Source organism: Mchenga conophoros, linkage group LG22 (genome assembly GCF_057382185.1).
Source record: "Mchenga conophoros isolate Kocher_MC1m ecotype Shallow Benthic linkage group LG22, M_conophoros_male_GT1.1, whole genome shotgun sequence".
In the NCBI taxonomy this organism is placed as follows: domain Eukaryota; kingdom Metazoa; phylum Chordata; class Actinopteri; order Cichliformes; family Cichlidae; genus Mchenga; species Mchenga conophoros.
This window is the reverse complement of record NC_140546.1, coordinates 16,837,361-16,981,539: the sequence shown is the minus strand read 5'-3', so window position 1 is coordinate 16,981,539 and position 144,179 is coordinate 16,837,361. Positions and strand designations below refer to the sequence as shown.

Genomic DNA, 144,179 nt, shown 5'->3' with positions numbered 1-144,179 from the left:
CATTATCATTCCCTGCTTTCTCTTCCTGCTTCATTTATTCACTCTTTAACTCCCTCCGATGCATTTGTTTCCCATTTCTCTCGCCCTGACACCCTTCCCCTCCCGCTCTCACCACCTCTCTTTGATTCATTTATTCATTCTCCCGTCCTCTCCTTGTTCACCACTTGGCCTCTCTCTCTCTCTCTGCTGTATCTCCCACACTCGCTGAAGACATTGAGTAGTTTATTCATATCACTTGGTGGGAGCTTTCATTTTCTTTACAATTCATGTTCTTCCCTCTTTGTCATGCAAGATTTTCTTTTCATTTAATAATTTATGCTCCTCTTTCATTGTCAGCCTCATCTCACCTCTGGACTTTCTTTGCTTTCCACTTTTTGATGTTGAATCTCCTTTTCTTCTTGCTCTCGCTTGCTTTTTTTTTTCATGTTAACTCCTCCTTAATTGGCCATTCACTCCATAACTGGAGTCCATTGAATGTTATCTCACTTTACACTACCTTTATAACACTCTAAGTGTTGTTATTCAAGGCCTTGAACTGTAACAGCATTCTGATTCTCCGTCCCAGAGAGATTATCTAATCATCCATCTGCTGAGTTGAGTTTTTTAAATTCTTTTTCTCCTGATGCCAATACTCTTTCAAGCGTGTTTAGAATTATTTATTGCATGATCTGAAAGTCTTTTCACAGAAGACAAATATCAAATGGGAATTTATGATGTTGTTTCACGTTTTGCTATGTGCTCTTTTTTTAAATTTTCCTTTTTATTTGGAGCCACTTTGTTGTATTCCAGTTGCTTTTATTGCCATTTGTTTTGTTTCACATCCGTTTTGAATACCCACTGTGTTCAATCATGCAGTCAGTTCAGGTAGTTTATTTGCCACACTGTTACTCTCTGGAGCCAAGCATTCAAGTCTGTTTGTTTGTGTTGTCAGGTTTCTCATTAGATTCTGTGTGTGTGATTTTTACTTTGACTTTTAGCTTAATTGTGTGATTTTGTGTTTTTGAACTATTTCTCTTTTGCTTTGTTTTTGTTTTTTTTTGTTTTTTTGCCTTTCAGCTCTAATTGCCTGACTGTCAACTTGTGTTTGGCCCTTGCTGTTTTCACCTTGGCTTTACCTGACCCTCGTGTCCTGTATATCAGTACATCTCCTCTTTTAACCTCATGTATACTGAAAAAACCTCATGGTTACCTGAATGTAAAGTTTGGCACTGCAGTAACGGAAGTAGTTACAATTACTCGCAACCTCTCATAGTCATTGACTCCAAGCTTCTTTTTTCATTTGCCAATGTCCACAGTTATGCAGTCCTGTGTCACTCAGCTTTGACAGATATCTAAAATCCACTCATTCTTGTCTTGGCCCAATTTAGAAAAGGTCAGTCCTGCTTTTATTTCCCCCAGACTTGACCACTACATCGCACTTTACTCCAGCATCAGTCATCGTAACATGCACAGGCCACAATTAATTCAAAATGCTGCTGCCAGGCTTTTAACACATAGCAAAAGGAGCAGCCGCATAACACCGGTCCTTGCAGCTGTTCACTGGCTGGTTAGTTTTAGAATTGAATTTCAGATTTTATTCTTTCTTTTTAAAGCCCTGCACTGTCAGGCTCCTGCCTACAACTCTAAACTGTGAATTCTCTATACGCTTGGACATTACCTCAGCCCATCTAACATGGCCTTTTTAGTGGCCCCAAAGACTCGTCTGGTCACTAAAAGTGTTTGAGCTTTTGTAGTTCGGGCCCCACAGCTCCCTGCCAGCATATCTCAGTCAGGCTAACTCTGAATCTTGTTTTAAATCTCTTTTTAAACCCTGCTTTTTTATCATTTGGCTTTTTCAATTCATTAATGCTTACTTATGCTTTGTGTTTAATTAATTCCATTGCTTTAGGTGAATTTGGAACAGCTTTTAATTAAATTTTTTTTAAGTTAGTAAGTTTTTTTAAGTTTTTATTCTTAAGTTTTTATTCTTTTGCACTTGAACTTTTTGATTTTGAAAGGTTTTAGATAAATACAAAAATATAAATGGCCTGTATTTGTATAGCGCTTTACACATCCAGTCATCCACCCACTGGTGATGGCAAGCTACATTGTAGCCACAGCCACCCTGGGGCGCACTGACAGAGGCGAGGCTGCCAGACACTGGCGCCACCGGGCCCCTGTGACCACCACCAGTAGGCAACGGGTGAAGTATCTCGCCCAAGGATACAACAATAGAGACTGTCCAAGCCGGGGCTCGAACTAGCAACCTTCTGATTACAAGGCAAACTCCCAACTCTTGAGCCACGACATACAAGTAAATATGGTATGCATATGTGTGACATCTGCAAATATCTAAAATCTTAGCAACACATTCATGTAGAACAGCAGAGAAAAATGGACCAAAACTTAGTTGGAGCTTCACAGACCTGCAGTGTTGCGTTACTAGGCCTAAGTTACTTGATTAACAGTAGTACAGTTAGTCTGTAGGAACCCATCTGCGGATATAATATATAAGGCCTCCCTATCAATATTGTTGTGCTCCCTTGAAATAATAAATTAATTGAATAATCCTCAGAAGAAATAATAAATGAATGAATAAACAAATTGAAAAATTAAAACATGGAAATGGAAAGTAAATGAGGGGAAATAATACAATGATAAATCAATACAGAAGAAAATTAAAACGTAAAAAAATCAACATCAGATTTAACAAACCAATGTCATTTTAAAAAATATTTTTATGCAATTTATTTCATATCCAGTTGTTTATCATTTACTTTCCATTTACTTTTGTTTGAGTTTGTTAGTTTGCATCACAGACCATGGATGGGGTCAAGGTGAGGTGAAATGCTGACATCACATATTCTCCATCACCTTGATTTCTGTAGACCGATTCAGCTCAATCTTGTATGGTAACTTTGCTTTAGTATGCAGAAGATAAAAGATGGAAGAAAGACTTATGAGAAATTTGCTGCACAAATCTTGCAGAAATGAAAATGTAGGTACACACATACAGGCTGACTCCATACTTAAATGAAAAAAAATTAAAGTGGCCATTGTTGAATAAAATCTGACACTTTCTGTTCATATGTCTTTTTAAATTTCTTGCTTGTTTCGCTTTGCCCTGACTGTGTAGACAGAGAAAGAAAAAGAAGAGGCCAGCAAGTGATAAAGAACTTTTATTTGATGAAACAGTAATTAATTGATTAGTTTATTAAATTAAAAACCATTTAAAATGTTTACATCTGTGTGCATATGCCTATAATCAACCCTCCTTAATCAAAAAAAAAAAGGGGGGGGGGGGGAGAAGAAAAAAGAATTTATAAAAGTTTGACATTTCACAGTAAGGTCTCTCATCCCAGAGGTCATTTCTGGTGAATATGAAAGGGTGACAGTCAGAGAGATGGAGAAAGGAAAGCTACAGAGCGGGGAGCTGGAGTGGAAGCTGCTGAATATGAGGAGGAGATGGGAAAGATGTCAAGAAGACACTGAGAGTTTGACCTGAAGGTATACTGAATAATGTATGGATGAGGTGGAGGGGAGAGGTAGGAGTTGGCATCACTTCATCCCCACTCTTGTGCTTTTCTTTGTCTCTGCTCATTTACTTTTTGTCCCCCTCTTATTTTTTCCTTTTCCTCTTTTCGTCTCATCAATACCACAAAGCACTATTATTAACAGTTTTTTTAAGTATATTCTTATTAAAATAATCAAGCTAAAATCTTCTGATACCTGCCATAAATAACACACATTTTTATGCATATAATATTGATGAGATTTTACCACAGGAAATAGTTTTTTTGAATGAAATAAACTTTAACTGAACTAATCAAAACATTGCCTGCAGCTAATAACTTCACTGAAATATTGCTAAACATACACAGCACTGTGGTAAAGTCTTGCACCACCTCTCATTTCTTTATGTATCTCTAAGAAAATTGGTGATAGATTCAGCGATTTATCGAAATGCACAGACTTTGAAGTACAGCATATAAGGCAAAAACAGAGTTTCTATAAATCAATATTTCCATAATTCAATATTTGACCTTCTTTATTCTTCGACACAGCCTGGAATCTCTTCGGAAAACTTTCTTTAAATGTTTTTAAGTAGTCTTTAGGAATAGTTCTCCAGGCGTCTTGAAGTCTCAAAGCTCTTCTTTGGGTGTTGCCTGCTTGTTGTTCTGTTCTCTGTTAAGATGATGCCGCACTGCTTCGATAATGTTGAGGTTTAGGCACCTTAGATATTGCTTTACAAAGAAAACTGGGTGCTGGTGGGAACAAGTTTTGTCTGTTTCCCACTGTTTAGTGTGTTTCTAAAAGCAGGGTAAAGGACTGTTACTCAAAAGCGTATTAAATAACATGCTACATAACCTACATAACAATGTGTCTTTTAAGGTAAGTGAAAATGATGAAATGATTTATGGGGCAAGAAACCCACCACCAACCTTTTTTTATTTTTCTTTCTTTTTTATTTTTTGGAAATCTTCCCTTATCGTTGTTGTCGGCCTGTAAACCATTAAATAATTATAGCTCATCAGGCCTGTCAAAAATACTTCATTACAACATTGTGTGAAGAGAAAATTAGGCTGATTTGGGCACAGCTTGTTAGCATGTAGATTCAACCTTTGATGAGAAGCCACAGGTAGAACTATCTTCATTTTAAGAGATCAAATATAATCATTTATTCTGATTGAAATAACAGATTTTGAAGCCTCAAACAGGCTTTGTCTCCGTTTTCTTGTCCAAATTCCATTTTTATAAAGTGACGATTGATGTAAATCATTTATCAGCTAACTAAATGTAAAGCGTAATAATCCTGATTTTCAAGGTAACTTTGGTAGAACTTCTACCAAAGTTACCTCAGTTTTGTTTTTACTCAAATTTCAGTACAGCTTTGGTGATGCATAGGGATGAACCTTTGCCTGGAGCAGGCTGCCCCATTCACATCATTTGGTTTCAACCTTTTGGTTTCCAGAGGTTTATGCTATCAGTAAGTAGATCTCCCTATTTTTCCTCTAACCTAACTTGAATACATTTGAAATATTTGCTGTAAAACTAGTTGTGGATGTGAAATGTCAATAGCATGAATCTAAGTTAAGATGAATTATCATAAAGGAAGTTAGTGAGTCATGAAGTGAAATTGCCCTCGGCTCTAATTTTTAAACCAGCATTTTTTTCTGTCAGTGCAGTTAGAAGTCTGATAAGCATGAATAGCAGATTAAATAACCCAATAAGTCACTCATTACAGTATTTTGTGGGCTATAGCGGTGCTGTGGAAGGTACACAAGCTCCAATTGTGCTGTTAGAGGAAAGGTTTTACTTACCATATTAATGAACACCCAGGGAGAAACACAAACGAGAGAAAACATTTGAGCTAATCTGACTAAATTTCTTCACTAAACTATCATAAGGTTATGTCTTAGACTTCATAATCATAAATAAATAACAGTAACCGACTGTTGAGCCATAAAAACAAGTACTTGGTGTGTAAAGATTTGTATTTGTGTTTTATATGTTATTTGTAATTGGCCCAGAAGACATTTTACTTGGCCTTACTTGAGTCTTAAAGCAGTTCTGTTAATGCTACAGTCAGGTCCGTAATTTCTTAACTAAATAAAGTTTTAGTAGTTTTGCCTCTGCACACCACCACAGTGGGTTTTAAATCAAACAATCAAGATGTGATTGAAGTGCAGACTTTCAGCTTTAATTCCAGGGGTTTAACAAAAGTTTTTGCCTTTAGCTGTTTAATGATTGAATTGTGGTGTTTTTATACACAGTCCCACATTGTCCTAAGCTCAAACTAATTAGACAATTATTTGAATTTTATCCAATCGAATTGTTTTTGGTGGATGAAAATATTTTGCAATCAATGACTGCCTGAAGTGTAGGATCCACAGACATCACCAGATGTAATGTTTCCTCCCTGCAGATGCTATGCCAGGCCTTTACTGCAACCACTTCAGTTTGCGTGTCCCTCTGCCTTCAGTTTTATCTTCAAAAACCGAAAGCATGCTGTGATGGGTTAAGACGGACTGGGCCATTGAAGAATCTTTGCTTTGAGATATTCTTGGTTTGCTTTCGCAGAATTTTGGGGTCATTATCCATTTGGACTGTGAGGGACTGACGAATCAGGTTGGCTGTGTTTGACTAACACTGAGCAGAATTGGTACTACTTCTATCAGTATTAACATCATCAATAAATGCTCATGGCTTGGTTCCACTGGCAGTCAAACATAACCATATCGTAACATTGCCTCCAATTTCTTTGACAGACGATGTGATTATGGTTTAGATCATGCCTGGTTTCTCTCCTTGTCCACACATTTATCTTCCCATCATTCTGGTACCAGTCTCTTTGGTTCTTTTAGATATTTTCTGACAAAGTCTAATCTGGCTTCTATTTTCTTGAGTTTAACCAGTAGTTTGCACCTCACCCTTGAGAGGTGATATCCTTTGATTGGATGTTGTAAAATTGACTTGGTTATGGTTGTGTAATTGTTTTTCTTAACAATGGAAATAATTTTGTCATTGTGCTCTTCAGAGTCCTCCTGTGGTCTGGCAGGCCTTTAGGCACTGCTGAGCTTTGACCACTCCAAAAGTTTTTGCTATTGCTCTTATGGTTTCATTTTATCCTAATGATGGCTTCCTTGACTTGAACTGACCCTATAGGCCTGATATTTCAAATTTACATTGAAAGGCTATGAAATAAAAATTAATCACTTTAAGATGCTATGCCTAATTAATTTGGCATGAAATCGCAGAGTTATAGGGCTTATCTGACCAGGAAACTGCCTAAATCCATCTTTATCGCTCTGAATTGGTTAGCTATAACCTTTAGTTATGGTAATACAAGATTTTACTTGTTACTTACTGTAAACACAGCCTGAATAGGCAGAGTAACATTTTTTATGCATTTTCTTTTAGAACATTTTGAATGTATCCTTCCACCTTGACTTTAGCTTCAACTTTCAAATTTCAAAAACAAGTTATTCCTTCTAAAAGTGCACTATGACTACTAATAAAAAATCTACAACGCACAGTATTAAAAGGGCAAGAAATGCATGAAGCATCCTGTTTGGAAATGTGTCTTAAGAATAGTTTAGGGTCTCTTTTAGGGTTGCTAGAAACCAGTGGTAAGATACATTCATCTCACAAATTGAATCAAGGTCCAATTATTTGGGAGTCAGTGCACAATGAGCACATGGATGATTGCAAAGAAAGAGATTGCAGGAGGCAATAAAGTAGAAGGGAGGAGAAGTGTACTCACTGTGTGAGTGTACATCAGAGGTTTCTGCACTGAGAACAAAGGATAATGTGCTAACTGTGACTTAAGAAGATGCAAGACATATCTAACTTTAAGTGTAATAACAATAATGATAATAGTAATTGTACCTAGGGGTGCGCTACACTTAAAGGGTAGAAAACACCTGGTTCAGACTGTGAGTTTCCCTCCAGCTTAATTCTGTTTCTCTTGATAGATAAAGAGAAAGAAATATTATTAATGTTTAAACATCACACACAGTCTGTGCACACACTGAGTTTTTCTTTGATAAAACGCATACACGCACAACACAGATAAACATTCCCATACACTCCAAGAACCCTATTAAAGTTTAATATACAATGCAGAGTCATAAGAAGAAACTTTACAGGCTGAAAATATAATCAGAATAACTCAATGAAAAAAGAATAAAGATACCGATAAATACAGACAGAATTACAGCAAACGAAAATCTACCAGACAAAACAGAGAGAAGCTTTTCTTGTGAATTGTTCCGACTGCTTGTCCTGATGTCCTCTCATGTGCTCGGGAGAAAATTAAAATGCTTTCCATTAGAAAAGTGGGGGGGAAGGTTATACGGTGGGGGTGTTGTGGGCTGCAGGTAAGGCTACAGAGCAAAAATCTTATCTGACTTATTCACAGAAATAGAAATAGTCTTTTGAGGACACAAAAACACACACTCACAGCCGCATACCATTATCATTGTTATTGTGGTGAGATATTATTAAGGGAATTATTATTAAAGAACTCCAGAGCCTTTATGTGAAGGACGGGGCAAGGAAAAGCTGTGTGTTTATGATGCAATGTGTGAATAATTGTGTGTGTGTGTGTGTGTGTGTGTGTAGATGCATAGTTCTATACATCTCCCCTAAAGATTACTTCTACAGAAAAACTGTGTATTTGCATCCTCTATATATACATAGACTTCCTTCGCAGGGAGCCACCAGCCACCCGCACAGTACAGAGATGGTCAGAGGAGAGCGAGGAGGCTCTTAAGGATTGTTTTGAGTCGACTGTGTGGGAGGTGATTTGTGATGACCACGGTGAGGACATCGACAGCCTTACTACATGCATTACTGACTATATAAACTTCTGTGTGGATAACACTGTACCTACCAGGACTGTACGGTGTTTCTCCAACAACAAACCTTGGATTACCCCAGAAATTAAAACAGTCCTCAAGCAGAAGAGGAGGGCCTTCAAATCCAGAGACAAAGAGGAGTTGAAAAGGGTGCAGAGAGAGCTGAGGGGACTGATAAGGAATGGGAAGGAGAGCTACAGGCAGAAGATGGAGAACCAGCTTCAACAAAACAACGTTGGTGAAGTCTGGAGAGGCCTCAGAACCATCTCGGGCCACAAACAGCAGAACTCTCTGCCTGGGAGGGATGTGAGATGGGCAAATGAACTGAATCATTTCTTCAACAGATTTGACTCAGCCATGAGGCAGTCTGCAACATCGGCTGCAGACTCACCCACCCCCACTGCTGCTGTTCCACCTCAGACACTTCACACCTCCTCTATTCACCCTGCTCACTCCCCCCCACCCCCAACAACAGCATCCAATACACACTCAACACAAGGCTCCAGCCTGTCTCTCTCAACCACCCAGGTTAGGAGGGAACTGAGGAGGATTAATGGCAAGAAGGCAGCGGATCCAGATGGCATCAGCTCGAGGGTCGTCAGGTCCTGCGCGGACCAACTGTGTGGGGTGATGGAGCACCTCTTCAACCTGAGCCTGAGGTTGGGAAGAGTTCCACAGCTCTGGAAAACCTCCTGTGTTGTACCAGTGCCAAAGACTTCACGCCCCAAGGACCTCAACAGCTACAGGCCGGTGGCTCTGACATCCCACCTGATGAAGACCCTGGAGCGGTTGGTCCTGGCTCAGCTTCGGCGCCTAATAAGCTCATCACTGGACCCACTTCAGTTTGCCTACCAGCCTGGCATTGGAGCGGATGATGCCGTCATTCACCTCCTACATCGTTCCCTCGCTCACCTGGAGACCGCTGGAAGCACTGTGAGAATCATGTTCTTTGATTTCTCCAGTGCCTTCAACACCATTCTTCCCTCGGTTCTAAAGGACAAGCTGGTGAACTCTGGAGTGGACCATCACCTCACTACCTGGATCCTGGACTACCTCACCGACCGACCACAGTATGTGAGGACTCAGGGCTGTGTGTCGGACAGGGTCGTCTGCAGTACGGGGGCCCCACAGGGAACGGTTCTGGCTCCGTTCCTCTTCACCATCTACACTGCAGACTTCTCCCACAATTCCACCCAGTGCTTCCTGCAGAAGTTCTCTGATGACTCTGCAATAGTCGGCCTCATCACTGATGGGGACGACAAGGAGTACAGAGGTCTGACCCAAGACTTTGTGGACTGGTGCCAGCTGAACTACCTCCAGATCAACGCCAGTAAAACCAAGGAGCTGGTGGTAGACTTCCGCAGGCACAAGCATTCTCCACTGCAACCACTGAACATCCAAGGTATGGACATTGAGGCTGTGGACAGCTACAGGTACCTTGGTGTTCATCTGAACAATAGACTGGACTGGACTCATAACTCAGACGCCCTCTACAGGAAAGGGCAGAGCAGGCTGTACCTGCTGCGGAGACTCAGGTCGTTTGGAGTGGAGGGCCCACTCCTGAAGACCTTCTATGACTCTGTTGTGGCTTCTGCTATCTTTTATGGTGTGGTCTGCTGGGGCAGCAGCATCTCTGCTGGGGACAGGAAGAGACTGAACAGGGTGATCCGAAGGGCCAGCTCTGTTCTAGGATGCCCTCTGGACCCAGTGGAGGTGGTGAGTGACAGGAGAATGGCGGCTAAGCTGTCATCCCTGTTGGACAACGTCTCCCACCCCATGCAGCAGACTGTGACAGCACTGAGCAGCTCCTTCAGTGGGAGACTGCGGCACCCATGGTGTGGGACGGAGAGATTTCGCAGGTCTTTCCTCCCCACTGCTGTCAGACTCCACAACAAAGACTTTAACTGAACAAACACACACATCCACACATGTGCAATAACACTAAGTGCAATAATCTTTTCTGTCATCGTTGTATTTTTACTCAGTTGTATATAGTATTTGTATTTGTATTCTATTTTTATCTTATTGTATATTTATTTTATTTTATTCTACTGTATATAGTATTTTATTTTATTCTATTCTGTACAGTTGTGTACTGTATTTATTCTTATTGTATTCTAATTTTTGCCTCATAACTTTTGCACTGTCCACTTCCTGCTGTGACAAAACAAATTTCCCACGTGTGGGACTAATAAAGGTTATCTTATCTTATCTTATCTTATCTTATCTTATCTTATCTTACATGTATGTACAGCTAGGTTTTGGTGATAGGTGTAGGTGTTTTGTCCTCATGAAGTCTACTTTGTTCATGTGGGATATAAAAAAGAAGTGGAGGATACCTTTTAGTCTTTTCAGCTCTGACAGTAAGCTTTGAAGAGGAAAGGGCAAATGAACGTCAAAACCAAGAGTTCTCTGTCAAACCTCACTCAGTATTTCAGTAAGGAAAGAGCCTTCTGGCCTAATCACTCACGGAACCTCCATAACCGCTACATCTGTCGAGTCCAGACCAGTCATCTGACCATCTATATAACTGCTGGATGCCCCATATCAGGTATTCTCAGTGTCTTCTTGCATGAAGATCTCCTGAAATTCTCAGCTGCCCTAAAGCTAGCTTAGCCATTTAACTATATACTGACTGGGCCATGGAGATAATCACTGAACTTTGAATATCTCCTGTTAAAATTTGCTTTTGCTAATTCTAGCAGGATAAAAATCACTTATGTCATGTTGGGGCCATTTTTTCTATCAATTCTATTACCATCAAGCTAGAACATCAAAGCAACTGTAGTGTCAATATTAAAAGCCGCCCTTTATCTCTCTGAGCTAGACTCAGGTAGCTCTTACTCACTGAATATGATGGAAAACCCACAGTTGCCATTTCAAGGAAACTTCTAGATCCTGAGTGGGAGCTTGGAATCCAAACGATGCAAAGGAACTGTTCAATGGAAATCCCACTGTGCAACCCTCAGGACCCAAAGGATAAAGATATCCCTGCACCAGACTTCACAGAACATCCCCAGAGGTCTGTGCTGTACAGGTCAGAGCTATTTAGATGGCACAAGGGTGTCCTTTACATTATTAATGTTGAGGGTGGGTATTTGCCATGTTTTTGTGAGTATATCTACAAAGTAGGAGGGGTATACATAAACCAGCAGGTGGGTAAATTCTCTGTGACTTTACACAGGCTGACCTATAGCCTTATTATGTGGAGCAGTAAGCGCCTGTCATTATACACAGTGCACCTAAGCTGAGGTGCATTTGTCTGAGGGGAAGCCACTGCTCAACGAGAAAAGATATATCTCCAAAGTATTTCACCAGCTGTGGGAGAAGAAAGCCTCTACACATTTTTTTATGATGGCTAGTGCTGTGTTTGAGAGATGTTGTGCACACAGGAACACCATTTCTTTTAAGTGCTCTGTCCCACTTCTGGTTCTTGCAGAATTTGCCAGAGAGTGGTAAGATATTTTCCACTATGAAGGCATGCATGGCTGTAATTTGGGCCTGTTGTGTATGCTTTGGTAATATGCCAATAGGTTAGGAATTCATAATAAAGAGGCTTATTAAGGGAGATCATCAGTTGCACCCCGCATCTGAGTCTTTCAAGCCCTTAGAGTGAGCTTACTTCAAGTTATTCACTGAAAAATAAGTGAATAACATGTTTAATCTGTACGTGTGTCCTGTCTGCAGTTTTGCCCAGAATACAGGAATGGGAAGTTGCATCCTGATCCTAACATAGTGAGTCTTCTAACAGCTACTTTGTGCTGGAGTAGAGTGCACATTTATTGTGAGCAGTACAGGTTTCATCCATCTATTTTCACAGTACTATGACTTGGAAATGGTTACCAGTAGTTTTTCTATTAAAATCTTTCTCATAGTTGCTCCACCAGCATCTGTAAAGGATCTCTGTGTAGTTTATGAGCATATTTTCCCAATTTAATTAGGTTTGACGACCGGACATGACCTCTATCAAGAGCTAGAAGTTTAATAAAGAGAACATTTGGTTATAGGGATAACCCTGGTTCTCTGAAAATAGACAAACAAATAGGCAATAGAGTTAGGGAGAGAAAGAAGAAGAAAGATGAGAGATCCTTTTCTCAGATAGACTGCTCTGCTAGTGACATTTGCTAGACTAGAAAGTGCAATTAAATTAATTACATTTTATGTATATAGCACTAAATCACAACAGTCACCTCAACCCAGTTTATATTGTAAGGTATAAAGCGTACAACAATACAGAGAAAGAAAAAATCAAATGACCCCTTTCAAGCAAGCACTTGGTGACAGTGGGAAGGAAAAACGTCCGTTTTGAAAAACAAAACCTCTGACACAGCCAGGTTTAGGGAGCGGCCATCTGCCTCAAGCAGTTAGGAGTGATGGGAGTTTAAAGATTATAATTATAAAAAAGATGTTGGATATGTAGTGCATGAGGTGTTGCGCAAGTTATCTGTATATTATATATACTGTAAACAAATTGAAGGATAATAATACCGTGTTGATCAAAGTTTATAGATGTTGAACTGGTCCAGGGCAGAAAGTGGTATTCTTGGCCATTACTAGGTTAGGTAGCAGCAGATAAACACTTTTCTGAACTATGAGAGAATTATGTAACAATGAAGTGTAACTTCTATTATTTGTACGCAAAGTCAGCAAACCTTTAGACAAATTTGATTATATTTGACTTACTGTTGACTTAATATATGTCCTGATGACCACTAATATTGAAGTTAATTTAGACAATGTTTGACAATAACAAAAAAGTGCTTAGATATGTTTTAATATGGCTGCTGAGTAACAGGACTTGTTTCAGTAAGGTCTCATCAATCTGAATTTAAGGTCATGAAAGAACACTTATGAAATTGCGCCACTTTACTAACTTTATAATGGCTAAGGGATGGAAAACGACCATAATGGCTAATTTACCATGGGTTCACATTAGAGCTGCTAACGCCGAACGGCGCGATACGTGCTAACTCGCCAACGGAGATTTGCCGCGTTAATGCGGTTATGGCGTTAACGTCATTTTAATGAGATTAACGCTGAGAGCACTAGTTCATAAGAAATATTATAAAATGAAGCTAAATGGCAAAATACACAAAGACCCTCAGAACCACCGGCAGGAAAACTCAGCATATCACAGCCTGGAAAAATCTACTGGAAATCACAACAACATTTTATGGGACTTATTTCTAAGTAAGAAATTTTCCCCAACTGCTCCACCATACTGGTTCCTTCACCTGCCACATGACACTTTAACCTGCTTACAATGACGTTCTTACAACATACATAGTGTCCGTTTTTCACCAATTATAGAGTGGAAGAGAAGAGAAGAGAAGGTGTGCAGATAGTGTAGCTTTTAGACTAGTAAAGAGAAGATTACACAGTAAAACCCTGCGAAGCTGATGATATACAGACGACATACTGAGATGATGCAAAGCAGTAATTATGACTTCACTGAGGACTGGTTAGTTTTTGCTCTTATTGGAGCTGCTCAGATGAGTGGTTTAAGGAATTTCTACCTCTTTTCTATCTGTCTATCCATCCCAGCATAAAATCTAATCTCTCATAAAATGTCAGGTATCAGGTAACATCTCAATCAATGCTTATGACAACATGACATGAATAACAAAAATGCAGGATGATACATAGGCACCTGTACATCAACACACACACACACATGCAATAGTCTGTTGCAGCCAAGCCTTCTCTCAGTGGTGTAGGTTACTCATACATAAACATGAATTACAATATACAGAAATGATGTTTGCAAGATGTTTAAACAGGGAGACAGCAAGCTGACAGACAGACCTGCAGGGGCAGACGTTGCATACAGCGGAGATATGCAAGCATGGTGCTGAAAAATAGAAAATTTGAGTGGGTACAGGCATAAATCTTTCATTTGATGCATCTGTCCTCATACTACAGGCAGGTGACGAATTAAAGAAAAACCTCAAACCTGAAAAGAGAGGAATAATAAGATGACATCTCAGAATTTTACAGCCTTTTTTGTCTTGTTTACTGTGAGGGTGTGTTGTTAGAAGGGAGGGTTTCTGCAAATCAGCGCATAATTGTTCAACTTTTTTTGTCTTTTGTTGAGTACTCTACTATGAAAATAACATGATTCATGCTATGGTCTCTTACCAGATCTCAGCCCAGTTCAGACTAACATTCTGTAGAGTAAGAGTGTAAAATAACACTGCTTTGTCAAAGCTGCCTCAGTTTGTGATGATGGAGAAGTCATTCCCCACTCACTCCATGTATTTTAATTCAAACAGCAATGGTGATGGCCAGGCTGACAGTTGAGGGCAGGGAGGAGTCTCCGTGGAATATGAAGTTTGCAGACAACATAATGATCTGGAGGTATGCTGTGGAGAGAAGAAGAAAGAAAGAAACACAGTAGAAGCAAGACTGAATACAGGTGTGTGAATGGGAGAGAGGAAAATAGTCAAGATGCAAGGACTAAAGGTAGTGAAGGTGGATTTAAATTCCTGGGGTCAACCATCCAAAGCAACAGACTGAACAAAGGAGGTAAAGAAGAGAGTGCAGGCAGGCTGGAGTGGATGGGGATGAGTGTCCGGGGTGATTTGTTACAGAAGGAAAGCAACAAGAGTGAAAAAGATTGTAGGTAAACCTGCTGTGATGTATGGTTTGGAAACGGCAGCAATGACAAAAATACAGGAGACAAAGCTGGACGCGACAGAATTGAAAATGATACGATTTTCAATGGAAAACACAGTGGACCAGAAAACACAGAATAAGAAATGAGTACATCAGAGGGACAGCTCAGGCCTGTCCCCATAAGCAGATGAGGATGGATGGATGAGTGGATGGATGGAGAGGCAGTGTTTAAATGGTTCCAAAATTTGCAGTGGAAATACAGTGGATATATTGGAGAAAGGATTCTGAATATGGAGCTGTCGGCAGGAGGAAAAGAGGAAGTCCTCAGAGAAGATTCACGGATGTAGTGAGGGAGTGGAAAAAAAACCCAACGTGCATAACACAAAGGGCCAAATGTAGCGCAAACTGAGGTCTCCTGGCTGAAAAAAAGTGACTAATCCAGCTTCTTAATCTAGATTTGATAGCTTACCAAAATAATCAGTTATCTCTCTTGCTCATGTGTCAAAGCAACGTCAACTGACACCTAGTGTGTAGGGTATGGGAAGATGTAGGCAGTATCTGACGAAGCTGCATTATGCGATGCCCCGGGATCAGAACACATTCGTTACGCAGCGCTCTCCACCGCCATCATCAAAGGACTGCATAGGGGAATATCTTTTGGAAGTAGAATGACTGGAGTTCAAGAGACACGGAGAAATGATGCCAAGGCACATCGAAACCCGACATCTCGTAACACAATTCGTGTCAGTTTTTTCCTTTCATCGGTAGGTAAATATGTCTGTAAGTTGTTACATTTCTTCTGTTTTACTGTTTATGATCTTATTGCATCTGTTTTGCCTTGAAAAGCTTTATAATTATTTCGTGTTGAGTGTGTCCATGTCTTGACCTATTCGGTAAACATCATGATGTTTAGCATTCTAGTCTGATACAGACTTTTTGTGGCCAATCAGCTCACACTTGTATACACACACACACACACACACACACTTAAATGGTGCCCCACTGCTACATAATTTCACTGCAGGCTCAAAGGCAGAGTTAATCGGCTCTTATCAATGTTCTCATTATAAACAGAAAGATAAATTGATAATGCTAAACATAGCATAGACCAAAGATTAGAAGCCTTTGTCTTCTGACATATTGCACTACTTCGTGAACCAGGGGAGGGTTGTGAAAAGATTAAAAAAAGGTTCTAAAATAATATTAGTGTGGCGCATGTAGGTGAGAAATAAGCCTCTGGCTTTGTTGCCAATCAGTCTCTTTGATCTTTACAGTGAAATAACAGTAAATTAATTGTTAGTGTCACAAGAACAAAAGATGCAGTGTTCATTATACAAATAATTTTCCTCTAAAATCAGTTAAATTAGTACATGCCATGCCCATGGGGGACATGTTTGTCTGAAAAAGAGACGATAGGAGACACGAGACCATATGTTCCTTATTAGTGTCTTTACCATCACTTATTGGGCCTATTGAAGTGGTAATGAAAATGGAAGAGGAGTTGGTTGCAGTTAAAAGAAGTTGACCAAATCACAACAACAGTTGCCTCAAGGCACTTTATATTGTAAGGTAAAGACCCTACAATAATACATAAAAAACAGAGAAAACCCCAACAATCAGATGTCCCCCTACAAGCATGCGCTTTGGCGACAGTGGGAAGGAAAAACTCCCTTGTAATAGGACGAAACCTCCAGCAGAACCAGGCTCAGGGCTAAGCAGTCATGGTTGGTCAGGGAGGGAAGATAGGACACAGACACAATGTGGAAGAGCACCAGAGACTAATAGTAAGTCATGATTAGAGGTGTATAGACACATCGTGAGTGAGAAAGGTCCCTGAAGAAGAAACACTCATACACTGCACACTGCATCATGGGAATCCACCAGCAGCCAAGACCTATTGTAATGTAACTAAGGGAGGATTCAGGGTCACCTGATCCAGCCCTAACTATATGCTTTATTAAAAAGGAAAGTTTTAAGCTTAATCTTAAAAGGAGAGAGAATGTCTGTGTCCCGAATCCAAAGCTGGTTCCACTGAAGAGGGGCCTCTTCCAACCCAAGCTATGCTGACTAATAAACTGAATCCATCCATTAACCTACTGTCCCCTCTGCTGATCCAATCTAGCAACGACCACTTATGTAGATTTTTCTGTTTTTAACTTGCACACTGACACTATAGGGTTCCCCAGTGTGTTAAAATGTGATGGCTCAGGATCATCCAGCCATTAATATTACAATTTTATATTTCAGATCTGGTAATAAAATCTTCACTTTTATGAGGAGCTTGTCAGTGGGCTCCAAACCAGTAAAAAAATGTATCCTTTTAGGATCATTCACAGCAAATTTTATTAAAGACTTCAGCCATTAGGCTTCAGCATGCTGACCTGTTCAATGTCCAAATCATTAATCCAGCAGAAATCTTGTCATTTGTGTAGCAGAAAATTAAATTATTGGGAATCGACCTTTGGAGAACAGAGTCTTGCACTGTGATGAAATCTTCACTAGCGTATGTTTTGCAAAAGAAAACAGTAAAGTAAGTCTGACACTTAACGGAAAATGGAAAACAAGTTTGGAAAACACAGGAAGACTGCATGAAGAGCAGATCAGGAGAGAAATAAGGACGATATGAGGCTCCTGGCCACAGTCTTGAGAGCGCAGCAGGAGGTAGGTTTGCAGGTTTTATTTTTACCTTCCCCGAAACAAATTCGCCTGACTGGGTATGAAAGCTTTATGTTTAAAAAATTATATCTCAATATCTGTACCCTCCACAGCTGCTCCTTAAGTCCCCAGCTTGTGTGGGATAAGAACACATTCATCTAAAACATAATGACAGGCATTTACATCCTGCAGGAAGGCCACAGATAGGCTGTTTTCTCGAGGGAGGATTTATACACAATATAGGTTTCCTCTTCTTCACTGTTTATTAAATAAACACCCAAATGTCCATTTTGAGTACTGTTTGTTATTACTTTTATTAATTATTATCATCATTATCAACATTATTCTTCAAGTTTAGCTGTGTAACAAACTTTTCTTGGCTGTCAAAATATGTTGTTGAAATATGATTTTGCATGAAATAAAACCTAAAAACAATAACGTACAGAAAGGTAGCAGAATAAAATACAACATGAGAGAGAACATAACCTAAAAAAAAAAAATCCCATTTCTTTTCTATAAAAAGCCATTCAACTGAACAGAGACAAAAATCTACTAAAATATACTGATTAAATGTACATACTTGCTGTGTGTATGCATGCGTGTGTGTGTGTGTGTGTGTGTGGCCAAAAATAAACTGGCCTATGTTAACACTGTACACCCCAAAATGTACACTCGATCCGTACCGCTGTTTGTGTGTTTCTTATGTGTGTGGGTGTGTGTTGTCCCTTCCTTGGCAATAAGAACATAATAAATGGAGTGCAAGCAACAGCGTCATTTGTTTCTATAACAAATTCTGACAAAGGCAAAAACATGAAAGCACTTGTTAAGGCCTCCCATTGTAAACGCTGATTTGAAATGCCATCAAACCTAAAACATAAAGTCATTGCTGAAGTAACCCAAGGCCATGTCATGCGTGTCCCGCTTCGATTGATCGGGTTAAAAGTTCCCCCGAGATTCCTCTCACCCCAACATGAACATCTATTTATAATTTAGTTATAAATGTATAAACTCTCAAATGAACAACAGAACAGATATCTGCGGCATACTTAGAGTACAGAAAGTATGAATGAACAAATTTCAATAAAGGTTTCTTTATTTCAACTTAAAAAGAACCCAAGGATTTCACTTCAAAGGAATTAGTGAAACATTATGGCATCTGAAAATACATTTGTCTCCAGTCTACTGAGAAATCCTTTTGAGTCAGATGACATGTAAAGAGAGGTAAGTGAGGAATCCCATGACAATGTTGAGAACCTTTACCAAAGATTTTCTGACTTTCTCAAAGAGTATTTAAACATTTTCTTTTAACCAACCAGAGGCCGATTTAATTTAAAGAAGCTTAACCTAAATAAAGTCTAAATAAACATGTAGATCAGCCTTTTAATGTGTGGGGTAACTGAGTTTAGCTCAGCTTTTGGGGTGCAACATTCCGTAATACAAACGCTTAACTCCCGTTTAAAACCTCCGTATTCTCTTTGTCTACTGAGAACATCTTTGTACATTCATCAAATGATGGGATGCAGGAAAAATGGAGGAGATGCTAGAGTTGTAGCAGGTGAACAAAGAAAAACAAAGGTGGGATGGAGAGGTACAGTGAATAATACATTAAAAAATAATAGATGAGAAGGAAAGAAATAAAGTTGAAGGGAGGTAAAGAGACAATATAGAGGGGATGAATCATCCACTTTAGCCTCATTTGAACTCATCCTCCCTTTATTCATCCACTTCTCTCCACATATTCTTCAAAGGCACCCATCCATCCCTCCCAGCAGGCATCCATCCCTCCTTTTCTTGTGTCTTTTAAGAATGGTGAAGCGTCCTTTCTATTTTTTTCTTTCTTTTTTTTTGCTACATTTATTAATGTAAACATTTTTTTCATTGTTTTTTTTATCAGCAGCCGATAAAAAAAAGTAACCAAAGAATTCATTCTAAAAAGTTTTAAAAAGCACAAACATAGTTCTGAAAATAACAACAATTAGAACAATCTTTCTGAAAACAAAACAAAAACAATAAACCCCCAGATTCATCAACCACTACCTTTTTGAACTGACCCAACTGGCACGTACAGTAATATGTTAAGACCTGGTCACCGAATGAAAGGCAAACATCAGAACGAGAGATTCATTAGACTTTGTAACTTAAGGAGTTACGATGTTTTCACTTGACACGTGTTATTGGAGAAGTTAAGCAAACCCTTCTTATGCATTATCGTACAGATGATCCACTGGCAGTTTGACTGTAAAATGCAGCATACAGTGCTTAACAAATTTAGAAAAAAAAATGACCTTACACTACCTAATGTAAAGTTAATGCCACAGCTGTCCTATATTAACAGTGCTGATAATTACCAATGGTTAACCACCGGTACGTGAAAGCTCTTTAATAAAAATATTTTAATGCTAAAAAATAATTATTGTTTTTAATCTATAATTTTCAAATGTACTGCTTTAAAAAAAAAAGCAGAAAAAAATAATAAAACACATTATTGTTGCAATGCAAAATTACAGTTATTTACCTGCTTTCTTAAAAAGAAAAAAGGTTTTGTGGTTGAATGATTTGCTTAATTAACTCATTCACTGCCAGCCATTGGCAGTGAATGAGTTAAACCCATTGACTCATTCACTGCCATTGACGGCTATAGACGTCAATGGCAGTGAATGAGTTAATTAATTTCTGACCACTAAGAAGAAGTCTAGTATGTCTGCTTAATAAAAACACAAATTCCTTTTATTTACCAGAAAATTTATGTAATTCTTAACTCTAAACAAGTTTTGCAAAGATTTCCAAAATATTTCCGTTTCTTGTTTGAAAGGTGGACTGATAAATTTGTTAAGTGCTGTATGCAGTTTTTTTAAAAGTTAAAATACTGCTTCAAAATGAATTACTGAAGTATTAAAATTAGCCAAAAGTTCAGCTATTTCTTTTTGAGTTTTAAATAGAGAAGAGAATGAATTTTACTTTATAATTCTAAGCCTTACTTTTGGTTTAATTGGATGAGCAATGCTTAGGCTGTTAGCATCCTAGAAACCTATTAGCAGTATACTATCTCTGAAAACTTCAAAATAAAAATAAGTGAACAATTGTAATTCCAAACCAGTGATGGGAATTTTCTGAGGCAATCCACTTGGTAAAAAGAGCTACAACAAGCTACTGACAATGGTTGCAAATGCTCCGACATTCGCATCAAAATAAAATCCAACCTTAATAGCAATCCAATGTAATTTTACAGGGGGAACTATACGTGGTTCTAGTTTTACTTGGCAATGGACTGTTACCAATGCAGTAGAATAAAAAAAAAAAAAGCTAATTTAAACTGTTTATCTGGCATAAATGCAAAGTTAGCTGTAATGCTAACCGTCTTAGAATAATGTGTGAATAATTAACATTGCATCCACCATGATATGGGACCTGGTGACATGGCCGTGTCTCTGTTTCAATCTCCAAATTAGGTCCTTTTCTTGGCATTGTGTCTCTCATACAAGTAACTGAGGCATATGGCTCAACATTCTACAAAGTAGTGTAAATATATGCACAAAAATGAAAGTTTAGCACAGCAAGCAAACATGAAAAGTTTGAACAAACACCCGACCGATCGGTCAGGCAGAAATCGTAATCGATGACTCAGATGACTTGGTGGTGTGAGTGCATGGAAAGGAATATATCAGTTTGCTTTCCCACCTTCTGTTCTACACGACTCATTGCTTACATAACATTTTTAATGCAGACAACAAAACATATTGATTTGAAAAGTGGTACAAGTTACCAGGCACTAGGTGGAATATTCGTCATTCATGTCTTTTTGGATAAGCATAGAAAAATAGCTTCCCCCCCCCCCTCACATTCTTTAGCTCGTTCCTTCCTGTCTTTTATTTTTATATTGACATATTATGTCCTTCAACAGAGTCCGTTGGTGTTTTCTTCTTTTGTCGCTGTTGTTTTCTAGCAACTAAGGCAACACGGCTAGAGAAGTCATCCCATCTTTATCAAAAATAAACAAGATGGCCACCACTTTGATATAACAGCGGGACTTTCAAGGACATGACTGTTAGAAGTTTCTCACTGATGAAATTTGGTTTAAACTAAGACTCAGTTATGGAAACTGTTCCAAAAAAACAGCAACGAAATCACTGATGATGGCGTAATGTGCGATGGGTCAAATGGAGTTGCAAGCCACGTGAAACTTTTACTTCATTGAATTATTAAAACATAACTTTGCAATGTCATCTCGTGTTCTTTCAGTATTATTTAGGTCTTTCATGTAACACCTCACACCTTTAGGAAAAAAAAGCAACTTATTTTGTAGATTTCGCAGGTGCTAACATGCTACATAGAGGTAACCTAAGTTGTACCAAACTCTCAGTAATATGACATCAAACACTGTAGGCAAAAACATCTGTAGACTCAGTACAGAACAAAGGTTTATACAGTTAACTCAAAACAGTTGTTCCTTTTGATAAGATTTGGGGTTTTACTCCCTAAGTTCCTAAGTCTTTCTGTAAAACTGTGCGACCTAACAATTCTTAGACATAGAAAAAAAAAGTTACATACTGAGACCATGTTGACTTATTAACACATAAAAACACAACAAGAACATATATAAGAGAGCATAAGAGAACAATATGTGACATGCTAACACAATTAGGCCATGTACTGTAAAACTGATGTGTCACATGCTATGAAACAGGTGGGTTGGTGTGCAACATGTGTGACCCCTGAGGACTGAAAAACCAACTGCAAGCCTTCATTATGTTTACATCATCATTTGGGGACGGACACATCCTTTGATCCTTACGCGTAGAAATGCAATTACACAAATGCACACATGCACACACACCCCTCCCCCTCCCTCCCTTGTTGTACCATTTCTACTAGGCGGCTGTTATAAATGTAACAAGTCTCATTAAGAAGCTCAAAAACAAGAGAAAAAAACTCACATAGGCTAATTTTTATAGTACCATTTCCTGCAAAAAGCATTTTCCTTTACAAAATACCATATTATATATGAAAGTGTAGCAAATTGCATTTTTTTTGTACGATAGCATCATCATCATCATTATTATTACCGTTATTATTATTATTATTAATATAAATGTTAAGCGGGTACTAGATGGTTGTTGGGCAGGCAGCCAGGCACATAGCTAGTATCATGGCACAGAGGAAGGTAGAAAATAATGTCACTTGGTTTAATCCAAACGGATAGAGAAAACACTTCGGCCCGGAGTTTAACCGGTTTTATCAAGTCAAACTGGCTCAGCAGTTCGAAAAAGTCCCAGCTGACTCAAAACCCGAGAACCAAGAACTTGATCAGTTTCAGAAAAAAACTGGCTAAGTGAAAGAAATCAACTGATCACTTTTTACCGAGGTAACACCAACTCAACTGCAGCCCAGCATAAACTGGTTTCAAACTAACCAGCTTTAATTAGTCAAAAAAAAAGAAAAGAATTTTGGTTTTAGATCTATTTGCACAGAGAAAAAAAACAGTCAAAAACATGCTCTGGGCAAGAACAAAGCAATCCTAACCAGATCACATCTGGCTGTACCAAAATAAAACCGTCTTAATGATACATTAGACTAGTTTGGACCAGCTTTTTTTTAGTATGGTGCATAAGTAATCAGCCCAGCTCAGTTCAGTTCAGGTTAATTATTTTGCTTCTAGTTTCTTTTTTTTTTTTTGCTCTCCTTTATGGTGGCCATGCAAGTGCTGAGCTCCCAAAAGTTATCCAAAATATAACCAGTTCAACTTTTAGCCCAGCTTCCAATGCCCTTATGTGGAAATCGCATGAAGTGGCTGCTTATTAAAGGTGATTTCAACTCCATGCCTGTTGTTGAATGCCTGCCACAGAGCTGTCAAGTGGCAGTCACTCAGCAGAGGATTCGGGCAATTTCTTCAACTGCCCCTGCTATAGTTCAGCTGGATCCTACAATGATATCTGACCATTTGACAGCCGGGTGCTTCCAGCATAAGGATGTGTTCCTTTTAGTGCCCAGGATAGGCCCATTTTGACATGAGCTAGCCTCCAGAAACATGAAGGCATACAGCTTATTCATCCAAGAACAACGCTCTTAAAGGTTTGCATGAGTCAAAGAGATTGATTAATTCCCATCTGTGTTCTCATCTAATATTTTAGAGCCAGCAACAGTTGTGACCTCTGAGCTTCTCGTGACGTCATCGCTGATGTGCGACACCTTTTTGCCTCCCAAGTCCTGGTTTGTCGCGGCATTGTCCTCTCCTTTTGCTTCTTTTTCAGTCTCCGTTTCATTGTCAGTGCCATCGCTGCCTGTGTGTTGTTTTGCTTGGTTGTCATGACACGATTCTACTACATCACCTTTGCCGGTGGTCTCATAATGACCGTCTTCATCGCGTTCCTCCTCTGTCGCATTTTGACACTCGTGCTCCGACATTCCCGCAGCGTTCTGAATGTTGCCGTCTTGCATTTGACATCTCTGTTGCGTCGTTTTGTCTGTGTACCTGTGTAAGCCTCTCTGTATGTGCGTGGTGAAATCGTATCGATCCGCGCACACGTGGAGGCAAAAACTGCACTGGTATGGTCCTTTGTCACCGTGGCAACTCATGTGCAGGGCATACATCACCTCATCTATGAAGTAGATCCCACAGTGGACACAGCGATTGGTCAGGTCATCCTGTGTGGCCACCTCCACCATTTTGCGATTAGACGGGACACTTGACTGACATGTTGACAAACATTCTTTTTCTTCCTTCCCTATCTCCTCACCTGGATTCCCTCCTTCGTCTGTCCTCTCCTCCTCCTCTTTCTCTCCTTTCCAGTTACCTCTTAGCCTGTCAGTTAGCGGCGACTCCTGCCTTCGCCTTTCGGCACCATTTGTGGACACGTGCGCGTTTACAGCACTTGTATCTCTTTGTCTTATTGCGAGATCCAAAGGAGCATCGTTTTCTAATGATGATGAAGTAGGGGTTTGGACGTGAAGAGGAGGAGGAGGATAGTGAGTAGGAGCTGGAGGTGGAGGAAGAGGAGAGTAGGGAGAGGCGCAGTAAGGCACCGTGTAGCTTTGCTGATGATGTTGTACTGGAGTCACCATCGCGCTAAGATAATGAGCGTTATTTCCAAGGCTCCCGGGGCTGCTTAGATTACTGATGCTACCAGGAACCCCAGAGGCGGCTGCCATCTTATACTTGGTCCAGAACCTGAGCCAATCTGACTCCGGGGTCAACTCAGGTGAAATGGTTAATGGAAGGGGTAAGGAGAAAAGAGGGTACTGATATTTTTCAATGGGTGAACCTGGAGGTGAATAACTAGACGGTTTGGACGGACGCATGTACTTTTCAATTGGACTGCCTCTTTCCGATCCCCCTCCTCCTTTACCCCCCTCTGCTTTCGATGTTATACCTCCCTCTGTGATACCGCCATTGCCCTCCGCTCCCACTGAGGGGGCATGTGAGGGGAGGAGAAGAGGAGGCATACGCCTGTGGATCTCCAATGTTTGATTGGCCAAGAAGGCTTGCGTGGACCGCGGTGAGCGTGAGCGAGGGGAAGGCTGCTGGTTTTTGACTGACGCACAGCTCCTGTCTGTTTCCTCCCCGTTCATGCGCTCTTCGCTGGTGATGCGTTGTTGCTTGGGGGCAGGGTTTTCAGACGAAAGCGAATCGGGGTTGAGGCGTTTTCGGGTTCGACGGCGGATGATTTGCTCACCGTTGTTCTGCTTGATGATGTTTAGAGGTCTGGGTGTCTGCAAGGCAAAGGAAACACAGAAGAATGAGCAAGAGGGAAGGGAGTTAGACAGTTTGCAATATATGAAGCGGTAATTCGACTTCATCATGCTGATAACTTTGCTGAACTAATTAATAAATGTCAAGCACACTTGACTATGATAAAATTCCTACTTAATGCATAGGTGGTCTCAGAGATTAAATAACCATTGAGTATGCCTTTGGTGCAATCGACTGTGGATAAAAAATAAAGCTCTCTCTACTTTGACTAATCAGCCGAGTATAACAATTATTTAATCATAAAGCTATCATAAGCATATTTGGTGAAACATAGAAAGCAATACGCACCACAGTCAAGATCTAAAACAGTAGCTACTGGTTTTAGGTTCCCCAAAGTTCCCTAAAAAGCCCTTTGTGGCAGATTACAGTCTGACAGTCTTTCTTCTTTAATATAGATTTGAAGTATAACTAAATGCATCGCGATGAAAGAAAGACTGATGAGGTAACATATCCTCCAGATGACTGTGGTTTTTGCCCTCGCCACAAGGGGGTGCGGGCGGACTTACATCTGTTGAAAGTGCAACCCTCTCGCACTTACAGTGCACTCATCTCTTTAATCGAGTCCTATAATATGCTTTGTTTCAGCGTGAAACACTTACTGAAATGTTTTTTTTAATAAAACAGGAAAGCTAGAAACACTACAACCGATTACTAAAGCAGGTTGTGATCTTCAAAGAAGGCTGTGTTCTGGTTACAAGTGTTTTGGTTAAAAAAAGGCAAAAGTCATGCATAATTCCAAAGAATAAAAACTGCTCATTTGCATCTAAAACACCAGATTTCTAAAACACCCCCCACTTATTTAATTCCCCACTGGGTTTAATAGTGTGAGTATAAAAAAAAATCTGAATGATGATGAAACTTTTTTTTTGATGGTGATGCTAAACACATGCCAAAAACACACACACGCACACAGCTTGTCTAATACATTTCCAAACAAATCACTGAAAGGCTGTCTTTGCTCCTAGTAAAATAAACCGTTCAATTTAAACTGTCTTATAAGGTGCCCAATCAAAATAAATGTGTCGCTAACCCGCCATTATTCAAGAAAGACATTCACATTATGAGCAGTGACCTCTGCACAGCAATGTCAAATTCAGTTAGCATACAGGACATGGCTTTTCAAAGCTTCAAAAACAGGTTTGCAGAAATTTGTCTTTGTACTGTGTAACTGTGTTCGTATCTCCAGGTATACTTTTACATATTTAGAAAGAAACTTGTGTGTATACCAATGATGTAGGACCTTGAAATACAAAGTGCATATTTGCGGATGCAAGCCATCCACAGAAGACCGAGCAAGATATTGAGATGGATAGACACTTGGGTACAGGAAAAAAACTCCAATGCCTTCAAAATGTGTCCTGTGCCTATGCTGGGAAACTCTTGGGTGATTTCCAGTAGCCTTTTGTGTATGGAAATGTATTCTTATGTTCGTGTTGATAGCCTGTGACCGAATGTGTGTCTGTCAGAGTATGTGCATTAAGTATGCTTGTGTGGGTGTGCATGTGTGCACGCCAGTGTGTGGGTGAAAAGGGCAAAGACAATGTAATTTTCAGCGTGGAGTTTATCAGTCACTGTAGAGCAGCTACCGAAAATATTTAAGAGCAGAACAGTCACTTCTATTGCAATTTTAATATTATTATAATGATTCGGGGATACTGTGCTGTGCTTATGTAAACATATAATTAGCGCATTAATGTTAACAAGCAAAAACAATCAAATACGCTTATATAAGCAAACTCAGAAGGGCAAAACTCAGATTCAGGGACCTATTAATGCACATGCATTTCAGCGAAGTGTTTTCAGTCCTTCGTTTGGCAAGCTGGTAAAAGTTAATGAGAGAGTTGTCTCGCTGAAACTTCTTGACATATGGATCAATATCAAAAACAAGATTCCATCATTTGGCAGAGTGGCACTCGCAAAATATAGCAGCGAAATCCACAAACATTTCTCTTTTTCTGGCTTTAGAATTTGTGTTTCTAAAGACCGACTGGTGCACAGAAGGACGGATAAAGGGAAGGGGGTGTGAAATAAAGAGGGAATGGAAGACGGAAGCACGAGACACAGTGATTCAGAGCATGATTTAAATCCATTCACACTGAGAGAACCACTGAATAAACTATAAAGATGAGGAAAAGCCTTAATTTCGGAGTGGGATACTCATAATCACATTTATCTCACAATGCAAGACAAAGCAAAAAAAAACAACAACAACTGCATGGAGGTGAGACACCTAGGAAAACATAAATTAGTTTCTTGATTAAAGTTGCAGTTTGACTGACATCCAGCGGCATCCAGTAGCGCATATTCTATGAAGCTCATATGTGGTATGGAATAGGGAAGCAGCACAAGTTTTTGCTACTTCTTCTCACTCAGTCACTCACTGTTTTGTTTTTTTTGCTTCTGTTTTAGCAAGAATTTGACTCGATCTTCCTCCCTGTCCATTCCCTAATTATCCTTTCCTCCTCTTTACTTTGTATTGCCAGTGTCTTCTCACAGCAGGTGTGACCACATGGTGTTTTGCCTGTTTTAGATTGGAAAATGAAATCATATGCTTTCCTTTTAAAACTTCCTAGAAAAGCTTTTTATATATCTGTGTTGTATCTTTTCAATTACATGAGCTGTCACCTAAGTAACTGCAGAAAGTGATGCTTATTTATAGGGTTTTAATGTGTCTACAATCCTGTGGGTGCAAGTAACTCAAACAAACAGTGAGACACACACATGGCTGCTGTAATTTTGTGCACTTTTATGGTTGTAGGGGTGGCTTGGTAGAATACCTGGGCTGTGGTTGCTGCTAGCACACATCACATAAATCTGCCTTTCTGTCTGTTCCCTCCTTCTTCCTAAATGTTGCTTCTGCATTCTCTTCTAATCTCTCCCATCTTCCTCCATCTCTCACTCTTCATTCACACCCTGACCCTTCATTATCCCCGTCCTCCTTCTTACCTTAATCTTTTTCCCTTTCTTTGTCTTCCCCCCTTCCTTTTTTTCCCTCCACTTTTTTTCCTGCCCCTTTATTCATAACTCTCCCTTCCCCTCTCTCACTCTCAAGTGTTTTACTAGCTGCTATCCTCTCTAATAATGTGTGTAGAGCATATAAAACTTTTATTATGGGATATAAAATATGGCCGTCGTGAAGATTGCCAAGAGTAGAGGGAGCCGGGACGTAATTGGAGCAGCAGATGAGATGAACGGGTTGAACCAAGGACATCTGCAGGGGCAGGAAGCAGTAAACTTCAATAGCTTGTCATCCTCCGAAAGGTCTTTAAAGCGCCATTGGATAATGGCAGCATATAGCTCAGGGTTGCAACACGGTCAGTCCACTAATGCATTTATTATCACTGTGATCGATCACACAGAAACGTCCGCACTGAACTTTCGCACACTGGAAGCAGGGTTCGGCATATACAGCGACGCTCTGAAGTTGCTTTATGTTGTTAGTATTAGCAAACCGCTGCGATTAATGAGTATGCTGAAGTGTGTAATTGGCTTAAACACCTTAAGAACATATCTGAGGTGAATAATCTTGATATTCTGAAGTCAACTAAATTCCAGGCAAGTTTTTATCTCATCTGTAATTCATGCAGTCTAATTAAATTTGGGATTTCCATAGACTTTCCCTAGGCTTAGATGGTAAAGTTGATTCATTCCATCATATTTCTCACTCCATGGATCTGGCTCCCTGTGACTGCTGAAACGGTCTGTAACTCCCACCAAATCAAATATGCTTTCTCCAAAATATTACACTTTCACAGCAGGACCCACAGAATATATACAAGAATCTACCCGCGGTGTGCAGCATTTTATTTGCTCCGTATGCTAATTGGCCAGACAGGAGGAATGATAATTAGTGGTCAGAACCACCCCCGTGGATGTAGTATAAAAAGACACCAGCAGGACCTTTATGAGGAAACGTGTATATATAGGAAGTGGATATAAGTTTGGCCATTAAGAGCATATTAACTTCTGTATAACAGGACACTTGTAGGCATTTGCCTACATTTTATTTCCTCTGCTTGCATTGTTTTTTAAAATGTAAGAGTGCAGCTGGTGAAGACAGAAACACCTGTGTGCGACTTACTGAATGTAGTTTTTGGTATAAACCACATGCGTTGCAGACGTAGCCTCCATTGGCATTTTTCCTCCACAGCGATGTCTTGGTGGTCAGACAGTTAGCGCAGAAAACTCCACTACCTCTGCGCCGCTATAGAGGAAGAAGGAGAGAGACATGTTAGAGAGTGAAAATAAAAACATGGTGTAATGAAGAAATTTGGTGAGGATAAGAAAGATGGCAAATCGCTGGAGGGAAAAAAAAGTGGGTGGGGGGGGGGACAAAAATGAACTTTTTGATTCCTTTGTAATTTTCATGCCACTCAAGTGCAATAGGCTGGTAGTTAGGGTGGGAGACAGAGGGAGAGAACAGATTGGCTTGGTGGCAGAGAGATGATGGACTCTCATTTATCACACCTAATGGGAAATCCTATTGAGAACATTATTCTTCTCTACAGTGTTTTCCCTGCATAGAACAAGGTTAATAAAAAAAAAAAAAAACTACCTCAGTGAAAAGAAAATGATGTAGTCGAGATGACTAAGTTGTTTTCGAATATTCGATAAGATCGAACATGGACTTATCTAAGAAAGACATGAGGCACTGCGGTAATTTTGTCACTTGAAAGACGTGGGAAGAGATGAGTTATGCTTTCACCTTGTAGCATAAAGCGTTTTAGTGTTTATCTGAACTGCAGCAGGTACTTTACAGGCAGGCGTTTGACTTTTACTGTATTAGTGTGCAAGTTCTCATATACACACCTCTGCAGTTCACAGCGCAGTGGTGCATAGAAAAGTAGTGTGTGCAAGGAGGGGTGGGGGGGTGAAAAGGCCAATTGTCGTGGCAACGTGCTCCATCACAGTAATGAGCCAATCACAACGTTTCTCCATCCCATTAAGCCTCTGGCCCCATTCACCACCTTTATGACCCTGAGAGGACAGCATACCTCATCTTTCTCCAGCGGAACTCCTCTGTCAGTTTCTCCCTCTGTCTGCCTATCTATCCTTTCCTGAAACATCCCATAATTATTCCGCTGCGATCTCCGCTCTGATCTCTTTAGCCTTTAAAGTGCTCACTATTCCAGGGTTCTCCTTTTCAGCTTCTTTTTAACTGATAATTTTTAGTTATAAAATTCTTAACTACTTGGAGTTTTCATCGCCTGCAGTACCATATCAAAAAATAATCAAATTATCCTAAAACTGGATATGATTCTGTAGAAGAAATCACAACAGGGCCTCAGGAACACTTCTGAAAACACATGGAGCATGCTGCCATCCGGACGACAACACCAAACAACACTGTGTTCTAAATGAATGTCTCTGTGGTAAAAGAGTCCTTATACTGAATGGGCCCGCCTCATGTCCAGACATGTCACCTGTGAAAAATGTCAGAGGCTTGACGATGCAACAAAGGATGTCCCACAATGCCACCAAGAAAGATGAAGAAATAATTTGGCTTTCAAAACTAGAGCAGCTGCTCTCCTCTGTTTTAAAATGTTTGCAAAGTGTTGTTATATGGAAAGGTGATGTAACACATTGGTAAGCATGGCCCGCTTACAACTTTGTTTGAAATGTGTTTCTGGCATCAAATTCAAAAGTAGCATTTAGCACAATAACATTTCACAGTTTCACAGTCTGACATGTTCACTCTGTGAAATTAAATGTAGGCTTTTAAGGATTTACAAGTCATACAAGCGTGCGGTATGAATGTTGGTAAAATCTGTATATGCAGTTTGTGTATCTGGTCTGCCATCTTCCTCTTGCTGTTGTGTTACTCCGTGTTCCCTCCAACATCATGGGGCTATGGTCCACTGGGACCTTCTCTCTGCTGTTTTGTTTTATGTTTATGACAGTGCTGAGAGCTTAGCATTTTTTTTTTTAGTTTTTGGGCTCAGAGCATCCACTGTTCGAAGTTAAAGACATTTCAAGTTCTCACAAAAGAGTGCCACACTTCAATCAGGCTTTCTGTAGTCTCAGAGCTGCAGATGGAGGCACTACCGGCACTTCCACCGAGCATCTGTTTTTGAGCTACGAGCTAAAAGCAGAAGAGCCCAGTGGGCACAGCACTGTTCAGTTTATTTTGCAATCTAATGCACCGGAAAGATCACAGCACAATTAACCACTTAACATAACTTTGGGAACAGACGTTACACACTGAATGTGCATGGAGCATTCAGCCTGAGCAATCCAGTGCAAATACTGCACATTTGAATAGAATCATTTGACATGTTAGTGTAGGTGTGTTAAGAGCTATTGTCATAAGGAATATTCCCATTGTTATCCCCAGCAAGAACATGAGATATTCTTTGAAATCCAAGGAAAATATTTAAATCTATTTGCTTTGCTGCAAATTTAAATGCAAAAAGGTCGGATTTTTGCCAATTTGTTTTAGAAGTTTGCAGTTTTAGCTGATAAACACTAATTTATGATGATGTTCTTCATAGTATCTGGATCACACTGGAGAAACATTGTCTCTCAGTTTCAATATGTGTACAAGAATCTTGCTTCCAATGTTTCTGCATGTATTAAACACCTGAGCTAAAACTACCAGTCTTTAGGGTACACGTGTTTTCATCCATCTGACATTAGACAGCACAACACTTACATTAGCAAATCCTCTCAGCGGCACACTGAGCTTGAGTGTGTATGCCTATTCGAGTGTGGTGCACACACCATACGGTCACCACATGTACAGAGACGGAGCCAGGTGATTGATTGATGTATGCTTCCTCTGTGGATGTGTGTGTGTGTGCGTACGCGTGTGTGTATGTGTGTATAGTGTTGCAAGCCAAACAGTGCGTCTGTCATCAGAATTCAGTTTCCCTCTGAGCGCTCAAATCACTCACATATGGCCCCACAGCTGCCCCTGAGAGCAGCACACACACCTGAAAATATTGGCTTCCATTGACTAATGAAGCTAGATTTGGATGAGAAGCGGCAAGAAGTGTATGTGTGTGTGTTGGGGATATTTTGGCTACACCAATAGTAGACTACAATAATACTGCATGGTGTGTGTCTGTGTGTTTGTGTGTGTGTGTGTGAATGAGAGGTTCAAGTGTCAATTACACAGGAAACTACAGAAATAGCCCGCACCACCGTCCAAAATGTGCACGTGCATGCACGAATGCTCTCTCAAAATGTGGCTCCTGATATCCAACTTCCTTTTCAATCATCAGCTAGTTGGCTTGACATTTGTGGAAATGTGCAAGCTCACATGCATCATCAACACATCAAACGTACATACACACATTTCTATAAACATACTGTACTGTATATATATATCACATACTGTGAATACTTTGTCTGAATTTGTCTTGTTTTTCTCGGACAACTAGTTTTGTGAGCAGGGTAAATTAGTGTGTACCTACAGTGTGGGTGTGCACTTTTTCTGATTCATTACAGATACCTGGCCTCTTCCGCTCACCTCACCCTGCAGAGAAGGGCCGGCTGTAATTAGGGATCGGGGTCTTAATGACATCTATTTATCTGCGGCCTATAACAGCGTTCAATCAGCACCGCAAACAACGCCCTCTGACGCGCACACAGGCAGACAGTGCTCGTCAGAGGATCAGCGGGCCAGGAAATTAAACTCTTTATCGAGTTCTTCCTAATCAAGCCAAATTCAAACCAACAAATGCATTTCAAATTTATTTATTAACCTTTAAGGATATGTTATGGGAGAGTGCCCCGGGCCCAGATAGGATATGAAATGTTGCTATTCTTATGAACCTATAAAGACAGTTGGGACAAATACCTCTCATTAATTAATCGCCCGAGGATAAGGTCACTATAAACAGCGAGTATACATTATAATCTAGCAATGAGAAGTTGACAATATGTTCAGATTTTATCAGTCTCCTGATGCTTGTAAAAAGAAAAAAACTGAAGAAATTAAGAGTACAATCTACTCAGGGAAGGCTGCATATAAAACAACATTTATTGGTTTAATAACTTCCACAATGAGTTCGGTCAGTCAGCGCTCGAATGCACAAGCAGCTCTAGCGGAAAGCTTTTGTCTGGCATTAGAATTAATGCAAGAATGCATAAACGAGGGTACGCGATCCGGCTGCTGTTTGTTTGGGGAAACATGCAACATCTCACCGTAACATGTATATCATGACTTTAATATGTTTGCGATGCCACACCAGCTTCTCATTCAAGAGTTCGAAGTGGCTGCTTTTAAACTCAAATAGAAGTTGGCCGTTTTCATTGCCTTTTTTGGTGACTTTACTCATAAAACGGCCTAGTGAATTATAACTTAATTTTCGAGAATCTGATGTTGTACTCAACATCAAACATATGGTGTAACCACGCTGTGGCTGAGTGCTTCAGCTTTGGCTTCGAGTCCACTCTGATTTTCTCCTGAAGCCATAAATTTACAGATGTTATACCAACTGTTTACATTGCACAGTCTTTTAAATCTTTATGGAAGAAGTAGCCTGAATAGATAAGCATCCAAAGGTTTGGGTCTCATCGCAATACTGAGGCCCTCAGATTTAGTTTAGCATCTGCAACCAATGTGCACCAGCATTTTAAAACTCTGGTGGTGTAGCTTCAGTTGAAGGAATTTGGCGAGGCCAACTGGTGGCCTTCACATGGGCTGCTGTTTAAAAATTCAACGTTTGTCATCTCTCAGCATTTTTCTGTAATTTCTTCATTTTAAACATTGAGCACGGTGAAGTAAAGGTAAACACGCAAAACATTTTAAATGGTCCTTGATGAAATGTGGCGAAACAGAGAGCCACACAAGAGAGGAGACTGGGGAGAGAGAGAAGAAAGGCATCCATTTAGGCGCCCTGTGGTCTAAAATATATTTAAAAAGAGGGCTTTCCAAACAAAGTCTTTCAAAATGACATTACATTTAATTCACTTAAGTAGTAAGTCGGCCTTGCTTTTAACACACAGATGCACACACAAAAGGAGGCGCGTGCACGCACGCACACTTGCATTAAATCAGTGATTATTTAATCAAGCCAGAAGACCAGCTGGAGGAATTAACTAAATTCCATACTGCCAAGACCAATATCCTATACACTGAATCAGAGAGATACGCATGCACTCGAACACACACGCAAGTTCTTACATAAAAAGGGGAAGAAATAGTCCTTTGGATGAGGATACAACGATAGTCTCAGATAAAGATTAGCTAAAATTTATCCTCCAGTCACACACAAACTCACTGAAAAGCATCTGGGTCCAATCTAAGAGAACCCCGTGCAGGTTCTACCCACCATTATCTGTTTGTGTGTGCAGGTCTCAGTACGTCGTTTGCATATGGCTGCAAAAGTCCATCTGTGTGGTTTTGTCTGAAACTACTGTGCCGTAAATGGGTTCTTCTAATAGAATAACTGAATTTAAGTCAAATAAATTTAACTTGGATTTAATGACTTAAATTTTGTTAGTTTATTCTTACTGAACAACGAAAAACAATAAAATGAACAAAGCACATATTTGTGCACATGCACGCTTTCTTAAATATTTATTAAAATAATTCTTTTGCCCCTCAGCAAATATTTTATCAGTTAAGACAGATGAATAACTGAGCAATGTAATTAACTGCCTCTTCACTGAGTCTCATTCTTTGCACGGGTTCCAGTTACACAGTTTCAGACTGCCGCTTGCAATCGTAGCCCTTGTTCTGCTCCACAGCCTCTGTGATCTTGTTGTGGCAGCGCATGAAGCAGTTCTCCTCCAGCTGCAGGTTCAAGGCAGTGGAGTTGGAGTATGTTAAACCAGCAGCTGAGAATCTCTGAAGAAGCAGCTCAATGATATTGTAGATCGCCACAATAGCAATATACTGATATCTTTCATGTTTACTTCTTTTTCTTTCAGCTGCTCATCCTCCTCCATCTCAGCCTACCTCTAACATCCTGTTTTATCTCACAAACCCTCTACACGCTCTCCTTCAATACATCCTGAGGTTTTCCTCTTTTTCTCCTGCCTGGCAGCGTCATCTTCAACATCCTTTGTCCAGTATATCCAATCTGCACATGTGCCCTCTCAGCCTTGCCTCTCTAACTTGGTTTCCAAACTGATCAACATGAGCTGTCCCTCTGATGTACTAATTTCTAATCTTGTCCATTCTGCTCTCTCCCAATGAAAATCATCATCTTCATCTTCAACTCTGCCTCCAGCTCCACCTTCTGTCTTTTTGTCAGTGCCACCTTTTCCAAACCATACATCATAGCAGGTCTTACTACGATCTTGTAAACCTTCCTTTTCACTCTCGCTGCTTTCCTTCTGTCACAAAACACTCCTGACACTCATCACCACCCACTCCACTCTGCCTGCACTCCCTTCTTCACCTCTCTTGTGCCCTGTCCATTGCTTTGAATGGCTGAACCCAGGTATTTAAACTCATCTACCCTCAGTGCCTATCCTTCTTGCATGTTCACCTGTCCACCTGTCTCCCTCTCATTCACACATGTATTCTGACTTGCTATATCTTCAGTGTTTTACCAAGCTCTAACTATATTTTAAGGAAATCAACATGTCAACCTGTGGCCACCAAGAGACAGAAAAACAACTACATCAAAGGGAGTAAATTTACTAACCGAGTCAGACTCCAATGAGCAAAAGCACTTTTAAAAGGACAGCTGTCCAGTAGGAGTCTCAGAGGACAAGGAGTAGTGTCTAAGCCACTTCTGAGGTTAGGGGAAAAAGGTCAAAAAACTTGGGGTAGGATTTCAAAGAGGATGAAGTCCTATGATAGTGACAGTGCATCAAACCCCTAGTGAAATATGCTGGTGGGAAAATTCAAATCTGGTTGAACACACGTACAGACCTGACTTCTCTCTGACCAAAAAGAAGAAGCAGGTTCAAAGACAACCTCCACCCTCTGGTTTGCATCTATGTGGAGAAGGATTCGTTCAGCATGAGGATAATATCCCCAAACACACCTCAAAGTGATGCAAGAACTACTTTAAGATCAAAGAAGACCAAGGAGTGATGACTTTCATGGACTTGGGTCCACCTGACCTCAACCCCAACAAACACCTGCAGTGCCACTGAAAAAAGCCACAGATTCCTGACATCACAAGAAGCACTTTGGATCATTGTCAAATAATGTCAGGATAATGAGGGTTGTAAGTTTAAACAAAGTTGTGAGGCATTAAGGTAGAGGGAGATGCAAATAGGGACATTCAATATCTTACAAACACATTAGAATATGACTAACATTTTAAGCGTATGTGTTCATTCTTAAGTCTTTAGCACAAAGTCGATTAAACTGTTTAAAAATCAGTTAATCTTATTCAAGTCAGATGAAATGAGAGAGATTCACACTACCAGCAATCTTTGATTCATTGCTTAAACAAACTAATTACAAGCCAAAGCCTGAGAATGTATTTTTAAGCAGGGAACAAGTTTTTTTCTTAACTTCTTAAGTGAAACCTCCTACATTTTCTGCTGATTATCTGCTCACATGATATTAGCGAGGAAGAAGAAATAGTACAGCATTAAACTTCCAAAAATGCCCTACCCCAGTAGCTCTGTGAAAGGGTACAACCGAAGGACTAATTACCCCTTGAGGAATCAAGAGACCTTTTTAAAAAAAGGATAATGATGACACACTGTAGAAAAACATTATAGTCTGTGGAGTACTTTGCCTTGACTCAGTACCTATAAGCCTGAGAGCCTGAAAGCAACAGGTTTTGCAAGTACACAGTTATGGAGCATTTGAGCAGTTTGCAATTCTAAAAGTACTTATTAAATGAGTTGTACGTGTCACTAAAGCAGCGCGAACTAACGAGGAAAGTTGAGAGGAGAAAGGAATTTGAAAGAAACTGTTGCTAGAATCAAAATTGTCTGTTTCTTATCACAATACCCACTGTTCTGTCACAGTGAGTGTGACCTTGAGCTTCCAAGCACAGCCTGTACCAATAATACGATCATCTGCTTCAGCAGCCCTCAGACACCCACCCCATTCTCCATTATCTCCCCTCTTTAAAAGCAGCACCAACAGAACTTAAAGAAAATCAAATTTCAGAGCAAAAGCGCTCAGCAGTGAGCCTACTGTGGCACTGTTTATGAGCAGAGGTTGGCAGTTAGGATGACTCGCAAGTGAAATTTCCAAATAAAACACATCCTCAGACATTAGCTATGTAGGGAGAGTGGGACCAGAATATTAACATCCTGTTTTTGTAAATATCTAGCGAGATAATGCCAGAGAGGGCACCCCTTGCTGTGAATAAATACATACGGCATGATGACAGCGTTTGAGGCAAAGCCCAGAACTGGCTGACACTAAAGCATTTTCTTTAAAAGGAATGCAAGTGACTGCTTACAATATAGCTATGTGTGGAGATCAAAATCTAAACAGCTGTCATATATCAGACCACACAAGTCACATTCTCACTCCTGCCAAGAAGATTAGGCATAACAAGCCCTTTATCCCCACTGCCTTAGGCCTCTACGTGACGGTATAAACAGAAGGAAGGCGATGATTGCTTGTCATTGATTGGTATTTATGGCTTTGCAAATTGTGATAATGATGACAATGGTGATTCGTCTCATGGTTGTCGCCTGAAAGTCTGTATCAGCACCTTATACTGGTGACTTTCAGTTTCATGCAAGAAACTATCAATACCCGCCAAAGTGGCAGTGGCCCACCAGCACAAAAATAAGCTTGAAACATATTCTTAGTAACTTTGTTACATGACAGGTTGCGATAGTGGTGAAACTGCAAATACGCATGCGGATGCAACCGCAGAATAAATATTTTAAAAACAGTCTGGACAGCTGAGGTGCTGAATAAGAGTGAAGAAATGACAACCAAGATCCTTTGTTAGTAAGAAATGTCAATACACATACAGTACACGTTCGACTTTGTGTGACAGTGAAATAAAAGGTGTCAGCTTACACAGCCAGTCTTTTATTCTAGGCCCGCATATCTCTCTGTGTGTGTGTGTGTGTGTGTGTGTGTGTGTGTGTGTTTATGTCTATGTGTTTGTGCTGAAGCCAGACGTAAGTGTCTAAAGCAAAAGCAGGGGAGAAGAAAACACCGGAACACGATGACATCACCATTACACGCACACCTACGCAAACACATCTCCAACCGTCAGACGAGAAGAGTGAGGTCAATGCATCTCTCTCTCTCTCACAGACACACACAAACACACACACGCCAGATATGGGTCACACACTGTGGCCCACTTCCCTCATTTCATTCATTCAGCCTTTGCGATCACTCCTTTCCGGATCCTTTTCTCCTTCCCGGCTCTGGTCTATTCATCCTCCCTCCTTTCAGTTAATACGGCACGTTGTTACCTTTGTTACGCTGCAGCGAGACTCTCGATTCCTGTGAAATGTGCAAAAACTGGCCTGTGCACAAACACAGGGCAGGCAACATTGATCTAATTTTGATAAACGATCTCAGTTGCACTGACTTCACAGTTATGTGTTTCGGGTAAAAGTGTGATAACCGGTGGAGTGTATGAGAGGGAGAGAGAGAAAGATAGAGCGCAAGAGATGCAAAGGGAAGAAAGGGAAATCATTCTGCGTTGATCTAATTTTGATAAACAGCCTGAATGTATGCAGACCTGGAGTCCGTAGACCCGGAGATCGGGGCTGTGTGTTTGTGTATCTGTATGAGGTGAGTTTCCATCTGGACTACTGATGAATATCAAGTTCTTTGTACTTCTGTTTATCAAGCAACTCGTTTTATGAAGCTAAAACTCACCGTTTTGATAAGATAGCGTGAGATAGACTGTGTGCATTTTCTTGTATTCCTGATTTAACCTTGGACTTTCTCTGTATGGTGATAGAGGAAGAAAAAAACAAAAAAACAAACAAAAAACAATTCTCTATGTTGTGCTTTTTATCTTGGGAAATACTTCACACTGCCACCTCCTTAAGCATTCCAATTTATTCATTTTAAACAATCTAAGAGTAGAAATAAACATTAAAAAAACTACATTTTGTTCAACTCAAATCAAACCAAGGGGTTTGCATTTTTTGCCATAATCGACCACTTGCATGTTTTTAATCTGGCAATGTGCAAGACGCTCTCGATTATAAAGCCACACGTGCATTTCCTTATCTAAAATTACATTTTAATTTCCTCCTTTTAAAGCAGAGCACTTCATGACCCACTTCACACTGACCGGTTTTCGACGTGTGTGTGAGCAGGATGTATACAAATGAAAGTCGGTGTCTGTGTGTGAATGACTGGGGAGCAAAAGAAAGAGAAAGAGAAAGAAGTGCGTGTGCGTGTGTGCGTGTGTGTGTGTGCGTGTGTGTGTGCGTGTGTGTGGCGTCATGGGAAGGCCCTGTAGGTTGACATAAATACACATGCACGTGTACACGCACACAACACACACACACACACGGGCAATGTGCACATAATCTGGTGTGGAAACCAGGGCACTGAAACCTTAACTCACCCCAAAACGGAAAGAGAGAGGCCTAGAGAGAAAGAGAGAGCGAGAGAGAGATGGAAATATACAAAAGAGCCTCATTATAATGGTCATCCATAATACTTGTTTTTTATCCACTGGTATTAAGTGTCTTATTAACTGTCTTTAGACTGTTTTTACTGTTTACCTGAGAATAGTTCAGGGGGCTGATTCCCACACAACAAAAAGACCCACCTGATCCACTCAGGTGGTGGACTTTTGCTTTGTAAATTAAGTGAAAGTGTCTGTTTGAGGTGCTGAAAAGCTACACAGCCGGAGTAGTGCCAGCAGCTGATCAGTGCTGTATGTTCGGCTGATCTGCTAGCTTCAGTTTTGTCCGCAATGGACGATGTCCTGTTATCCAGTAGTCATGCAATTGTATAGATATGAATGAGGAGCAAAAAACAACGTAATTTATGTGTGAATAGGTTCAACTCCCATGCACATATAAAGCAATTTACTTGTCATGCATCACTTAGCTGGTTGTTGTAATGGCTATTCTATGCTCCGGGCAGTCAACTGTAAGCTGCGGTTGGTTGCCGCTTCAACCGGTTGCCTCAAATGAGTTTAACTCAGTAATTGCACACAGTGACTCTTCCTGTCATTGCTACAAGACCCTGAATATCACTGGCAATTCAACATAGGTCCTAGTCTTCCTATGAGTACGGCCATGGCTACTCTCAGTAGTTGTTCTTTCAAACTTGTAACCAAAGGCTTCAATCTTTAAGCACATGCATATTGTAACCAGATTTGGACACCCAAAGCTCTGATGTTGTATAGCCGGAAAACTGAGTACATATTCCCATCAGTCACAACATTAAAAGCACCTGCCTAATACTGTCACTAAAAACAGCTCTGACTCCAGTGGGAATGGACACGTGACCTCAGAGATCAGGTAAATCTCAGCACTCGGGTTGTAAAACCACAGTGCCTTGTGGGAAGTCATGCATGGATTAAACTTCTCAGGAAAGCACATTTCTCTCTATTAACAGAGACAGGAAAAGTTTTCTCAGTCCCTAAATGTTCATTTTGAACTGATGAGAATAGCTGTGATGCTAATTGTTTAATACTGTTTTAATTTAAACAAGTTAAGGATGGGCACGAGTGTAAACTTGCACACAGACACACACACAGGCGCTACACATTACAACTTAATTGCTAAACAACCCTGGACAGGCAAGATTTCCCTAAATGACAAGAGCAGAAAGATTAAAAAAAAAAAAAAAAAAAGACTGAAGAACAAAATACGACTGAGAAGAAAAGGAAAAAGAAGCGAGAGAAGACTCAACCATGCTGCACAGAGCAGCGTATTACACCTCTAAACGACCTCACACAATGCCCTGCACACACACATATTCTTGGCAGAATGACTATCTTCCCAATTAGCTGTAGAGGGGAAGTGTAAAAAAGGGGAGAAGAAGAGGAGGAGGAGGAGGAGGAGGCCGGGCTTGAAAAGAGAGAATAGTGAATTGACTAGAAAAGAGGGAAATTTTCACATCATTGTCATTTCTAGTATTGTTAACTCCACAGCGCTAAGTTCTCTTCTTGACAGGTTTTAATTTATGTTCTAACACGGATAAATGAACTATTGTGGTGCACCGCTACATTTACCAATCACTTTCTCTACCAGTCATCCAGTTTAGCCATATGTGTCAACTCCTCACCCACCTGGCCACACGCCTGTCTCTTTCTCTACGCCCTGTCAATCTACTAAGCAAATGCTGCAATTATGAGCACAGAAAAAGAGCAGACGGGAGGAAAAGATAGAGGTTGAGCAAGGTTCAAGACTTTGCTGAAGCTGAAGATTTTCAGATTCTCCTCAAGCTTCAACCTGATTGTAAATAGTGTGTTTTTTTCTGCTGTGTGTGAGCATCTGCACATGTATTTTAGTGGCAGAGGCCACGGCAGTGGGAAATGAGCAACACAGAGTGGGCACAGAGGTCAAGGTGATGCCTGGGAAGCACAGGTAGTATACAAAACACACACGCACACACACACACAGGATTCAGTAACACAAGCTTTAGACACAGTGCACAGATACAAACCCACAACAACAGAGTAATAGAGGTAGTGAAATATAGGCAAGCAAAAGAATGGCTTTTCTCTGTGAAGTGTTAATCGGCTAAAGTTGTGATAACTTTTACAAAGCATTAATTGTTTCAATCCCTGTGTTTACTGCAGCGGTACTCTAATAAATTTTAAGCATAATGTATAAAAGTATTAAAAGGTCAAGTTAAAAGAAAAAAGTCAACAGTTTATAACCAAATCTGTTTAAAAAACATAAAAACAATGCTGGAAAAAGTGCAAAAAAAAAAGATTTGTAACACTATATGCTCTGAAGCCCAGTTTGCAGTTGATCAACTTTACCCATCAAACTGAAGCCAAAAGGACAAATAATAAGCTCAGTCAGCTCATTAAGGTCCACTCATAAAAATTCATACTGGAGTCAAAGCAAACAAATGAACACCACTTCAACAACCTAATGAGAGCTGAGCCAGGTTTTAAATGTGCATATAAAAAACGAGTTTTAAAGAAGATGATGAAATTGAATCTCAATACATCTGCCTGTCTCTATCTATCCAACCAGTTTTTGCTCTGCATTCAGTCACTTGTGGAAGCAATTCACACCAAGAGCTCTACCGCCTGCAATAACGAGTGCCTGAAATTAATGACATTGATTTCTTTGAACCATCATTACTGTGGAAGTGACGGCACTTTATAATTTCTTTATGCTCGTCTCGGTATGAGGTAATTGTTAGCTACTCTTAAACACGCTGCAGTGTTGACGACTGTATGCCGACATTAATGATGGAGAAGACAGTGGGCTGATAAGGTACTGCTGTGTCTGGTCTATTTAAGACAATGTCTGCCATGCCAAAGCTAAGGATTTATTATTATTTATGCGGAGGGACTTAGAGATGGCGAAGTATCTATGCTTGTTACTGCGAAAGAGACGGCTCGGAAAAATGTCCACAGTTTTGGTGCCTGTATACACAGACGCACAGAGAAAGCAGAGAGCATATCTAGAGTAGTTTACTATGCTCCCGTATGAAAGACACTCATTTAAATTTGGCTTTTTATTCTGAATTTGAATAGAATTTGCATTCAGATTGATTGTAGACTTGAATTTTTCATAGGGTGTCATCCAGCAACATATTAATCACTAACCATGTGTTGCAGATGAATCATCTCACATGTTCTCTCGACTGACATTTAGCCCATTTTCAGCATGTTCTTCCCGCCATTTGTCTCTGCCCTCACATTAACTTTTATTGAGGGGGAATAAAGCTAACCCTTCTCCTGGTCGGTAGCCACCAGGTAGTCCAACTTCAATAACGATACAAACATTGTTGCTGTTTAGTTTTCTGTCTTGATTTATGTCCAAAGTGATAGCAGGGCTTTATTTTATTGTGACACTGGAAACAATTGTACATCCACAGTGTTTGTTTGACTTTGTGACCCAAAGTAGAGTTTGTACCCGAGAATGGCTAATGACGTCAGACTCAGGAAGTGGGTGGGCAAACTGCAATCGGGAAATAAGAGGCAGCCTAACTGGACCTAATGCTACTCAGCATTTTAACACAGGGCAGCTGAGTATGGATGGGAAAATAACTGTGCAGGTATAAACCACAATTGTAGACCACTAAAGCCTCCATGTTTTTTTTCCCTGCCAGTTCACTCAAGAGTCATTAAGAACATTTTCAAGGAAAAAACCATCAGGGGGTTATCAAACCCATAAGAATGAATCCTCTGGGCATCATGAATACTCGCCTTGAAATTTATGTTGATACTACATACAGTTACAATCAACATAGTTCAATTCAGATCATCTGCCCCACAGAGTCATTTCTATACCTATTATGCTAGTGTGGTGCAGTCTAGTGAAAACCGCATATCACTCAGCAATCTGCATGCTTTGGGGTGCACCATTTGCATGCTACAGCATCCCTGTGTTTAGTATGCAAATGAGTATGAGATGCAAATGCTCTCTTGTGTATGTGTTGATGCATCTGCACATTCACGTGGAAGCGATTGTGCCAGGTTATTCTAAATATCTCCGTATTTTAATGTATTCACTTATTCTATGACACCACTGAGGCTCCAGCGATGCTAAATGGTGTGATCATCTCAGGGCCCATTTGACATTTTCCACCAAGACAGGCCCTCAGGGTGGAGTTAGAGACTAAAACATCAATATCTGAATTACTCTAACCCCTTCACCAGCCCTTCCTCCCTTCACTCCTCTCTGTTTCCCAAAGTCCTTTTGCTGCATTGGGGCCACACACAAACACTTGTTTAAAGAAAAAGACACACGCACACACACTCGGGGTGTTGATGGCCATGCTCTAGCTGTCAAGAGGAACGGAAGAGATCAGCTATCCTCCAAGTAGTGTGCGCGTGTGTGTGTAATCGATGTCTCATCTTTGTTCCATTTGCTCCAGACAGAGCCATGTATGATAACCCTTGTTATCGGAGAGCAAGAGAAAGACAGGGCTGCTCGGGGACTATCACCTGACACCCTATTTGTTGAGAGATTTTCATACTGTTTTCACACAGTCCTCCATCTGTCGAGAAAACAGCGTTAACGTGCAGAGGTGTCCTAGCTGACTTAAAGAATTTGATGTCACCTATGGGGCTTTAATTGGACTTGGTGTCTTTTCACACATGGCTCGCAGCCGCTGCCAAAAGTCGGATCTAGCAACAGGTTTGAAACCTGGCTTCAAATCCAACTTGGCTCTGACACCTTCATAGGCAGTGACTACAGCTACATCAAGAGCAGAACTGAAGATATAGATAAGCTTAATTTAGAAGAACTTCACTATTTATGCTCAGTGTATTTCTGCAATCTGTACGTTTCTGCTGACGGAATAAACTCATGTAATTCTGCAGTTAGAATCTCTTTTCAACAACAACAACAACAACAACAACCTTTATTTATAGAGCACATTAAAAGCCTAGGCATACCAAAGTGCTTTACAAAAAAAACAAAATAATACAGTTAAGAGCATTAATATCAAATATAATAAGAACAGCAGACAATGTTCACAGTAGAAAGCCACTAATAAAATGGACTGCAGCACATAGATTATAGCAGACCCAGTGCCGCATGATAGAGAACGCCAAGAATGAAGGAATAGTAAAAATTTAATGCAATAGGTCGCAGTTAACAGTCAGCATTTAACGGGTAGAAAAGGCAAGTTCAAAAAGATAAGTTTTAAGGCGTGCTTTAAAAGAAAAAATAGAATCAGACTCCCGAATGCCAATCGGGAGGTTGTTCCATAACTCAGGTGCAGCAAAGGCAAACGATCGATCGCCTCTAGATTTCAACCGAGATCTGGGCTGAACTAACAATAACTGCGAGGATGACCTTAAAGCCCTGGCAGGGACATAAGGGTTTAAAAGTTCCTTAAGATAGGTTGGTGCAGTATTATTGATAATTTTAAAAGTAAGCAGCAAAATTTTAAATTGAATACGGTATTTGATAGGCAGCCAATGCAGCTCAGCAAGAACCGGAGTAATATGGTCAAACTTCTTGGTTTTAGTTAGAATACGTGCCGCAGCATTCTGAACTGTCTGTAATCTATGTAGAAGGGTAACATGGAGACCAGAATAGAGTGAGTTACAGTAATCTAGTCTTGACGTTACAAAAGCATGAATGAGCTTTTCTAAGTCATTATACGGGATATAGTGTCTGGCCCTGGAGATGAGACGAAGCTGATAAAAACTAGATCTGACAACAGCAGACACCTGTTTATCAAGTTTAAAGGAGCTGTCAAACAAGACACCCAGATTCCTGACAGTATCAGAGAAAGAACTAGTAAGAATGCCAAAGGCATCTTGAAGTTTGGCGCGAAGGGCATTACTGCCAAAAATCATGATTTCAGTCTTTTTTTCATTGAGAATAAGAGTATTTGCCAACAGCCATTTCTTGACCTCACTCATGCACTCACGAAAGTTATTTAAAGATAAAGCGAGATCATCATGTAACTCAAAATAAATCTGGATGTCATCCGCATAATAGTGAAAAGCAATGTGGTATTTCTCAAAGATAGCGCTTAAAGGAAGCATATACAGTGAGAAAAGGGTCGGGCCTAACACAGAACCCTGGGGGACACCACAACAAACAGGTACAGGGGAAGAGGAAGATGAGGCCAAATGTACCGAAGAAAGCCGATTGGAGAGGTAAGATTTGAACCAGTCCAAGGCAGTGCCCTTAATGCCAACAGAGTGCTCTAATCTTGCGACTAGGATGTTATGGTCAACCATATCAAATGCAGATGAAAGATCCAATAGAACTAAAACAGAAGGACGACCATTATCAGCCATAAGTAAAAGATCATTAAAAACACGAAGCAGCGCTGATTCAGTGCTATGATGTTGTTTAAAGGCTGATTGGAATTTATCATTTATATTATTCTCGTCCAGGTAGGTCTGCAGTTGAAGTAGAACCACCTTCTCAAGGATTTTAGCCAAGAAAGGAAGCTTGGAAATCGGTCTATAGTTGGCAAAATCACTATGATCCAGGTTATTTTTCTTTAAAACGGGTTGAATAAAAGCATGTTTAAGAACTGAAGGTACATAACCAGAGAGCAAGGAGAGGTTCAATATAGACAATAGACAGGGTCCAATTACATTAAAACAATCCTTGACTATACGAGATGGAAGAACATCATGTACACAATTAGTATTGTTTAGTTTCTCAGTTATACGCTTCAGAGTGGGAAGTGAAATTAATTCAAATTGATGTAAGGCAGCAGAACAGTCAGGATTAGACATACTGTCAGCCACCAAAGGAAGCGTAGATCTAAGAGATAAAACTTTATCTAGAAAGTAGTTTGAAAATTTTTCACAGAGACCTGGGGAGCACGAGAGTGGCATAGAGGGACGAGGATTCACCACTGAGTTAAAAATTTTAAATAGGATGCGAGGATTGTCACCATTAGACGTAATAATCTTAGCGAAGAAGGCTGCTTTAGCCATTCTGGCAGCAGATTGGAATTTCGAGCGGCTAATACGTAAAATGTCATATGATGACTGGAGTCTATCATTCCTCCACCTCCTCTCATCGCGCCTGCACAAACGCCGTAGAACACGGACAGAGTCGTTTAACCAGCATTGCGAGTAGGTTCTGGGGCGTTTGTGTTTGATAGGTGCAATAGTGTTAAGAATCGAGGAACATGTAGTTAAAAAAGTATTGGTAAAATTCTCAAGTGTGTGTGGGATAAAACAATCCGACATATTAAATGAAGAATTAACAAAAGATGTAGAGAAGTTGACCACAGTATCACAATATCAGTTTCAAGTCCTTGTTTATTTTTTTATCATTTCGCATCCCTTTAAATTCCTCTTCTTATTTGTTTTTTTGTGGGAGGGGTACTAGCTAGGCAGCCTGGTGGTGCAGTGGTTAGCACTCATGGCTCACAGCAAGAAGTTCCTGGGTTTGAATTCAGTGGCTGGCTGGGGTTTTCTGTGTGGAGTTTACATGCTCTCCCCATGCTTGTGTGGGTTTTTTCTGGGTACTCCGGCTTCCTTCCACAGCCCAAAAGACATGAATGGGTTATGTTAACTGCCAATTCTAAATTGGCCTTAGGGGTGAATAGTTTCTCTCTCTCAGTGTAAGCTCTGTGATTGGCTGGCGACCTGTCCAGGGTGTACCCTGCCTTTTGCCCTATGACAGTCGAGACAGGCTCCAGTTTCTCAGATGCCTGAATTGAATAAGTGAAAGAAAATGGATAGAAGGTATTTTATCCTATTTTGACAGGACAGTGCAGAGAGCAGACAGGAAAAGGGGAGGGAATAGTTTGGACTAGAAACAAGGTCTCTGCAGCGAGAGCTCTAGCCTTCAGTACATCAGGTCATCAAATTAACCAGGTGATCAGTAGTGGTGCCATATTTTTGCATAATTAAAGTGTTTGAAGTCAGTTCAATGAACTAGCTATAGATGCTACAACAAGTCAGGCTTTTATGTGGGAATGTTTTTTAGGCTACTAAATGTGCTGACTGGAAATTGGTAAAAGAACACAAGGTGCTAATTTAGAAATTTAGCATCTAATACACAATACCTATTTGCAGTAATCAATATCCTGGAAAAGGTACAGAGAAGCAGGACAAAACTGAGCAAAAATTGACCACATTACAAAAAAAACTCCCAACAAAAATCCCTGAAATCAAACCAGTGGTTAGAAAGAACAGTGAAGAGGATTCTTCGTTTACAGCGAGAAATGCAACTGGGTCAGTCAAGGACAAGGAATCTCAATTTTTCTCTCTGTCTCAGCTTCTATACCACCCCTGCAGAAAACAATCTGTTTGAGAAAGAAGCAAAAGAGAGAGAGGGATACAGTGTGGGAGAATAAGAAGGAAACAGAGAGAGAAAAAGAAGGAAAGGGAGTGAGCAAATTACTACTTGTGAATAAAATTTTGTACTAACAGCTTGATATCATCCAACATAGCCACATACACACAGTCACACACACTATCATTCAGCCGGATACAGCCTGAAGGCTGACTTATTCTCCTCAGAGTGCTTCATGCACTCTCATAATGAAACACACACACAAACACTCTTGTAGACTCACTAAAGACACCTACAGCTAGCAAATACCAAGACCTTCAAAGTGATGGTTAGCACTTAGTCATTACTGAGCGATACAAAGAAACAGGGAAAGAGGAATGGGATGAGATAAACTGAGGGAGGTGAGCGTGTGTGTTTTTGAGAGGGAAGTGGAGAGAACAAAAAATATCGAGAAACATTCACAAAAAGAAAGAAAGATCCAAAAACCTGATTTCTCTTCTTTTTTTATTTTATCTTCTGGTACATCTTTTGTCTCATCTCATCACAGCGAAAGAACAAATAACAAAAAAAAGACACCCCACAGGTTGGAGAGGAGTAAACAGGAGGGGAGGAGAAAGAATCACTTCCAACAGTAGCTATAACAACACCAGGAAAATGTGCTTTTACTGTAACTGATACAGAGAGCAGTCGGTCGAGCTCTTGCTCTGCACGTCCGTTGTTTATTAGAGTAAACGCAGAGCCGAATGGACAAGCAATGTCAGTAAAAAACCTATCATCTTACATCACTCATTACTCTCTCTCTTTCTGAATACACACAGAATACCGAATAATCCTTTAGTTTTACTGTGCAGAGAGCCAAAATTCAATGCTCCCTCTAGTGGTTCAAAACTTTACTTGCAGATTCATTTTCATGCGTTAAGTGCCAATTTCTCAGTGGGGCTAAACCTGCAAGTCTGTGACAAGCCTACACTGAGATGATTGTCATCAACAAACAAACAGATCTACGATGAAATTTAGGCAAACTCGTTTTGGAAGGATTATTTCCTGGCAAAGACTTTTTTCCTCCTGTGGGCGTCATGTGTCGGGTCACTGACAGTAAGCAGAGTTGTGGAAGTTAGTTTTTTTTTCCTTTCACATCTCAGCAGAAACTGAAACAAAACCACATTAAGGCTACGTGTGATGGATTATTTGCCATAACAAGTTGTTTATCATAATGTTCATGAGCGTAAAAAGCAAACAGCTTCATCTGCGAGCAAGCAAATGAATCGCTGTAGCGCCTAATTTGCTGACAGCAGGTATAGATATATTGATTCAAACCAGCAATATAATGAAATCTTGAAAGAAGACAGCAATTACACCCTTCAGTGTGGCTTTTTGTGCTGTGCATTGTGTAGTTTGTACAGCAAAAGAGTTGTAAATTATTAAATTAAATTAAAAATAATCAAACTATAATAATTATTAGTTAAAATATGAGTGTTTGTTATTAAAAGCCCACTTTAGCTCGTTTTTTAAGCTGTAAGGAAAAAAAATACATCAATAAACAACATTTATAGTTCAACAATATTTAGCTGCAATCGTGATAATCAGGAGTTATGATAACTGTCAACAGCTAATAATAACTGATTATCAACCGCACACAGTTTAAACCTTAAAGGGCTGACATCATCTTCACAAACTGACAGGACCAAACGTAGCACAGTCTCACTCAGAGCTTTTAGGTGGTAGGCATAACAGTGATCATTTGCTCAAAAGTTTAAGTAAAATTGTAACGTTTCTGCGCAAGGGGGATTCGGCTTTTTGAGACTTTAACTACTCAAACCATCATCTGTCATTTATCGCCCACAGCTGCCAACTTACTCAAACTGCTTCTACCTGCCTGAGAGGAATTTAAGGGGATTTCACAGATTATGTGTAAAAGGACTCGACACTATGTGTTTATGTAGAGCAAAAAGACTCATACAAAACATATCGTTCTCTAAATGTCAAAAAAATTATAGTACTGGCAGAGTATCGCTTCTCTTTAGACACTCTTTATCAAAATGCCACATCAAATTTACGAGTTTCACCAGCTAACGGAGTGTATGAATGTGTATCAATGTTTTTATCTAAAGACTGCCATCGCAGCAGGCAGACCAACATGTTCTCGTCCTAGGGCATTGAATACTGCCTATTTCTCAGACGTGGCAGGCATCAAGCAAATCCCTGATGCATTGACTGCAGCAACACTGGATGCAGTGGGCTAACTGCCTGCTTTTGAGGAGCAACAGCGATCTCATCATGAGTCATGAGGGGTAGCCGTGACTTTAAGAGAACTGCATGACCGTATGCCTATCCTACGCAGAGCTTAGCAACTTCTAAGGCAAAAAAACCCACCTTTGTAGTGAAGTCAAAGTGAGAAAAACTAAATTACCGCCATTGTGAGCACTGTGTTCTGCACTTCTGTTGTCATTTACTGACAGCTTTTGTGCTTACTTGCGTTTTACTGTTGCCCTCACCTGCTGCTTTGTTAGGTGTAGGAAACGAAAGTACTCAGTCATATTAACGAGTTATGATGTTTAATTTTTTGGTTTTGTTTTTTTCCACACTAACCCCACATATTGGAAAACAATCATGATGCTCAAGGCTACCCAGTGAGTGTTCCAAATTATAATCAAAATCACACTGAACATTGCGCTCTTACAAACCGCTATAGTACACTCTATTTTGACTCTGTGACAGGGCAATCAGACAAAAGACTGTTTGCTATTAATTCCAAATTACTGCCAGCAAGCTAAAAGATACCACCCCACATGAACAAATAACAGGAGGTGCACATCCTGGACACAGATGGGAGTAAAGAGCGTGTAAATACATGGTGGAGCCAATTACACTGCAGACAATTGACTCTCATGGTTGCTCTTACAGTGTATGCCCATGTGAAGTGTGTGCCTGCATGTGAGAGAGTGTCCTTGTGTTGGCTCTCCATCAGCTTGTAAATAAAGTGTTAGGACAAAGACAGGAAGCAGTGCACAGTAACACCAACCAAGCCGTCTCACACATACACATACACACACACACACACGCACGCACACACGGTAAGCAACAATGTTATGACAATAACTCTGAGTTTTACGGCCCACTGTAGCTGCACATCTGGATAGCATCAGGACACACAGGCGCAGATAAAGACGCACACACACATACGGACACACAAGCAGAGTAAGCGAGAAGCACAGAGATGATGTCGGAGAAGAGAGATGGCCAAAAAAAGACGCACACACTGCCAAGAAAAAGGCAGAAACTGTGTTGCTGCTCTCTCCTGCTCTCGCCGTCTCCCTTCCTTCAACTCATTTTATCCCTCTTTCTATCTGCTTCCCCCCCTTCGTTCTCCCTCTCTCTCTCCTTCCGTCTGTTCTCGTCTCTCCTCTAATCCTATACGACAGAGACACAGAACACAAATCTCCCTGTTGGCAGTGGAAGAACAGCATGTTTCAACTGAGAGAGTCAGAGAGAGAGGGAGCGAGAGAGAATGGAAAAGAGAGAATGGGAGAGAGAGAGACAGAGATTGACTGTTGAACACCAGTTGAGGTGATTTATGAGGCTGGAATCTGTGCTGGAACATATGTAGACACTCCTTGTCTTTTCCTTCGTTCTTTCTAGCTCACACACACACACACACACACACAGAGCTAAAACTCTTTAGCCAAACTGAGAGTGTCTGGCAAGTAGGAGGTTGTTAGCTGGTGTACAGTAGACAGATACACATTGTGCAGTCACACACTACATCTTCTGTAAGTTAACTTGGAGCCTCTGCGTATGAACCCCACACAAACCCATACACACATGTGCGGAAGCATTCGAAGGCAGTTACATTGGGAATCTCAGGGGAGCCACATGTCTTAATCATTTGAGGTGTGATCCAAAAACCTTAGCTAGAAAAGCATCCAACCTTTCAGCATCCAAATTATCGTAACGAGAAAAATCAATCAAGACCGTGTTTTTGTTCCAAACGCACCTCGACTCCCTTGCAAAGCTGTTGGTAATTTATGACGGCGCTAATATTTTTTAATAATAAATGAACAGAAAATATTAGATAAGCAGAATTGTTGCTTCTGCTGTAGCAAATGAAATATCAGCAGAGGAGACATAGAAATATAGATTTTTTTTATGTATTTATATGATTTTATCTTACATGATCAATGTAAAAGAAAAAAAATAATAACAAGAGGTACACTGATCAGATGATATTGGTAGAGTATAGATATGTCTGCATCAATGTTCGCATTATTAGATGTGACAGCATATATATGAGAAAAAATACATTTTAAGGCAATTAAATATTAGATTATGCACTATGATCATAAAGCTGCTTGAATGTACATGTTGTAACATAGCCTGTAAGTATAAACTGTCAATTTGATGGTTAAAATTGGAAGACAATGGGAGAAAGTTGAACTTTGCGAGTCATCAAAGCTTATCAAGTTAGCAGGTATGTCAGTGTTGTTAGCCCAAGTTCACAAAAGGACTGCTCAGGGGTGACTGACAGTGATGAAGCAGAAATGCTGGCAAAACTAGACGAGGTACAGAGGAAAGTTGGCTGTGCTGTTTGAGTTCTCTTTTACAGTAAAAAGGTAAAGGATTGTGGACTGGATTCAACTTTTCCCTGTTGCCTAGGAAGACTGGCCTTTTCCCAAATGATCAGGATGTTAGGTATTAACTCAGGGTAACACAGTGACACCCGATCAGCCTGTCATTTATGACCAATAAATCAGAATCAGAACCGTCTGGGAGTTGGACTTTAACAACTCGATCACTGACTTCATTTCCAGGAACACCAGAAGAAAGTTGGTGCTGTGAGTAGAACATTTTTCACCACGGCTCTGTTTAGATTATAGTGTGTGTTTGACTACTTTAGGTATATATATTGCGCTGTACAAAGCAGGTATTGAGCGGATGTGCCTCAGGAGGTAAAGTGCCTCCTCCACTAATCAGAAGGTCAGCAGTCATTGCCAGGTTTGACTGTGAAGTGATAGGTGCAACGCATTTAAAGTTTCAGAATAAAATGTGCTGTGTGAATGTGTGTTTGGATGAGTGAATGTGGACTGTGTTGTAAGAGCATTTTGAGTGCTCAGTAAGAGCAGAAAAACACTATATAATTTCCAGTCCATTTGCCAGTCCAAGGTAACAGAATAGTCATGATTTAATATGGGGCTAATGCACGCTTATATTTTTAAGTTGCCTAGTTTTATAAAGTGACCAAACTAAATAAGTGGTAGCATGCGTAAGTCCTAACAAGTAATAGTAATGATCCTCATAAGTACTAGCCCCCAAAGTATAATTTAGACACTACTAAGGGCAGGGATAGCTCAGTAGGTAGAGTGGTGGCCCCATGATCGTAAGGTCGGGGGTTCGATTCCCCTGAACAGCTACCCTGAGGTACCCCTGAGCAAGATACCGTCCTTATACACTGCTCCCCGGGCGCCCAATGGCTGCCCACTGCTTCACTGAGTGAATGGGTTAAATGCAGAGAGGAATTTCCCCACGAGGATCAATAAAGTACACTTTCTACTTCCTATTGTGAAGTACTTGTACGGCATCATTTCAATCGGGATTTTTCTCTCTCCTTGGAATGAATCAACACCAGAGCTTTATGAACTAGTAAGAATGCATGGTAACATCTGGAGGCAAAACAACATCGACAAAAGCTGCATTAGCAAGACAAACAAACGTCTTTCATATGACACATGAAGAAACTGCCCACAGAATAAATCTACATATGATGCTGACGACAAGAGCTGAAACAGCGATTCAGTTAATCAGTTATTTAACAGAAATGAATATTCTACAATTCGACTGAGCAAATATTTATGGTGTCATTTATCAAGCTAAAAGGCCAAATTTCACCATTTATCTTTGTCATATTGCTGAAAAAAATATGCTTAGATTTGCAGTTTTTGATTGTAAAGTTGAGTGTTACAATGAGCCTTTTGACCGATCGGTGGATCATCGGCTGCTCACCCTCTAAACTGAATGCTTCCATTTTATTATACTAAAGCAAAAAAGCAAAACAGTTCTGATATATCTAACTTCTATACTTCATCAGATACAGAACACTATCAACCAATTTGGTGGTAAAAAATGATAAAAGACACATATTTGAAGATTCTACAATAGACTGTAAGAAATGGTGACAGGCAACTAAATATCAGTCTTCTTACTGTGACCTGAGATTGTAGGGAACTAAAGGAAACTACAGGGAACTGGAGTGGGTATTTCATTTATGATGCTCAAAACAAGAACCCCACCTATTTAGTAGCAAGCCAAAATAATCAGCCAATCTGAGCTTTTTGCTAATCTATCAGTATTAGCCTTTATAAGAGCTGGGAGAAACACCCTTCAACCATGTTATGAGTGTTGGTGCCGCAAATTTTGTCCACCAGAGGGCAACGCCTGTTTGAAACGGCGCAGACTGTAGCAGCGTTGTGCAAAGCCTAAAGAAGTAAATCAATGACCACATATAGCAAATTTTAGGGAAATCAGTTTTGGTCTTAAAGTCTTATATCAGTGGGTTTTTACTTAAAACCGATATTAATCAAGAATAATAAAATAACCAATAACAAAAATAATTGTTAGCTGCAGGAATTAAGTAATTTTATGCTTATGATTAAAAAAACAAATAGAGTGCAAATAAACACCAGAAAATGTAACCAGGGGCAATATTGCAAAGGAGTTGGTGGGGGAGCAGTAATGATCCCATAATGGAAATAGTGACGGCACTGATAAGAAAATGAAGAAAAGAGTAGGCACATATAGGAGAGCATGGCCAGAAAAAGAAGAAAAACATGAGCAATGACTGAAGAGACTAAGGAGAGACTGAAAAAACAGATAAAAGAAAATAAAAGCGACAGAAATCCCAAACAAACACATACTTTCAGTCTTTGTAAGAATGATTCTGTAATATGACTTTGTCTGTTTTACTTCCCTATCAGTCGCCCTCCCAGGTTCCCATAGTAATCATTCAAACCTGATTGCTCTGATCCCTCCATTCTATTTGTCATTAAATACGACACACACACGCCAGACACACATTACCACGCATGGGCACCCATACACACCAAGAGACAGAAACAAATGCCATTTAATCAAATTGTATAAATAAATAAAAGGTTTTTATTTCCCATAAGTCCATCTGGTCCCCTGCTTCTCATCACACACAGCCTTCATCTGCTGGTCAATAAAGCTCACACATATACACAAAAATACACACTCTCTAAATCAAAGGCACGGATGACCACACACATTGGCCGGTGAATCTAAATGTAGATGAGTTCAGTCTGCCAAAACGACTGGTGGCAAGAAGAAACCTTTATCAAGCAAATCTATTTGTTTTCTGTTATTTCGCTCACTGCAGTTGACCATCCTATCAATCGGTTTAACAAAATGTTATCGACACGTGTTTCTTCACTTTAATTTCACAGCAATCTGCGATTTGGTTCAAATGTGACTACAGTTGTGATCCAGAGCTTCCACATGACTAACACACGACTGTCAAATGGCAGCGAATAAAAATAAAGCCAAACTTCGCTACCAGACTAAACCCATGCAGGTGGTTAACCAAAGCCAGACACTGTGTTTGAGCTGCTGTTTCTTTTTGTTCTTTTTCTTTTTCAACTTTGTTCCACAGTTTGGGTTAGGCAATAGGGTTAGTACGTACGGACTATTTTACTGTGTATTTCCAGGTATCAAGAAGGAAAACTCGGGAACTTTTTATCAAATTGTCTCCCAAAACAGGAAATATCAGTAGAAGTGCTGAAATACTGGATTAAAAGGGGTTAAAAAGGAAGAACTTAGGAAGAACATCACTGAAGAACTTATACATTTAAAAAAACAGCCTTGAAGGTCAATGACAGAATAACTCACCTGTCTACTGATCCCAAATAATTCACAAGTTAGTGTAATGTATTAAGTACAGAAAGACAGTTAGAAAACTAGAAACAAGAGGCAACTGGACTTCTTTAACTCTGAAGACATTACACCTCTCATTCAAGAGGCTTCTTCAGCCTCCTCAGCCAACTGAAGAAGCCTCTTGAATGCGAGACATAATGTTTTCAAAGACTTAAAGAAGTTCAGTTGCCTCTTGTTTCAAGATCTCTAGACTACCATGACTTGGATGACTGAGAACCTCTACAGAACCTCTACTTCCATTGTGAAGCCGTGGAGGCTCACAAACATTCATAGCATGGGGGAAAAAATTACATCTGACCAATACTCAAGTGTTTCTTGTGAAAATGGAAAAGTGCAAAAAAGGCAAATGTGTATGGAAGCTTGTTGACACCAATGAAAAAAAAGAAAGAAAAATGCCAAGAATAGCTAAGTCAAACGTTCAAGTTACTGTATTTTTCAGACCATAAGGCACACCGGATTATACGGTGCATCAAGGGAAACAAAACTTTACTCAACTCAAACTTCAGTAACCCTACAAAAGTCACTGCTGTTTAGTTTTCTGTCTTCATTTTTGTTGGAAGTGATAACAGAGCTGTACGTTTGAATTTTTTCACAAATCTCTCAGTAAGAACATGCTATATCATGTTTAGGTGGAAACCAGCGAGCTAACTTCCAGGTAACTTCTAACTCCATTAAATTTAATAAATTCTGTTGTCATGGATGCCTGGATGTTAAACTTAGTTGTTACACCTGGTAAAGATGAAAGAATTTAGACAGTGTTTAACTCTCAGTGATGCCGCAGTGTTCGTTTGACTTTGGGACATGAAGGAGACCGAGGTTTGGACCCAGATTACTCAGTGTCCGCGAGGCTCCTGACTACAGTAGCCGTAATGCTCCAACAATTTATCAAATGATGTGGCTTTGCAGCTTACCAAAGTTATACTAAAACATTTTTTGACAGATTTTTGAGCGCCGTGTACCACATAAAATCGGTTCGAGGTCAGTAAGAACAACCAGAGTCCATACATAAGGCGCACCAGATTATAAGGCGCACTGTCGATTTTTGACAAAATTAAAGGATTTTAAGTGCGCTTTATAGTGTGGAAAATACGGTATTATTTTTAAAAAATTTATATTATATAGCTCAAAATTTCGAGTTATTTCTGTTATTTCAGTTGAAATTTCAAGATACTAACCCAAAATTTCAATTTATTTCAAACAAACATTTGTCAGTGGCGGAAACAAACTTCCATAAATATGACCCTGCCTTTAATGAAGACCCTTTCATTGATCACTGTGTGAAGGTTCCATAAAAATCTGACCAATGATTGGAAAAGGCAGGCAACGTCTCATTGGTTCATCAGTCAGATGAGCCAAAAACTAGAGTTCTGATGTTAATAATGCGTGACTCTACATACAGAATACAGAAAATGTGATTAGTCATACGCTGTCTATCCCACCATTGTTTTCCTAAAAAGAAAGTTTGAGCATTTTGATAAATTAGAAAACGAGGACCCATTAAACAAGCTGCATTTTTTAACAGTACTCCAGCTACACTTTGCGGAGCCTTTATGTCTCACTTGTTATTAACACTGAGCAGCCCTGATAAGAACCTGTCACATCCTAAGGTTTGGAGATCCTTTTAAGGCCACCGTTCATCCCGATATCCCTACTGATGGTTTTTGTTCACTAGTGCAAAGTTCAGCATCGCAAAGTTCACGGCTCTAGTTCCTAAATTATCTGGAAGTACTATTCAGTGCACCCAGAGAAGATGAAACAGTGGTAGGGGAACTAAATTTCCTCAAAAAGTTCCCCGAGATAGTTAATACTGTAAAAACAGCTTTTAATATCTGGTTTTATTACAAACTTTTATGGGGCCAGCCTAGAGAAATACAAGCTATGCCTAATACTGATCTCCAAATCAAAAATGAAAATAATGGCTCATTAAAGCAGAGCATTAATGAGTCTTCATACTCTGTAACCTTTTACTACACATAAGAACCAATGTGATCTGAAGCAAATATTAAAAGGATAGAAAAAACTTTAGCCAGTTAGCACAGCACTGGGTTTTGTCTTTTTCTTTTTTATGCTTTTGTTGTCGGAGGGAAGGAGGGGTGGGTGAGCTTAGCTTGAATGGTTTGATTAATTCTGATGGGAGATATTGAAAAGTTCTCTCAACCTGCATTTCCTAAACACATATCAAGGCAAGCACGCAAACACACACGCAGGCATGCGCTCACACACTACGCCCGCTACACACACCAACTCCACCCCCTGCTCTTGTCTCTGAATGAATCGTTCCTTGTCTCTGAACTGATGGAGCGATAAAGTTGGTTTAAACAGCCGTAGACACACCGGCACACACTGTCGAGGCAGGAACATGTGTTTTACATCAAGAGCTCCCAGCTATACAAGAGCTAATGTTACCGTCTGCATGCGTGCGCGCGCGTGTGTGTCAGAACAAGAGTGCAACATGTCTTTGCAATCTCCTATCAGCTTTTAATCTCCCTTCAGCAGAGAAGGGGCGACTGAGTGAAGGAGAGAGAGAGGACTACAGCGAGAGAGAGAGAGAAGGCACTCAGTGAGAGAAAGTGATAACCACTCAGTGAATGGCGCGGGGGAGGGGCCTGAAGTTATCCCCTATCTCTCCTTCCTCCCATTACTCACTTTGTTTCGCACGGCTTCTTTACTTTTCCCTGCCTCTGGGGGAGAGGGAGCGTGCGAGCATAAGTTGCCCGCTCTGGTTTAGATGCGCGTGTGTGTGTGTGGGTGGGTGTGTACGCGTGATTTAATTTCTATTGTCTGAATACTGTGAAAGATGATGATATTCATTTTATCTTGTCGGGTTATTTAGGGCGCCTGCGTTGCAGGCAGCAACGTCAACGTTCATTCCTCACTTTGAGCTGACGAGAGCCTCAACAGTTATTATTTAGCTTGGAATGGTTGACTTGCTGAGTTTGTTCAGGCCATCCACAGTATTGGTGCTGTCCAATTTGCAAAGCGGTAGACTTTGTGAAGTTTGTGTTTGTTTAATACTTGTCTTGACGAGTCGTCTACTCGAGGAGACAGCGAGTGGATGAAAACATGGAAGTCAGGCGTGTAATTCCCTGGCCCATGGACTCACCGTACTAGTTTAGCTAAATATAAAGACTGGATCTTTACCAAAACCCGATCGTTCTTTGTCCAATAACCTTCTGCACAATTTTTAAACAGCTGCACTAAACACACAACTACAGAGTGAGCGAAAGAGTAACCTGCAGCTTGCATGTTATAACATTAACACTTTAAAAAGAGATTAAGAACACTCCAATAAGACTGACTCACTAAGAAATGAAGCTCCAAACTAGATCACAACTTATTGCCAAGGTGAGAGATTGTGATTTGCACCCAATTATGGGGCAGATACAGCACGGTTTTCAGTGCGCTAATGTTTAAATAGATTGGAGATGCTTTACAGGGGCTTGTCCTCTAGCTGTTTCAGGAGATAACTAAAGAATGCCCTAGCAGTTTCTTCTTTAATTGAATTCAGAAAGTACACTATATTACTCAAGTATGTGCACTTGAGTGAGGTCCCATTCTTAATTCATAGAGTTTAATATGATGTCAGGTGTCCGCTCATGGTCTCTGCTCTAATTTGTCCCAAAGGTCAGGCCAGTCAAGTTCTTCTACACCAAACTTGCTCATGTCTTTATGGACCTTGCTTTGTGCACTGGTGCCTAGTCATGTTGGAACAGGAAGCGACCATCACCAAACTGTTCCCACAAAGTTGAAATTGTCCAAAATGTCTTGGTACTCTGACACATTAAGAATTCTTTTTACAGGAACTAAGAAGCCGAATCCAACTCCTGAAAACAACCCCACACCTTAATCTCCCCTAGACCAAACTTCACACGTGGCACAATGCAATCAGACGCATACTATTCTCCTGGCAACCAACAAACCTAGTCTCATCCATTGGACTGCCAGACAGAGAAACGTGGGTTACTTTGATAGACAGGTTGGAGGACCCACGAATCCAACCAAGCCTTCTGCCACAGCCTCTCCGGTAAAAAATTATTTAAAAAAATTAAATAATAATACTCGCTATTACCTTTTAATTGAGTGAATTTATGTGAAATTGGCATTACAACCATGAGAAATTTGTTTTGTTTCAACTGGTTAGCTCAACTAATGCCTAAACAACATAAAGGGAACATTTAATCTCAAACCCTTGCGTTTAATGACAGCCATGAGTCATTGCTTTTATTCCTGGAAAAGTTCCCACTATATGATGCATTGCAGACGGAAGCTCTCGCGTTGCAAGTTTTCAGGTTGAAGAGTTTTATAAGAGCCATATAAGACACCAAATTACAGCACAACTAGTCTAATGCGGCACAAAATATAGACAACAGGCCACACACGCTGCTGGCAGGGAAGGAAAGCGATTGCAATCTCGAGCTCAAGTGTGGCTTGATAGATAGCAGGTGAACGCGGCGAAATCAGCAGACAGGATACCTGCTCGTGTTGCAACACATCCTGTGGCCATCAATGTGTGAATAAACTCATAACAATTTTCACTCTTATTATTGCCTCCGCAGGTCTCCTATTATAGCAAAGCAAAGTGCTTTCGTAGTCTTACATTTCCACAAATTCCCCTAAAAGACCCCCATGAATATTAAATGCTATGTGGTTTTTTTTTTGTTTGTTTGTTTGTTTGTTTTTTTTGTTAGAGGGACGTAACAGTTAGAAAAGACACATGACAACCCGTGTAAATCTACTCGACTTGTAAATGAGCCTACCACAAAAATAGCTTCAAAAATCATGTAGTGTAAGGTCAGCAGAAGAAAACTCCTCCGCAAGATTTCAACATTATGCATCACAACAGCATTCAGCGTCGGAGGCTCTGGGGGCAGATGTGATTTACTGCTTGCTGTTGCTTACTGCAGAAACACAGATTTTGAACACAGGCCAAGTCTGTGTGTATGTGTGTGTCTGCGTGCACACTTTCAGACCTTATTAGGTTGTTCTTGTGGTGATGCTTAACCCCACTCAGAGTTTGGCAGCTGCTCCCCTTTCTCTCTCTGTCTGCCTTTATTTTTTTCCCTCATTCTCCCCGCGTCTTCTGTCTCCTCCTCATATATTTTTTTTTATTATTTTTGCCTCTCACTGCTCTTCCTCTCTCTCTCTCGCTCTCTGACTCTTACTCTCGTGTCCCTTGGTGCTCAATTTCTTTTTCTGCTGCTCACTCAGTGGTCCTGATGTAATGAAACGCTTCTTTCCTGGTTAATCTGAAAATAGCGGGCTTTACATAATACTAATCATTTACAAATGTTTGCAAGGTGTGTGGGAGCGTGCATGTTTCTGTGACGTGTTTGTACGCTTCATTCATATTTATATATAAGGTTCAGCTTTTTTGCAGCATAAAGCATGACACAACAGAAATTCCATTCCTATTTTGGTTGTAAAATGGACATAAAAAAACACAATGACACTAAGTGGAAGGACTAATGTTTCAATAAAAAAAGAGAAAAAATTAGACAAGATCACACTGAGAAAAAAATATATTGACAATTTAGACAGTATATCTAACCAGCCAACTTTGAGGCAATAAAAATATGCAGATTTTTTTTTTCTACAACTGCTGATTGCACAGGGACTGTCTGCTGCAAAACTCTGCCTGTAGACTGTGAAAGAAAACACATGCAAACCTGCAGCTACCGTTTTACCAAGCATCTGTGCCTTTTCCTCTTCAAAGGTGTGACTTTTTTAAAAATGCATCACTTTAGTCTGACTGCTCATATTTCTTGAACTGTCTGACTTTTCAGCAAGTAACACGGTGGGAAAATGCTGTGCTATTATTACTACATTAATGTGGAATAAAATCCAATTAGTGGGAAAACCAAAGTTTTGAAGACTAAAAAAATACATAAATTGCAGTTGTTTTTATGCGATTTTTTTTGGCGCATTAAAGCTCTGACTACCAGGCTCGTGGCTATGAGAGAGAGAGAGCTGTGTTAGATCAAAGCAATAACAAGGATCCGCTTTCAGAAAGGACTTTCCCTCAAAAATGGGTTTATCCAAGTGACCTAACCCAAAATACACGAATAAATGCTGGTCTGGAAGTGAATCCTATCAGACTTGGCTTAAACATAAGAAAAAAAAAACATTCTGTTACAGTTGGAAAGATGAATTATAGTTCCAAGATTTCTGAGACGGGGAGATAACAGTGTTGTAATTGTGTTGATCTAGTGGGAAAAGACATATGAGACCAGTCTCTAAGTTTTCCCTCTAATGGGTAACATAAACACAGACTGCAGATACAACCAGATGCTATCTGAGTCAAAGTGTGTCTGCTTCGGGACATTGATTTTAGTGAAGCGATATATCCTCCTTAGATGTTCATAAAGTCTACTTATAAAGACAACTTTGAAAAATAAAAACATTCAAGGACATGTGAGCACATTGGTAACGTACAGTGACACAAAGACGCACACACACACAAACAGGGCATGCGTCCACACACCCATTGTTTGGCTGCACCTGGTCTATTAAGGAACAGGATAGATGGGACTAGGGGACTGTGTGAATGTTTGTGTCAGCATGCATGTGTGTGTGTGTGTATTCATTTGTGACTGTGCACAAGCTCAGAAGCCAAACATCTGCAACAATGACGCATCTTTGAATAAGAGTATACACACGCACACACACAGCATGCATATTATTAAAATGATGTCTCACATTGCGTCTACTTCTTGATTCCTTCACTTTATCTTTATGTGTGCCTTTTAAAGAAAATTACAATTAATTAATTCTTAATGGCATTACCTGACATATAATATGGGGGCTAATTAATGCAATTCAATTTCATTCATTTTATTTATACAGCACCAAATCACAACAACAGTCACCTCGAGGCGCATTATATTGAAAGGTAGACCCTACAATAATACATAGAGAGGAAAATCCCAACAACTCATATGATCTAATATGAGCAAGCACTTTGGCAACAGTGGGAAGGAAAAACTCCCTTTTAACAGGAAGAAACCTCCAGCAGAACCAGGCTCAGCGAGGGGCGGCCAAGTGGTTTAAATCACAGACACTGTGGTGGCAGACTGTTTTATTTAAAACGTTAATAATGTAGAGCGAAATGTTAGGCTTTTTGCTGTGTCACCCGCTTATGTTACTACAAGGTAATTAGCAGGCTAAGAATTATATGTTACCCACTCCATGCATTTGATTTCACAATGGCAATGGTAGCTGCCTCACAAAAACACAATGCTAACATGTATTTCAGAATAACAACAAGAATTTCTACACCCAACTCTTTGGGTTTGTATTGAAAAGTTCAATGTTCTTAACATTGCAAAAAAAATACTAAGAATGCAAACACAGTTAAATCAAGCAGAAAGATTCCAAGTGACTCAAAAAAACCCCACAAAACAAAACCAAAAAACCCATTCATGAATTAATTACCACAAAACCTCAGTGACAAGAGGTTTCAAATTTTTGATTAGAAGACTTGAAAATTTCCTGAGGCTCTATGAATTGATACATTCTAAGCATTTTTGCTCCCTCTGTGTCTGCATTTTTCATCCACTGCAACAGTTCTATACATCCGTTATACAGAGGTGTGAATACCATGCTGATGATGTTCACACTATCATTTCAGTGGCCATTTAGTGCACAGAGAATGACTGAAAATGAAGCCCCAAACATCTGTTCAAACTGGACAGGAAGTGTCTCATCTGTTTCATATGGAAAAAAAAAACCAGTGAAGGTCTGCAGCCACAGATGCACCGAAGACCAAACTCAGTCAGCTCTCACTAAAACTTCTTAGCTGTAAAGACAAGCAATACAGACAACACAACAGTGTCTTTAGCTTTGGCTCTATCCACTGAGCTACACAGGACAACAAGAACACAATATGAGTCAATATATATATATATATACTCTAGGAGCAAACAAGTCTGGAACAGTTGAAGCTGTGCTGAGTTGTGTCAGGCCCTGTTGTCTTGTACAGCCAGATAGTGATAAAGGGAGAGAGAGTGAGAAGGAGAACAAAAGAGAAACGTTCTTAAGGGAAATTGAGTGTACAAGATGCATCATGCCAGTGGAGCAGAATTCATAAACGAACTAGCACACAGACACACACACACACAAACATGCACACACTAGTGGAGAATTCCTAATGAGTGAAGACCTCACATGGGACACAATGGGGGAGGCAGAAAGAAGAGGGAGGAGCAAAGGCTGAAAGAGAGAGGGAAAGAGACGGTGAGCGGGAAGGAGAAGAAGTGATGTATCTTTCTCTAGCTTTTACTCCTTATCAAGTATGCATGCCACTGAGCGAGTGTGTATTATAACTTCAGGGGCGGATGTGAGTTTCCACCGAGACGAGTTAAAAGTGAAAATCTCTGCATTCTGCTCGCACACGCACACACTCACACCTTTTTTTTTTGGTGGGGGGGGGGAGAATCGGCGGCCGCACGCACACATGCCCTGGGCGATCTTGCTACCTCACCAAGAGGTCCTTGGGCCGCCAAGGTTGCCATGGCATTACTTGCCCACAAACACACACATACACACACACATCCACTTCCGCACTCTCTCCCTCTCACTTTCCCTCTCACGCACACCAGAGCAGGGTGTGACTCCATGTCCTTAAGTGAAGTGGATTAAAGTGTCAAGATGACTAGTCGAGCCAGAGTGTGATCGTGCGTACTGTATATTTTTGATTGTGTGTGGACCTGTGTGGTGTGAATATGAATATGGGTGCTGCACTTTTAAATTCTTCTCTAAATCTACTTTTTCCACTTGCTTTCTCGCAGTGAATTAGGTGCGGCACTGTGATGACGATTTCCGTGTTTAAACACGAGATGTACTTAAAGCGTTTGGGCGCGTCACAGCGAAGTGGTAATTGGCGCACGTCAGCAAAGATGTAGGTGGGAATGAACTCTTATCTTATTTTTTTTTATTACCTTTTGGGTTTGGCAGGATATCTGTACTGCACTTCTTTTCAAATTTTAAAATGTTCTCTCCTTCTTTTTAACATAGGCGGTTATTTCGTAATGTTCCCTCACCCTGTCTGAACGCTAGAAGAGACACATCCTTTTGTTACAATGCATGGGCGAAGTGTCTCCCCTGGGCAACTCACATGTTAGGCAGAGATCAGAATAAGCCTTGCAAAACACTGAAAAACTGAAGAACTAAAGTTAAAAAAAACTAATACAACTAATACTACATGTTAATTTATTGCTCCTTACTCCGTGTTTGTGGAAAGACATGCTTTTATTAATGAGCTCAGATACTTGGGTGGATAAAAAGAGAAAAAGTCATTAGTGGTCATTTGTCAATCAACTTTAAGTCATTTACTGGAAGCACTTTTGGTCAAACTATTTACCGTAATTTTCTCGAGCTTCTTTTTCTCCTATTTGTCAAATTGCATCACTCACTATTATCCAGACAAGGGCCGATTGTGTGGAAGAACTTGTGATTTAAAGAAGAGATGGGGAAAGGAAAGCAGAGGCAAGGCAACAGAGCCAAGAGACAGAGGAGAAGGGGAAGGCAGGCAGGGTTTTCAAATTAACTATTGGTCAGGGGTCAGATGGACATTTAATCTAACCAATCAGCTTCCTAATTACAGAAGTGCTGCCAGATTGGTGTATCCTATGCATTGGTGCGTATGTGTGTGTGTGTGTGTGTATGTAGCTGGCTAGAGTTGCGTGTAGAGGTCTTGTTGTAGCAAAATGAACATCTGGCCTTAATATTGGTTCCATGTGTGAACACACACACGTGTGTGTGTCTATGTCCGTGCACATATGAGCACACACACTTAGCCTGCGGTGAATTGCTCCTGCCTTACACCAAAAATGAGAGAGCGAGTGCGGAAGGAAAAGAAGAGAGAGAGAGAGAGAGAGAAAGAGAGCCCCACAAAGAGAAACACACAAGGACCAATGGGCTAGATGTGCAAGCCATGGCAGAAAAACACAGAAATAGAAAAGGACACACATAGCCACACATGCATGCGCACATACACACACTTCCAGTAGTGTGTATGTAAGTTGATTGTAACAGTAATTGATGTAAACGTCTAAATTACAGCTAGGAGCTAAAATAACCACTGTGTTTTACCGTTGCCATGTCGACATGATGAAAAACACCTGGTTGGTTCTCTGCTGGGGTGGGTGGAACACATGTTTCACTGGCGCCCAGCTAAACCAATGAAAACGCTCAATGTGTAAGTGACATGCGCCTGAACGAATAATATGCTCCCAACAGCGAGAGGCCATCTGAACAGACGGCATGAATATATTATACACATATAAGATATTATAAGATATTTGTATAGTTCTGCTTTATCAGCAAAAAATATATAAATAAAGAAACAAATCAATCGAAATCTACACTAAAATTATCCAAATTGTTTTAATGGCTTTCCTAAAGCTGTGCCAGAGGGGTGTGGTTTGTAATAAATAGGACAATTCACTGAGTGCCAGTAAAGTTCATACAATCACAGGAAAGTGTTTCTTAATACCCCAGAAGGATCAGTGCCTTATCTCGCTGCTTCCCCTTAACAGGAAGTTCAGCTACATATGGCAGCCCTGGAGCAAATAATAATTCAATGTCAAGGACACTTCAGCAAATGAGACATGTCAGGCACATGGGATGGAGGCTGAATGTCATATTTGAGGAAGCTCTGACTAATCTCAAGTCTAAACCTTGCTGCCAAATCCTGTGATTATAAAGTCAATTATGCGTCCTTTTCTAGGGCTGCTGACTGATTTTACGCTTTTGGAAATGGTGTGATGTGGCAAGCAGGTTGAGAAGAAACATTTCAGATTTTTTTTTCCCTTCTAACCCAAGTCAGACTTAGTCAATCAGACAATTCAAAACAGTCCTAAACAGAGGATTACCATTCGAACACGAGCCAACACCGAGTCAAGGCAAATTCTTGATTTACGCGAGCCAAAAATGCCAAGCTGTCACCTTCGAACTGCGCATGTTGTCAGCTGTAATGTGCGTGTGCGAGCGTGACATGTGTGGAAAACCCAAAATGGGTCTAAATGTGGTTAAAATGGTGTAATTTGTTTTTCAAGCTAAATGTAATATTCCTAGCAGACAATGAGACCGCTGTGAACTGTCACACAGCATAAAGCCGCACACTGGTTTTAACTGTGACACGCACGAACATTCCCATCAGCGGACGGGCGCGCAGCTCACACATGAGGGACGCGCACATGCTCACACATGAGCGTAAAGGCCACTGTTTCCACAGACAGACACATAAACACACGCAGGTAAAAATTATAGCAAACAGGTTGTCCGATTATGTTTCTGTTACGCCAAACACAGCCTGGGTTTTATACACTAGGCACATTACCTCACACACACACACACACACACACACACAAAGACGGAAACTCAGACACTTGTGTTTTTTTTCTTTCCAACATGGCCTGTGTTTATTTGAGTCTGTGTCCTGATGGGAAATGTGACTGCTACACAAACAAACCGAGCAGCCCAGAAGAGACAACTTGGTGTGAGGGTGTATAAGAGCGAGAGGGAGAGAGAGGGCAAGAGAGAGAATGGATGAATATTAGTATGTCTTCCTTTTTCCTACACGCACACACATCTGCACACAACGCACACAAACTGCAGCAAGACACGGCGAACGCAGCTCTTTTAACCCTTCCAATAATAGAGTATATAGGATGCTAAAAGCGTGCACAAGAGCAGCCTCGTCTATGAGGTGAATTTTGTTAGGATGTCTGTAGGAAAAAAAAAATGTGCCTTTGAGCTTAGACCCCTCTCAACTGCTGTATTGATGTTTAATGGCTGTTGGACCTGTCGATAGTCAGCCGGTACTGAAGCAGTGGGTCGGATATGCAGTTTGCTGCCTCAGCAATGGCCGAATGCGTCGATAAATGAAGAAATCAACTAACCAACATCAAAAGGGTTCTTTCTGTACACTAAATATTGCCTACTGTACACTGCCAGGATTATGAAATAATTTGAAAAGATCAGAGCAGGAATCTGAACCATACTGACCTATATACAGTACTGTGCTGTGTGTCTTGAGTAACAATTCATTGAAATATGTGCAAACATCTATGAAAATATAGTACATAAGGTAAAAACAGTTGTTTGATTCTAACAGCTTGAATGTGACTGTCTGAACTCTCTGAACTCGCTTAAGCAGCTTTCTTGTCATTTCTCTAAGTATTACAAGAAAGTATAGTTCTTGAAGCTTCTTGAAGGACATTTATAGCTTTTCTTTGAATGTTAGTCCTTTTTATTCTGTCAAGATGATCCCACACTGCTTTAATAACATTGAGGTTTGGGCTCTGGGAATGGTTTTGTTGCATTTATCGCCATGGTGTTGCATGGTGGATCGAAATCTGATGATACTTTTCTGCGTTCATAACAAGATCCCCAACACGACTGATTGAAATGCAGCCCCAAGCCGTCACAGAACCTCCACTGTGCTTTACAGGTGGCTGTAGACACTTTTGGTTACGACGGCTTCTGTACATATTTATGACGATCCAAAGATTTCAACCTTGGATTCATCACACAAGACCTGTTGCCACTGGCATTTCTCAGCTTTTCCTTAAAAATGGCTTCTTGACAGCCACCCTTCGACTGGGACTTTACGGCTTTTGGTAACAGCTGAGGGATCACCTGAAGTACCAGATGCATCGCTCAAAAAAAACATTCTTCAAAAAATGTTCAGGTGCAAGGACTAGAAAAGCAACTAATGTGCTGCTTTCACAGAAAAACTTTGAAAGATTCTCAGAAATGTTGGAGAACTACTGTTCAAGACTTTAAAAAAAACGAAAAGAGAAGATGACTCCTTGGAAGCGAAATATAAAAAAAGAGTGGGCGTCTCAAGACTTTTTGCAGAGTTCTATACTTTACATAAACATGTGATAGAAACCGAGATATGTAAAACTTGTCAGTGGCTGTTAGCCTCAAACACGTTCCTTTTTCTAACCTTTGGTGAAATTTGTTGATAATTAGGTGGCGTAAACACAGGAAGAGAGGAGAAGCGATTTGCGTGCAAAAACCATTGTCTGTCGGTGAAATTCAGGAACTTGTGGTGCGGCACAAGTGAAGGGGTACCTTCATGTTCACTACTGTGAGCTTTGAGGTGAGCAATTGCAGCAACAACCACTGGCCACAAGATACACTGTTTATTGACATATAACAGGGAGGGAAATATACAAAAGGGTTATGCACACAACCAGAATGTCCACTAGCATCCAGCTAGAAAACAATGGGCAATGACTGGATAGGTTTATAACTAAACAGGGTTGTTCAGGTGTTTCTCACCTCCTAGACAAGTTTTCCAGCTTTAAAATGAAACCACTTTTTAAAGTACTTTTCTCGACTCTCAAGGGATGTTCCATGAGGTAAACAAAGGTACACAAGTTCTCGAGAAGGAACGGTAAAGTATATCTTTATATCAAAGGCAATTTGAAGTTCACTCTGAGGGGTATTTGTAGAGAGCGAAAAGCACAGTGACAAAAAAAGCTCTAAAACAAAGATAATATTCAGATAACACAGATAAGTCAAAGAACACGATTTTTACTCAGTTTTTGATTTTAAAAATCATTAAGAATACAAACGCACAGGCTCAGACAAACACACAGTTTCTCTCACACACACACACTGACTCAAACATAAGCTCTATAATTTCCTGTAGTGGATATAAAGGGATGCTAAATTATCAGCACAGAAAATAAGTTAAATTCACGCTTTAATTTCCTCGCAAAACACACACGCCCACACACAAGTGCTCGGAATGCAAATGGAGACACAATGCACGTAATTAAGTACACAAGCAGGGGTAAGCACGCAGACACACGTGTACACCGAAATGTACGCGGAAGGAAAGAAACAGAAAGAAAGGATAAAAGAAAATTGAAAGCCAAGTAATGAGAACTTTATGGAATTACAGCTCTGTGTCTGTGTGTGTGTCTAGTCTGTGTGTGTGCGCGAGCGCGTGTGAGCGTGTGCGTCCTTTAAACATAATTAGCTCCATCGGGCAGAAATGTAAACGAGAGAAACTTTAATGAAACTCTTCTCTGATCTGCTGAAAGCACACATTCCCGTTTATCTCTCTCAGTTCGGTCTCTCTATTTTCTCTCTCTGTCTCTCACATGGAATTGAATGTCACGCATGGGACTTTTAAAACCTCAAATGCCCGTGTTTCAATACTGCAATATGACCACACTGTGTTTGTAAGGCCAAATCCACACTTTCTTTTGCTTATGTGCATTTATGCAGTCCGTGTCGTCCTTGAGGTGGAATTCCCCTCGGAAACACAAGCTGGAATTTATTAGATGATGTACGTTTTGGACAGAGTCACACATGTTCGGGTATATCTACATATGTTCACATATGTTTGGCTCGGAGGCAAACCTTTCTCAGCCCTACTTAACTGGAAAAACCGCCATTACTCAAAGTCTGCCTCGTTCCATTTATAAACTCAAACATCAACCGAGCTTTTAGCTTAATTTCATCTCTAAACCTCATTCGCTTTCTATCCTTGTCTCATACAGTCAGTAAAACAGCTAGAAAATAACATTTCAGACTGAGAAAATGTCTTCAATGTAATAAATCACTATGAAAACAAAGCCAATAGTGGGCCAATGTCTCAACAAGGCAATGCTGTGCGGCAATTATAGATCAGGGCTTTCAAAAGAAAATATTCTCTCCCCTCCACCGAGCAAAAAGCCTCACAAAACCGGAATACTAAGAACTGTGGGTTCTTTATGTGTATGTGTGAGTGCACACCTGCGTGGGAGCGTTTGTGCACGTCTGATGGCTTTTGTGTGCGTGAGGTGTGTGTCGATCCCCGCGTATTGGGCGAGTTGTCCTTTGAGGAAAAGAAGGGAAATGAAAGAAAAAGAACGAGAGGAAAAAGGAGGAGGAAGACAGATCGATGCAGCGGACAGTAGAAAGAACAAGTAAGGATGAGGGAAACATACAAAAACCACAGAACCACATGCACACACTCTCACAAACGCACACAGGTTGGGATGAAATATGACTGGCCATTTGTTTCCATATTTGCCGGGTTTTAATCATATACTTCCTCCCTACTAAATCACTCCCTGCATCCCTCCATCACTGCCTTCCGCCTCCTCTTGAACTATTTGGATTTTGGATGGATTTTTAACAGACTCTGCCCTCTTGAGTCCACATGCCACATTTAAATTACACCAAAAGTTTGTTTTTGTGTGTGTTCAAAGCTATTTCTGATTCTTTTTTTTTTTTTTTTGCATTAGTGCCCCTCCCTCACCCCGCCCAGTGATGAGTCAACTCCAGCCCATGTGTCTATGTGTGCCGGGCATATTTATGTTTGTGTGTGTCAGTGCAAGCCATGGAAACTGAGAATAAATACTGTGCAGTGAGAAGAGGAAGAAGAAAAGGCCATACCTTATGAAGCTACTTAAGCAACAAGTCGTGTTCAGCTTCGTCTCTAATAAACTGCTTGTTTCTCATCTCCTTTTATTCTTTTTTTAGTTGTTTTCATCTTCAAAGATTCACTCTGGGTCTTTGTCTGTTTATGTAAACATCTGCTCTTTTCTTTAGGCTCTCATAGGCAGCACAGATGCAAATGGAACAGTCAGAGATGGCTCATACGAAACTTGGTCTTCACAAAACATAGAAGATATTTAAAATGAGCTGCTACCCTTACTGGCCTGCTGATGGGTCGGCCATTGCAAACCTGAAGCAGCCAAATCGTTTTTTAAGTGAGCGGTTCGCAGACGTTTTCAGGCCTGGAAATGGACTGACATTTATACAGCTCTTTTCTGGTCTTACTGACCACTTAACGCACTTTAAGCCACAGGCCACATTTGCCCATACAGAGCTTTAAGCACTTTATCTGCCTCACATCCACAGCAGCGACTCTATTCGCCACGAGCGACATCACCCCCACAGTTTGAGAACTACTGGTTTACATCTAGAGACAGACAACAATTCACGCTCACATTCACACCTCTGAGTAATTTAGAATCACCAGTTAACATAGTCCCACTAACTGCACGTCTCTAAAGCCAGAGTACTTGAAGAGAACCGATGCAGACGCGGGGAGAACATGGAAACTCTCGACAGAAAGGCCCTAGCGAGATGGTGGATTCAAACCCAAGATCTTCTTACTGTGGGGCAACAGTGCTAACCACTGTTCCACCACAATGCCCTCCTCTGAATGTGAATGGTTGTGTGTCTCTCAGTGATGGCCCTGCAGTCACAGGGTCCAGGGTGGACCCCCCTCTAAATGAATGGATGAATGGTTTATATCCATAGCTTTGGAGGAAATGTGTATACAATAATGGAAAAAAGAGATAATATTCATCCTGATGGAACGATGATGATTTAAAAAGCCTCAAATGTGAATATTTGACTCTGCAAAAACATTTCATAATATTAGTGAATATCTAAAATAAGCATACATGTCAAACTGTCAGACTGTTAAGAATAACACTGAGTGAGAGTGAAAGTGAAAAACGTGCTCGCCAAATTTACAAATCTGTATTGACCAGTCTCCTTTTGTTCTGTACATTTATAATTTTGAAAAGATTTTCTTGACTAGCTGCTCTTTCCATAAAGAGCAAGCAAGAAAGGGGTGAGTGATTTGTTATACTCTTATCTCCGTCTGACTTTTCCCGTCTACGTCTTTTTATCTTAATCTTCCACTGTTCTCTCTCACGCATGCACGCATGTTCTCTCTATCTGTGCCTCCTTCTTTCAGTCTTAGCCTCCCACTCTCTCACAGAGACACACAGCCCCACCCACGATAATGAGTAAACCTCTTGCTGCCCCACCCTGCCCAGCCTGCCAAGTTACTGCCAACACCTCACACAGACAAACACACATTCACACACATCCAAAAGGCCAAACCCCAAGTCCTACAAAGGGCCCATGGACTCGAATCACACAGCAGCATATCCGTACACACACTAAGAACACAACTTTAACACTCAATACTACTATTTACGCAGCCCCAAGTCAAACCCTGACACCACACACACTCGTACACACACACACTAACTCATACTTATATATATACAGAGAGAGAGAGAAAGTTCAGTCTATTCTGATCTAATGTGATCATAGCCAATAAGCTCTGTGGTGCAGGCAAACCACAGTTTGTTACTGCCAGTCAATGACATCACTGTGAAGTCAAAAGCATTGTGGTCCACAAAGTAGGGTGAGGGAGCTGACTGACACGTGGTAGCCATGGGAACTGTCAGTTTTCCTCCCCGTTTCCATAGCAGCGGGTGGTTTTCTCACCGTTGTGAGTTCAATTTTTTTAAAGAAGATGAATGCCGCCTATGGGAAAGGAAATGATGTCATGGAATCATATGCACAGGGACAGATATGAACACACGCAAGCATTTGGGTACACACTCTGCTAGCCAACCCAAATCTGCTTAAGCCCTCAAAATATGATGGAAGAATAAAAGATTACAGTGTATGGGCTCAATGCATGAGATCTAATCCTCACATCTGAGTGAAAGGAAAGATGAGTTTAAGATGAAAGTGTATTAATAGAAGGTCCCTGATAACTAAGGCTTCTCAGCAGGCAGGATCTGGCTACAGAGGCCTAGCTACAAAGGCTCCCATTCAGAGAGCTACACGCAAAAGTCAGGGTGTAAATGAGACAAAGAAAAAGGATTTTCATCTCATTAGAATGAGATGAAAAGCAGGGGGTTTTTGCATGTTCCACCTTACCCTTAGCAAGGACTGGGATTCCTCTTTATTGGCTCCTCCTTTCCCTTCCTGTCCTCCGCCACCTCCGCCACCACCACCAGTACTTCCTCCTCCTGTGTACTGCTGGGGGGTCATCTGGCTCTGCTTCTCGCCAGCTCCAGCCCCACCTGAAGCGGTTGATCCTGGTCTCCCTCCTCCATACTTGGCATCTGCCAAAAAGGACTTTGTATCTCCCAAAAATGACTTGGTGTCTCCCAGGTAAACCATGCTAGGTGAGGCCACGCCTCTTTTCTGCTGTGAGACTTCGTGATTGGCTGGGACAAAAGACAGCGACAGTGGGGAGGTGAAAAGAGATGGGCTCCCACTTCCTGCACCTCTTTCAGGTCCCATTCGCTCCTTAGGCACCCAAAGTAAGCCGTGGGCCTGCTCACCCCCTCTTTCCCCCAGTCCTCTTGTCTCACCAAGAACCCAGCCCTTTTCCCGTTCTCTTTCTTTCTCCTCAACACCCTCACTTTTTACCAGCCCGCCTGCCTCTTCTCTGCCACCTTCGGCCAACCGTCCCTCAGGCGGCGCCAGGGAGTAGAGGAGGCGGATATCCCCTTTGCTCTCTTCTTTAATGGCTAAAGTAGAAGGCGCTGAGCAGCCATTGGCCAAGAGTGTTAGGGAAGGAGTCAGTGAGGTGGGCAAGGAGGTTGTCGTGAATGAGCCTAACGAGGGAGAGGAGTCGTGACAGTGAGCTGAGTTGAAATGGTCGAGGAGGGCTGATGAATCTGGAGCCGTGAAGTCGCAACGTCGACAGCGACAACACGCGTGGACACGCCTGCCGAGAGAAAAGAGCAGGGTGTAAATTACTCATGAATACAAAACGGACCTTCAGAAGGAACAAAATATTCAGCATTAAAATACACACTAGTACATATTGTTTGCTTTTATGTTAACCATAACGTAATACTGCTAATTGCAAAAATAAGCAGTTTATTCTTGAGTTGCTCAAACCTTCTCTGAACAAATGCATTGCAAGTCACATCGGAGACGTGACTTTTTTTGTCACGGTCTGCGGAGGCAGACCGTGCGGAAATGTGTGTGGTGGACCCAGGAGCGAACACAAGCGAGGATGCAGGAGTGGAGTTAAACAAAAGCGAGCCTTTTATTCTGGCTGATGAAAGGAACAAAACAGAGTGAGGGCAGCATAAGAGTAATAGTTCAAACAGAAACCTAAACTGGACATAAACTAAGGAAAAGCTATGGCTGGAGATCCGGAACACAGGGGGTGGTAACACAGACGACGCGACACAGACTACATGAAACACAGAGACTAAATACACAAGAGGGATGATCAGGGGAAGTGGCCACACATGGGAACACAGCTGACACAGATAAACATAACAAGACATGGCAGGAGTAAACAACACTGACGGGAGACTGTCAAAGTAAAACAGGAAGTACACAGGTGCAAACAGGAGGAGAGAGAGAGCGCGGGCATAGTGGGCTGGGGAAACATGGAATGAAACAAGGAGGGGAGATGAGGGCTCACAGATACATAGAGGGGCACACAGGGGATAAAAGTCACAAGGGGAAGTCAAATAAGGAACAACACAACAGGACAACTTAGGAAACACGGCCTAAATAAGGAATGAAATACAAAAATATAAGAAACTAAGAATACTGGGCCCACATGGCCCAGGACCATGACATTTTTGAAAAGGAGATCCCGTCATCAGTGGTTATCTTCACCGTGCATGAGTCACAGTGAAGTCAAAGTAACACTAATAAGGCTGAACGTAAGAGGAAAGACTTAAGTAACTAGTTTTGTTACTGGCAACAAGAAAGTCAGTTCATGTTTGAATCTATTGCTCTAAAATGTAAATACAATTAATTCCAATAGGATTTTCATCACTCACAGTTTGAAGAAAATCCACCCCCTGTACTGACTAAATCTAAAGTGCATTTGCCCCTGCCTAAATTCCCCCAAACACTCAGGTAGAGTTTCACAGAGCTCGAGGCCAACAAAGTGACTCAGTGCCCCACTAAATCACAGTGAATTACTTCAAAATCGTGAGGACCATAAATGAATCTGAATGACATGTACTGGATCGCCCATCAATAAACCACCTTCATTTCCTGCTGGCGAGGGCGACCAGCGATATATCTGATACACAGCGTCAAGATTTTTTCCTGGCACACACAACAGCCGTGATGCTTCTTGTGCAGGCCAACAAGCAAAGCATTAAACCATCTAGAACAAGAACTTGTGTGTTGTTTACAGTGGACCTCGGCAGGCTCGGTTTGCCCCGCAGCTGTCACAGACAGATATACCAACACATGAATAAATGTTTCACAGAATAATGAAGCTGTTCATTTTGTCTGCACTTGGATTATGTAATTGTTTTGCTGGTATATTTATTAATGATGGTAGGCCACAGTTTAACAATTGGTATCTTGTAGTTATTCATATTCCTTTGTCAATATCGTCATTTACCACATAATTCACTTAAATCCAAAATTACACTTGCTTAATTGCTTCACTCAGATGTCATAAGAAAACACCGCTTTTCCCAACACTGCCTGTTTTATTCTTTTAGGCTTTTCCCACCAGTAGGTTATTATCGCTGCATATTACAGCAGAGTGAGGGTTTTACAATAGCAGACAATAAACACGGACCAAAAGTCACTGAAAACAGGGGAAAAAAAGCATATCCAGAGTCATTTTTCTCCATTTTGCGACTCGCATCCTCTGGTTTCTGCTTTGAACCCTACCATAATATTTCCTCATCCAGGAAAAAACAAAAACAAAACATTTAAGGCGTGAATTTGAAAACAATGAGAAGATATTGCAGATCCAGACCCACACAAACATTTACAATACGTCCCGATATATAACCTCTCAGAATACTCTATGTATTCCTCTTTGCTGTCTTGTACATCTGATGCATGATTTCTATACAACAGCAAGTGAAAATACAGAAATAAATATATACTTCTGACATAAACTTATCTTATTCATCATCCTGCCTCATATTCTCTTTCTCCCTTTATTAGCTGTTGAAGAATATATAAAAGGTCTGCACCTCTAGCAGATCACAGAGGCTGAAATATTTGCAGAAATCTGTGAGAACGTGTGAATGAAAAAGCATATAGTGTGTCCATTAGACTTATGTCTCCAGATGCTGAACGACACAGCAGCCTTGATTTATCATCAGCATCCACACGTGGACTGGCATACCTACTGATTTCATCATTTACTGGGTCTGTCACTGTTAACACTACTTTCCTACGGGAAATGTTGAAGCAGACATAAAAAATATGCTTCTTCTATCTGTATTTTAATAATAATTTATCCATTTGTAATAAACAGTTTCTAGTTTGCACTAGAATCATGTCCTAAAGCTTGTTTTGATAAATCTGGCACTGTGAATCCGTGGACTGAGCCTGACCAGTGCTGTGCATGTGGCTAATTTGGGGAGTTATAGTGAGTTAATACACAACAGAGCCAGCACAGATTCAAAGTTTTATAGTTTTGCTAATGTTTACACTCAATGCCGCCATCTTGGATTGTTAACTCTTACTTACTGGGGCCCCTCAGTCTGAGTTCCAGATTCAAATTCTGACTTGGAACTCTGAAATTCCGATTTCTGACTCCTTTAGGATGGCAGCATTGTTCCATCAGTAGGGTAAGAAACAGCGAGACAGTGGGAAAAAAGTCTCTTTTTTTCTCCAAATATTTTATTATAGCAATGCACTCTGCAGCATCCGGAAGCACAATTTGTGTTTTGTAGACTCACTAGCCACTTCATTAGGTTCAGCTGTTCAACTGCTTGTTTATGCAAATGTCTAATCAGCCAATGATCAAGTTCAAACGGAACAAAAATGGGGAAGGAAGGTGATTTAAGAGTGTCTAAATGTGGCACGGTTGTTGAGACACATAGGCTAGTCTGAGTATTTCAGAAACTGCTGATCTGCAGGGACTTTCCCACACAACCATCTCTAGGGTTTACAGAGAGTGGTCTGAAAAAATGTAAAATATCCCATCAGTGGCAGTGCTGTAGGTGAAAATGCCAGACTGCTTCAAAATGATAGGAAGGCAAAAGTAACTCAAATAACCACTTGTTACAACCAAGGTATACAGAAGAGCATCTCTGAATGCACTCCTGCAGGCTAAAAGCAGGTGACCTAGGTGACAATTCACCTGGGCTTACCAAAATTGGACAAGAGAAAATTGGAAAAATGTTGCCTCGTCTGATGAGTTTCAATTTCTACTGCAACATTCGGATGGAAAGCATGGCTCTTGTAGCAATGGTTCAGGCTGGCCATCACGTTATAACCACAGTGTACCCATCTTCTGATGGCTCCTTTGAGCAGGATAACCCATCGTATCAATGCTCAAATCCTCTCAAACTTGAAAATTACAATAAATCTTCTCTACTCAAATGGCTTCTTTGGGATGTGTTGATCACAGGATGTGCAGTCGACTGAGGAATGTTTCCACACCGGAATTTAGGCTGTTTTAAAGGCAAAAGGAAGTCCAAAGTGGTACTAGCAAGGTGTAACTAATAAAAATGACCGGTGAGTGTAGTCCACTGCGGCTTTACCATTGGTTGGCTCCCCATTTGTGGACAAAATCCTTTTTACTGTGACTGGCTCTACCCGGACCAATACATGTATATCTGATATGTGGGTAAAGAACCTGTGTGACTGGCTGCTATGGGTGTAATTTTAACATGACCACTGTCAGCCATCAGATTGTACTTAAGGTGTATATTAGCAGCTAGGTGAGAGTTTATCTATAAAACTTATGGATTGATTGGCTTCCCTCAGCTGACAATCTTTTCGCATTACACAGCAGCATCCTTTGATCTGAACACCCTATAATTACATGCTGCTTTTTGTTTTCTAAGACTTGGCCTTCAGATTAAAAAAAAAAAATGGTTGTTTTTAGATGCAGCATGAAACTTTCTGGCTTTATTTCACTTTTATTTGATTTGAGCTCCAAGATTCAGGGCTTAGATTTTGTTAAGGACGTGAATGAACTGTTAAATCCCCTGCAAACTCTGCTTTGTCACGCTTCTCTCTGAATTTCTCTCTCTGTATTTCATTCACCTTCCCTCTTACATTCCTTCTTCTAACCTTCTTTCTTCCCTTCCCGTCTTTCGGTCCTTGCCATCTGCTGTTCTCATCAAACTGCGACAGCATTGTTTTTGACTGAGGAAAGGCTCATCTCTGAATGTGCTCCCGATGTGCGTGCTCTAAAACCCTAACTGAGAACCGTTCAGATACTCCTGTGAACATTTGCGCTTGAATTTATGAATCCATCCGTAGCTTAACACACAAGGTGCGCTTTATCATCAATCCAATTTCGTGTAATTAAGTTATCTCAGTGTGTGGGCTCTACGCTCACACACTGAGTATCCATAACATACCTGAGGCAACGACAGAAAAACTAACAGCTAGGCAGACGAAAACTGTGAATTCCTCTGCATTTAATATCTTCGCATATTGCTTGTGTTTCTGCCCTCGCATGGAAAGAAATTGTCTTTGGCATCACTTCTCGTGAGGAGCAACCACATTTAAAAAGAGTTTGAGGCCCTGTGCCTGTGTGTGCTGCATGGTGCTGCAGTTAAAGGGAGTGACAGCTGCCTCTGCCCCAGGCACACAGGCTCAGAGAGGAGGATCTCCATTCTTCATGGGAATAAAGAAAGTGCAGCATATTGTTTTAAAACCCTGACAGCAGAAACAATCACAGCTTATCGATACTTTGTTCTTTGATAATTTAGCCTGATTTAGATACCAATGCCAAGTGACAACATATAATAAAACATTCCGATCAGTAGTGTAGATTAGTAACTGCAAATCTCCACACAACTATCTCCAGTTTTTTGTGTCTTTGGGCCCAGCTTTCCCACGCCACTCCCCTTTTTCCCACCCCACCCCACCCCAACTCATCCTTTCATCTTTTTCTGTCACTAAATCTGAATCTAGAAGACAGGATTGGCTCTGGAGTCCAGTCTAGCCTCTACAGCCTGTAAAAGTGAGTTTTTGGTATTTTTTAGAAAATATACATATAAATTTAGTGTATACATTTACCTGTGCAAATAAAAAGAGAAAATTCCCACCTTCAGGGAAACTTAAATCCTTCTTGCACTTGTCAGTGTGAGACAAATGTAATATTTTTGAAACCTAGATTTCATTTTTTGATTAAGACCTTGTTACTTTATTTTTTCACGTAGTGCAAGACAAACTCAATAGGACCTTTCTGACCACTCACTTTCAGACAGTGAGCAGACGTGGGTGAAATGTCAAAGACTGTAAAGCTTGTTGCAATATTGGGGTTTTGGCTTCACAGGCATCCAAGGTGCATTTAAAGAGGAATGCGTCTTAAGTCGTCTAATCTCCAGCAATGTACGACATGGAGTAACTTTAATGTGAACGTAAGGCCAAAGCCTTTTGCCCCTCGAGAAAACAGCCCATAAGCCACAACATGGTGCTTTCATAGATATTCGACTCATGGACTTCATCACAGACGGGTGTGTGTAATATCAGTTTGAAAATCTGCAACACGGGCTATAAATATGTGATCATATCTGTGCAGCTTCCAGGTGAGAATGTCAACATGGTGTCTGCGAGTAACTTAAGCGTACAATTTTCTTTCTTTTTTTCCTCTCACTGAACATTTACTTGATAAGTGAGTGTAAGAAGGAAGAATCGCAGGGGTCTGAAACAAAGCACAGGAATTTGCACCTAACTTGAACAAAATTTTTCAGATTCTTGCCATGATGAATTCAATCAAAGTAAATACTCGATCTGTATGAGATTCTATGTCTTAAAAAGTTAACTGACTGCATGCACGGCAAAAAAAAAGCACAGATTTTTGAAAAAGATGGAAAACTGAATGGCTCAACCCTTGCAGAAAAAAACACTACATAATGTAAAAAAACATCATCAAGAAGCTACCTTTGGCTGCTCTCTTATTTACAAGGGCCACAGGGGGTAGCTCTGCATGTTTGATTGAATTGGCAGATTTCTTTTAAGTCAGATGCCCCCCCTACCATGACCCCAAAGGGATTTGTGTCTCCTCCCGGGATCAACTGGGGCACTGTTAGCTTATTAGCTTATTAGGCAGGGGGAAGAAAATACATCCTATCAAATAACACAATTATAATGACCATGCAATCTCACCTGTAGTGTCTAAAAATCTCTTCTTCCACTTCTGTAATGAAGTGACACTTTGTACATGAGTACTCCCTCTCTCCTGCGCCTCCTCGCCCTCCTTCCTTGTCTCCCGCAGCTTCTTCCTCAGCTTTGACATGTGGGGGAGCCCCCTTTAGGTTGATCAGGTTGTGGCAGCTTTCATAGTGTTGCAGCAACACGTCAATGTCAGTGGTAGCAAATGCACACTGGTCACACAAGTGGGTGACGCCTACGACAGGAAAGCGGGACCAATCAGAAGCAAGAAGCGAAGAATTTAGGGTCATGCTGGAAAAGCTCCAGAATCAGGCTTCCGATAAATGTTATATATATATAAATAACATATGCCTCCAAATACCTTGTGTGACAACAGGATGGGCGGGGTTTGAGGGGTGAAAAGTAGAACCAGAAATCCCACTGTGGTCGCCTCTAGGATTAGGAGGAGTCACGCTGGGTGAGGTGGTGACAGCAGGTTTTGAACCAATGGCGTCCTGCTGTTTGGCGAGTTGAGGGAACTTTGAACAGCATTTGGGGCAGGTGGGCTTCCGACAAGCGAATGGGTGGGATACCTGTTGAAACAAATTAGAAAAAAAGGTAAGAGCAAAAGTGGTTTGAACCTTCAAATTCTTTACTGATTACTGCCGATATAAGAAGAATCTCGTTTTGATGCTGTGGCGTAGCCGTGTATTTTCTATGAATCTAATAAAGAAGTGGAAGCCAGCAGTACCAGTATGAATGTGCATTATTAAGTAAATGATGCCACCCTCAATTTTGGATGTTAACCATCCTTTTTGCATTTTTAACAGCTGCAACAGAACTGCTGGCAGCTGGCACAAAAGGAGGGAGGGGAGAATGCGTGGGTAGACTGAGGAAAGCAAGGGAATTTTAACTAGGCAGGAAATTGGAACAATTAACTTTACACTTGTTCCTATATTACATTTTATTTTTCCTTTGCTTGCAAAACAGCTCTTTTTTTCCTTCTAATTAACAAGCAGGCAGCAAAACAAGCAAATAAATATTTCAATATTTTATTTATCTCACCTCCCCTAGGTGTTTTTGTGGCTGACAGAGACCCTGTGGACAATACATGCAGTGTTGAATGCTGCAGCGGTGGATGGAGTGGTTATGCTGGTAGTGCAGTAGTAATGGTGCTACTACGATCACATCCGCACTGTGGGCCATGGAGTACCGGAAATCACACAACTGACAGTTATAACTGGTCACAACTGCTTCTGAATCACTGCTGTTTGGGTCTCCTAGGAGCAAAAAGCAGAACAAAAGTAAATAAAACCTGGGCAGAAATTCAAATATTATCACGTATCATTTCTATTATGATAATCAAGGCAAACAAACATGAGGTGACAAGCACCACAAACAATAATAGAAGACTCATTTATTGAGGGCGATCATTTATCTTCGCTTTAAGCAGATACAATCTACCAGCAGTAACGAACATCATCTTACTGCCACGCTCCAATACATCTTCATTACCTTGGCTGGTGCTGGAGAGGTTGGATGGCTGATCTTTGCGGCCTTTTGATACCATTTGGTCTCTCTCTCCTCCATCTCTCCTTCCTCCTCTTTCTCGCTCTCTGTCGATCCCACCAGGATTAGAGTTGTTGGGGCTCGTAGTACCACCGGTGTTCATTTTGTGTCTTTGCTCATAGTGCTCTAAAAGCCTTGCAGAACCCCCCGACCACTCGCAACTCCAGCTGCAGGATTTACACCAATAATACGTCTGCACGGCGCCTCGACCAACCTCCCCCACCCAGCCCGATGAATCCGAACAAGACCTAACTGGGATGAAGTACCCGACCAAAGAGTCGTCCTCTGCGCGCACCGCAACTCGTTCGGCCCCGTCTAAGGCTTGACTCCGTCCCTTCAGCTGGTTGTCGTGCGTTGCCAGGTTATTTGTGGTCAGCAGGGGTGTGGTTGGCGGTGTTTTGACTTTGTTTGGGTGCGAGGAAAGGAAATGTTGTTCAAGTTCCAAGGAATTACTGCCCATGTACGTGAAGTTGCAGAATTTGCAGCGAAAGTACTTTGTGTTTCCTTGGCAATCCGAGGTCTTCCGACCGATTCCAATGAGCGTGCCACCCAACGTCACCTGTTGATAGGCAGAAAAGAAAAAGACAATAAAGAAGGAATAAAAATATATATTTAATACATAAACAGTTTGATTAAGAGGCAGTCTGCTTGCTTGTTATTGCTTCATGCAAATAAAAGATGTTTTTATTTATTGTCCATTTTCCATTTCCAGATGTCTGCATTTCCTAAAATTGCTGCTGCAAATGAATAACTACATATCAGACTCTTAATCTTGTGAAATAAAGAGCAATGCGGGAATTTCTTTATAATTCTTTAAATAGTTAAAGTTAATGCTAACTTTACATTTATTAAAGTACTTTACAGGATTCAGAGAAGGGAAAAAAAAGACAATGACTGGTTATACTGCCTTTTCCTTCAAACAGACAAACATGAAAGAAATTAGATACAAGGCAGTTATTTTTGTGTTCCTAAGCAGCAGATATTTAAAGGACACATGGCACAAGCCACCGATCGTAGAGCTGTGCAGGATAATTATGCCTTAGCTACTCAAACCCACAATGAACATAATCCATCATTTTCCGTATGTAACTGTAGACAATTAAAAGGCAACTCTAAGTCTAACTAACCAACCAATAACAAAACTACTAGGCTCTACTGTAGTGTTTAGGGTCGAGGCCAAGGTTTTATATAACTAAGTCAGCAACCTGGCACTGTTTTTTTTTAATTAAGTTAGCCTCTAGACAGTACGTGATTACACTGTGCTCATCGTTATGATAGTAATGAGGCATTCTGGCATGCCATACAGTGGCAATGGACTCCCTACTGTACAATATAGATTTGTCTCTAAATCTGAGGTTTTAAGATAACTATGGGCAGTGTGGTAACAGAGCTGCATGCTGCATGTGACATGAGCAAAGATGCAAAGCTCCATAGATAACAGAACGCCAAACAGATGCAATGCTCTTGTTTTTCGTTTCAATACTAGGAATTAGATCTCAGAATCAGCGAATGTGCAGCATGGCAGTTACGTCAATTGGTGTCAAGAACAGATTAGCGGGGAATGTTCTGTTCAGCTTTTATGTCATGTTTCCTAGTATAATGGATTGCTAGCATGCGGGGGTTTTTTGTGTGAGTTTGACAGGTTCTATATGTTTAGATATTTTTCATACTTGGATTTTTTTTAAAATAACAAGAGATACAAGTTTGTGTCTATGTTATACAAATACTGTCTGTTGTTTGGGATTTTTTCCCAAAATCTAACACAGAAATTAGTTTTTAAGACACGCAAAACTATTTAAATTATTTATTTGCCTAGTTTTATGCTTATGGTTAAACTGTATTGGGATTAAAAGTGGGAGTGAAGTTAAGATAAAGGGAAATTTGTAGTTTTTTTTATGATGGTACAAGGACATTTTTGAAGATGAAAGGTGTAAAAGATTTTTTTCTCTCTGTGTGTTTGTTTGTTTGTTTTTTAAAGAAACTACAATCGGTTCATAGGACAGCTGAAAATCTAAACTTTCCTCTTTTCATAAACAACAAGAGTGACAGTAAGGCAATCATTTTGCCAAAAAGGGTGGAAAAAGTAATATTTGTACAAAGAATTAAGCGTGAGATGGTATACGTCAACTCAGCTAAAGAAAATAAATGTTAAAGTCTAAATGAGAGTCATTACTGTACGTGATCTCACGACAGAAATTCAACAATTATCTCATCCAACAGACCCTGCCCAGACAATTAGCAAAGAGCAAAGCATCAAGTAATTTCACCAGGCAGAATGTGCAGGAAGACATGACCGAGAATATGAGACAGGGACAGAGTGAAAGAAAAGAGGCAAAGGGCGAATGGGACAAGATGAAAGAAAAAATTGTAAGTTGAAGAACAGAGCTGCAGAAAAAGAAAGAGGCGAAAGAGAGCCGGGAAGCAAATTGAGAAGTTGGAAAAATGGATTAGATAAAGTAATAGAGACTAAGAAAGACAAATCAAAGAAAGAGGGCAGAGCAGAGGAGAAGGTGAAGGAGAGACAAAGACTTGATAAGAGAGACAAATGGAGAAGCAGGAGAGAAGAAGACAGCTAAATATGTCTGACAGCTGTTTCATTACACTCCCTAACAGCCGATTATAACTACTGGTTCTCCGTCTGCCTCTGTCACTACCTTCTCTCCTTTCCTCCTCCATCTCGAGCACTCTCACTCATTCCTTCTCCCTTTTCTCCACTATGACTTTTTTGGGGGGGGTCTGGAATCTCATTGGTTGACATGGAATCTTGTCTTAGCAAATGACAACATGGAATTTTCCAAACGTGGGCGGGAGAGGGAGAAAAAGTGAGTGAGGGATGGAGAGAATAGAGACCCCTTTCATTCGGTTTTTTTTTTTTAAGTATATATATACTTTCACTTTTTCTTCATAATGACGACTTAAGCCCACTGGATTTTCTATTTCTGATTCGGTGTGCGTATGTGTGTGTGTGTGTGTGTGTCTGCACGCGTATGTGTATTACTGTGTCCATTACGTGACTTTAGATCATTACAGGCTGCTGGTTTAAATGAAACTAAACTCCTTCACTATTCTTGACACACACACGCACGTTTGTTGAATCATCCCACTAAATCTTTCACACAAAAACATCACAGTTCATGAATACTCGAAATCCTAATCCTTGACAGTTATTGCCAAAAATGAGCTTATATTTACAGCATATTGTAAACATTTGACGATTAAAAAAATTTTTTCCAAGCGAACCTGTAGGTTATTACTGAAAATACTGCTAAACTGATAGGTGATTAGATATCACTGATCTGATTTAAGATCTCATTTAAACTTCGTAGCTCTTGAGGTAAAAATAGCAGACACATGAGCAGTTAGTCTGAGGCTTTAATGTTCAGTACTAACATGCACCGCAAATCAATACTGGCGCTGCTGATTTCACTGATTATGGACGCCTGGTAACACAAAGAACAAAATTATTGAAAACTACTTTTATCCTCCGATTGATTCGGTTCTGTTCTGTTCAATCTGTTGATGTCAGGTACAAAACACATCTCTTTTTTTAAAAATGTTTTTTGATTATTTATGATTAGAAGTTTGAGTACAGCGTCCTAGTATATCTACGACATTCACCTCGTAGAAGGAATTTTTAGTTGCAACTGCAAGTTTGCAGCATCCCCTTCATTCACCTAGTTTTATAAAATGAGACCTCAATATGGGGATGAGCATTGATTTTATTGAATTATTTAACAGCTATAATCATGCATATGGTGCACATGCGAGCATTTGTCTATGCACGCATTCCCTGCAAAAGGGAAGTCGACACTATGGCTTTTGTGCGTGCGCGCGCACGTACGCTTGACTATGCATACCCCCATATGCACGACTTGTCTGCCAGGTGCCCCGGTTGTCTCCCTTTCTGTGTCTATCCATCTGTCAGTCTATAAAATTTTATAACTTGCAGCACAATGCCTCCCTGTCCAAATAAGGCACACCCTATGTTACAAATCAGTTGCAGATTGCTCTACCCAATAAATTATTCCATTCAGTTATGAGCCTAACTTTGCAGATTTATTACAACTGTGATTACAGCGAACTGTTAACTAAATCAGTGTTACTTGTATTGGATCAAAGTTTCTAACTATGATTACATAAAATGTTTCATATACAGTATGTCGCACTTCTTCGAGTTATTATGACATACAAATTTAATAACTGGAACTTTGATGTAAATGAAATGAATGCAACATTTTTGAGTTTTCTTTTAGAACTTTACGCCAGTTTTACTAGTGCATGTTGGTGCACACAATGATGCGCATTAAACATATGCAAACAAGACTGAGACTGCATTGCATCCATAAGTGCATATTTCTGATGTTACTGTTTTACCACAAAATAAAAGAAAATTGTTGTATAATTAATTATAAGATTATATCAAATGTGCCGGAGCCCTGCCATAATCTCTAACACCAGTTCTAGTCGAGGCATAAGTGCGTCAACTTGTGTTTGTTATCTTAAAAAAAATCTGTTTCCAAGGTAACCCACGTGGAAAAGAAATACAACAACAACTTTAAAAAGTTTCAGATGATGTCAACGTGGCCACTTTCACATTTTTCTCACACTACATAAAGTTTACTGGATTTATACCTGATCCGCATAAATACGTGGCATGTGCAAAATAAAAGTATATTTAAATAACATCATTTGTACGTGTGTAATAACAGCATTATTATAAGCCTAACAGGAAATACACATCAGAAATACATGTTTCTTTACTATTTCTTTGTGTGGAGCTCACACCCTGATCCTTGTCATTGTTTCTCTACATTTCCACTGCGGTAAAGAAAAGACCAGGCCCATCACTTTAGCTGTTTTAACGTGTGGGATGTCTGAAAAAGTTTAGATGACGTTCCATCGTGCCTCTTTTCCGTGCACATACACACACAGACAGAGCATCCACGGCGGACAGGCTGAAGCCTCCCTTTTGGTTATAAAAAAAAATCTAACCACGCACCTTCCCGTAGGGTTGTGAAACAATATAAGCCTGTTTATCACTACTTCAGAACGCAACCACTGAGAAACAACCAGAAAATAAAGTTTGGTTTGTCTGATTCACGGGTTTGTTCACATTCACTTTCTAGCATGCTTGACCACAACTGCTCAGTCTCTCTCATTCCCTCTCTCGTTCTTGCGCTCTGAATCAGACATGAAGGCCCGAGTTACAATGTGGTATTTACAAGCAATACTCAACAAATTCTGCGGAATACCTTGAAGTAAAAAACCATCTCAAATGACTGTGAGATGAGACAAAACGCTGCAGTTAGGCTACTTGACAAATGGAAATATATTGAGTCCCTCCAAAAGTTTCTAGACCCTGGGAAAAGTTCCTGTGGTGGAAAAACGGCTTATGAGAGCTTCCACGCTGCAGGAACTAACTCCAGGGGCTATTAACAGTTAACAATTTCTACTGTGGGGAAATTATTTTACCCCTGAACAAAAGAAAAGAAAAAAAAACTCCGCGGGAGATTAATACTTTTCAATAGGTACAGAAATTTCTGGGTGAGGCTTGCAGCACTTAACATTTTTGATCGCACACACACGACATTTCAAGGGTTGGAAATATAGACCGTCAACCGTCTGAAGCATGTCTGGATGGCGTGAGAGAAAAATCCTTGGGAGTTAAATTTCCTGGTACTTTGAGCGGAAGCTCTAAATTAATGGGAAAAGAAATGCCTTTTGCAGTCTGGCATGCTGGCAGGATGAGAGTCACCAAATCTGAGAACATACTGTGGAAAATGGGCCACAGATACCAAAATTGGCAAACTTCAAGAAAAATAGTACTTTGGAATACCACACTGACTTTTATGAAAGCCAATCAGCTCCAAAAATTAAGGCTTTCTGTGGGACTGAGGAGGTTTTTATTTTATTTTATTTTTAACCCCTTTTAAAATTCCTTAAAAGGGCTACTACAGCACATAGTTTTTTAAAAAAAAAATATATTCAGTTATTAAAGTATGGAGTATTTTAAACACTTTTATGAGTATTTCACACCCAGGACTTACCTGTACGTCATATGTGCCATTCATCATAACTGTCCTATGCTGCTGACTCTGTATCTCTGGTCTTGTCTTCCCCAAGTCTTTGGCTTGGCTCCTCTGCCCTTGTCCCGCCTGTATGTCTGACATGAGAAATGCAAGAAGGGGTCAGACTGGTAGAAACAGATAAACAAAGAGGGCTCAAGCTGCTTGAGGCAAAAAAAATGTGAGAACTAGCCTGACATCTGGGAAGAAGGAAAACTAGACTCAGAATCAACATGCTGTTTTTCTAAGTAACTGCTATGTCCTTACTGGAAGACAAGTTCAAAGTATATATATGTATATATATATAAAATAGATGAACTCATATGTATTTTTTGGCAGTTTTCTCCTGTACTGGTTCATATTTGCTATGACTGTCCAGGTCTTTAGGGTCATACATTTCATTCTCCATTATAAACTCATTTCTATAATAAGCGCTGGACAGAGAAAGCTGAAGTTACCAATAGGTGTGTGTTGGGGAGCCATGTTGTGGAGTGCCAGGATGTGTGTGTCCAGAGCAGCATCCTGCCGTGTGCGGTTGTGCAGGCCCAGGTGATACTTCCGAAAGTGCTTCACCAGGTCAGCCGGGTCGTTGCCATAGTAACCGTAGCCACACACATTGCACTTGAAGTCCTGGAGTTTAGGAGAGGGGCTGGAGGAAAGCGGAGGGGTATCGGTCGTGGTCTCCTCCCCTCCTTCCTGTCTTGGGAGGAGGTGCGGGGCAGAGAGGAGAGGAGGGGTGAGATGATCTGCCTCCCCCCTTTCTCTGTCGCTTCTCTCCCCTTCTTCTACCGCTCTGTCCCCGTCCTCAGGCTCCGACTGGCTCTCCGGCCTGTCCGTCAGCGCTGCTCCTCCTTGCTTTGCCCTTCCCCTGCCTCCTCCTCTCCTCCCCCCTCGCTCCTCATTACCGTAGCGATCGCCAACAGACGAGGGAGAGACAGACGAGGAAATGCACTCGCTCTCTCCCCCCTCCTCCTCCTCCTGCTGCTCCTCATCTCCTCTGACCCGCTCGGAGGATTCCGGCTCGGAGGGTCGGTTTATTCGTTCGGCCTCTGCTCCCACTCTCCCTTCTTCCTCGCCTTCTTCTTCCTCTTCTCCCGCTGGCCTCTTCCCTTCTTCTTCCTCTTCCTCCTCGCCTCCCACACTCCGGATAGGGGGATTCTTCTTCCTCACCATTTCTACAAACATAAAAATAGAAGAAAAAGAAAATTATGATTTGTTACCATGTATTAAGGGAGGAAGAAGAAGGAGCTTGGGGATAAAAAACAGCAAGCTGACTTCCCTCGAGACACTAAAAGATACAGAGCCTTTCAAACTCCAGTAATATTCTGCATATAACGCCACACATGCACACAAATACAATTATCTGACAATGATGTACAGTATGTGCGCAAAATAGCTTTGATTTAATTTACAGACTTCTTTGAACACCAAAATCTGCGACAATCCTCGACCACAAACCTCGTCAAAGAAAAACAGGCGCAACAAATCAGAAACATCTCAGCTGCGAGAGATTTTTTTTTTTCTTTTTCAGGATTTTTTTTTTTTTGGAGGGCGGGTACTTGCTGAAATGTGACGGCCACCCCCCCACCAAAAAAAAGCACCCATTGAACAACTTTTTTTTTTTTCCTTTTTCAACCCAACTGGGGAGTGAATCTTTTTATCGTTATGGAAACCATCCGTGAGAATCTTCCAACACGTGACCACATCAAGAACCCAAACCATATCAGAGAGACGGGAGAGACAGCGAGGGGGGAGGAGGGTGAGGCACGGAGAGAAACGGGGGAGACAGATGAAGGAGAGGAGACGGGGAGAATGGCCAACGCACAACCACATCAAACCGAACGCCCCATATCAGAAAGATGGATGAGGGAGGCGGCAGACTGCAATTCATTCCCTCAAGCGCTCCAAATTTCTCCTTCCCATTTTGCTCCTCTGGTTTTTTGCTTTTTTTGGTTGTTTTTTTAACCTTTCATTCATTTTCTGGCTTGCAAATTCTCATTTTCTCATTTCTCACTGTCTCTCACACTTTTATCTGCATCACCTCCTTCGGTTTCCTCTTTTGATTGCCTACTTTTTTCCCCCCATGTCACATTTTGCTTTTGTCCCGCCCCACTCATCCTCTTTCTCTCTCTCGACCTTTCACCTTTTTCCTGCTTGCGCATCCTTGTGTAAAACACAAATATCAAAGAAATGAAGTGCCAAGTCATTTTTTTATTCTGTGTTGCCCTCTTTCACATGCAAGAATAATTGCAACAATAACTTAAGTAATTCCATCATTAAATGTTTTCTTTCTGTTCCTGCCCTCCCCCCCTCCCCTCCTTCCCTTATAATCACTGTACAAAGCCATCAAATAACCAAACATGTGTTTTATGTTAAACCATAATCTTTCTTTTGTTCAAAAGGGGAACAATTGTGGTTGTAGCGTTCACAACAGTCGTGACAGGGAGATGCTGCATGCGTTTTGTTTTTTTGCTCTTTTTTTTGTCTTCCTTGCACAAGTGTGTGCGTGCGTGCGCATACGCGCGCATCTGTGTTTATTTGTGGTCATTCGGTTCATATTCGGGGGTGCACAGTCAACCCGGAGAGCCCGTACACCCATTTCTTTTGGTCATAAACAAAGTCAAACCCAACCGACGCCTGATTGACGCCAAAACTGATCACTTTTAGATCAATGCAATATGAGGGGGGAAGACACTGGTTGTCTTTGAGGGTTTTATGTGTGAGTAATGCATTATTTGATGATAAACCCAGAAAGCATGTGCACCACCCTGTGAGCATCTGTGAGAGACAAAAGCTTGTTGTTATTTACTGATAGCAACCTGCAAACAGTTAAAGCGTGAGAGAACTGACACACACACACACACACACACACACACACACACACACACACAGCTAAAGAAAATATGAGAATACGTTTGAATATCCATAATCGGGTGATGATGCACAGTGACAATACCCATATTTGGGCAGCGTTCTGTTGTTATCTAGAGGATTAGAAAATACTTAATAAACAGAGATAGAGAGGAGAGCAAAACAGAAAATGAGAGAGGGGTGCTGTTTTTGTTGAATCCAATCTCTCCGTGGCCTTTGTAGTATTTGCCTTTTTTCTCCCACTCTCTCTCTCTGCCATACAACTATTAAAATAAAGCATTTATGTCTGCAAGGGCCCACGCCTAGACCAGCCCTGGCACTCGCCCTGTGCGTGTGTGTGTGTGTGTGTGTGTGTGTGTGTGTGTGTGTGTGTGTGTGTGTGTGTGTGTGTGTGTGTAGGGAAAGGGAGGGAGCGGGAGAGTGTGAGTGAGTGCAGGGAGCAGGGGAAAATCTCATCTGATGTCGACCACACCCAGTCAGAATTCATCATTTACACACACACACACACACACACACACACAGTGGAAAACTACAGATCGTTGTGGTAAAGCAATGAAGCTGAAACCCCGACCTAAGAAGCACTGACTGACCTAAACTATGTTTCCGTATGCCCTGTATGATCCATCCGACTGGTGACTTAGTAAGTTCACCGGTGATGACAATTCTTGCATTAACACAGCAGCAAGTAGAAGGAATTATTCTGTAGCCTTTATTTATTTATGCTGGAATCATTTGGTCTTATGCATACTTCAGTGCCACTTTTATTGGATGCGGGCAGGAAGCAGAGGTGTGTCTTTAAAGGCCCGACTGTGTGTTTTTTGGGTGTAAGCATCTGTATATATGTGTGTGTGTGTGTGTCTCTCAATGTCGCAGCAGAGCTTTTGTCTGCTCCAGGCTGTATACACAGACTGGAACCATTACTATCAACTACAATTAGGTACAACCCACCACAACATACCGCATAACAACTACTGCTACTAGCTACAATTAGCCCTTATACACCACACTGGCCTCAATACCTCAGCAAAGATAAATGTGACAGCTAATCATTTCCATCAACTACAATTAGTCCCAACACCAGTGAGGCTTTTATCTAAAATTGCCAATAATCATCCAACGACAACTGCTGAAAGACGCAGCAACAGGAGTATGGTAAGTTTCAGACGCATGTGGCAGACGGAGGACCATGTTGGGGAACTTTGTTGTGAAACTTACTCTTTTGCTACATCTCAGCATTTCTTTGTGTGGCTCGCTCGTGTTTTCCAGAGAAGCGCTATAAATCAACTTCAAAAATTTCATCGTATTCGAGCAGTTCAAACTCAAACCAGCAGGTATTTTCAACCAAGCGCTCGCATGCACGCTAAACAGCCTTTGCTTTTACGTCAGTTATTTACAAGAAGACTTTTCCAGAATCAGAGCTGACGTGTTCAAATTTCTTGTTTTGCCTTCTCATCAGTCAAAAATCCAAAGATATCTGCAACAAACCCTCATATTTGAGGGGCTGTAATCAACAAAGGTTTGTCAATTCTGCTTGTTCACTTACTCCAGTGATTAATTGTCAGCAATTAATTTGGCCATTCATACAATCTTTGTCACAAAAAGAACAAATTAATCAGCTTGTTTTAACGCTACGAACGACAACGGAGGTCACTCCTGTCGTTTGTCATGCGTTTTGTAGGGGTCTAACACATGTTGCTTTAATTAGGTTATATAAACAATATCTTACTCCATTTCAACCACATCATGTTTACGGCATCTTAGTGCACCGCCAGCATGGCAATGAATTTTTATGCGACTCATAAGAAATCAAAAGAGGCCTTTGTCATTCAGAGAACAAAGTTAGATCTCTCTAATGGAGGAAAACAGATTACGAGTACATCTCAACCATTTTACACAGTGACTCCAAGCTAATTCTCTAAATGCATATTATTGAGTCACGGTAATGGATGGGTTTGATACCGAATCTCAACACATCCACATATCCCTGCTGCCTCCAGATATCTGTGCTCTCTCCCTCCCCGTGGGACAGCTGTAGCTGGCATCTCCATCTTTCATAAACAAAGGATTAATGTGCAACATATGAAGAAATAAAGCTAAAGGCAAGATCTTATTACAAAGACAGACTTCTCTCTGGCTTTTCTTTCTCTTTCTTGATGCGCTGCTTTCTGGCTCTTCGTGTCATCCTCTCCCCCTCTTTGTCCCTATCTCTCCTGCTCCTCATTATCTGTCCTCGCTTTCTTCTCGCGGTGCCATCTCTGTTCCTCTCTTCTGATTTACTGGAACTTTGTGAGATTTGGAAAAGATAGAACAACTTACGGGTAAGTAAGGTGCACATGAAGGAGAGGTACGAGCCAGGGAGAAAGAAACGCACGAGGGAGATGGTGGGTAAGGACTTTTAATTGGAATAAGAATCCTGGCACTGTGAAAGGGAAGTAAAAGGAAGGAGCGTAGACGTTTGGAGGGGATGAGAGGTTTTAGACGGGAACACAAATGTGTTTTCTTCTTTTAAGAAGGAAAAAATGCTGATTGTCTTGGGAAATGGATAGACAGGAGCAAAGAAAGGGAGAATAGGAGGAGGAAAGAGGCAAGGAGCAGATAAGCTCCACATACTAACAAGACACCCCCCCCCCCCAACACACACACACACACACACACACACACACACACACACACACACACACACACACACATATAAAAAAAAAAACAGTAGATGATTTGAATATAAAGCTTCCTGTGATGTCCAAAACAAGTTCACATTCTGCATGTGGAAAATCAGTGTTTATCATCACTTCATAGGTATATTTCATAAACCACCTTTTATCATCCTTCAAAGTCACTGCATACCCACAAAAACAAACTCATTACTGAATGCTTTAAAGAGATTCTACCACATTTCGGGCCTATTTTGAACACTGAAGATCGAGTCATGCTACAGGTCAGGCTTCCCGCTGGGCACCCCTCGTACAGCCTGCAATATAATGACTATGGGGTTTAAAACAATTCTGCAACCCGCAATTTGAACTCAGGTTTATTTTGACTAATTTAGCAAAACAATAGCCTCCCAAATATCTTGGTCTGAGTCTGTGTGTGGAAGTTTAGCTGAGAAAACCACAGACAATGACTGACTTTGCAGAAATGTGAGAGCAGGCTCCTCTGAGCTTCCTCATTAGAGCTGCTGGACTATTCATACATCTTGTGGCTATCAGACACTTGCATTTCCAGCTTCATATCTGAGACTGGATCCGGTATGGCTCATGTATGCATCACACATGGGTGGTTTTAAAGACGTGCTCACTTTCGGGTCCATTACGCAGCAAGGGTTCACACTAAGTCAACATTTCAGAAATTTCCTTTTTAAAACTGCCACTTTGTGTCAGTGTAGAAATGTTTTTTCTTTCAGTAAAAAATTGAAAATAACATGATCACCTTATCATGATGTGCTACTGCCCAAAAGAGCAACTCTAACTTCTTAAATAAAAGAATACAAGAAAAATAAAATATGTTAATCGCTTCAATTTTATGTTCAAAAAATGTTGCTGCATTTGTTAAGGCTCTCACGAATGTCTTGTATCACTCAGCAGTCATTTATTTAGACAATTATTTCTTCTAGGAAGTCCACCGATGCACAAAATGGCAGTCACGCTGCAGTGCCTTGTAGCTTTAGGTTATGTGCCAGTGAATGAAAGCAGGTGAAGACAATATTAATGAAAGCGTGCAAGTAAACGGTTTAGTACCCACTGAGACGAAACAGATCAGTCCCCGTGAAACCGAGCCTGTTTAGAGCGGCGGAGCAATAATAGGAAATGGTCGCGAGCGCACGATGCTGCGCTGCGCTCTGTTCGCGTCCTGGATGGGAGGGCGGGCGTGTCTGGCCTCTTCGAGAAACACGGGGATAAGGGAGAGAAAGTTGGCCAAGGAGAGGATTTCTTTTTTCGGGAGAACCAGTAACAGCTGGGAATTGATTTTGCAGAGGCAGGAGTCTAATTGAAAGTAGGGAGGGGGGTTCGAGAGTCAAACAGAAATAGGGAGAAAGAGGAGGACAACATAAAACCACCGCGAGACAGAGTCCACCTGCCATTTTAAGACTAAAAGCTTTCAGCTGACTACCAGGTCCCTAATCAATGCCAGAATCTTTACTTACACACACATTCTCTCTTCGTCTGCTGTGTAGCAGGGGCCCAATTCTTTCCTGCCAAGCAAATCACACACACGTAGACTCAGTTGCAGACCCACTCTACCACAGTGTAGGACTCATTTGTAATGGGGTAACAGCATGCAAAATATGTCATCTTAAATGTCAAACTTAATCAGAGGTTCACGTTTCAATACCTTTCTCTCATTATGAGCCTCCCGTTCTCTGTTTCTACCTCTTCTTCACTCTCTAGATGGCTCCCCTCTTACTCCTAGCTATATGGGTCCAATTCTCACTCACGCACACACAAACACACCTCACTTCTCCTCCTCCTCTCCCTATCTATCCATCTTTCAGTCACCATTCTCTCAATTAATCTCTTATCCATTTCCCACCCCCTGCCTGTCGTTCCCTCAATCTCTTTTTCGCTCCTCCCCTCGCTCCTGGCCTATCCTTACGTGAACCTTGATGTGTTGATGTGTTTGTACATGTGCGTGCGTGTAAAGGTGTAATTCTCTAGAGCACAGCAATCCCTTTACGTGACTGACAGGCAGATAGCTATCATTAAATGTAGGAAGATTTTTTTTTGTTGTTTTTTTAAATAAAAGAAGTAGGCACTGTATCCCTCGCTGTTCTTTCTGTGCTTGCTATGCACATCTAACTAATCCTTCAAAGATACTTGCTCACTCCACCTTGATTTTGTCTCAAAAACTTTAGATGCAAAACACTTCCAAAAACGGTCCACTGATACGTTAATTGATTAATCCACCCATCATTAATTAGTTTTCTGCCACTTATTCAGCAGTCTCAGCAGCCCAGATTCCAGATTAAAGCAGAGCAAGATGTTGAAATCCAGGCAAAGGTTAGACTGGGGAGGTAGATCAGTCAGTAAATTGTCACTCCAGTTTGTCAATCTCCCTCATTACCTTTCCTCTACTTGTCAACAAAATCCCAACTTCCTTCGCCTTGGATCCAGCAAAGCAACCCAGGCTTCTTTCATTGAAACCAAACGCCTCTGGATTGGAGGTGCCAACTGTCACTCGTGCCACTTTGAACCAGCTCAGTGCAAGCTGGAGGTTATCAGTCAGTGAAGCAAACTAGACCACACGGTCGGCAAAATGCAGAGACTTCTAACACCTCTAAAACCAGCACCCTCTATCTTGGCTGTTCCAAGAAATTGTCTCCATAACTAATTTACTGACAGGCTGCTGTTTACACCTTTTGAGCATTTCTGCCTGGCTACCTGATCGCGCTTCTAAACATTATTAGCACAATCTGTACCAAAGGGCACCCCTGGTAAAGTCCAATGCCTACCGGGTACAAGTCCAAGCTCTCGCTACAGTTGCACAGGGGCCATTACAATGAGCCCCTTAGAACAGCCTGGGGGTGCGGTTGCTTCGGAAACGGATTAATTATTGATTGATTATGTATTATGCCATTAACATTAGTCACATGTCTAGGTTGGGTTGACCCATTAAGATCCAGGATACTCATAATACTAATAGTGCCTTCTAGGGCTGTTCGATATAACGATATATATCGGATGACGATATAAAAACATCTATCGTTTCATTTTACGCTATCGTTTGTTTCGTGGTGTCGCAAAATAAACTGTTTACTGCAATATTTTTTCATGGTTTTGATGGTCACAGTAGTGGCTATATTAATTTCTTAAAGTTCTCTCTTTCTCTTATATTTTATATAACCACACTACGGACGGACAAGCGCCTGTTTTTATGCGTTGTGGCTAGCAACAACGACGGTAACAGCATCGCGTGTCCGCTTGTTTATGTTCCCCATAAACCTTTCACAATAAAGCTCAAGATCCTGTTGAGACTTTTCGAAATAAACTGAATCACGTGAAAGAGCAGATTATTTACGGATGAGAAGTAAAAAAGAGCCGCCAGGTGCTAAAAAAATAAACCTTAGACTCAAACGTTAGAACAGGCTTTTCCCCGCAGCACGCCGTGTAATAAATACTCACAAAGAAAACGGCGGCCGTTACAACTTATTTCTAAAAATGTAGAGTTTCATGCATCGGTTAAAACACTCGACTCCAGCTACATGACGCGCAGCTGGAAACACTTCCCGCAAGACGAGCTGCCCGAGATTCACAGAATTTGCAGAAAATGTTACATTTTTGTGGTTTATATCGTTATCGGGACGATAGATGTCTTATATCGGGATATGAGATTTTGGTCATATCGCACAGCCCTAGTGCCTTCTTATCACAACTATCACTGACACTTTTATAGTTTTCTGACAAGTATTCAAATGATATGTCGAGACATCCCAGTTACTGCTATTATAAAATTAATTGTAAAATAAATCTTCTATTATCAAATAAACCAATACTGTTAGGCTGAATTTACCCTGTTATATATTGTGCTAAAACCATCCGCCAGACACAGACTCCAGACGCTCAAATACGACTGTGTCTATCCTGTACACACACAAACAACAGCCCCCCTCCCCTCAACACCCCCCTCCCCCCCAACACAAACTTTATTAAAAGTCTATTAGAGGAGTCTGACCTTGAATAACTACATGGGATTACTGCACCACACAGGGTCTGGGAAACACTGTACTGTGTGTGCTATGTGTATGTGCGTCTGTGTCTAATACTCGGTAGGAGGGCTACCTAACCCTTTGGGGAGGAAAGGCAGAACACTGCTTAACACCACATGCAGACATACAAAAATAACTGGCAGCTGTCCAGTGCAAGCACTATCCTTTGGCTACAAAGCTTTTTGGGATTCAAACCACTGTTCTAGCAGAGAAAATTCAACAAACAAGATTCTTTTAAGTGATCTGTTAATTGAAAAGAGTTACATTTCTGTCTTCGTGCTCAGCACGCACAAATATTACAAGTCACAGAAATTCTCACTTATGACTCCTGACAGTAAGTCACAGGTGACACACTCTTTTGGTCCATATAAACATTATTTTGAAGTGAACACCAGAAGCCACAGGTGGGTGAAAAAACAGGTTACTCACTTCTTCTAAAGAATGTAAACTGTTTCCTACCGAGATTACTGGAGATTAGGCCTGTGTGCCTCAGTCACACAGACCCAGTCCAGCAACCCCCAAGAGCTTGGTTACGAGGGGAAAAGCTGTAATCCTCAACTTCTTAGTGAGTGGGGCTTGCTTTAGGTTGCTGTCTGTCACTGGGTGAAATTGGTCGCCAAGCGGGTGCTGCACCAAAAACCTAGGAATAGTTTGCTACTAACTAACCACCCAGCGGTACTGAAACTCGAAACAGAGACTATTTGTTTTCAAAGTGAAACCAGCACCTTTTGGAAGATGTTTCTCTGTTTGAGTCACACTTTTCAAAGCTTCTGAACTAATTATTGAGTAGTTGGCAAGTGTTCGGAGACAAGTCATCATCTGCCATGCAAACTACTATTTCGACACGTTCTCACTCCCAAAACGTAATATTTTACGCTAGGTGACAAATCGTCAACATATTACGCTTCCGGGCACCCGACACGTCCCTAAATGACGAGATCGGAAAAAAATGAGGAAACATGAGAACCGTTTGGAATCAATCTACACATGTTCATTCATTTTACTTACATCACTTTGGAAAACACTATTTAACGTCATTAAAGTGCTGGTTAAGGTTAGGGATAAGGTTATGGTTAGGATTATTCTACTGTATTTCACCCATAATGCTAGCACGTAGCATAAGAACGCGGAAGGTCAACTTTTGTGTTCCTCAGGAACGCCGCGGGACATGACGCTGACTATTTGCCTAAGGTGTTTTTCAGTACAACACCGGATACTTTTTTGCGACCAATTTCGCCTCACAACAGAACCTGGCTAAACAACTTACCAACTGGTCAGGGAACACCAGTGGTTACCAGGTGGTCACTGACCAGTCTCTAGGACTGTGTAACTGAAGCTCAGCAATCGATATCACAGCGAATGACAGCATCCACTACAACTGGTTCGGAAATACGTGTTTTTCCCTAGCAACCAGTGGCTGCCAGGTGGTTGCATGTGGTGCCTAACGCTGTCTGCCTGGGGCCTTAGTAAATCAAACTAAAGTATATTTTGTTAGACTTCCCAACACAAAAAGACATCAAGTGTTATACTACTATAAAAGGTTACCTCCCAGGGCATTGCTGTAAAGTTTTCAGTGCAAGTTTAAATAACACTGAAATAAATCAGTATGACAGCACGGACACACACAAAGATAGAAGATGCATAAACACATACATATCTGCATCCAAATCTTTCTTGCACATCTGCATTATTTCATTATGTCACAGCCATTACCATTCACTTTCACATGTGTTTGGATTTCTGGTTCTTATAAAACAATTTGTGCAGTTTTAGTAAAATAGTGAAACAGAAGGCACACACACAGGCACAGACTATATATCTCTTCTGCTATTTCAATAATCTGTGACCTGAGAGTTTATAAGACTCAATAGTCTGGCCGTTGGAATGGCTGTCTGGATTTTAACTTTATATACACACATACACACTCATATACAGACACGGCTCCCCTGCTATGGTCCTCGGAGCATACTCTGTCTGCGAGCGAATGTGTGTGAGGAGCATACCATGTGTGTGTGGTCACGTCTAAGAAAGCCGCTTTAAAAATGGATCTCTCTCCGTCTCTTTCCCATTACCACTGACGATGTCACCTTTGCCATTTTTTTGTGATGTGCAAATGATGGACTAAAGCTATTTGCTGTGTGTTTCTCTCATTTGTGAATATAAGAATATGTCATACACCTGTCATGAGAGGGAGAGAGAGAGAGCATGGTTTCAAACATGCAGCAGCATGGAAACCGCCAGCTCACAAGGAGTGCGTGTAATCAATTGTTGCTAACTGGCTGGCAGGAGAAACAGGCTGGCAATGAGACAGACAAAAATGCAAACGCGCAGAAAGGGAAAACACATGTCAACATAGTTAATCACACTTTTGAATTCATCTTCAAAGGGAAAATGTCTCGCAGAGTTTGAAAACTAAAAGATATAAAAGGAAAAGAAAATTTTCAATCGAAGAAACACAATAAATGCACGTTCACACAGCCCTCCAACAGACTGATCAAATGAACAATTACATCTCGCTGAATACGGGATGGCTGTAAATAATCATAAAAAACGATTGTTTTATATCTGCTTAAAAAGATGAGTTCCATCATTTGGCTCTAACATTTACATCATTTAAAAATAATCCAACTTCATTAAAAACTCATTCATATTCTCCCAACGCATCAACTGAACACCACGCACTCCATCCTCCAGTTTAAAATCTAAAGTTAGTAGATAGCGAAAGATTAATATTCTCTAGCGGAATGCATTTAAAACGAATTTTTGAATGCCAATGAAAGGTATGTTACACTGGGATAAAAACATAAATACCTAAGCCTCAATGTCTAATGAAGCACACACATCAAAAGCAGTGTCTGAAAACTAATTAAAGGGCACCCTCGATAGCAAACTCAACTGAAGGGCATCCTCCACATCCTGCAAAACAAAACCAAAAAAAGTTTTCTGCACTGAAAAGACCTTTTAAAGGAAATGTGAAAAAAAAACGTGCCCTATGAAAAGAGGAGTGAGAAAAAAAGAAATAGTCAATGAGGATGCCTCATGTCAAAACCACAACCCTGTGAAATATGAATACTAATCAAAGACCAAACCACAATATCACGCTACACCAGTGCCACGAATTGCCTTAATAATACATATTTTATGCCCAAATATCTATTTCACTTGCGCTCACAAATGTGCATATTTGAAAGGCCCACAATTTAGGCTGCATCTCTTGAAGTGTTTCAAAAGTTTCGAAGCAGGAACTCTAGCTTTCTACGCTTGCTTGAAAGACAGAAAAATTGAGTGATATTGATATTGATTTACTGTGAAACTATCAGAAACAGTTTAACTTCACACAGTGAAGGCACACACATCTAACAAACACCAAATGTAGCAGTCGAAAAGCCAAAAAAACACAGTTTGGCTTCCTACGCCGAGGGGACCCACTGCACTGTTCCAAAGCTACACTAAAAGGCAGCATTCGATGCCTGTGGTGTGGGTTCTCCTGCCATCAGCTGCTAGATTTCTTTTTTTACATTTCAAATAACCTGCAGTTGTGCTTTAAACTTTATGCGTCTTAATGATTTCGATTGTGGGGATGAGCTCTTTGACACATGACTGTCACGTTTTCCTGTCGCGGTCTTTGTCATGTGATACCCATAAACACCAATAGAAATGTGAAGTACGTGGCCACAGATTTCTGTAAGCTTCTCTACTTCTCCGGGGTCCTTAACGAGGCTTCTAAGAGCAGCCGATGAATGAAATGCATTCTTTTAGTTTGCTAAGGAGTGCTGCTCTTCACCCTTTCATTCACTCCCCACTACCATTTCTTGTAGAAGTGTGAAAGCGTGGGAGGAGGCAGAGGTATGTATGCGCGTGTGTGTGTAGCGGAGAACCGACAACTTCCTCTAATCTTCCTGCGATCATAGCTCAGAGGTTGCTGGGGGACAAACCAGGAAATTACACGCATTCTCACACATACACACAGGATATGGGTCAGTTTAAATGGACACCAAATAAACGTGTAAAAAGTGAATACAGGTAAGTCACACAAAGCAAATATAGCGCTCATGTTATCCCCTGTAGAGTATATATAAGAGAGCCCAACATTGCATCCACTGTATGTACAAACAGAAAGATAGAAATAGATGAAGAACATACAGGGAGACTTTGGGTAAGTATTACAAAGGGCACCATTATTAAAGTCAACACCTCTGATAAGCTCTGACTTGTGATGCGTTATTGCTATTCCCAACCCAGACGAGAGGTCTCTTTCTGTGAAAGTGTGAGGGGTGGGGGCAGCTTATCTCTCATATGCTGCACTGGCACACACAAACAAAGAGGCATGCTGCACTTAAGCTGACAAAACCTAAAAGCAGAAAAGTGTGGTTACATTTCACTGAAATGGGCGCTGACACTGCCTGTTGTCTCAAGTCTTTTGCAAGTTAGGATGGCCTGCACGAGCAGCCTGTCAAAACATCGAGCGAAAGCGCACCACATAAAATAAGAGAAATGCATAGACTTGAACTTTCCAAGCTCGTAAGCCTTTTTTGCACCAGTTGTCTTTATCTGCACCGTCAGCTTAGAGCCCAAACATATCATATAGTTGACAAAATTACAGCTCATTGTAATAAATATCATGCATTTATTATATATATATATCTCTATCTAGAGATAGATATAGATCTAGATATCTATAGATAGATATAGATCTAGATATACAGATAGATATAGATCTAGATATATCTATATCTATCTATAGATATAGATCTAGATATATAGATAGATATAGATCTATCTATCTATCTATCTATCTATCTATCTATATATATATATATATATATATATATATATATATATATATATATATATATATATATATATATATATAAAATTAACATGTTTAGATTACAATTGAAATCATGATTTTATATATATATACAGTAACATTGTGAATAATTCAATTACTTTACACTATCTTACTCTTAAAATATACAAAAATTTAATTTAAACATGTGTTTTAGCTTTCATTTTTATATTCAGGCCAGTTAACATATAGACACACTAATTACCAAATTGTCACTGTGATTTCTATCCAGTAACTGACTAAACTGTAATGTAATCTGACTCAACTCTATGTAATGGTGCATTTATAAATTCTATCTGAAATGGTCTGAGGTGCCATCATCTTAACTGTCACCCAGGAAGTCACAGTTTCAGTTTCAGGCCCCCCGGAGCAGAACGGCTTTAGTTAAAGGCTTAAAAAAAATGCTGTTGCACTTTGTTGCTCTATATGTAAACCTGTGTTCTTTCTGCCACGTTCCTGTCATTTACAACAACGAGGATCGATGCGCGGTATTAGTAAAAGTAGAAGCACAGTTCAAATGTTAATGACACCCCTGCAAAGAGCAAAAAAGAGGAAGGAGGTAGCAGCTATGGCCACTATTTCACAATTATAACTGAGATTCATTCACTTCCGTACACTATGTGTGCATCTCTGCATATTTGATTGCATGTAGGGACATGTAGCTGTGTGTGTGTGATGTCAGTATTTGAGTCTAACAAAAGGAGACAAAGAGACAACATGAGTGTATTCTTTTTTTTTTTTTTTTTTAAGGACACTAACACAGAGACACACAGTCACAGACAAAAACCCAATGCAAAAGACACTGGGGCAGTTTGAAAAGGCTTGGGGCTAAGTCTGAGCTTTCATTTCCTCTATCCTGCATCACAACTGACAGATACACACACATGCACGTAAGCGCACGGATATATAGAGACAGAAGGAGAGTGCATCATTACGAGACTTTTGGCCTGCCCAGAGCAATCGCAGAGGTAGACAGCTCTAAAAGAAATGACTACACAAACCTGCTCTATAGTTAAACATTCAGCTTTTTTCGACAAGTAGAGTCGTTTGGTCCGGAATGAAAAATTACTTGAAAAAAATCAGTGAAAACAAAATTCCAACTTTTTTTTACAATAAAAACAAATCTGCACATTTACTGCTACAGCGATTATATGAGAAAATGAGATGTAATCTTAAAGCGGATGCCGCAAAAAGGCAGACGATAAGTTAATGTAAAGATAAATGTAAGTTTAAGATATTTCTTTTGTTAGCCACAAAGTTCTTGTTTGCTACACTCCATCACACATGCACACGACTACACACACTCAGGAACACAACTGATGTTATGTAAAGTTTTCCAAAAATTCAGTTGATATAGTGTTCCCGGCAGTAATATAAATAAACATGACCAACTTGCTTAACCCTAAGACTAACCTTTACACTACTCTTATCTCAATTCTATTTGTAGCCTAAAGATAGAACCACGTCTACTTTTTAAAATATTATGTTTTACATCACGGGGACTTGCTTGTTGTCCCCACAAGTGAGGTGGTCCCCTCAATCTCACTGTGTGAAGAGATTTGTGTCCCCACAAGATCAGTAAAACGAGTACAGACACACACAGACAAATGTGCAGACTGTTAGCCTTCCTGTGCTAGGGGAAGTTGCAGGTTGTTGCGACATCAGCGCTTGAGATAAAAGCTCTATCACTCTCTCATACACACACACACACACATAAACACACAACATGGACTCAGTGGGAAATTTGCTTAGATTTATCATAAATTTGGCTTTTAGGAGAAAAGAAATCAGTGTTTAGCCATCGCCCTATCACAGTTCAAAAGAACTTTATTTTCATTTTAAAAGAGCCGTTACCAGCAGAGCACATTATGAAGTGAACCGGTTTTTATGACTGTGATGCTGCGACTTCACTCGCATGTCAATAGATTGCAATGCAGTCATGCGGTTGCCTACATAAACTGTGAGAGATGTTGAGTAAACCCATCACAATCATGAATTTAAATAATGACTTCTCAAACCACTGATATGCACTGAGTTTCAGCCATCATTACACATCACCACAGGGAAAAGAGCACTGTCTTCCTCGGTATTAAATTAAATGTTCGGACAAGATTTCATTTCATGTTTGAAAATTATGTGGAACAAAAAATAAGACTTGAAATAATGAATTCTCAGTATTTTGAGGGTAACTAAGTTTGAAAATTTTGAAATGATTCAATGTTGTTAGAGAATTGTTTAAATATATCTTGTCATTTAAAACTGCTATTCAATTTAATTCGGTTTTATTAAGGTACTTTATGTTGGTAAGGTAAAGACCCTACAGTAATAATGAGAAAACCCCAACAATCGAACAGCCCCCCCTTTGACCAAGCACTTGGCAACAGTGGGAAGGAAAAACTCCCTTTTAACAGAAAGAAACTGTCAACAGAATCAGGCTCAGGGAGGGGCAGCCATCTGCCGCGACTAGCTGGGGGTGAAGGGAGGAAGACAGGACAAAAGACATGCTGTGGAAGAGAGCACAGATCAATAAAAACCTACACATAGTGAGTGAAGAGGAAACACTCAGTGCATTAAACGTCCAGCATCCTACATCTACTGCAGCATATTCCAACCTGTCTAGCATCCGCTAAGCATACCAGGTTAAACTAGAATAACTTTATTGCTCCAGCTTTCACATCAAACTGCACAGCTCATACATACCGAGGATGTCACCCTAATGTACGCGGACCCGATTTGATCTAATTCTGCATTCTCAACATGATAAACTGAAATCGATCAACTGTGATTATGTGTCTCAGCGTGCTCTGGATGATTTTATGGAGGAGGGTGAAGCAGAGGCTTTGTGAGCGGGATGAAGGTGGCGATTATTCCAGGAGGGTCATCTTGACTCAAGTCCTCTGGCTGCAATATCGACAGAATGGTATCGACCATTAATCGTGTATTGTGGAGCTAGCGCCAGCATCCCACCTGCAATGCACTTTGGATAATAAGTTATGTAGAAAAAAAAAAGAGAGAAAGAAGTGAATGTAAACAGAGCCTCCTGTAAACACCTGCTAAGGAAATTCACTCTGACCTTAGGGCGGGTTTTCATCATATTCTGGACCTGAGGGTAAATACAGCATTACGCTCGGTCTTGTCTAAAATATGTTTGCCATTTAGAAACTGGCACTGTGAACGGATACAGGGCTCTGATCATTCTGACATCTGGCATCAAAAAGGAGAGGCTACGAGGTAAACTTTCAATATTCCTGTGCATTTATTTTGCATGTCAATTAAAGTGACTACAAAAGACAGCAGTATGCAATGGCTGTCAGCTACAATACCCAAACTCCAAGAAGGCATATTTTGTCACCTACAGCATTGAGCAAACTCTACCCGTGATTACAAAACACTGTCAGAATTCAACAAGGGAGGACTGTTTTCTGAGGGCGTGATTCCAACGCGGTTTAGCTATCAGCTCGCATGGCCTCAAACTAATGACATGATCACATTTGAAAAAGAAGAGCTTAACACACCCTATCCTACCTGTTCTGCCAGAACTTATCAGCCTCTTTCGTGTGTGTGTGTTGAGGTCGTGTGTTCTCAACTAGATTAGGACACCTTAAATAGGTCAGAGATTTACAAGAGATTCGGGTGGATCAGTAATAAGAGCACAGGTATGTAATGTTTAGTTCTCACACCCATCTAACTGCTGGTACACCCCTAAAAAATTCCACATGCATACACACAAATACAAGCATGGACGCGCACCAAGCGAAGAGTTCAGCGCCTAAACCTATTTAGCTGATACTACACCCTAAATCCTTTCATCTCTTATTTTATACCCAGCCCCTCCCTCTGTCTTCCCTTCTGTTCGTCTCTTTTTGTTCTCCTCTCTAATCTCTCTGATCTATGATGAATGGCATTAAAAAATGGCGTACCCTTGGTGTGCTGCTGAAAATCTCTTCCTTTTATTTTTTAATATGTTCAATTTTTACTACAATTGGCAGCCTAAGCTGTTCTCCCGATGTTAAAGACTGTCCCATAGACCTGGAGCAACACAACAGGTATAAAATTATCAAATACACATTGGTAGTATCAGGGAAATTGGCAAGCCGAACAGCTATCGGTTACCCTCTATCTGCACCTTTTAGCTAACTTCCTCTCAATATTACCTGTTGTCAGCATTTAATATTTGTACTTGCGCCATTTCGTCCCAGTTACGCATGAGTCAAACATAACAAACCACAAGTCTGGCAAGGACTTAAAAAAGTGAAGGCATGCAAAACTGAAATCGCTGAAAATGCTTTGCCATTCACAATTGTTTATCCTCTGGGGTTGATTAACCCAAAAAATAAATCACAAGGCTGTTTGGCAGCTGATCTGAAGGTCTCTGACATCAGATCCTTGCACCTCCTAAGACTAATCAACTTGTATTTTGTAAGATGACCTTCTGATGAGAAGACCTACTGACGTTAGAAAAAAAAGGTAGGGAGACTGAGAAAGAGAGCTTTAGAAAGACAGCCTGAAAAGGAAGAGACAGGGAACCAGAAAGAGGATGAAATGTGAATTCATTGCCTTAAAAGCAGCTCTGAGTAAAACAGTTTGATAAGAATCAGACTGCACAAGCACATGTGCAAACACACACACACACACACACACACAACCATTTACTCTGAACCTCTTTGGACAGATACGCAGATAAGATGTGTTCAATTAGTGTTCAATTATGGTGCGTGTGCGCGCGTGTGTGTGTGTGTGTGTGTGTGTGTGTGTGTGTGTGTGTGTGTGCAAGAAAAGAAAGCCAGCTTGAGACAGAAGCAGGGATAAGATTCTTTCCACCTATGTGTCATTTCCTCTCTCCCTCTCTTTCTCCCTCTCTCACCAGCTCTATGTGTGCATTACATTATTCCTATCTAACGAGGCTTTCGATCACTCCCTCTCCTTCTCCGCAAGCCTTTCCTTATCATCCCGCGATTCATGGCACATCTCCCTGAAGCAATAATTCAACTATCCTCCAAAAAAAAAGACTTAAAAAAAACACCAAAAAAACTACGCTGTCAATTTCTAGCCATGTGACAGTGTGTCACTAGATGATCACATGAAAAGGAGTCTTGTGTGATGTGATACTCAACTGATCCCTGTAATAAAATTGTCTTTTCTCTTGTCTGGGTTTAACGGGAGGGGTTGGGGGATCAGGATCAGCTGTGAGCTATGCTTCAGAAACTGGCATGTACTCTTTGACCTACTTCAAGTTATGTTAGAAACTGAAAACTTTAAAACAATGGTTCCCAATGTAGGAATTCCAACAAAGAACAGCAGAATAAATCTGGTCCTTGCAAACTTGTGTGCAATGTTCTGTCTTCTAAATGTCAAATAACTCTGACTTGGAATATTATCAATCTAAACTGTTTAAAGTGCTTACACTGTGCTCATTTCCTTTTGTTTTAAGAGTAGCTTTGTATGATTGTCAGATCAAAATAATCCTGAAATGCAAAGCTGTTTTAGGCCTCAGGAAAACAGACCTATAGACTATATGACTAGATTGTACTATATAAACTGGCAAAAAAACTAGTTGCTAGGAAAAAAAAATTACTATTTCGCTGAGTAGTTGTGTGTGGTTTTAAGAGGATTCTTACTGTTGGTAAAATTTGTTGCAAAGAAGTAAACAATGCTGTACTGAAAGTAGGGTGCTGCTGTTGCTAGACGTTTGTAAGGAAGATGCCAACTTGTCTGCAAACACTCATTAACTGCTCGCTAACAGTATTGAAAGCTTAAAAGACGCAAACTGGAAGCGAAATGGCACGACTTACACACTTTTTCATGTTTCACTGCCTTTCAGTGGTTAGTTAAGAACTGTTTGTTTGCAGTGAGTATCTTCCACGCCAATGGCAATTTGCTAAACAGCAAAAACTTGCCAACTGGTCGGGAAATACACAATGTTTCCTAGTGACAGGGTCATTGACCAGCATGTGTGACTGAGGTCTTAGCTCTGTTTCTATTCGTTATTCTACCATCATAGACAGAAGCAGGCATGTCAAGCTTCTGTGCTAGTAGGCAGAGATGTGTGCTGAGTTGACCATATCAGGGATATCCACTGTCTTTGACTTCATACAGAGGCAAGAGTAGAAAAAAAACTGTCTGCATCCTTCCATTTAGAGCAGTGTGAAACCCGAGGGGCTCCTTGCACATATGCTAAACTCATTATTTGAAACCTTGGCTACCTTTAATATAAGCTTCCACCGTTAAGCCGGGAATTAGAGAAAAGCATAATAAGTAAAAATTTTTAAAACCTTTTTATCATATCTATCCATTTGGTTTTCTGAAAATTTGAGAATTCCTGCTTTAAAATTCTAAGCTGTGCAGTAACAGCGTGCAGTCCTTTTCAATCCGTCCCTGCTGAGTGCAGCACAGGGTGGAGCCACTGGTCCCAAAGGTGTTTTTTTCCATGCTGGAAATTTGTCAAGAGTTTATCAAGATAGGGCAGCGTTCAAGCATACAAGCCAAGGGTAGCGGGGAAGGGTGGCAGAGTGACTCAAGAGTAAAGCATCCTTCAACCAGAAGGCTAAGTTATCTCCCTCGTGACTGTGAAAATCCAACCTGCTAAAGTGTCCTTGAGCAAGACACCAAATGCCTACCAGTCCCAGGGGTGCTGTTCTGTAGCGGAGGTTGCAATCTACAGGGGGAGATGAAAAGAGACGATTTCACTACTGGGGATCACTGGAGTATCACAAAAAAGCCTGTGAGCTAAAGTCACCAGTTCCACGCCTCACCTCACCACAAAACACTCTGGTGGCAAATTATCTGCCTCCCCCTCTTTCTGTCTATGTGGCACTCTTTTCTCTTACTGCCTTCCTCTTTCTCTCTCCTCCTGTCCTATTATGGACATAGCAACAGTTTTGCTGTCAGGACGACTAAAGATTTGATTCAGTGTCTGTCCCTGTCTGAATGTGTGTCTGTGTGTGTGTTGTGTGCATGATAGCAGATAAGAGCCATATATAAACAGCACTTAAAAGCAGAAATGTAAATGTTTAGAAGTCACTGCAGAACACAGACCATATCAAGATACCAGAGAGAGCAAGAAAGAGAGAGAAAGGAAGATTAAAGCAGAGTTCACACCGGGAGAACTAGCAGACTGCAGTTGAGACTCAAGTTGGATTCCAGTCATCAAGAAGACTTGGTGGAATTTCACATCTCAAAGCATCCAAACTGTTTAATCTGCTGCTGAAAGTGAAGGAAGTTTTGAAAAACTGACCAGGATGCATTTGCACCTGTGTAGCCTGTTCAATTCAAGGCATCATATTCATAGGTAAAATAGTACAGAAGCCACGCTGGAGTGTCCGGGCAAACAGGAGTATAGGCACGTATCTTTTACAGAGGAGGTTTCTGTATAGGCATAATGCATCAAACGCTTAAAAAATATCCAAAACGTCATTTAAGACAACTCTTTGATTATTTTATAGACATTTTTAGAAACTACTGCAATGACATAATGACTGAAAAGCCACATAAAGAGCAATTAACCTCAGCAATTTCACTCATCAGAGAGGGGAAACTATCGTTTTATGCCGTCAATCAAAATTTTAAGCTATGAGACTTAATAGTGACCTAATTTTGAGTGAGTCACACAGGTCTCGAGACGGGTCGGTGGCTCTCTAGCAACCATCGTCAACAGGGAAAATTTTCGTTTCCGCAGCTGGTTGGTGAGTGGTCAGTAGAGGTTGCTGGCCATCGCTAGATAAAATTAGTATACAGAAATGAAGAGGTATACGGTTTGCTTTGGTTGCTAGTAGATTGCTGTGGTTGCCCATAGTTACATTTCAACAGCCTTTGTAGTCTACATCTTGGGCAAGATGGTGAACCCCAAGTTGCTCTCTGATGTGTTCCTCGGACTATGAATGTTGAATAGAGAGCTCTTCAGCATAAGGAAAAGTGCTTATACACATAAGTGAATGAGGCATGTTCTATAAAGTGCTTTGTGTGCGTTAGATGAGAACCAGTCCACTACCACTTGGTGAATAGTTGGCGAGTGTTTGCAGGCATGTTGGCATCTTTCATGTGAGTGAGAAAAGCAATAACAACAGACACCTTCAGATAGCGAACAAATTCTACAAACAGCTTCACATCAGAAACGTTGGGAGTTTCTCTTTAATTTCTATTTAACTTTTCTACTTAGAGACAGTGATATATGAGCATTTCTCAACACATCTGACAAAAACCCAACACAAATTATTTATTGAAACATGGCCCTTTAGACTGATTGGCCTTTTTGCTTACAAATTCACTGTAACTTTGGATCCAACACTCGAACCGAAGCTGTATAGAACTTCATGAATCAAACATGACATGTTTCTTTACCATAATATAAAAGCTTGCACATTTTGTGAAAGGCTGCTGCAGATGAGGCTTCAGTGTGCGAATCCTCGAAGGAACAAGCAGGAACAAGTCCATTTTCACATATATATGTGATCTAAATGTACTTATTGTGCTTGGTTGAGAGTTTGTGTTTGGTTACACAAGTGTGTGGCTGCGCAAGCAAGTGAGTGATTGTTAGCAGAAGCTCGTTAACCTCAGAAGTCATTACCACAGCCTCGAGGTTTACGGCAATTAGACAAAATAAACGGCAAACGAAAAACAAAAAAAAGGATAAATGAAAAACAAGAGGAGAGAAGAAAGTGACTACTGGAGAAAAAATTAAAGTGATTATTTTCACCAATTTGAGAAAACAATAACCCTCCCCCCTCAGCTCTATCCCCCATGAGAGCGGCTAAACACAATTGCTGAAAAGAAAGTAATAATTGGAGAAAAATAGAAAGCGATCATTAGAGTTAAGAAGAAAAAAAACACATTCGTTTTGATAATTTCTAATATAGCTAATGCGAAAGAGGAAAAAAAAGGCAAATGTTGTAATTTATGAGAGACGAAAAAGGAAGTGCAGTGAATACGCATGTATGTGTGTGTGAGTCGGAGGAAAAGGGGTAGTAGTTGACATCACTGCTCCTATGTAGACTTCTTTTTTTCTCTTTTCTCAAGACGTTTTTGTTTTTACAGCTTCACTCTGGGCAGACCAGACCGTTGTACACACGTTCATGCGCACAAACACACACACCCTCGCTCGCTCTCCCTCTATCTCTCTCTCGCTCACATACACACATGCACACTCCCATACATATTCCCATACGCACAGACCCCTAAAGGGGCCTTTTTTCCACATTGGACCATATGGTGCAGACAGGCGCACGGAAACAATTCTCTAAAAACAACACACATTCTACACTTAGAAACCTACCACACACACACACACACACACAGGCTCATAGATTTTCCCTCTCGCTCTCTCTCTTTCAAACACACACACATACACATGCACACACCAGACAGTTAAATCTGCTGAATGAATTGCTGCCTTGTTCAGCAGTGCACTAATGGCAAGAACCTGCTATGGCGATTACCACACACACGCACACACACACACACACACACACACACACACACACACACTCACACACACTCACACACACACACACCAGGGCTTAGCATTAGGCATTCTAGGGCACTTATCCATTAGAGAGGTTAGTTATTTTCCTCACTCCAAATGTAGGTATTCAGCTTAATATTCCAACAGCGGTGGTTGTAAATCTGCTCGGTTAAGGAGCTGGGGCAGATCTCTCCGAAAAGCTGGATCTCCTTAGTACACCAGGATGGAGCTCAACCAATTATACAAGCTAATAAAAAGGCTGATATTTTACTTGTTTTTATTTTTATTTTACTATAAAAACCTGACGGTGAAGCCTTGAAATCTTTATTTTAAAAAAAGTTGTAATTATGATGTATTCAGTTGCGTATCCTCGTAGCTTTCTTTCTGTTTCAGTAAGTCTTGCTTACCATTTCCATTAGCTTACTCTACTTAAAAAATCTTCCCACATATCCTCTAGGTCACAGTTTTGTTTTCTCTCACAGTCGGTAAATCCACTTTTCTGCCAGTCTCTCTAGTTCCCTTTTTCTCTCGTGTAATCAAAGACGCAGCAGGTTCTCCATTATTCTTTAAATTTGGCACTTTTCATCTTTCATTTCAGAGTCAAATTTAACAGTGTTTGTTATTGCAGTCAAATGTATCCGATGGACTCAAAGCAGCTGGAGACAAGAATGCCCAATTTTTCAGCTCCACTTACTCAGCATTGATTTGTTAAGACTGAAAAAAGTGACTTCTGTAATGCGCGATGCCGAGAAAGAGAGCACTGAGTCATCTCACTCAGAGGGAAACTTCCTTTCATACTAATGGGGAAGAAACTGCACATAATAAAGAAACGTTTCCATAATGTAAAAGTTAGGGTTACAAACATTACTGTCACAATTATTTTCATTCTTAGTCATTTGCTATTTTATCCTGTGATTGTTTATTTCTAAGTAATACCATTAACTGCTATTAACAGCTTTGTGTTTTCAGCTGAACAGAACCAATGTCAAACCTACTTTGTCAAAAAAAAACAAGAGATTTTGCATGAAAATACTTAAAAGGCCACCCCCAAAGACACCAAAACTAAAGCAAGGCAGAGGCTGTTTAAGCATAAGGCAAGTATGTCTTGCATAAGTAATAATCAACAACGCACTGCTCGACATAGACTAGCAAATCTAGGATACCCCACGTTGTAATGCTTTTAGAAATGCCATGTTAGACCCATAAAAGTTCCTGAAAAGTTCCTGCAGCTGATTTAAACCACACCTTTACACGTTTAGTTCTCTCTAGCATTGTCACTATGAGCAAGGACTATGCGTGTGCATCAGTCTGTGTGCTCTGCAGTGATTGACAGCTGCCGTTGCCGATGCTATACATCCTTCATGAGAGCACTCTGTCTTCTGGATCAAGGAAGCGAGATAATGCATCATGGACAAATGTCTTAATCTCACTTAATCTTACTTGACATTGTCCACTTTTTTTTTGGGGGGGGGGGGGGGCAGGGCACAAGTGAGAGCCACTGCACAGTTGTAATTTTGTCACACAGACTTTTGTTGTAAATGACACATTAATGTTATCAGAACATAAAAAGGTGTCTGGGGTGCTTTTTTAGTCACAAAGCATCATGTTCAGATGCCATCAAGCTAGTATTAAAAAAAAGGATTTGAGGTTGAAAGTGGCTTTAGTCAGTTTATCTTTAATGACAATTTTGCTCCTGCATTGTTCCACACAACAGCAAGCAGTCCCTCACCACTTGCACTGGCATTCCAGTCAAACAAACACAGCCATGTGCTGTGAAACTCATTGCATCGTGGTGACTGTCTGGGTTGCATTTGGCTTCAGTGAGCACCTGAAAAAACTACCGTTTGGAACTATCTGTCAGCCCCCAGCTACTCTGTTTTTATTGTTCTGGCAACTTGTTCTGCTGCTGCCAGGCACCCTGGCTCCTTTGGATGGCTGTGCTGGCTGCTAGTTTTAGCATCACCACCAGCAACTGGCCTGTCAGCTCCCAGCAACTCTGTCTTTATCGTCCTGGGTAAGGGTTCTGGTGCTGCCGGCCTGGCAGGAGTACTATCAGCAGCAGCCTGAGCTTCTGTCTTCCCCTTTGTTGTTCCTCATCAGTGGACTCTCTACAGAGTCTGTCAACAGTTGAAAATTTGATGTAATTCACAAAATCAACTCCGTATTAAAAAAACGAGTGTGGTCGTTAATTTTGTCCAAACTTCCAATACGATGTCATGTTATATAAATGAGTGGGTCAAAGCTGCTACAGAGCACTGCGGTGATAAAACATTTACAAGCAATGCCAGTAAAGACACAGCATTCCTACGACTAATACATGGGTGGAAAAAACTGAATATCAGCAACATTTGATTACAGAAAAAAATGACAGTATGCAGTATTTTGGGGGAGAAACTTCATTCAAGCTGACTTCAAACTTTCTGCAACTCCGTCAAGGCTGCAACTGCAAAGAGATTTCTCCTTCCAGACATACTGGGGCAGCACGCAGCTGTATAGTTCACCAGCATATGGATTAAATAAATACAGTCTGCACAGAGCTTGTTAACACTTGTTCACTTGGATCCAGCACAAGTTTTAGGCAAACCCAACAAAAAAAACATGCACTCACATCTGTGCACACCCAGACCAAAGCGTACATGTAACTTATATGCACACAAAGAAGTATGACACACACATGCAAACATCCTTAAAGGAGTAAATGTGTAGGTAAGTATTGTGAATCCACACATAAATATATAGAGAAACTGGAGGGAACCTTTTGATAAATACTAAGTAGCATGTTAGTGATTAGCAAAAACTCCATTTACCACACTAAGGCAAGTCTGTTTGTATGTCTGAATCCAATTTAACCAGTTTTCGAATCAGCATAAATTAACTGTATGGGAGTTTCATCTAATCATACACTTGGTTGGATATAAAAAGAATAAATTGTACATTTTAGCTGAATCTTTTATCTTTTACATGCGCACTAACATCTTACGTGTATCCAACAGTTACTTGGAAGTGCTTCAGTTGAGATAGCACAACTCTCTCTCACACACACACACAAAACTGTTGGTTGGGGTCTGATCTACTTCTGGCTATGTAGTCAGTTGCTAACAAAATCTGATTAATGGATTTCAACTCAGTCTCTCCAACAAACACAGAAGCAGACTGAGAGGAAGATGAATTGGTACAAGCTTTGAAAACTAGGTTGGGTCCACTGCCTCAGCTTTGCCTAGTTACCGTTCTTAATCTGATTAATCAAATTTTTTTCCTCCTAGAAAGGCTTTGGAAAATGAGCGCACCAAGCACCGAATGCTAGTCAGGTTTTGCTGTGTGAATCTGACCCTCCAAACAATTTGGATACGAGGAGAAACAAACATGAACTGTGCCATGCGTGCCTGCATTAATGATAACATTTCTTCAAGCCTTCAACTTGTTCCAGCATCAGTTTATGTCGTAAGATATACGATATGCCATCTCGATCCAAATGTTAACCAGGCTTATAGGCCTACCCCAAATCTAGGCATATTATGCCTAGATTTGGGGTAGGCCTATAAGCCAAATCTAGGCATATTATGCCTAGATTTGGGGGTTGCAAGCCTGCTGGCATCTGGGCTGTAATGCGGTAGTATGGACAGCTCTGGGCACAGTTATATAAGCTAATGAACCATCTTAAGAGCCATTGGAGAATTTTTTGTAAACCAAATGCTACATTTATAAACTAACAGCCAATATACAGTACACTGTTGGTCGAGTTTTATCAATATATTACAGACAATGCAATCAATTCCTAAACAGCAACTATTATTGGCCAACTATGTCCTGCCTTGTACTTTGATTGCTCAGAAAGCAAACTCAGAATAAACAGGTCAAAACAGCTGCACCATAAAAAGATAATTATTCAGTGTGACAATGCAATCAGGTCTGCTTTCTCAATGTAGTTACAAACAGAGTTACTGCAAGCATGCAAACAGACCATAATTGAGATAAAACAGACTTATGCAAAGAATTAACACGCATCTGTCACCCTGATCTTTGATTGATTCGGTGTCCTTTAAAGTAGTCGATCATTAACAAACTGACAAATTAAGCCATTAATAGCAATGACACCTGGTGACACCTCCTTTATTAATCTTTGCCTGGCTAAATAATACGTCTTAATTGGAATCTATTAGAATGAATTGTTAGTTGGGATGTCAGGGACAAAGAAAAAGACTTGTGTGCATGAGTTTGTCCATGTACGTCTTTGCGAGAAGATAAAGGTTTAATGCCCTCTCTACTTATTGATGAATGGGTATGTCTCGACGTCCTACACACACATACGCACACGGAAACACTGAAAAGGAAAAAAAAAACGCGGCAGAGCGCGCTGTAAAGCTGCGAGAAGATGAGATCATCACACACACTGAGCTACCTTCTGACCCATTTTGGCAACAGTCAACAGGTAGTTTACACGCGGATGTTCAAACGTTTTCTAAACCAGGCTCTGCTCTGACTTTTGCTGTTTGAGGCCGACACACACAGACAGTAAGAGGGTGACGCAAAAAGAGAGAGAAAGATCTGCTGACAGACAATGGGGAAGGAACACATCAGGAATCACCACCTCAGAGGAGCGAAACTCTTTTGTGGGCTACTATGTCACAGAAACAAAAAAAAAGTCTTTATATAAAACCTGGCACATGTGACTAACATATCAAAGACTAGGAGATAACCCAACATGCACGCACACCACTGCATCTATGAGAACATTTGTATATACACATTTGAAGGCATGCAATCATGCACATGCATACACACAATTGAATAGACACACACACACACACATGACCACAGCTAAAAGCATCAAGCAGCTCAAAGTAATCCGCCCTGCTGAATAACATCACCAAGCAAAGCCACCGCACCGCATAATGAAAAACATGCTAACACACACACAGATGCTCGCACACTGTGCAAAAGGACATACGCAAATTTGCATATCCATTATCATTCACTATGGTGCATGCAAAATAGCTACGTAGAAAGATATTCATAAAGACGCACCAAAAGTACAGAGACAGTCTCAAAGACACTCTGCAATGATCGTGCATTTACAGTTAAAGGGTCATTTCACCAAAAAAGACCTGCGTTTTTTAGCCTTCCAGGCTGCTTGGAGTTCACTTTAAAGAGATTTCAACAAAGCTGCTAGTACTCATATACTGAGCTATACAAATAAAGAGGATTCATACACTTCCTAAAAGAATCAACTTATCTTACATAACTCAATGTATAAGAAACCTTGTTCTGGAGAGTTTTGAACGGTTGAAGCAGTTCCCAATAAAAACTGTTGAGACAGCAGAAAGAGCACGAGAGTGTGTGAGAGAAAGAGAAAGGAAGCAGACGTCGAGAGCTTCAGCGTGCGTTGTGACACAGGTAAAGGAGGATACACAGCAGCTGTTTGTGCACCTTTGTTTGTGTGTCTTTGTGTGTGCTCAGCACAGCTGATGGCTGGTGAAAAATGGAAATAAATAAATTCAGAAATTTAAAGCGTGTCAGTTCTTGCAGCTTGTTAGTAACACAAAAGCCCCGATAAGGCAAAATACAGTGCGGTTAAATTACCGTATGTTAGCGTCACAATGCATACAAATGTACACGCCCACATATATACATATATACACACACATCTAGACGAGAATAATTCTCTATTTACATGGCATAATTCAACAATATGGTTGTATGTACCGTATGTGAAAAATATTTCTTGATTTGCGAGCGTTTGGATAAAGGCAGACAGTTCGGCACATACGGTATTTAAACCGAAATAAAAGAATACAGCACTGCTATAATTATAATGTATGCTACACCACAAACCACTGCAGCTTTTTGCACATGCTTACATAATAACCTCAGCTGTAAATATATGTACTTCCTGCAGTACAATAACCTGTGCAGTGCCATTACGTTCTAGGATCCATGAATGCACATAGCAAAAGGAAAAAGTAACCTTTTCAGTTCAAACACTCTCATATCTGAACAAACAGATCATGTTTTGGTGTTGTACAAAACTCAGCATTTAATTGAACAGGCACTCTTATTCATATGTTACCATCCCCTAATTGCAGGCTCACCATTAACGGTCTCTATGTAGCATGTGGGCTTCTGTAAAGCCTTGGAGATCACTGGTACTAATCGACATTGCTAGTAGTTTGCTGTGGTGGTGCTGGAGTCGACGTTTGAAAGCGTATTTATGGGATCTGAAGAGCGAAATTAAAGCAGCTGTGTCAGAAATCTCTTGTTAACAGACATCCCTGGTAACAATTGCATATTTTGGAAGCAAACCAATCAAACAGTAGATCAAGTTGCTCCCTCTAAACTTTACAAAGTGTGAGGAACTAATGAGCTCTGCTAATGAGGTCTACTGAACCAGAATACAGCAGATGCTTACTGGAAGAGCAGGTAATGTTTCGCTATGAGTAAACTGCTCCACTGCTTGATGGCAAAAACAATCTTTTAACTTTTATTTCTGCATAGGAATCATTTGAAACAGCGCAGTATTCGAGCAATATTTAAACAGTTTTCCACCCTCACTGGGTGCCACCAGGCAAACATTAAATACCACAGCGTATGGAGGAGCGATTCAAGGCAACGTGCACAGTCACTTCCTCCACAAGTGATGACTAAGAGCAGTTTTTCATAATACTTCGTTGTTCTGCGTGTACGCCATTTTATCTGCAGTCGCTTAGTAAACTACCCCCCTGTACCCGCTTTGGCTTGAGGTGGTTACATCAGACCCACAAACTGGCCGAGCTCTGAGAACGACGGATGCCTGTTAAAGCTTTTATTTTTTTATTTCTCGTGAAATTGTTTGCTTTCATAGTTTAAAGCAAGACTTGCTGTGCACACACACACCACAAAAACACGCTGAGTTACTGCAGAAAAAGTATATTAATTTTTTTTTTTCAAGGAATGAACGCTGATGCTGCAGAAAAAAAGTGAATTATTGTTTTATTTCTAATGAAAAATAATTCATAAACAATTATTAGCACTTTAATTTAATGTAAAAAAATAAATCGCATTAACATTTGTATTAATATTGTATTAAAGATTAGTGTCTAATTAAAAAGTGTATAATATACATTTAATTATTAAATGTTACACTTGATAAACTGACTTTGTAAATATTCACGGTAGTTTTGTCAGAACATGTAGGACAGAAAGCAGCAGAATCCTGAATATCAGCAGTAAAAACATTAAGTTTAAAGTTGTTCACTTTCCTATTGAGGGATTGAAAGTGAAAACATATATGTCCTACCTCTGCTGATCATCGGGTTATATAAACATCATGGCTGGCTCCTGGCTTTGGCATCGGTTCTGATGAAATGGCTCGGTTTAACCCTACGCCGCAGCAGTCCGTCCAGCAGCGCAGTTCGGCTACTGGCCTTCTGTACTCCACAGCGTAATGGAAAGCAGAAACCAGGTGTCAGACCAGAGCTAGTATCCTTCCATTTCTTAATCAGGTCCACACAACTCCTCGCAGGTCCGTGAGCATCCGCGCTGAAATTCTTCGGCTTCTTTGACTTTTGCTTGTGAAGGTCTTCAACTGTAAGTCGCATCAGCTACTTTTAGTCCACGGCTGCTGCCCCCCCCCCCCCTCTCGTACGCTTAACAGCTGGCCATTACAGCTTTGAGTTTGATCAAGTGTGTGTTCTACGTAAGAGCTGTTATGCAAGCTGTCACGTTTGCTGTCCGGTCCTTTATTTTTTGTTTTGTTTTTTCGTAATTCAATTCTGGTTAAGGTCCTCAGTCATGGTTGTCAGAGTCCACTATCATCTTAACAACCTGCAAAAAGACAGAAAGACAAATACTGTTAGAAATGGGCACATGCTGCAGAAGTTAATGAAACCTATTGGAGCCAGATTTCAGACATTTTTTCCATACTTTACGTTTACGGGAAACAATTTTGCCTGGACTTTAGACGTCTACATTAAAATGGTTGATCAAAGGTGCACAATAGCCAAGAAAACATTCAGTGCCCTGCTCAGACCCCGGCCGGTTTGAGGGTTTTTTTCTTTTCTTTTCCCATATGTGACAGCTGACAATGCCTTTCACATGTGAAGTCAGTTTTGAGGTCTTTTTAAAGTCGGGGCCACGGGTAATTTACAGTACAATTTAAAAAATAAAATAATAATAATAATAATAAATGTGATTCTTTCACAGTGAGCATCGTCAGCTTTCCGTGAACTGAGAAAAAAAAGTTCAATTTTCAACCAAAATCTACAATTAACAAACATGTCTGTGTTTGACAACTGTAAACTCGTTGCTTTTTTGCTTTTTCATGTCAAATTATATTTTCTTTGTACCACCACAGAAGGACGTGAAGCACAACAAACAGCCCGGACATTAACAGTCAGGTAAATAATGAGAAAAGACTGTGCAGGCGCAAAACTACTGGGGAAAAAAAAGGTCACTAATAATATCCCAAGGATATAATTAACAGTAGAACCCAGCATCTCGCTGTCTTCTTCTTCAAGTATGATTTGCTCACTTTCAATTGTGATTGCTTAATGAATCACAACAAGGCCGTCATTGATGAATAACTTCCAGGAATCAATAAAATAAACGATCACATATTGGATTTCCAGCGGCTGTGCCCGCTGACGAGTCTATTTTTCTTCATTCTGTAATTCTAACTGTTACAAGTTACACTCTAGTTCTCAGTTCCCCCTTTTGTTGCCCCAACCACAAAAATAACCCCACCCTCTGTGTCAGTAACACTCCTCTCCCGCTCTCTTTTTTTTTTTTCATTCTCACTCTGCCACCCTGTCTCCTTCTTTCCATCCATCTCGGCTCTCTCTACCTCGTCCCGCAAATCAAAATGTTAGTCTGTATTTATAATAAACCGTTTTCCTCCAGTGCCTGCATCAACAGTGGATAAAGATTCAATACCTGTTCAGCGGTCTTGACCACTTCCACAGACAGTTCTAACTTTGTTTGGGCTATAGATAGAAAGTTAGCACACCAGAACTGGAGGCTATCATTATCTGAAAATGGATATCTGCTGTTTCGCAAGAAAAAAAATTGCTGGCAATAAAAGCCAAGAACATTATGAGTCATTACTGAAATTATGAGTCATTTTAAAGACCCTCCCATCTTAAAACAGTGCTGTTTTTCAGGATTAAAAACAAACTTCTCAGAAAAAAACACGATGATTTCCAGGTAGGCACTTGGAAAAAAGTTGTCCATAGGTAACCTTGTGAAAGTGTCCACACCACAAAAAAACAAACAAAAAACAAACAAACAAAGAACACAACAAACAAACAAAAAAAGAAGGTGAGAACTCCAGTATCACATCAAGCAGACATGCTTCCGGTTATTACATGATCGACCACATCATGTAATAACAGCGTTATAACGGAGGACGAATGTTCTTTTCAAAGCAGAAAAAGAGAAATCTAAGAATCAACTTATTCATTAGCAGTTCTCACAAAAGGAAAAGAAAAGAGGAAAGAAAAGTTTTCTTTATCTTAAGAGTGAGTATAGCTTTAAATATTTTTTTTCCTGTGGAACTCTGACTCAGTCAGCCCCTGCTTACTCATTTTCTCAATCACTGTTTTTTGCTTCTTTGGTGTTTTTCTCTGTATTCTCTGTTTCTTTTTCTTCCTTTCTTTTTTTTTAACTTCCACTATGACTTTTCTTGTTTTCTTGCATTCATTCATCTCTTTTTCTAGTATAACTTCCATTTCCCAAGCTCACGTCCATCAACTTCACGTTTTTCTCCCTCTCTCCGTTCCATGTCTCTCTCCCATCAATTCATCACTGAGCTCGCTGTCACATTAATGTGTTTCTTCTGACTGTTTTTCCAACTGTCATTGTGGCTGAGATACCCCCCACCTCCCAACCACCGCCACAGCCCCCCCATCCCTTCTGCGCTCACTCCCGCAGCCCCCCACCCCCCCATACACACACACTTTGTGAATGCGTGTGGTCCAGTCCGGCCATAGACTGTTACATTGTCCCAGACAGGTTGGACTGCGCCACTAGCTAGCAGACGAGGGGGGGATGGGGGGAGGTGGAAAGCGGGGGTTCCTAGGCAATGTTTGTTTTTCTGTTTCCAATTTGGTCCAGCCTGAGGAACTCCACACTCCGCTCTGTCTCAAACACACCATTCATGACGGCCTGACGTACATGATTACACACACATGCCCACTCGCCAGCTCTCCGCTCGCTCCGAAGCACGCACGCACATGCAAACAGACGCACACACGCGTTACATGCTCTCACTGCCTCCAACAGACGCACAGACTTAGTGTAAATCCACGACGACAAACATAGCACTCGAGTTCATTTACAATCATTTTTGTCACGAAACACAAGACCCTCAATTTATCTTTGTCCTCATCTTTTATTGTTTTCTGATTTGTTATTGCTAATGCCGGCTCAAATGACATGGTGGTCAAACTAATTACACTCGTTTCTTCCTCATCTTTCGGCAATTTTTTTTCCTCTGCTGTCCCAAGGAAAATAATTGTCTTTGAAGGGCCGTTTTGATGTGTCTTGTTGCCTTTTCAGATCTTATGTAGGCAGAGTTATGCTCCATGTTTCACCAATTAGAGCACAGAGAGTACATTGTTTGATATTCAGCTCAACTCAACCGTTCCAGCTTAAATGGATTATTGTGGTCATTTTTGCTGTTAGGATTTTAAATACACTAACTAAAGATCTTTCTATGTACTAGTAAAATCGTTATCTTGGATCAATACAGACAAACTGTGCTGACAGGTAGTTATCAGTCTTTTCAGATGTCATGGAATTATCGTCCCCCTGTTTGGTTTAAGCATCAACGATGTACAAGCAGGCACTGTATGCAAATGAGGTTTACTATGATTCAGTGCTCTCCGGCCGGTTCCCTGCAGATCATACCAAAAAAGCAGTGCAAAAGCAGCAAGAGCTGCACGCAGAGCTTTGCCGTTCTATCCGCGGCATAAAACGTACTGAGTAGCAGGTGCAAAACCATAAAGCTGGATGTGGAGCTTTCCAATTTTACTGTCAGGTAAACAAAGGAAACTATTAAACTACTCTTGAGATTCTCATAATAATTTGTTTAGTGATTGCAAACAGCTTGTCAATCAAAGAAAGTTGTCTTCTTCCAAAATCGTAAATTAAATTAATATTAGGAGAAGAGACGAAGCAAGTGTTAATCAAAGCAGTCAATGCCCCAACAGAGCAGATCATACAAAGTGCAGACAATCTTGTACAGTGACGAGACAATGATTGGCCTATGGAGAACATCAAATAACCTTAACCATAAGGTCCTGATGGAACAAAAAATGAACTCCATTAAGATCAGGTAAAATACAGCCAGACACTTTTGTGTTGGCATGCATGACAAAAACAATGTTCTGATGACTACGTCTAAGGTAACAAAAAGAATATTTCCATGTTCCTAACAGATCACTAAAATTCACACTGTTAAATAAAAGCAGAGATGAAAAAGTCAATTATCTGATAAGCTGATCACCGCAGTGTGTGACCATTCAAACGTTCCAATTCCTTGGTTCCCCCTTCCCTAATCTGAGAATTGATTTTTTTTCCACAGTGAATTGAATATTTAGGTGGATTGACTAACAAATCAAGAAAAGTGACGGCAGATTAACTAAAATAATAGTTAATAGATAGATAGATAGTTAATAGCTAGTTAATAGACAGATAGATAGGAACATCATTCTATCAAGCATGCACATGTTCAACCACACCAAAGAACACAATTAAAACTTCTGCTCTACATTTTGCATTGATCTGACCGTCTGCACGGCAAGCGAGCAAACACACTGTGCCAGTGCTTCTGCTCTCTTGTGAATCACACCACTAAGTGACCTTGATCAACCAGATCTTTCAGCTGCTGAGGTTAAAGCTGAGGGAGTGGCTTACCTATTCATTACTGTATGCAACACCCACAGCTTTTAGACTTTTCTCTGACACATATGCACGTGCAAGTTGCTGACATAGCACAGCTTTCCTGTGATACATAGGTTCCCCCTGAGTGGATAAATAAACAGTTGTAGGACTGATATTAGTCCACTTCTTCCTGTGGGGTTTGGAAATTAGTCTAAAACAGCATCACCGTTGCCACCAGTAACACTATTAATATAAAGAAAACTATACTTTACTACATAGTGTTACAAGTGGTTTTGAAACTGCTGAGCAAATTAATCTGCTACATCTTAGAAAACAAGAAAAGAGAAAGCTCAACTAATTACTAGTTAACTGCAGTTGAGACTGGTAGAGGAGACAAACTTACCAACCACAGTCAAATGAGTATCCACATTTGCCTCGTGGACAGTGCTAATGTCCCGCCTTGATGTACGATAGTAGCAGGAAACCGGGAGATGCATAAATCAACAGGGGACTGTTGATTCTGACCTTGCTCTCCACAGCTAAGACTCTCATACATCAAAAATAATGGAGAACAAACTCTGCTTCAGTGGTAGTTGTAGGCGTAATGGAAGGAACTAGTAGCTGCATAAATCAACAAGTTGATTGTTGACTCTTGCCTAGCTGTCTTTTCCCCCAAAATACGGAAAACAAACTACAGCTCTGCCAGAAACACACACGCATTACACACATGCATTCCACGAGCCTGCCGAAGTCTGCCAGACATATCTGATGATTTTGAGTACACGCCCACACCCATGCATGCTTGTGTTTGTGTGTGTGTGCCTTGGTTTGGTTTGTCTGTCTGGGTAGGCTCAAACATTACATCAGTCATACACACTCACATCCACAAACTGAAACAGACAAATACACTAGATCATGCACGCACTGCGCCACATTCGCTATTCAACACTCTGTCTCTCAGGAATACACACACATGCACACAAAGACAACCACACACACACACACACACCATATTTCCACTGCTGGAGAATCGGACGTTTCCTGCAAGCGGCCGGGAAAAATGTCTGGACAAACTTAAGACGCACACACGTACACACAACGGAACATTTTCAACCCACAATGTTGACATTATATTCCTTTCCAGAGCCCTTCTATCTACAAGCTGGCCAAGTGAAGCAGCGTTTCTCCATTGAGCAGTATCGGGAAGCAAGACTGGAAGACTGTCAGTGATGTCAATCCAGGGCTGGGCTCAATTAAAAGAAAAAAAGGGCTTTAATCAAATCTCAAAAACAAGTATAATCAACTTCTCATAATGGCTTGCTGTAATTTTTTATACGGGATAATTTTCACTGCAGTAAAAACATCTTTAATGAATCTTTTTTTCAGTGTCTCAATCAAAGATATTACTAGTGCCTAAGAGATGCTGTATTAACTTACCTTTGATATCATGCGTGTATGAGGGTGCAAAAACTGATCTCCACTGAAGGCCAAAGCATCTTTCATTTTCTTAGACTGCAGCAAGGTTACATTTTCAGTGATGCAGTGTTCATTTGCAAAGAGATAGAAAAAGTGACGTACTGCCTTAGAGTCATATCATCGCCTTACATAGCTGAGGTTAACAATTCAGATTCAGCAAACCACATTTAAAAAGCACTTGGTAAAAATTTTAAACATACTAATAAGAGTGCCCCTCTTTTTACCATCTTTTCCTCACAACGCATTAATCAACTCAGCTGGTCGTTATCAATTTAGTCACATTAAAGTTATCTGCATAAACTCTAGTAAACTGTTGTTATCACTGAAAAACTGCAGTTGCCCCTGGTCGTGCAATGTGTTAGAGGTGGAATCGGTCTAAAGGACAATGATAAATACATACCTATAAGCCAAATGAGCAATCAGACCAGTTCTGTTAATGTGCATGACTGCTCAAATATATTAAAAGCAAGCTAGCATTAGCTGACACAAGCTATAAATTCTGTATTGATCCCCAAAGCAAAGGTTCCTAGTTTTCCCCAAATTTTGGTAAAATTCCAGTTTGAATAAACAGACTTCACTGTTTAAAACTGACTTTATTTTGAGTGTTCTCTAAGGCATAAATTGGCTAAGCTGGCTAAGCCCCATCCCTTCCTTGCCAATGCTCTTGATCACAAAGTTGAAAAAAATTATAATTTTCTTTTACCTTATATGGAGTTTGTTTTGAAGCCTGTATTACTTGTTTATGCTGACAGCAAGATTAATGGGCTTTCCAAGATAATATTAGCTAGTGCCTCTTACTGGTGGCGCTATGGTGGAGCAGAAGATTGGCACTGACATAGACACTCAGGACATAGCACAAATATATCATTGCTATAATTGTCACAGAAAATTCCACCCTTGACAAAGAAAATCACACAGGCCTACAGGACGGTTGGCAGCCCTCTGGCAACAATGTGTTGCAAGGGAAAAAGATGTATATCTCAAAGGTTAGCAAGCGGTTGTTGACAGTCGCTACTTGAAACAGGTCACAGAGTGGTACGCAGTGCTACACAAAAACCTGCTTGGGATTGCTTTAGCCACTCGCATATTGCCACAGTGGCGGTAGTTTGTGTGAAAAATCCTGACATGTCTGCAAACAGTTGCTAACTAGTCTAGGAACAATGGTGCCACTGTGAAAAGTGCAACACAAAATGGAAATGGAGACCGTTTGCCTTCAAAGTAAAATCTGTGCCTTTTGAAACTCACCCGCAAATGGCGAGGCACTTTCAAAGGCAAACACTTTCTGTTAGCGTCACACTTTTTCAAGTTTCACCAATCTTTGGCAGGTTCTTGGATGAAAATTTGCAAATGACAGCTATCTGCTAGCGACCAAAGCAATCCCAAGGAGGTTTTTGGCATCACACATCACCCCAACTTCCAGGAGCCAACACCGGGAGTATACAATTTTCCCTGTCAACCGTGGGTTGCTGACTGTTTTCTAGACTGAGCTCTAACAGACTATAAAAGACAACATTTATGATGACATTATTAAGTTATGTTACCATCTGTTTTAAAGCATGAAAAATGCTACAGACAGATTCTTTTAACCACAACAGGTGTGACACCAAACAGGTAACCCAAACCAGCACTAACTAGTACAGCAGGGAAGTTCATGTACAACAGGCAAACTTTTCTCATCATTTAACAGAAACTATTCAAAAGGATTTTCTCAGTGCACAAATGGCTGTACTTTCCTGTGGTGCCGATATTCGACACATCTTCAAAGATGATCTCTAATGAGTTTCAACATCATTGCAATGCTCCTAACTTCTCTCTGCTGTTCTATCACCTCCTAGTCCTCATGCTGGTTTTCTCAATTCTCTTTGCTTTCTCTATCTCCTCCATAATAATCTGTAAATCAGACACTGTCACAGTTGCCTCCTTCCTAAGTGTTATTCAGAAGGGACATTTTAAATCTCTGTAACTCCTTGCTTTATCATCTTATATTTTAAGTGAAGCTGTCAGTCCACGGTGTAAATCCACTCGACTGCAACAAGAATATATTTAGGAAACAAATCAAGAGAACTTTGTTTTATGTTAACCTTTATAACATGGCTTCAGTGTTTAAGCTGATTTACGTACCTCTAAAGATAAGGTACATTTTTACTATTTAAAAAAAAAAAATCTTTATCATAATGTAGAACAGACAAAAAAAACTGGGGTGTTGGGTAATCTGACACATCAAATGGATATCAAGTATCAGAAAGAGCAAGTTTTACACAGGTGTTAACTGAAAGAATACATAGCAGCGAAGGGAGTGGCCACTTGAAGAGATTACAAATCTCTCATCGCCCAACATTCATCCTGATTTTGTAAACCTCCTCCCAAAGAAGGTAGTTCACGCATTAAACTGACATTTTTTTTTATGTGGCACATGGGAATCTGATCATTTCACTGACTCACTGACTTTTCTAAAAGAGCAAAAGGGAGGGGCGAAAAAGAGCGAAAGAGAGAGTGGAGGCGAGAGAGAGATTCTCACAGCTAGATGAAATCAGCCTGTAAAGAAAAGGGAGAGGACAACTTGTGTGTGAAGCACTAAAAAGCCCAAAAGCCATGTTTCAGAACAAACGCCATGCCCCCCACTGTGCTTTTCCACCCACCGCAACTCACACACATTGGCCTGAAGAAAATTTAACTGTCAGCCGTAAAGTTTTCAACCACAGTAAGTGATCTTTTGCCCCCTTTCTCGCCCCACTTTTCCCCCTTCCTCCTCCTGCCTATGCAAAACAGTCCCCATCTATCTTTCTGTTGTTCATCCTTCTTTCCTCCTTTCCATTTCTCTTCTTATTCTATCTCTATTCTATTGTTGCTGTACATATTGAGCTTCATCTCCTTCTCTATTAATGTCCATCGCAGCCTCCTTTTATTTCCTTTCCTTTCGCCATCAGTGTGTCCATTCATCCATCCATCATTCTATGAGGACCAAACCACTGTCCAACACAGACAGGCAGACACCCTCGCTATCCTATTTTCCTTATAAACTCTTTCCTACCACAAAAAATGAGAAACTATCCCTTTCTCTGTCCATTCTTTATCACACCAACCCCCCACTTACTGCATCCACACATATATCCACACACTTCTGACTGTGGGCCTCTGACACCCACCTCTTCGTCTCCCTTCACAAAAGTCTCAAAGACCCCCAGATGTGTGCCCCCTTAATTTCCATTTCAAAAAAGAACCACCTCCCTCCCTCCATCATCCATCTATCCGTGCATCCACTTCTTCAAACACACTGCAGATACTTCAAAAACACACTATTACACACAGCTTATCAATGACAAGCCTTTTTTTTAAAGAAACAAAGAAAAAGAAAAAGCTGCCAATGAAAAATATCAGATCTTTGAAAGGGGAGTACAGGAATGTTGCAGATACAGACATATATGTTTATGCTGACCATCACAAATACCATTTATCCATAAGGAGAAACATGCTGATGGTAACAAATTCTCTTTGCATTTCAAATACTTGTTTGGGACCCAAAGGTGAGCCCTGAGAAAACAATCCATTTAGGTTACTTCCACAGTAAACGCAATAATCTTGCATTTGAGCACAGGTTCATCGTTAGGTGACGTTAATTAAACTGATAACCTTTTTCTTCTTTAACAATACGACTTGCTATTTGCATTCACAATAACTTTTACTGAATTTTTTCTGCACTCAAGGTAACAGTATAATTTAATAGTGAAACTGCAGGCACTAAGGTTATTTCATTTTGCTGGGGGGGGGTTCATTTTTTTAGTTGTTGTTTGTTCGACGGAAACGATGAAAACTGTGTTATAGAAAGTCACTGAACTGTTTCAAGTTTTTTATATTCACAGCCAATTTATAGGTATACATTTAAAAAAAAAAAATTAAAACAATACTTGTGCAGTACTGCAAATTTATTCATCTAATTCCCTGTTTATTTTCTACACTTCTGGTGACTCGGCACCATATTTCTGTTGCTAACTTACCAAATACAATTGCTAAGTTCAGCTACCGCGTTCCTGTTTAGCTGCTAGTAGACTTTTCTCATCTTCGGCCTACTGAACTATGAATAGTTGCGTTATCCTGTTAAATGAATACTGTCTGTCCACATTACAGACAGGCAGGAGTGATAACACTTGTTACCTAGCTCAGAATTTCATCATTTTAATAATTAGCCACTGCCACCAGATGCTACATTAATAATAAATTAGCAGATGGCTAATGTTGTTATCAGGCAATTGCTAATAGCTAAATAGCTAAATTTAGTATTCATTAGTATTTTTATACATTTTTTTCAAAATTCTATTCAGTACTTACATTGACTATGGTACTTACAGTCAAAAAAAAATACTGTTACATTTTTAGAATTTTAGAATTTTGGTATCAATAAAGAGTGCTAACTATCCATTCCATTACTATCCAAAATAGTAATAGCTGGTACCAATCCCTATTGCATGATACACGATACCCAATTTTACATCAGCCCGAAATCCCTTTAAAACAATATTATTCTTAGATCACATCATTTAAAGCCATTAACCACAAAGCATGTTCAATGGCTATATCTAACCATTAACCATTCAACATTGTCAAACAGCCACAAGACAACCCTGCTACCCCACAGATATAAAATTCCAAATGGAGGGAGGGAGTACCTCAGCCAAAAGGTTGTGGCTTGGTGCCCAAAGTCAAGTGTTTCATTTTAACTCAAACAATTTACTGCATTAGATTTCATACATTTAAAAAGTCCTTGTACCAGAACAAGCTACAACACCTTCAAATGTGCTGATTAAGCACTCTTCACTGCTGGGAGAGAAGATTAGTCCCTGCCTTTTCAACGTTTATGTGGCTTGAAGAGAAGCCCTGAGGTCATCTGCTCTAACTGTCTGCAGGGGTGTACCCTCTAAAGCCCAAAGCTGCTATCGCACAATTACTTTACAATATCAAAAACCAAGCCCAGCACCATCCTGCAGAGAACAGGTGAGGCAGTTAGCTATGTCTAACTTCATTTTTCTGCTTCTTTCAGAAATGTCAAGCCAGACCAGAAGCAAGTTGAAAGGGTGTCATATCTCCCTGTGCTTCTTGCTGCCTTCTGTTATAGGGCAACCAGCCAGGGATACATGAATAAAATAACACATCAGGCCAGGCTAGACTGGCCCTTCATGAAATACAGTTACAGCAGAATTACAGTTCCACTCCTAATCCGTATTCCCTCATCTTTATTTTCTACAGACTAAATAGTCCACACGGCCACAGGCAGAAGAAAAGAACGAGAAAAAATAAATCAGGAGAAGCAACGTGTGGCTATGTGCTTTAATGAAAAAAACAATGTTAGTCGCTTAAATCATAGTTTTAATTTGACGGGACGCCATAAAAAGTCTGCCCCTTCTAACACACAACCACGCAGAGAAAAGCGCACAGTGAGAGACACACGCATACATGCACCAGAGTGAGGACAAAGACTACTTTGAAAAGTTACTCAGCCACCAGATGTTTTAGTCTGATCCCAGACTACAATACTAATGGGGCTGTACGCGTGCGTGCGTGTGTGTGTGTGTGTGTGTGTGCAGAGAGGAGAGGGGAGAGAGACAAGCCGATAGTTTTAAGACAGTAGAAGTAAAGTTTGTTCCTCAGCAGGTCTATAGTAGTAACAAGGACATGCAAACACTTTCAAGGTAAACAAACTGCTTGGCTGCAGATAATCACAGAAGAGAAACTACAGATTCACATATAACAAAATGGCAATTTTTATATTGGACAGACTTAAAACTGTAAGCATATGTCAATGCAATGAGAGCTTAAGAGTACATCACACATACAATTACACCCATCCATAAAATAAACAGGCATTAGGCAGCAGTACTGTTGTATGACTACAAGACAAGCACTGGATCGAGCGTCAAACGCTGCCACAGAAAAGTGTGCCTCATCAAACCTCAAAAGAATCACGATTGCGAATGAGAGAGCGCACAAGAGCAAACAAATGTCAGCTGAAGTGAAAGTTAAACGCAATCTTCAAGCAAGTAAATTAAGTGTTTTGACAGTGATTACAGGATGATTGGGCACACATGACACTAACAGTCCTTCTTGTCTTGCATTACAGTAAAAATAGGAGGCAGAGATTTGGAGATAATGAAACAGAAAGAGGCACTTCAAGAGCTAAGAAATCTAAGCTGTGCGTACATGTTGTGCAGGTTCTTGATTTGACTGTTGACAGAGCAGACAGTTAACCTTCAGTGTAGAAATAAACAATCAGTGAGTCAATTCAATCATAGCCATGCAGCGAATGAGATAGATCTGACCTCAAGAGGAGAAGATAAGCGCCAGTGGGCTCCTACAATAACTGATAGCTATCTATCAACAACGCTGAACTGTCTGGAGATGAATGTTTATTGATACTGCAGGCCAAGCATGCGAAGATGTGCAAAGATATGCTGCAGGAACGGATGCCATATTAAAACTATATAGTGAACAGTAAACAGTCAACAACCACATCAAAAATACTGTAGTTATCACGCAGAAAATTATCTGTCGAATTAGCCCAGATTGTACTAAACTAAAAACTGATGAGACATGAAATACAGTTATTGTAACACAAATGTGCCGCCCACTTTAGAACTTGTTAAGAGAAAGCAAATCTCCAACCCTGAACACTGGAAAAAGCTTGATCTTACAATTTCTTACTACAAAACAGGTGGATTTTGTTCTTATTTACAGCCATGAAAAAATATATAGAATGACTTCTCATTCACAATCAATCTTTCCTCCCTTCGGAGCAAGATAACTCGTTTCCAAGCAGCTTCCTTGATTTAAAAAAAAAAGACACTTCTTCTACTTGAGAAAAGTCTCACTGAATTACGCATACAGTACTTGAGAAAAATGGTACAGCACCCTCCATCTGCGTGTTGCACAGCCGCTTCAGCTTCAACACAAAGAAGCTTACAACATAAATCACATTCAGATTCCTGCCACTTATGCCACTGTCACAATTTCCATAGTTAATTTTCGCTGTCTGCCTGCTGGGTGCTGTGTGAAAACGGCAAGAAATTACAGACGGAGCCATGCTCGTTACTTAAGACCGTTAAGAAAAACAGTAAAGAAACGCACTCGTAATGTTGTATTTGTGATGTTTGCAATTGAAGTTTGCAACGATCAAAATCATCCAGCAAAGTAAGTCTAAATGCAGACAACATGTACTTACTTTTTGAAATTAAATTGATGTTTACATTTAAATCAGTGTATTACAGTATGGATGTCTCTACTCTGTCCCTTATACAATGGTGACTGTTTGAGGTATACTTAACTTTACATTTTTATACAGAAATTAAGGATTTTATAGAAATGCACTATTTTACGTGAAGCATGTGAGTTTCCACATTTTAAGTGATTAGACCGTATCCTCTCTTCCTGATCTCTCTGTTAGTGTCAAGATACAGACTAGCAGCAAAGCTTTACATAATGTGTCCTCTAATATGTGCATACAATGAGATAAACCTAAAAACACCTACAAACGCCTCAACCTGCACGTTTCCTGTGATGGATCGTCTCGCTCTTGACCCTATGTCAAATCGGCCCGGGTTGCTTTTTCACATTGCGCGCTAATAAATCAAGTTAGCAAAAGAAAATGACGAATGTAAATGAAATGCAATGACAGCAGCAAGTATCGTAGAGCCACTACAGTAAGAGCCAAGGAGAAACTGGTTTTGCAAGGGACAGCTCACTGATGATTCACTGCAATTACAACTTTTATTCTTTGTTGATTGCAACAGGTAATTGTCACCTTTCACCCTTTCTGGACTTTTATGCAACTTTCACATGTGAAACTATTTGGTTGCTTTCTCAAGGAAACTACAAAAATCTACCATATTAACTTTTAACACAAGAGTGTACATAGCTTGATGGAATATGCAAGTCCCAATAAAAGACATTTTGCTCCTATCTTGTTTTGCAGAGTTATCAAAGGTCTTTGAGGGACCAAGATTTAAAACACATTAAGGTCTTTTTCATTCAAGTAAACCTGATCAGACTTCCAGGCTCTTTACTTATTCTCCAGAGCATCACTGACAGCTGTTTATAGGCTACAATTCTCTCTTAATGACATATGGCTGTCAACTTTTTTTTTCTTCAAACCAATGGGAGCGCCTGCTGTAAACCTCGAGAAAAGGTAGAAGTCGAGGCAGCATTTTCAAGCCACACAATGACTGTCTGTATGAGTAAAGCATAAGGTCAAATCTCTCCAACATCTGAAATGTTCAACAACTTTTGTGGAATAAAATTAACAATGTTCCATACTTGATGTACATATTTTATAGAGCAGCATGTGAGCTCTTTGTTTTTTAACTTGGAACTTGTTTAGAACTTCATTTATCAAAGGGTTGGATCAAATGTTCCACAGCGTTTTGCACAACTTTGACGCTCAAATGAAATGTGATTGATATCTGAACGCACGGGTGTATGGGAGGCATCAGTGTGATACTGCTGAGTCAAAGCAGGCAGGGCTCGCCACTCACTCAACCTGTAGGTTTCATTTACCAACTGCCCTGACACAACTAACAAGCCAAAGATGGGTTTCGTAATTAAAGTCTGATCATGGGAAAGACAGATTTAGAACAACTGCTGTCTACGGCACAGTTGAGACATTTAAGTGATGCACGGGAATTCGCATGGTGTCGGTGAGTTTAAAAGTTACGCGTCTTTTGGAAACAGGAAAGCCTTTATAACCACAGGGCTGTACTGCTGCTTTATCACTACTTTCGGCGGGTACACGTCTTAATCTTCTGCCCCACTACTTCATCGGTCTTTACAGTAACGTGGCAGAAGGATTTTTATTATCTTAGATCAAAGGAAGGCAAAAATGCCCCATATTTAGGATTCGTATCCCCCCTCCACCCCACCCCCAAATAAATCTAAATACTAAGAGAGAAAAAAAGAATCATTTCACCCTAAACCAAGACCATGTGCTCGTTATCTGAAGCAGGCGGTCTAAAAAGACAGACTTAAAAGTCTAAAATAGACCAAAGACATTAGAGACAAAGTCAAGCCTAAACAAGACTGCAGTAACCACAGACAGAGTGGGGATGACATTTTGGGCATTTAGCAGACACTCTTTTCCAGACTGACTTCCAGTAAATGCAACGAGAGAATAAGCTCAAATCCCTGTATAACCAATGCTGCAAGCACTGAATATAAGCAATAATAGACCCAAAATATGCACACACAGTAAAATAATTTAAAAACAATTGTGTCCTGAGGATATGAGCAAAACAGAAGACTTGTTAATAAAAAAAAAACAAAACAAAAAAAATGTGCTAGCTAGAGAACTCTGAGCCAAAGAGCCAGAAGCCTTACAGAAAGCCTTGTTTTTCTTTAAGTAAACTATCAGTGACAAATGGATGTTTCCTTTAAATGAACTGCAGGCAGGCTCGAGATGAATAACGACTGAATCTCTAATAGATGCTATCTTTTCCTGCTATTGGAAACAGTGAATGTTGGGAGTAGTTCAACATTTGCCATAAAGTATTTAAGAAAGAGTTTCCTTATTTTTTTAAAATTTGCAAAAAGTGAAAGAAAAAGTGTTCTCACAGACTGATTCGTAGTGGTCAACAGGTCAACATCTATTTTTTAAACTATTCAATATTAAAACAAAACTACAATTACAATTACAAATTACTACAATCAGCTCTTTGTTAGTTATGATGTACAGTTTAACAAAATGCCGCAAAAGCTCGGAGAAAGGACGCACATCAGTCCGGACCAGAAGGAGAGAGACAGCAACAACGGATTAGAGGTCAAATTATTACACTGCATTCCCTTTAGTAGTGTTAGACCTCAGCGTTAGGCAAACATACTTTACTTCCCCCCGAAAAGCTTTTACTGTAGAGGAGAAACAGCGGGGGCTTCGCTGAAAGTTTTACAAACTTGCATCAATCCTGTTAACGTTTTTTAGGGTAGGCAAGATTGTCGATTTTACTTTGGAAAATTCACAGCCGCGTCAGGTTTGTACAGCTTCCCTGGATCAACAAAATCAATCACACGTCTACCAGTTTAATCACTACTTCAAAAAAACCCACTTGCTCTAAGTTAAAGTCTCCCTTTACACTCCATTTCGCACTGGCCTTTTTTCCCCCCATGTAATGCGGCACCGCTTTGAAACGACCAAAGACAAATGCATGGCAGCCCACAAAATCACTACAGTTGTTCCTCATGTCTTACAGAACATCAAACCATCAATAAAACACAGGAGATACATTCCAGCTAGTTGAACAGGACATTTCTGACTTCCCTCGCTCCATGTGTGCTCTCTCTCTCTCCCTCTCTCTCCCCGTCTCTACAAACTTTCTCTGTTGCGAGTTCCACCACAGAGAGACTTCACATATTGCAGCCATATGAGCGAAGCCACGGCTGTCTCCACAGCACATACAGACGCACAGGAAAAAGTGCTGCGCTGTCTCCCGCTCTGTCTCACACACACGGGAATGAGTTTTACAAGCAGGGGGGGTTCTCTTTAGGAAGTTCTCAACTGTTTTGACATTTAATAGCGGCTATGAACAAAGCTGTACGATACAATAATATCCAGTGTCTGGAGAGCGGAAAATGTTTTAACGTTACGGAGCTGGATTGACACATCGGCGGATAAAGTGTTTTAACTAATTTTACAGAACATTGGTTGAAGTTATAAAAAGTTTGACAGGGACTCATTACATGCACGATGTCTTCGGTTATAGGAACACGTTTTTTGTTTTTCTTTTTTGGTGAGGGGGGGGTTTGGACTGTCTGCAGCGACTATACCCAAAGCTGAAGTGTAGCGGATCTAAAGCAAAAAAGATATAGTGACACAATATGGCATAAAAATGTTACCTTCATCTTTAAAAAAGATTTAAAGTAGGATTTCTTTTCTGATAAAAATCACTTCATCCAAGTTTATTTATGTGCTGTGATAAAACTAACTGAATCGTCCCATTCAGACTTTTTCACTATAATAAAGAGCAGAAGACAAACTTGATTGCGCATACTGGAATTTGTGGAACTGTTAAAAAAAAACACCAATGTTATGCATGCATGCATTGGAAAGCAGATGTGAAAGCACTGCTAGAAAATGTTACCCATGAAGCTGATTAAATCACATTAATGTACTTTTTTTCCCCCCAAAGTAAAAATAATCTGTCATAATCCCATATCTTACAGAATACGTGTGACTTACGATGCTGCCAATCGCTCGTGCATGAAGGAACGGCTTTTCTGCTGAAGAAGTCCAAACAAATGCTCAATATTCGAAGTTTCAGAATCAGCCGTGTGTCAGACTGCTGCGGGAAATGCAAACTAAACCTTAAAAGTTTCACAAGTTGTATTATTTTACTTTTTTCCCCCTCAAACGGTCCACACAGTTTTGAGTTGAAGGGAAACGACTGTGAAACTTTTCCACCGTGTCGTGGCCAAGAAGTTGGGCATTTAAGATACAAATAAAAACTCAAGATATCAACTTGAAATTGCTTTTTAAAGTCTTTGCAGTGGCTTTTAAGCATTTTCTGCTTAACGCTGAAATGCCATGGAGCTACATTTAAAGGGCTGTGGGACAATTTTGAAAGGGCCCAATGAATAAATTAATTGCTTCATAAAAAACAAAGTGTAACCTCAGACAGCTGTGAACAAGTGTCACAGTTAAGTCTCAGGGTCTTGCTTTTCTTTAAGGAAAAAGAAGTGGGGGGGGTGAAAAAAAAAAAAGCCCACTGAGGTTATCTGCTGAATAAAAGTTGCTCCACGCATAAGGGGTTCTTTGGGGGCCAGAACTGGAGAACTCTGCTGAAGGACTATGTAAAAAGCTTCCTTGCAGTGTGTGCCTCATTGTGCTGGCTTCACATACTCTGCTCTCCCCACAGAGTTGTCATGCCTACCCAGCTCCCCTTATCTCAAAGGAACATCACAGTTTCTTACGACCGAAGAGCGAGAGAGAGAAAGAGAGGGGGGGGGAAACTTTTTCAAAGTTAAGTGGAAATGCAACTCATGCCTTCCCGGCATCACTCGTGAAACGTCCAACAGCGAGGAAACCAATAAATTCGCAAAGATTTGAGCTAAGAGGCACTTGTTTTCTTCAAAAGTTGATAAGAGAGAGGATGATGGGGGGGGGGGGGGGGGGGGGGGTTAGAGGAGGAGGAGGAGTGGGGGGGGGTATCCTTTACGACAATTCACATCCACCATGCGCTCGCGAGTTTCCTAACAATGAAAGAGGTGCAAAACAAACAACATAAGAACAAACAAACAAACAAACAGCGCCAAACGGTCTTTGAACCGGTTGATAAACGCAATCTCTGTGATGTGGACTCACGCTTCTTTCCGCTTTAAGTCCAGAAAACAACAAGCAAGTTAACTGCGTTCATCTTTCGGGCTTCAAAACCCCCTTTTCCCCCCTCTCTCTGTCCGTCTCTGTGTCTCTGCGACGTGCGTCATTCAGAGAAGCAAGAAATCTGAACTTGAGTATCAAGTTTGCAGTCAGAATAGCAATGAAAAAAAAAGTTATCAATGAAAATAACCAAGAGGTAAGCGTGCAGTTTTACAAGAGTTACCCTGTGCTGACACAAAAATAAATAAATCACTCCAAGTCACTGGCTTCTAGGAAATCGGTGTCATTTAACGTGACTTGACGCGACATACGTAAATAAATAAAATCAAGAAACAAAACTTTGAGAAAGGAGAATACACAAACCTACTTGAGGCGACTAAGTCACTCCACGTCCCCTTGTTGCTGGCTTCAAACTCAGTCTTAAAATCAGAGCGGTTCCCCCAGTAGCCCCCCAATTTGTATTTGTGTGGCGTTTGGGTGTCCTAACCTAAATGTAAATTGCCATGTGAATTCAAAGCGGTGCTGCTCTTTTCCCTCTCTCTCATTCAGCAGATCCCTCTTTCCTTACCGACGCCGCTCAGGCCGTTAGTTACATAAGACGCAAACCGACTGCTGCCCGTCGTAAAACTACCAACAGCTAACAGAGCGATATTTCGCCTCCTAATCGCACACGGCTTCCCTTTTAAGACGAACACGTTACATCTTCCCACTTGTCCGAGAGCATGCATTTCGCCGTGTACAACTCCAAAGCGTTCATCGCCGATGCATTTTTTTGCTTTCCCTCACTCTCTCTCTCTTCTTCTTTTGCCGTTTACAATGCCTCTGCACCAACAGAGAGGGCTGTATGCATGGTGTGCATTTGTGCTGGAAGTGTTTCTTTTGGTGCTGCTTACCTGTTGATCAAAAATAAGCATTAGCCTCTGTTCTCTCTGTGTGTGTCTCTTTCAGCAGCCTGTTAAGATGGTGGCTGGCTGGCTGGCTGGCTGCTTGGCTGGCTGCTTCGTCTCTTTGTGGGGTTTTTGTTTGTTGATGATGTCGGACGGGGTGACTGTGTCTTGGCTGTCTCTCTCTTTCTTTTCTTTTTTTTCCTCTTTGGTCTGAGAGGGAAAGAGAGATAGTTAAGGCTTCGCGGTAGCACATGAAACTAGGCTAATACCGACTCATTACTGAGTGAGTTTGGCTCAGGTATTGCAATATTCCGAAGGTATAGTTATGTTATTCAGCCGTGGATGGGTTTGCTGGGCACAGCAAACAAAAGTAGATAAGCTGAAAAATCTGTAATTTTTTTTCAGACTAGTGTTATCGCTTTGCTGTGACAGGACCTCTCTGCCTGTCTCTCTGTAGGCTGTGGGCATTACGTCAGAGGAGGAAGACACAGCAGCTCTATTAATATCAAGAAGCCATCCGAAGACTGACTCTTAAAGTGACACACACTGTAATCACACTTATTTACACAGTTAGTACCAAACTGAATGTACTACTCGAGCGAAATCAAAAACACAGATTCTTAAAGCGAAAGTTTGCTGTAATCTCAGGATTGCATTTACACAGTAAACCCAAGTAACCGCTCGGTCGACATCATGAAACCCGTCGTAAAACGATATACTGTAATGTCACTTGTTTGGTTATTGGGAAACTGACATAAGATCACATGAAAATGGAACAAAGCGACTTTAACAGTTAATCTGTTCAAGCAGAAATCATAAAACTGCTAAAGGAAAATCCAAATACTAAAGTCGAGGTGAATGGCACAAACTCCAGTGTGTGTAGTAAAAATGTATTCTGGTATTTTTCATATCATTTCTGGCATTTATTTCAGTTGAGTTTTAACCAAAATTCAATGTTTCTTTTTTTTTAAATTATGTTTAATGCATTTCAATGTTTTAATATCTACATTGTAATCTACATTTCTTATTATTTTTGTATGCATTTCTTTCTTTATATGGTTTATAAATTTGCATGACTATACTCTCTGCATTAACCATAGAAACTATTTGTGTCACAACGACCAGTTTTTAAATGCATTGTTCTACAGCGCCTCTAGTGGTGAAATCTCCACAAGGAAGCTTTAAGTCTCCATTAGAAAAGTAATTAAACTGACCCTATTAACGCAGAATTTTACAGAATTTTAACGAAGTACAAAAATACAATATTAAAATATCCCATGATGGGATATAATGTAATAATCCAATAATCACTGCAGTTATTACAGATGGCCAAAGCAGGTGTAACCAGTTTTAAAGAGAGTGTTCTACAGCGCCTCTAGTGGTTAAATCTCCACAAGTTAGCGTGAAGTCTTCATTGCAAAAGTAATTCGATTGAGGCTATTGAGACTGATGAAGATTTGCATTCTTTAATTAAGAATAAAAGAAAGAATGCAATATTTAAATACTCAATTTGGCTTAAAATTTGCATGTAATAATCCAAATTTTTAAAAAGCCGTTTCTAGACAGCTTGTTTGCAATCTTTACAGATGATTTTGTAACATCATGCACTTGATATGTCTAATTTCTAAGTTTAAGGAGAGTTTGTTAAATGAGACAACTGCAGGTGAGTTATTAATTATTTTATTACTCAGCTGAATGACAGCTTTAGCTGACTAGATACTATGTTTTTTTTCCTTACATCTAAACACAACAGCCAAAAGAAAATCTATTCACACTAAGATCTTGCATAGTTTTATTTATTTATATAATCAACAAATGTAACAAACTCCCAAAATAAGTCAGGTACAAATATTCTGCATCTACCACATTCACTAGTATTGAAAATTTAAATATATCATTCACAGTCTCAAAATACATGAAAAACTTGAGCATTCATGAGCAGTCCAAAGTCATATTTTAAATTAAAAAAAACCTTGGGCAATTTAACATTTGAGGGAAATTGTATTTCATCATAACCAAATTTGATGTGGTTTCCTTCTACACTGTAAGATCCCAAGTGTAATAGCTGTTATCTGGTACCACTACCTATTCAACCAGGGGGCAAATGAAACACTTGCCAGTATGATCAAAATCTTCATCAGTAAATGCACAGATAAGATGATAATTAAGCTTGTCAAGGGAACAGTGCATCTACTGAGGACCACTGCATATCCGGTTTAGGCAATGCAACAGATTTTAAATCTCATCCTTCGTTGTCTACTCTTTAATAAAAAAGAGAGCGCTGGCATTTTATTATGCAAGCAGCTTTTCTCTGTCATGAGTGCATGCACATGTTTAGTGTGGGTGGTGACATGGATACTAGGAAACATAAAGACAAGATGAATGTTTGTTTCTGTGGGATTTAATATCGGATTTTCAGTAATGCTTTAGATTTGTTATTGTGGCAAATAATCAAAGAATTGTTTACGAGGATGTTATGGGAGTGACATATATAATGAATTTGCCCTCGTGTGAAGTCCCTCACCATTCTTTTCAGTCCTTCTCCCGCCATCTCATAAATAAGCGGAAGAGACTGTGAACTTTTTAGTTTCTTTTTCAAACGCTGTCCTTAAAAAGCCAAAGGTAAGGATTTTTTACTAAGAAAAGCAATACTGTAGCCTCCAGGCAAACACATTTCTATATCCACCTCCTCCAGAGCAGTGTGGGCTTTTTCATAGACCACAGAGAAAAAGTCTGGAGAAATAATACATCTGCTACCTGCCATAAGTCTACTACATAAAGCTCCCATTGCTTTCTTTTTGAAATTTCATTTTTCCCCCTACCTTCCTCTGCTGTTTTTCTGTTTTCAACTTGTTTGCTAAGAGAGTGTATATTTTTTATCCTCTAGTCTAAGATCTGCCACAGACATCATCTTTTGTACTGTGTTAGAAAATCCCAATAATTTGTGTTATCACTGTTTGAATTCTTTTTCTCACAAACTTCATGGTGGTGGCTGACGTATATTTTAGTCTGACTGATTATCACTTTGTCAAATGTTACTTAAACACTCGCGTCCATTTGCACAAATGCTGATTTTTCAAGTGAATTACAATTCAGAAGTGTATTGTTTGGCGTTCATAGTAGTAATTTAGTCATTGCCTCTCATTCGTCTCTACTGTTAGAGGAGAACTGTTCTAATCATCAGCATCAAGTGGCAGGGGTATATTTATTTTAGTGCAACAGTCCAAATTTAGAACAGTGGCTTTTTTCATCTGTTATATTCATCAACATGACAGTTTATTGATTTGAAAATTAAAAAAAGACTTAGCATTGGTATCAGATCACTTCCAGATATCACCACACACCCCAAACTGTGGTGTCGAATCAGTGAAAAATGTATACATACATAATTATGTAGGTGTAATTGTTCACTAAGTAACCACTTTGCTCGGGTTTAATGTTCCCAAACACTAAAAAAATTAGTTTAATTAAATAACGAAGTTTTTTTTAAATTTTTTATATATATATGAGATTTTTTAAGGGCTCGAGTACATTTCAATACTTTATTTATTGAAGACTGAAGCCAAAGGCTGATACTTGATCACAAAAAAATACAGTCTGAGGATGAAGTATGATAAAGTTATTAGTCAGTCTTAGATCAATGCTGCTTTTATCCTTGCTGCCAAGTTTTGGCTCTAGGCGACCTTAATCAGAGAGGACAATGAAGTGTGTATATACATAACAACTAACCATATCCCAGTAATCAGCAATAGGGATAATCCCTGTGAGAACAAGAGCCCCTGAGTCAGCGTATTTCAAAAATGGCATTTGTTTAGTCCATAATCTTTAAATACTTTATCAAATTTCCAAATAAACCTTAAATATATCCAAAGCAAGCAATAGCTAACACTCTTGTTCTAAAACACAGGAAATTGTGAATAAAAATATATGAAAAATAAAGAAACTTCAGTGGAATTTGATTTGTATTTGCTTTAGCAAAGGGTAGCAGATATCACGTTCATACTCTGTGTGTGCCCAATTTTGTGTATGCCATTATTTAATGTCTGTGTGGGATTTTTTTGTGTGTCATCATTAGTAAATGCTGTGTTATAATGTCTTTACTTATAACTTTAATCTTATAAGAATAAACCTTATAATCTGGAAAACCTGATTAAACCACAATGACATACAAGACAAAAGTTTATTTTCAGTGTCACCAGCCTTTCATGTTTAGTCCTTAGTGCTGCTTTTATATCGCCTATGCAAAGACACTGAAGGGCATACCCACACGGATAGACCATCAAACAGACAGAAGTGTCAGCAAGCTAGTTCCCCAGGTGTTTAAGTATCTCTTTTTGTATATATATATATATATATATATATATATATATATATATATATAACTAGAGCGTACCTTGTTGTTCTTAGTCTCTTACATTACTTGACTTTTTTTGTTCTCGCTCTTTCCACAGTTTGTCTGGAGGCAGCTTGCTGATTTTTTCCAGTTGGTCAGTGTGGCTCACTGGGAGACTTGTGGACATGCACTTACTTAAACAAAATGCTGCTTTCAGCCACTTTTCTTATGCAACACCCTGGTGATTTAGAGTGCTTTTCATAACGGCTTTATCCATTTTCACTTATTTATTTATTGTAATTTAAATGTTAATAGGCACACTTTGCTTTCTGGATAGTCTGATAGTTTGATAGTCTGGGAATACCAAAGTTACAACATTGGTCTTCAAAATGGTTGAAACTTTAAACTACTGAGTCCCCATCCTATTTATTTAATATTTTCCACATTAGACTTTGTTTGTTGTTGGACTTTCTCAGATCGCTGTTTGCCAAAATAAATTTGTTTTAAAAACTTATTCATAACTCTAACATATTCCTATCCATGACCCTCATATTCCCACTGTTAAAAGGATAATTAATTCTGACAATAATAGTAGTGTAATCTTTAACCTTGGCAACAGAAACAGCAAGCAGAATAATGAGCTGTGAAAACATTTAAGTAAAAGCTGAAGACTACCATGTGTGACATAATGTGCAATCCTTTTGGAACTCTGAAATACTGGAATGATGATTTGAGTATAATTCAATTAATAGTCAAGCGACACTGTTGTTTCAAGATAGAAAAACTTCATTATATTAGTCATAAAGTCATTCTTGCAGTGCAAAACAGAGGGGCTGCAGAGTCGAGCTATCAGCCACAACAACTGTCAGCCAGACTGCAAGTTTTACCATGGTTTC

At 40.4% G+C, this 144,179-nt stretch overlaps 1 protein-coding gene across 3 annotated transcripts; it reads right to left on the bottom strand.

The window, feature by feature from the left end:
- Positions 1-23,265: 23,265 nt before the first annotated feature.
- Positions 23,266-139,403, bottom strand: trps1 (trichorhinophalangeal syndrome I). Of its 3 annotated transcripts, none has more exons than XM_085261787.1 (11): positions 138,957-139,403; positions 119,659-120,185; positions 88,967-89,683; positions 88,491-88,606; positions 82,390-83,002; positions 81,940-82,154; positions 81,257-81,467; positions 80,890-81,130; positions 73,738-74,536; positions 29,438-29,560; positions 23,266-25,316 (listed from the first exon to the last, which is right to left on the bottom strand). In XM_085261787.1, the coding sequence occupies exons 2-11, from the start codon at positions 119,669-119,671 to the stop codon at positions 23,703-23,705; spliced, it is 4,662 nt and encodes a 1,553-aa protein (XP_085117913.1). In that variant the 5' UTR covers positions 119,672-120,185; positions 138,957-139,403; the 3' UTR covers positions 23,266-23,702. The 3 variants fall into 3 exon arrangements, with proteins under 3 accessions (XP_085117913.1, XP_085117912.1, XP_085117914.1); XM_085261786.1 differs by lacking the exon at positions 138,957-139,403 and adding an exon at positions 138,427-138,950; XM_085261788.1 differs by lacking the exon at positions 138,957-139,403 and adding an exon at positions 138,431-138,950.
- Between the last annotated feature and the right edge of the window lie 4,776 nt (positions 139,404-144,179).

Excerpts from the sequence above, each read along its gene's own strand:
- trps1 (XM_085261787.1), bottom strand. Across the intron at positions 88,607-88,966 it reads TCCCCAACACACACCTATTG|ACATACAGGCGGGACAAGGG; the intron begins GTAACTTCAGCT and ends TTCTCATGTCAG. Across the intron at positions 29,561-73,737 it reads AATCCCAGTCCTTGCTAAGG|CGGCGCAGAGGTAGTGGAGT; the intron begins GTAAGGTGGAAC and ends CTTCCTCTATAG.